The 142,311-nt window shown below is 35.9% G+C and overlaps 1 protein-coding gene across 2 annotated transcripts; it reads right to left on the bottom strand.

Annotated features, from left to right (window-relative positions):
- Positions 1-42,005: 42,005 nt before the first annotated feature.
- LOC149543804 (Stress responsive alpha-beta barrel domain protein) lies at positions 42,006-135,174 on the bottom strand. Of its 2 annotated transcripts, XM_089798489.1 has the most exons (10): positions 134,791-135,174; positions 134,570-134,708; positions 111,868-111,954; positions 75,341-75,468; positions 43,723-43,862; positions 43,336-43,404; positions 43,035-43,173; positions 42,714-42,776; positions 42,544-42,587; positions 42,006-42,386 (listed from the first exon to the last, which is right to left on the bottom strand). In XM_089798489.1, the coding sequence occupies exons 1-10, from the start codon at positions 135,068-135,070 to the stop codon at positions 42,300-42,302; spliced, it is 1,176 nt and encodes a 391-aa protein (XP_089654615.1). In that variant the 5' UTR covers positions 135,071-135,174; the 3' UTR covers positions 42,006-42,299. The 2 variants fall into 2 exon arrangements, with proteins under 2 accessions (XP_089654615.1, XP_089654616.1); XM_089798490.1 differs by lacking the exon at positions 111,868-111,954.
- Positions 135,175-142,311: the final 7,137 nt, after the last annotated feature.

Below are 142,311 nucleotides of genomic sequence, written 5' to 3'. Positions count from 1 at the left end.
ATCAAGGATTTTATGAAGATTCTAGTTGGTTCCCACACCTTCTCTTAGAAGGTAATTTATTTGAACCTACCAAACACCTTTTTATAGGTGTCAATCAGTGAAAAACAAGATCAAGGATTTCCCTTTGGTAGTGCTTAGTGTTAAACCCCTGCCCAAGGAGGCTCATGTTAAGCTAGTGGAAGGAAAACAAAAAGAGGACTGGATAACTATTAGACACAAGGGAAAGGCTTCCTCGGCCCCAAAATAGTTGAATGTTGCTTCAACTTCCACTCCTCCTATGTAGAATGGAGCGCAAACCTCATCCATTGTAGGGTCAGCAGAGGTTACACCAAATTCAATTCTTATTGTTTCACATGTTTCAAAACCTATTGTTTTGTAGGAAAACAAGGGGAATGCGAGAGCTACCACTCTTGTAGTGGTTCACACTTTGTTTGATGCATCCTCCATTGAGACATGGAATTTGTAGCATTCTTGTAGTCCTCCTAGGTGTGTTGAGAAACTAGAAGAGAAGTGGTGGATCATCACTCCCAGAGGGTTTCCCTTTGGTTTCAACCATGTTTCTACCTTTTTGCAAAATAGCTAATCCTCCCTCAAGGGTGAAGCAAATGAAAAAGATTTTTCATGAATTTTTTTATCATGGAATGTGCAAGCTCCTACATACCTCTCCAAAATGTACTATGTTCAAGATGGCTGAACAACTTGCCTCCAAAAAGTACTATGGCTAACAACTTGCCTCTAGCTACTTGGGTTATGTGTGATAATTTAAATATGGTATAGCTAGCTTTTGACAAGGAAGATATTTTACCTTTTGACTAGATAGTTGGGGAAAGAGGAGTGTGGTACTACATGTGCAATAAATTGGGCCTTTTTTATCCCAATGCTAACTACCACCAATAGAATGGGGTCTGGCACACTTGGTCTAATTTTTGAGTTGGTTCTAGCCATATTTTAAAACATCTCGATTGTGCCATGGTTACTACATGATTTTTTTTTCTTCTTTTCTAAAGATCAAGAGTTACCTATCATTCCTCTTCTGGATGTGACATTATCAAACCACTATCTCATTTATTTTACCAGTTCTTGGTAAATCATTGCCTAGTGATATGTCAGGATGTAATTTTTCCTCAAGATGTCAATGTTGACACATTCTTCCACTGTTGCTCACATCCTACATGTCTAGAATTTAGAGCCATGCACCCATTCTTAAATAGGTTGGATTCAATGGTGGAATGATGTTGTTACCAAAACTACTAGGTTTCTTCTAATCTATGGGAGGCAATTGGCCACTTTCAGAAAAAGGTCTTACTTAGCCAATACCAAGGCTCTTAGAAAGGCTTTTGAAGCTCGTACCCTTAACTCATTTGATTCTAATTTGCAAGTCTAGCTTTCCAAGCTTCATCATGATAAATAAATTGTTGACAACTATGCTACTTAGGGTGCCCAAATCAAATCTCACCTCCATTGGTTAGAGATTGGTGATAAAGCTTCTAAAGAATTCTTCCAGGCTCTTAGAGCCCATCATACCAACTTTGGGATTAAAGATATTAAACGTGGCAATACTATTCTTTCTAATCTCCTTGACATCCTGCAAGAGTTGTGCATCATTATGAAAATGTGTTTGCTTCATAGGGAAAAAAATTTTCCCAGGAGGAAGCTCTCAAAAAGTGTATTATTGTTACTCCAAACTACCTAGTGGTCAAGCAATGGTCTTTCTATGAACAACTTCTCACCATCGAGGACCTCAAGGAGGTTGTCTTTTCTATGGAAAATGACAAGTCCCCTAGGTGTAATGAGTTCCCCTATGAATTTTACAAGCACCTCTGGGAGTCTATTGGTCAAGACTTGCACAAAGCATATCTTTAAGCATATCACACTAAGATTCTAGGAGCCATCATTAAAAAAGGAAACATTAAATTCATACCTAAAGCTGGTGACCCTAAGGATATTTGTAACTATCAACCCATCACCTTTCTTAATATGTCATACAAGATCATTACTAAGTTCTTATCTCTCAAGATTTGACATCTTCTTCCCTTAATTGTGTGCCCAGAGAAAAATAGTTTTATCAAGTCCATGTATATTCTTGACAACATCATTGTTGTTTGGGAGGCATGGAGTGGGCTCACAAGTCCAATCAGTAGACTCTAGTTTTGAAAATTGATTTTTCCAAATTTTATGATTGAATTGAATGGCCCTTCATTTTGGTTATGCTCTAGGCTTTGGGTTTCAGCCCTAACTTTCTCCAGTCTATCAAAATTCTTTTTGGAGATGCTAATGCTTGTATTACCATTAACAGTTCTCAATTTGAAGCCTTTGGGCTCTTTCGATCTATCTAGTAGGGTTTCCCTCTAGTCTCTAGCTTTGTATTTTCTTGCTACTGAAGGGTTTGGTTACTTACTTGCCTATTTCATTTCTTCTAGATTAGTTTGTGGCATTTCCTTGCCTAAGTCTTCTTCTTAGCTTGTCAATGGTCACTTTACAGATGACTCTTTTCTCACTCTCTTGGAGGATGAGGAAAATATCACTAATGCTTGGAAACCTTTTGTCAAGCTACTACTACTATATTTGGACTTGAATTGCAATGGCAAGCTGTCACAATTGAGATGGTCACCCATCACCCAAGTGACAGTATCAATAATTGGCTCTCATCGGAGGGGTGTTGGACTATTGGAGTTGACATTGCGATAGAAAACTTGTCCTTCCTAATTGTGATTCCAAAAGTCATCACAATTCGGAAGAATCCAAGGGAAACAGTTCATCGTCACGATGTTATAATTACAATAGGAAACTATCGCAACTATGACATCTTACAATTTCATAGGGTTGTATCATGTGTGATGGCATGTGATAGAGTGTCATTGGTGTGACGTAAATCCATTGGATTTATCCATCGCAATGGAGATAGGTATGTGATAGTAGTGTTGTTGGTGCAATGGCATTCCATTGGATTAAGTCATCACAATTGTGAAGGCCTTCAAAAATATTTTTAAAAATATGAGATTGGGAAAGTAGATGGGCATAGAGTGAGACTCATGTATTGTACTATAGGAGGAATAAATTCTTGCACCCATGGACTCAAATTAGCATTCATGGCTTTCATGTCAAGTCCTTAATAAACTAATGTTGCACACAAAATGTATGTTGAATTCGTGGCTTCCTGCATGGAGAAATAATCACAACGTTGGGCTTCTTATATACACAAATTATTGTGCCAAGGATGATTTTTTCTTACATTTCTTATCACTCTCCAAGTTCTATCTCTATTTCATTGGGGTCTCTATAGGGTCTTAATTTTTATTGTTCTTGTGACTTTGGAGATGTTATTATTGCTTTGAGGAATGTTGATTTGTGTCATGACAATGAATTCAATTACTATGTTGATAAGTCCTCTCTACAAAACCATGTTGGTGAGGATCAATGCAGCTTAGAGAGGTCATTAGAAATTGGAGTTAATTGTTGATTCATGGGGTTAGACATGGCAAAGGAGCTCAGGGCTAAGATCTTTGACAAATTTCAAAAAGGCCAACTAAAGCAAGAGTGTAGTTTTTGTGTTTCTACTAATCAGCCAGATCTTGCATGGGTCAAGGAGTTGATTGAGGAAGTATAAATTAACCTTTGCATTGAGGAACAAATGTTTCATGCTTACAGTTAAACAAAGAATGGAGAAGTAGAGTAGTGCAAAGTCAGTTATTTCAGTTAATTGAACCAAGAAAATAATGTGAATGTTATAACCAAACAAATGTATGGTGTGATCATATTCAATGGGAACACAGAAATCATTAAATTACAAAGAAGCTCTTTTATGATACACTAAAATATGATCTTGCATAAAAACTTTACAATAGATTTTGAAATCCTTCCATGTCTATATAACTCCAATGTGTTCTGAAGCAACTCTAGTCTATGAATGAGATAGTCACACCATTTTTCCAATATAAGACTAAATATATTCGAGGTACTGAAAAAATAATGTACTAAGTTTCTAATTCATTGCACTAATAGAAATCCCTAAAATAATGTAATAAAAATTATTTTTCTATCATTATATTTTCCTTTTTATGAAAGGTGTACTACATTATTCATCATACATGTTTCAACTAAGAAGAGATTGAATCCATTTTTAAGTCATGAACTTTTTAAAAACTCTTTTATAATAGCTGATTTCAATAGAAAATATTTAATACATAGCATTATATAAGTATCCCCTAAAATCAATGAGCAATGAATGTGATTTTGTGGAGTTTTTTCCAAGAAAAACTTGCCTCTAAATAATGTATACTAACATATTTTGATTATGATCTTAAAATCATGCTTAATAACTTACAATATTATATAGAAGATTGTGTGATTCAAGAACCCATTGTGATGGTTCTAGTTGCTTCTATTGCAGTTCGAGTTCCTCTTGTTGTTGTTGATGGTGTCACCAGAGCTCCTTTCCTTGGTCCTTATGATGTTGTGTCCACTCTTCATATTGGTATTTCAATGGGGGATGTGTTTCTTCCTTGCTTGTCACTTTCTTGGAGGTTCCTCTTTCTCATATTAATCTATAGAAATTTCAATGATATTAATATTCATTTGAGGTTTTTGCACCACATTCTTGTGATCAAGATGTTAAATGAGCATTGACAATAGCAAATGAGTAGAATGGCCTATAAATTGACTAGTAGAAAAGCATGAAATATCATAAAATATTAAAATACAAAGGTGAACTTGGCATTTGGAAATAGTAATTGAAATATAAATGTTACCTTCTTTCTCCATTAAGTGTTGCATGTCATATAGAACACATAGTGTGAGTCCATTCTTAAGGGACTAGTGTTTCCCACTATCAAAAAATGAAACATAGGTTCAAGTACATAGCATATTGTGGTGGCCTCCTTTTCTAATTTGACCATATTTTGAAGACAAATCTTTGACCAGACTTTAGGATCCTCTACTTCCTCCCTGTTATATTATTCAACATATCAACACACTCAAAAGAAATAATGAGGATAGTTCATGAATCAATGTATACTTTAGAATGATCTAATATCATTTGTTTCCATTATTCAAATTCTTCTTCATGTCTCCCAATTTCCAACAAAAAGTTATCAAGTGCAATCAAACATGATTGTAGATAAATAGAAACAATAGAATATCTTAGAGAGAAATAATTTGAGGCAGTCCCTTAGAAAACCATTCTTTCGAATACTTCATACACTGCAACTAAATTTCATAAATAAGTGAGTTTGAATATGGCATCCTTTTGCATTGCTTGAAACCAAGAGATTCACACAATTAGTTGTCATGCATTCATAGGTTAATGTTGAGATTCACTTGGTTTCAAGAATAGTTTAATATTCTCTACTAATCAAGGCCAACCACGTAAATGTGGAAGCTCATTTGGTCACCCCACCCCCACCCCCCAACATCTCAATTCCTTGTTAACATCTAAAATTCATTCATTCTATTAATAGAATATAACATTCATGAATTATCACATGATAACATTCATTATCATATTAGTTTCATTAGAACATTCACATTAACATTGAAACATAAGGTTCATTAGAACATTCACAAGAACATTCAATAGACCATAAATAAAATATCTATACATAAACATCAGTCATTATCAAATAAGTTATCACATGAATCATTTCTTTTCTTTTTTTTGTCCTTCCCTATAGTATTGCAGATACATATCCATGTCGTCTTCGATATTTCTTCTCACCCATGGATGTGCACTCATTGTCCTTTGCAAAGGAAATTCCTCTACAATAAAAAATAAAAGGGTTATATTTTTTAAAAAAATTAAGACTGTAAAATTTTAAATAATATTGTATCACTCTTTACCTTGTCCAACCACATCATCTTGTTCGTCGACTTAAACCTCAACACGTTCATCAGGAACCTAGCTTTGCATCCATTGCAACTGTAATACAAGATTTTTTCTTAATCCCAACACATAATATAATTAAATCTGTATTACTACACCAAGTTTAATTTAAAATTTTTACTTGTATTAAAAATTTAGAAATCAAAAACCAAATAGAAAATATATACCTTGAGTACTAGGATCCACATTTGAATCGTCACCTCCATAGTGTTTGGTTGATGTATCAAGATTGGCAGGTTGCAATCTAATGTAAATAATTAGTTCATTTATAAACAATATATACATATAAATACAACATAAATATTGATTAAAATTAATAATTCATTTTAATACATATAAATATATTCACTTTAAAGTTTTAAACAAATATATAATCATTGTTTCCTTACTTAAAATAAATATAACAACTTATATTTTTGGAACTTAATATCAAATACAGTAATTGCTAAAGTATTCAATTTCAAATAAAAATCAATTGGCTTATTTACCTCATTGACAGATCTAGTAGAATAACCTTACACACTCATTGCTCAGAGTTATTCAGCCACAGCTGTATAGCCTTTTGTGTATCTAATTCCTTGTCCTCTTCAGAGATTGTTTTTTTAAACTCCATGGCCTACATGTTTACTTAGTATCATGATTTTTTTGTAATCAAATTCATGAAGACCAAATTGTTTACAATTTATAAATACTTTCATATAATTTTTCATTTCCTTATACTTACAACTCATGCAGTAAGTTTTGAATATCCACTTGATCCAAGCTTGTGTTGCTCATGCTTCTGTTTTCTTTCTTTGGTTGCCTTGGATGTGTCAAGTAACCTATGTGAAATTTAAAATATATAAGATCACATAAGTATTAAGAGTAATTATTACATAATTTCATTCTTAATATTATGACATACCTTCTTTCCTCGGGTGGTACCATTTCTCCATCATCTAATGGTCTTTTCACAATGGCATCCTTTTTAAGATTGTCCCACTCAATAGTGGGAATATAGTGGGGTCGCTCATAACAATGGTTTTTTTTTTTCAATTAGGTCTTGTAGTTGTACCTAATATACTTCAAAGCTTGGTCCTCTTTCTCAAGGACCATAAGTCTTTGAAAGACGTTGGGTCCAAAAAGTGTTGTCATTGCATCAATGAGTTGGTCCTTAAACTCTTTTGTTTGCAAATTCCACCTTTTAAGAAAAGAAAAAAAAATTTAGATTCATAAATTAATTAAAGCTACCTTTTAATTTACTTGAAAATTTTGATCAAATTAAGGAAACATGATCTAGAAATTAAATAAAAATATGATACTCTATGTGTATGATCAGCCCAAATATATGCAAACATTCGTCATTAAATTTTTCATAAAATATAGTATTCCATGCAAAATAATAATGTGATTAGTAGTTATTGCAAGGGACTGCACAGTGGTTAGTACATTTAATTATGAGTATAAGATTCTATAGTAAAAGAAAGGAACAATCTTTAAAGTGCCTGGAAGTTGGGGTACTTTCAGGGGATGACCATCTTCATTGCTAACAAGCAATTGATCACAATTATTTATTGTTCCCATACATCTAACATGGGAACACCTAGGAAGGTCATCATTGCCTCCTACATAAAATGAATCCAATATTACAAAATACCCCCAAGAAATAATAGTTCAAGTGAAATAAACACATGAAAAATGAGAGAGTCAAAGAGGAATCTACTTACCAATAGGAGATGCCACTACATCTTTCATTGAGCTACGTGTTGCTGAATTTGTAGTCGGTAGTGCCTCTTTAGTTTTTTTCCTTGTAGCAAGTGGCACAATGAACAAAGGATCAATGGTAGGAGCTAAAAAATTATATTTTTAGAGCACAATAAGACAAGATTGTTAGATCTATTAAAAAAATATTATTTGAGTAAAACACAAGTATAGGATAGAACAACATGTGATGTACTTGAAACATCTAAGGTATCATCCTCTAGGGGATCTTACTTCAACATCCTCAACATCCTCTAAAAAAATAACACATACATTTAATTTAATGGCATAAATAAAAGAGTATACTATAAAAACCATTATTGAACTTTTTTTATAATTAAAAACTACATTAATACTTATTGTATATGTGTGAACTAGGTTCAACAACCTATCAGTCTAATTTTATAATGCAGGAGTCTAAGCTTGAGTTAATGCCAATTCTGATAACTTTTTTCCTATATCATTAATAAAAAATTTAATGCAAATACAAGATCATCGGCTGAATTTATTGAAAATCAATAATAAATTTAGCAAGGTCATTGTGTGACTCCTCATCCTCATGGACTACTTTTTCCTTTCCCTTTTCCTGATCAGCACTCATTTGCAAGAGAAATATTATTAGCTCTATATTTAAAATGAATCCAAAATAGTAGTGAAGAATAAAACATAATAAAAAATATATATTAACATATTTCTTGTATCTAATTTGTACGACAATAATGAGTTTTACCTATCGGGAAGAAAAACCATCATCATTGTGCATATTGTGTAGTTGTTGATCCATATTGTAGCCCTACATTTCAAAAAAAACATTGAGACATGTTAAAATACATGTGTTATTATTCTAATTTAGTATTAAAAAAAAATACAAATTTAATGGTGTGTTGGATTCATTGATTGGAGTTTATTTTAAATGTGCATAGTACATACCACCTCACCCATGATAGTCGCTTTGTTTGTATCTATGTAATTCAAATTGTAATCAATAAGAAGCTCTCAACCTCCACATATTGATTTTATCACACATAAAAATATGTGATTTCCCTTGCACACCTCAAATATGCAATTGGGTCGCTTCTTAGTTGATGTAGGTCATGTACTATTTATAAACCTGAAATAGTCCCTGATGCTTTTGGCCTTCCATCAATGTATATAGCTATTGTTTTACTTTTTTCACTAACTTTTTGTTGTATATAATTTTTCACGAGTGCATACCTACACATACATTTTTTATATCTAAGAATTTGCATCCAACTACTATAATCATAACAAGGTCTGACATACTCCATCAATTCAACAACCTTGTTGTAAGAGACCTTTATGCCATCCATAGAAAATAGGTCCAAACCATGTAATGAGGATGGTGTTATGTAATTTATCCTCTCTCCAACACAAAAATCAATGCTTATTGGAGGAAGATCATTGGTGACCCATTATTTCTGTAGATGTTTGTACCTAAAAGGCACATCAAAGTCACCTTCACTCTCATCATCATAATAACATGATCCCCTTTAGCAAGGAAAAATTTCATGCACTTATTGAATTTATTTCTAATATTTTGACCTCGAGTTAATCTCCTTAATTTAGACATACTAAGTGTCTCACTTTCTTCTTCTATTCCTACATCTCCCTTGCTTGAGGAAGACAAATCTGACAAATACGTATTTGTTGGTACTTGTACTCCATGAAATAAGAGAGATAGGTGGCAATGAGAGAGATATTTTACAAATGGTAAGAGATATTAATCTATATGGATTGTACTAACTTATACATGATGATCCATGAGACTGTGTGGGATGCTTGTGAAAGGGCTTCAGGGTTCTAAAATAGTAAATCAATTATATTTTGTTAGCTAAAAGATTCATGATACATATACTCAAAATTAGATTGAATATTACCATCACATGTGAATTATAACTAGTAAAATGTACATGACAAGTTAATCAAATTAATCATTGATCTATCAAGAAATGAATATTGAATAGCATAGGCATTGATCATATAACTGTACATTTCATTCTTCTCATTGATAATCAAACACCCTCCAATGTTAGCTCATCAAGAAAAACCTCATCATTGATATTATTCTTCATCCATCTCATCATCAAGATCATCTTTGTCATCGACATCATCACCACCACTATCCTGGTGGTGGTGGTCATCATCGTCATCATCATTATCATTATCATCATCATCATTATCATCATCCTTGTCATCATCATCGTGACCAATAGAAGCATCATCATCATGATCAGTAGCAACATCATTTACATCAATAGCATCATCGACTAACTCTTGATCTTGATCCACTTCTTCCTCTTCCCTGGTATCTTCTTCTTCCATCACATTATACTTTATTGGACTTCCCCTTGGATTATGTCTAACAAAAAATGACTAACCCAATTTACGTGGAACCTCAGAGTAAAATACCTGCTCACATTGGCTTGGAAGAACATAGGGCTCATCCCCAACGGGATCAAACAACCTTTTATTAATCATTGGAAATCCATTCTCATGGTTAATAATAGTTCTATCATGATAATTTTGATTGAGTTGTAGTATGTACTATTTGACGACAAAGAGAAATAATTTGAAGGAATTAAAGTCATAATCAAGTATATCAACCAAAATTCCATAGTATCAATTTTGAGATTCTCAAGGATGTAAATCATTTTTAGATGAAATATTAGTCACTTGGAAGACTACACTTATTCTAGAATCACAAGTTCTCTTCATTTCATCTAAATCTTTGATGTGAAATTTATAACCATTGCAAAACATAGCCTTGTGGTATTTCACCTACAATAATTTCAAACATGTATAAATTATTCCATCACAAGTTCAAAAACATACAGTTGATCAACAAACTTATAAGTACCTAGAAATCTCTTAAACCATATGCTAAATCTATTTCCTTTTGTGTAACATTGGGATCTCCATTACAATGAGCTTGTTTAACCAATGAAAACATGGATTCTCATTTTAATCCATGACGAGAATGTTGACATCATTCAATCCATACTGTGTTGCAATAAACAAATGTGTTGCATCCCACTCTTTAGCAGTTGTACAAAAGTAAATAGATGACTTACAATGGATTTATTTTGAAGATTAAGATTTGACTAACTACAATAACATCTCATAATTTATTACCTTTCACTTTCTTAAATATATTGTTTCCCACCAAGTCCTCCCTTTTGAATTTTTTAATGGATTCGAGATCCCAAATGCAATCTATATGGGTCTTTGCTACAAGATTAGGAAGATATTGAGTAGTGTACACCATCATCTAGTATACCATATATCCCTCAATCATAAAACCCTTGAGACGTGCTCTTTGTCAAACCAAACCCTTCAAAAAATTTAAGTGTCTCTCAACCATCCACATTGATCTAGGTTGTATAGGTCCACATAATTTAATCTCCTCAACTTGGTGTATAATGTGGTGTTCTTGTGCATTGAAAAAAGTTGAAGGTAAACACTTTTGCATTTTACACATTAGTAGAGGAATTCTTTTTTTCTAAAATTTGTATATCTTCTTTATGGATTTCTTAAGATGACAATAACCTACAAGGGATTCAAGACACAAAAACATATAAATACAAGACTTTTCAATATATTACTTGTTTGATATATTGAACAAATATCACTACTTACCTCATGTATTTTCCAAGATCATATATTACTTGTTTGATATTATTATCAAAGTTGTTTGGGAGCGATAAGGGTAGAACATAATGCAACAATTGTCAACTGATCATTTCATTCTTTTCTAATGCAATACAATGAAAATTGAATGCAATTTCACAAATATATTGTAAATACAAAAGACTGTGACTTACCTTGATGAAGGTATGTCAATCATGCATTTTTAGCCCCGGGCCAAATTCACTTTTCTTTAATGTTAGATTGCTTATATTTGCAGCAAATCCTATACAAAATCAAATTTTTCATATGACTTCTTTAATGGCATTACTTTGTTGCTCTGTTAATAAGCAACGAAGGCCACTTGCATTAATCTAGTCTCCATTGCTATTTGATTCAATGGTATTTTTCAGTGCATGATTGGAATCATGAATGTCACTAAAAATTTGGCAAGTTTTTCTTTGTCACACCGTCAATCCAATATTTTCCATAGTGTCTCTGTTACATTCTTTCCAATATGCATAGTATCAAACAAACACACAATTGTAGTTGTTTGTAGTAGGGTAGCCTACTAAATTCTCTAGGATAACATTTTAGTCCCCTTGGAAGGTGATCAATATTGATGCCTTGATGACCTTGAATTATACTATATTCCAACTACCATAGGTAAGGTGTCATTCTTCATGGCTTTGATGTAGTCCCTTCTTTCCCATTGGAAAGATTTTTTTTAGCACTTCGATACTTATGTTTTTTGTGGAGGAAGTTCCTATTCTCATCAAACACCTTCTTCCTTCTTTCTTAAACTTTTAGAATGATGAGATTTCATCTTTGGACCACACATTGGACATGCAAATTTTCCCTTTATTTGAAAACCTACAAGATAACGATACAATTGGATTAAATATGTTCATTTTTAGAATTAGTATTATCGCATACAACTAGATTTTAGCATAACATACCACAAAAATGTATCAACCATGGGGCATCATGAATTGTCCACACAAGAATTGCATGGAATTGATTTTTTTTTGTCTAATTGGTCTAGAGATTTCATACGTAATGAAACCATTCCATATCACCAGCAACTTGTCAATAAGAGGTGCAATATATACATTCATTTATTTCACTTGGTACTTACGTAGTTGAATGAAAAATATCAGATAATTATTGTGGCTATTTCAGTCCAAGACTTATAATTACATGTAGGTAACAATTAAATAATAAAATGCTTGGAACAATCATTTCCAACATAATGTGCTCCCTCTTTATTGACATCCATGGAGGAAAGTTATTGTTGATAATAAAAATAGGCCACATTGAGTAAACAAATCTCATCTCTCCATATGGATTGACACCATTAGCTGCTAGAGAAAGCCTGAGATTTTAAGGTTCTTCTTTAAAGTGTGGCCACTTTTCATCTATGTCCATAAATGTTTAACCATCCACAAGCATTCAAACAATGTCAGCTCAACTTCTATTGTATGCATGGTAATCCATAAATTGTGTCAAGTTATTGCACCTAAATAATTTTTTAAGATGTGGAATAATGAGGATATAATGAAGAACCTTTCAAGGCACCTTTTTTGTCACTTGATCATCTTGTTATCTTCTTGTATGGCATCCAAGGCATTCTATTGCATTTTCGTGTTCTTTATGATAAATTGCATGATCTTCAAGACAAGCATATATTGATTGATACTCCATTCGAATATGTTTCATAGTGGCACATAATTCTTGATATGAGTGAGGGAGAAAATTTGATGGTGGTAACAAATAGTCACCTTTTAATCTATAGCAAAAAATATTAGTCATTAGTATAAACAATCTTAATGGTACATATTTCACCTTTTATAGACTATAATGATGTATATCACAAACCTTAGCATATGTGACATTGTTATGTTGGATAAACCATTCATAACCTTCGAATTCACCAGGAAAAATATAGCAAAGAGAAGAGGTGGTTAGGATCCTTCATAAAGGGTCATGTTTGTTGGTATATCATGGATGGCCTCAATGTCATCCTCATCATAATCATTGTCATTATCAGCAGCAGCACCAGCGCCAGTAACAATTGTGTCATGGATCAATACATTTTTAATGGGATCATGATCTCCTCCTTCCATAATCACACCTCCATGTTCCTCCAAGATGTGTTGGTCCATATCATATAATACCCTGGGGAGATCAACCTATATAAAAATGATAATAATCAAACTCTCATTCTATGGTTCATATGTATATTAATTGTGAAAACAATATAATAAACAACTTACCAATGGATGATAATCAAACCCCCTCTCAATGTGATCAATCTCCCTACAATGTCTCTTAGTTTTTTTCATTTTGATTATTCTTGTCTTTAAGTTGTTACAACACTTGAAAGAACAATAGCATTTGTCATTGCTTGCTCTTTGAAAGTTAGACAACAATCTAGCATTTGTCTCCTTATTTTGATCAAACTCCCTTGTATTATCTGACATGACCCTTCTTTATGGAAATAACTTATTCATTTACCCTTATTGAGTTCATTGTACTTAATGTTTATATCTACACATATGGTTTTAAAAGAAAATTTTAGTGTAATTAATGTGTATATCTACAAAAATATTAGACATGCACTTAATGTTTATATATGCACATATGGTTTTGAAAGAAACATTTGGTGTAATTAATGTGAATATCTACAAAAATATTGGACATGTTGTACTTAATGTTTATATCTCCACATATAGTTTTGAAAGAAACATTTGGTGTAATTAGTGTGTATATCTAAAAAAGTATTAGACATATTGTACTTAATGTTTATATCTGCACATATGGTTTTGAAAGAGAGATTTGGTGTAATTAATGTGTACATCTACAAAAATATTGGACATGTACTTAATGTTTATATATGTACATATAGTTTTGAAAGAAAAATTTGGTGTAATTTATGTGTATATCTGCAAAAATATTGGACATGTTGTAGTTCATATTTATATCTACACATATGATTTTGAAAGAAACATTTGGTGTTGAAACAATACAGAAAGTTTGACAAAATTAATGTTTTACAAGAAAATGAACCTAAAGAACTATTAGCTCAGAAGTAAAAACATGGTGTTGAAATAGTATAGAAAGTGCTTGATATGAGAGGTCTACAAGTGAGGGTGATGACCAATCTTAAAAAATTGAATGTTGAAATGAAATCTATCGAGGATCAAGCACCTATGCCAAAGTTACAACACAATGTGAAGTTGAAAGCTATCGAGGATCAAACACCTATGCCCCCTGTCCTCTATCCTCTTCCTCTTCATTCCTCTTGTTTGTTACCCCTTGTCACTTCCTCCATTCTTCTTCCTATTTTGGCCTTCTTGTTTTCTTGAACATTCAGGGAGTTGTTCACATTATTCCTCATTAGTTCATATTTCAATCAAATTCTTTTTTCCTTCGACTTAGCCATCTATTGGTTTATCCATATGTGAGTGAATGGTGATAAACATGAGTCATTATTGTGTCAAACCTTCATATTTGTTTGATCAAACTATAGTAGGAATTACATTCTTTCTTGTTCAGTCATGATCACCTTGGAGATAGCATCCACATTTGCTTAAACTAGTATATCCTAATATCTTAAATGTTGGTTTCTCATATTTGTTCATTTGAAACATTTTGTTGGATTTTTTGTATGTTCTTTATTTGGTTTCTCCTTTAAAATTTTGTGTGCACGGGATCTTTAAAGAAAAAATACTTCTCACAAGATTCTTACCCTCTAATTTATTTCATTTAAGATATTAAGATATTAGGATTTGTCATGATCACCTTGGAAATAGCATCTGATCAACTTGGAATTTGTCATGTATTGCATCTACATTTGTTTTTCCATTGCTTAGAAGAGTGTTTCAAGGTTGGAAACCACTTCAACATCCTTTGCATGGTTTAGAGGTAATGTCATTGTAGAAAAGGCTTCTACAAGGGAATGAGCCTTGTGATTATGGCATTTACATAGAAGTAGAACTTTCTTCTTCAACTAATTTCACTCAACTCTTCACTAAAGTTATTCTTCCAATAGTGAGAATAGATGCTACAAATTCCTAGGAGCCAAGAGACCCTGAACTTATGCTACATTATCTAGAGACATGGGAGAAGTTACTACCAAATTCAGTACTTCATAGTATTTTGGATCATGTAGTGATGCCCAAATTAATAGCAGCAATAGATACTTGGGATCCTCATAGGGAGACTATGCCAATACATGCATGGTTACATCCTTGGCTTCCATTGTTGTACCAGCATATGGAGCCTTTATATCCAACCATTTGTTATAATTTGGGGAATGCACTTCATGCCTAGCATGCAAGTGATGCATCTGCATATGCGATTTTTTTCACCTTGAAAAATGGTATCCGATCCTACTAGCTGGGAACAACTGATTGTTTAAATTATTTTCAATTGAAAATTTATTTGTCCATCTTCAAGTAACCCAAATCCTAGCTTCTCCCAGTTATATTATTTCTCTATTTTTATATATTCTAGAATAGATTTTCAATTTCTTTCTCCATGTTTTTATGATGCATAGAAAAGTCCATAGCATCTTAGGATAGCACTAAGGAAAGTGGTTGCTGATATATGAATAAAGAACTCAAAAAGGAGTTCAATTAAATAAATAATTTTTGTATATGATGCTATTTAATGAAATACTAAACTTTCTAATCATCATATACTTATAACAATCAAAGTATGCACAAAGTAAGATCTTGGTACATAAAAATTCAGCAAAAAATAGAGGGAACAAAATTCAAATAGGGAGTAATATAGTATCTAACTATAATTATGAATTAAACATAATATCAAATACAACCTTGTCTACAATGTAATATCATTTTGTGTATTTTGTTAGTCCACACCAAAATCAATAACAAGATAATGAGAAATAGAATATCGTACTATTAATTTTAAAGATTGCATTAGTTTTATACATATCTCATTCACTTGGAAGACCTATGTCTTGCATAATTTTTTGTAAAAGGAAGGGTCCCAATAGGCCATATCTAAATGCATAATGATAGCCAACAACTCTTAAGATATAGTCATGTATAAAAACTATAAAAAAAAAGAGTTCAACAAAGAGAGTACACATGCTTACAAACCACTAACTTCAAATGACATTTCAAAATGAAACCACCCATAATTAAAATTGGAACTAGATACTTGGGATCCTCACAGGGAGACTCCAATACATGCATGGTTACATCATCAGCTTACATTTTTGGGCCAGCATATGGAGCCTTCATATCCAACCATTCGTTATAAGTTGGGAAATGCACTTCATGCCTGGCATGCAAGTGATGCATTTGCATATGCAATTTTATCACCTTCAGAAATTGCATTTAATCCTGCTAGCTGGAAACAGCTGATTATTCCTTTTATTTGACCTAATCTGATGACAATTCTACAAGAATTTGTAATCAACTCAACTAATTAGAAACTAGACCAACTTAACTGGTTTATGGCTTGTTTCTTTCTAAAAATATCTACTATGATATATTTTTGTAAAATTTCTTGCGAACTTTGCCCATTTTTCATGGTCTACATTATTTTTGTGTAGGATCTTGAGGCAGGTCACTTACCATGAGTTGTGTGAGTTCTATTGTTTTATTATTTGGATTCTACAATATGTATGCAACTGGATCATTTTTTCTATTGTGAGATAATATGTAATAAGAACCTAAAAAAAGATCTCTTTGGATATATAAAGAGATACATGTTTAGAAGGAAATATAAAGACATACATGTTTAGAAGGAAAAGAAAAGAACATTTACATATGTACCTCTTCTTGCCCTAGAACAAAATTGCAGAGTAAGGGCACGTAGATCATAAGGGTATGACATGTCAATGAAATTGTAGAGCAAGGGAACAAAAATGAAATGCAGAGATCATGACATCACAATAACCAAATACACTGATCAGAAGGGCACAACAACATTCACAACTCTCCACCCTCATTCAAAGCTCTCCACCTTGTTCACATGCAACTCTCCACAATCAAAACAAATGAAAATGATTTATGTAATGTTTTATTTGTTTGTTTATACTTGCCAGGTGTTGCAACTTTGATGTTAATGTCTTTATTATGATGGCGTCAAGGACAATTGCAAAAGAAAACATGAAAATCACCACAAATTACACCGTTGTCACAAATTGTCATTGCAGTTTGACCCCAAATGTTGTAGTGAGCTTTTGGTTTGACTATTCAATGGTATAAGATGCTTTATTATAGTAATATTTTCTTCCAATATCACCCTAGCTTGCTCAATTTGAGTGGAAATGGGTTACTCAGAGGGAGATATTTCACTTTCTAGGCATCCCCTTTACCTTTCAAGCTTCTCCGATGGAATTGTGGAATGTTATGCTCATGAAAATTGAGAAAAAGCTTGATTATTGGATGTACTAAGATTCCAAATTTTCTCAAAGGTGTTGGTGGCTACTCGTGTGTATTACTCTTCTTGTTGGGATCCTTCCAAACCCTCCTACCTCAAGCTAGAATGTTTGCTCTATGACTTTCTTTGGGCTTCTAGATCTGATCATCGTGGTTTTCATAGGGTTGCCTAGAACTTTTTTTGTCTCCCCAAAGAGTCTGGAGGTCTTGGCCTTCTTTCCACATAGAATCAAGGGCTCACTCATTGTGCTAAGTGAATTATCCATGCTCTCACTAGTGATGAAGCCTGGAAAGTGTTGGTTTGGAATTGTATCTCTTATAGGTTTTCTGTCAGGATGCCTACATGGAAGGGGATTGGTCTTTGAGATCCTTCTTATCATGAGGAAGCATGTTCATATCTAGGGATCTTTTTTTATCAAGATCATTTGGAAAGCTTGGAAAGTTGTGAAGCCTTGGCTTCATTGAGATGGTGATGGGTTTTGTGATGGGTTTTCTTTGAATCAATAGAACCTTTGGTGGTCTCCATTGTTGGCCATTTAGGGTGTTCCTCTAGCCAAGACTCAAGGCACCAATGCTTTGTATTTTTTCAAACATGTCATTAAGACTCCTAAGGGATTTTTTTCTAGGATCTCTATGAGTCTCAAATCTTGGGAGAATATGCAGGTCCAGTTTCATTTTTCTCATCCAGATTAATAGGCTTTTGATATTCTACTCTTTTCCATTCTAGATCATTTGATTCACAAGGTGGCAATCTAATTTGTGTGACCTTGGTGGAAGGACTAGAAGTCATATCCTATCATTTCCTTCACCAATTACAAGCCCATCTTAGGATATCATTGGTTTTCTCCCCATCTCCCTATGGTGGATACTCTCAACCAATGTTGGCATATTTATTCTTCTCCTTGTCATTGGAGGATGTGATTTGAAACTATTTAGAGTGCTATCACTAAGTTGAAGATTTCTCATTTTGCATGGTGCCTATTATTTCTTAAGGGCTTCCCCTTGGGCAATGGCTCAAGCATATTTTTGTTCTAGATCCTCAATGTCCTTTTTGTGGTCATCCTGAGTCATTTTTGCATATTTTTTGGTTATGTAGGTGTGCTCAAAATTATTGATAATGGATACATGGTTTTTTGAAGCCCTTCAAGCCAAAACCCTTTTCTTGGCACATGATTGTGCTAGGTGATTCCCCCAGAATTCTTAAGAAATTTACCCAAATCTAGCATACTTTCAAGATGGAGATTTCTTTTACTTTGTGGAAGGATGGGATCTTTTTCTTTTCACTCACATCTTTCTTGATATCAATATTTCTATGTAAATTAAAGCATGCATTTGTAATAATGTCATGTTGCATATTCAGGTCTAAGCCAACAAGGTGGCATTAGAGGTGGCCCACCTTCAGGAATTGCTCAATCATTGGGGTAACATGCCTTGCATGATTTTTAGAGTTCCTCCTAACTCCTCAATTGACCACACTCTACCCTGGGGTTGTCATCAAGGTCACAATTCTTTTGCTCACCACTTGTATACACCATGCTCGCAAGCTCCTCGCCATTGCTCTCCTAGTGGTGGCACCACTTAGCTTCTCTACCCCACCATGGCTCTAGCTAGTCCCTAGTTCCTGTGATTTCCCCCTCCTATTGATCCTCCTAGCTCTACTGGCTCCAAGAGGTTTTTCACCTGCCTAGATTTGGCTATTTCTCTGTCATGGGTAGAGGATAAAGACAAAGCAAAAGTTGTTGATGATGATGTTGTTGATAGTTGGATTGTTCCTAGCCCTCCTACCAATCCCATGGATTCCTAAGGTTATAATAATTGTGATGATCCACCTCCCTCGACTGGCACTGCTATAGCAGCCTGAGGGAGTTGCTTATATTTTTTATAATGAATAGTTGTTGATTTTGGCTTTGGCCATGTGAACTCTTGCAGGGTGATCTTGTATCCCCCAGCCCCTTTTTTGTGAATTTTTAACTAGTATATTTATTTATTAGTAGAAAGGGACTATTCATCAAAAAGAAAATTACTATTTTATATCAATAATTTTTTTATTGTAATTTCATGGTCTTAGTTTTTAGAGATGTATTTTTTACATTAATATTGATCTTGATAGTTATTTTTAGCATTCTATGAATTTTGTAGAGTTTGAAGTAGATACACAAATTAATTATTAAATTCATTTCAATCATAAAAGACTAATTATTACCAAGCTATGTAATTTTTAGAAAGTTTATAATTTATGGTATATATAAATTGGTTTTAGATTAGTTGGTATGACAAGAATTTAGTATGAGCATATTTTTTGGTAGAGATTGGTAATGGAGGATTCATCTCTTACATCATGCGAGATTATGCTATATCTAATGTTTTCCCAAAAAACATAGCATTGGACTTATAGTTCTCCTAATTATACTCCAACTTGAACATGACACCTCCAATGTCCTCCTATTGGGCAATTGTTCCCACTCACCACAAACATCATTTGATGCAATGCTCTCAAACTTGAAAAATGATTTCCTTTGATCCTCCAATTTACTAGATTCAAACTTCAATGCTTTACCTCCTAAGTCTACTATATTCCTCATTTGTTTCTCCTTTGTTCCTTTAGCATGCATAGCTAGAATCACTTGTAATTATTACCTTTCTACAATCAACTTGAATCTTGATCTCCAATGTAGTCCTACCACTTGACCACAACCCCTTAATACTATTAATAACACTTATTTTTAACTTTGTCTACAAGGACTCATATATGATTCATTTTAACTAGCATAAAAACTAGAATTTTGTGGGATATTATGTGTTGTTCTGGCATATTGTGGGATATGATTTCTCCCACTCATGGGATTTTTAAGATGGGCACGTTCTTAAAATGGTTATTGTTCTTGCCTCTACTTTATCTCTCTTCACTAAAATAGGGTCTCCTCTTGTGCATGTCTCTCACATGGGGGCTATTGCACCCTTGTTTGGGTCTTGATTGTTGGCTTCTTCCTCAACTATGATGAATCTTATTGTTTCATTGCCACTCTATGTAGTGGTGCTTCTACATTGATTTCCACTACTACCTGTGAGGGGGATTTACCCTTTGTGTTATTTTGGCAGACCTACTTGTGGTTTTTTGGTTGTTGTGATATTGGTGTCCCCCACCAAGGCCCTTTTCTATTGGTAGTAGGTGGATCTTTTCTCATATTGCTAGATTTTCTATTGCTCATTGTCTTGAGGATAAATCTTGTCCTTATTATGCCAAGACCTCTTCTATTGTGGTTTGTGGCTAATATGTGGTAGAAAATGTGCATTTCTACCAATGTTGTGGTTTGGTGTGTAAATCTTTGGCCTCTTCTCTTGGAACTACATTGTTACATTTATTATAATATTGTAATATTTCTTTCATGGTCATCTTAGTTATTCTTTAGTTGACTAGATAATTTTTATTTCCATCTTTAGTTCATAATTGTTTCTTTTAGAAATAGTCTTTATAAATCTATATAAGAAGCTTTCATCTCTTTTCTTTAAAACCACTACAACAACATCGATTTATCATAACATGGTATAAGAGCATATGGATGGTATTTCATAAAATTTGGAAAATTTATTTAAGAAAAATTAAAGCCTCTTTAGATTTGTAATTATTTCTAGAAATTTATTTTTCAAATTTTTTAAATTAAACCTTAAGAGGTATTTTATAAAACTCATGGTTTTCCTTACAAGATTTTTATAGGAAATCACAAGTCTGGTTAAGGTTTTTCATCGCGTGATTTCTTAGTTTGAGAAAAAAGTCTTTGATTTTCAAATGTTGCATGTGAGTTGAATGTTTCTTGCATGTGCTTGTTTTGAGTTGCATGTTCTTGCATATGTTATTTTACCACACAAAGTCTTAGATGAGTTTTCATCATTTTTTTTCCTTAGAAAAGATATGATGGGTTTTCATAATGTTTTCTCTCAAAAAAATCTAATTCTATTATTTCCAAAGTTGTGTGGGATTCCTTTGTGGATTTATAATTTTTTTCCTCAAAAAATATCTAGTGAGTTTATAATCTTTTCCTCAAAGTTTACATGTTGGGTTTTATAGTTTTTCCTCCACAGTAAAGCTTTGTATTTATGATCTATGTCTCGGATTATGTTGTATGGTTTTGACATGATTTTTTACCTCAAAAACCATGTCTAGTTTTTTTTATTTTTCTCCTTAAAAAATGATGGCTTAATGTAGTCTATTTTAGGTCATCATGCTCATCTGCAAAGTCTGGAGGGTTTATCATTTTTTCCTAAAAATCATGCTAGTTGTTCTCAGAATTTTTCTCTATCTCTAAGGAAGTGCAGCTTTGTTATCGAACTTTAGGTTGGATATTTTTTGATGATTTTTGGTCAGATATTTTATTGATTCTAGGAGGGTTAGTAGAAACCCATCTCTGTGGCAGGCTCATGTCTTCTTTTGTAAAGCTTTTTGAAGAAGGGTGTGTTGACCCAAGTAGTTACATTAGCATAATGAAATATTGTTGGCACAAGTGTGTTGTCATTAATTGGCAACCAATTGAAGAGACACTTCACTATATGCATTGATAGAAAACATCACTGTTATGTATAGAAGAATAAGACAAGGGAGAAGCCAACATAGTTAGCATGAGGAGTCATTGATATGATATGGCAAGTCAGGTATGGTAAAATTCAAATTTTCCTTTTACTCTAAAAAGAAAGGTGGAGCACAAGAAAGGACAATTGGATTAAGATGGGACTCAAAGTGATGGATTGCATAAATAGTCTAGACCCTATATTGTGGGTATCACAGGATTCTCATGAACCACTCAGTAGTTTAAATTCAAATTTTGACCAACTTTAAGTAGGAAAATGATCTACAATTTTGACATCCTTGGATAAAAAGGAACCAAAACACAATCCTAGTGTGTGATGAAAGAAAAAAAAAAAAGGTAAGAACGAATAGGAAAATATACAATGCTAAACTAGTAAGAAGGTGAACCAAAATAATAGACAAATTTTATCAGAAAGAAGATAGACATGCAGAGTTATATCTACCCAAAAGTAATAGAGTGCATTGCAAATAGGGATAAGAAAAGAACCAAGAGCCAAAGGTGATACAGCAAGATATCACCTGGTGACTTTGAGAAGCAAAGAGATTGCTACATCTCATATGGTAGACAATGGTGATCTTCTAGGAAAGAGAGTGCTATATATCTTAGATCACACTTTGATTTCTTTCTAAAAAGTGTAATAATTTTGTAAGCTCCTAACTGAGCATGCTTCAATAGTAGGCATTTATTAAATCCTCTAACAAGGTTCCTCCCAAAAGGAGTGCTAAACCATGTAACTAGGTAGTCTTAACAAGCTAATGGTCATCCTAACAAGTGACATTCTTAACAAAATGAGTTTTCAGAAGGAACATGGTGTAGCTCCTAACAGGGAAACCTTTTATCTGCAGTAAAAGGCTAGTGGGTATATTATCCCCACTATGATTTTCATCCTCTGATCAAGGGTTTCCACATATAAATCATTTCTGTTTTCTTGATGAATGTCTTGGTGTGTGAGTTTAGTTGGTTTTACTTTACCACCTTTATATCTCTTTTAGTTAGTAAACATACCTTAGTTATTATATTTAGAGCAGTAGTGAAAGTAACTAATTTTATAGATGGTATCAATTCACACCCACTCTCAGTACTAGTTGTGACCAATAATTGGTATCAAATCTTGGACCATGACTATAGAAATCCTCATAGCTTGAGGGAAGATTGAATAGAAATTGTGAAGTACAAGTAGTTCTATGAAAAAGCTCTTGATACCATAGAAGATATGAAGGATTTGCTAAAGGAGTCACTAGTAAAAAGAAAGAAGCCACTAAAGAAACTAAATGAAAGTCATGAGATCATAGAGAAAATGGAAGAAAAAAGAAGCTCAGATGGATCAAAAGAAATCATCTCTAATCTCACAATAGATAATAAAAGATTGAACAAATCAGTCTCAAAGTTGAAGAGAGGGCTAAAGGAAGCATCAGATAAACTGAGGCAAGCACAGAAGGAAAAAGATAATGTAGCACAAGCATTGGAGAGTACTAAGAAAGAACTAAGTGAATCCATGAAAGAAAAGAGAACAGATGAAAAGCTTTCCAAACTAAAGGACAAGGAGGTTCAGAAGCTAACTAGGGAACTAAAAAGCACAAATGAAAGAAACAAGAAGTTGAGAAGGTTCGGTGACAGCTCTAAGAAGATAGATGAGCACCTCAAATCTTAGAGGACCATGTACACAATTTCCCTTGTCTATAAAGGAGTCAGAAAAACTAAAACCAACGAACCATCTAAGAGAAAAACTCAAACCAAAGAAAAGTAAGGGAAAACATTGTCCAAAGGTAAGAAACGTAAGAAACCAACTTGTCATTGTTGTGGTAAAGTAATTCATACTTCAAATATGTGTTGGCACAAAAAGGATGTACCTAATGTACAATACAACCCTTATGGGTAATGTAACACATGCCATCAATATGGCCACTCCCCCTGAGAACACAGGTCTCATACCCTTGAGAAAAGGTTTTATGGGTAATGTTACTATTGTAACAAGTATGGACACATAGTTGAGGTATGCAAATCAAGATAATGGGCAACTTAGAAACCTCAGAGAACTTCCAATTTGGGTTGCAAGAACATGCTCAACATGCATGCATGCATGCTCACACTATGAGAACAAAGGACATTCTACTAGATTTTATCAAACTGGAATTGGTTGATGGAATTGTTGAGAACCATGGAGAGATATAGGCATGACCTATTACTACTGCAGCAAGATATAAGGACATTTTGTTAAATAATTTTGATTGAGAAAAAAAGTCCAAGAATATGACTTAGACCACAAAGGAAAGAGAAAGGTAATGGAAAAGCAAGAAGTCTGAAAGGACTCCAATAAGATATGGATGAGAAAGGCAGATGAGAACAAACTAGTCAAGTCTGAATATGTAGAAAACTCATTGGTTGCTAGTGAAACCTCTATGACAAACTAAGCTAATTCAAGCTTAGAAGGGGTTATGCTATCAAGCACATGCCACATATCAATCCCCTATTCAAAATTGGTAAAAGTAAGCACAAAACAACCATAAGAAACTTGTGTTGAGGAGAGAGAATGTTGAGAATGTGATCATTAGCATACATATCACCCAAATTTAATGTGAAAATATAAGTACATAATTATTATTTTTACCATTGATCTAATGTAAACCTAACATTACTGTGTCAAAAGGCATAAATAAGATGAAGAAGGATTTGATTAATCATTTGTGAACTTTTAAACTCTTGACATAAACAAACCAAAGAAAATTCCAATAGAGCAATTGTGCACCACTTTTGCCTCAAATGAAATTCTTGAACTTGCAAGTACTCTAGACCCTATCTAGCAGAGAATGATTGTTTTAGATAATCTTAAGAGAATCATGACAAAATCTATGCCCAAATTCAGCCTTATTAGCAACAAAGATTTTTCACAACTAGAATGCATTGTTACCTCACTAAAGGGAGATGCAAGGAATCAGACAGTCACATTATCCTCATTGCTTGTAGTAGAAGACATAAGTGCATATTTGAAGGCAAAAATCTTAGAACTAGGAGCAGACAAGGTGTATGAATCATTTTCCACATTTTTAGTAGGTGATGTTCTGAATGGAAACACTTGTTAAACACAAAATTGCACCATGTAGCAGAAATTCTTGATTTCATACATGAGGACTAGGTAAGGTTGGAACTGAGTAGTGTGCATGGGAAATTCATGTAGCTTGATAAACCCTATGAAATCACCAAGAAATTTATCCTTAGGGTAGCTAGACTCAAGAGAATAAGAGCATGGTTGAACATAGGGAAAATCACACTTGAAGAAGTTGCAAGGTTGTCTGGAGTGAAGAAGGTAGGATGTGCCCTAGACATTGATGAAATTCTTGACCCTAAAATAAAATTTTCCACAATGGAAAATTACATACAGACTCTAATTCTTGAGTAGGGCCAATAGCATATCAAATTATTTATGAAATTGCACTTCTTGACCTATGTGGATGGTTGTATGAGCAATTAATATTGAGCCTAACAAAGATTAAAGAAATCCTTAGGCACACCCGTTCGAGTTTGGAGATCTCTTGGTATGTATATTTTTCTACTTTGTACAAAAATTTCTTGGACTAGGCTTTTAGTTGGCTAAAGGATGAGCCTATCTATGAACAAGTATTTAAATCATATATGAAGTTAGGAGAAAATAGGGTTAATCTATTCAAGAGAAATTTTGATAGTTTCAAGGACATAGTGAAGAAAAGGGAGAGGATATCTTTTATCCTAGTAGAAGAATACAAAAATTGTGTAATCTTTTTCGCATGGACAAACACACGCATGATTCAGACTGTGAAGCCTAGAACCCACTAACTCATTGGCTTTTAGTATGAGATAATAGAAGAAGAGGCAAAGATGAAAATTGAACTGATATTTTCAATGCATGTAAATAACATGCTACCCATTCATGGTATGAGCTCAATGAGAAGGAGCACGAAAGAAAGAATAGAAAGGGATAAGGAGGAAAATGGGAAGGGGGCCAAGAAATAAAATAAGAAGAAGAAAGATGGTACCAAAGCCTTGGGCAACAAGAGGAAGGAAAGTGAAGAAAGGAATGTTGACTTAGGAAAAGAAACTACTTCACGAAAACCAAAGTCAAGTGAGGAAGATGGAAGTAAAATGAAGAAGGTTGAAGCAGTAGCTAAGAAGAAACTCACAGTAGTACAGAAAAGAGCAATCCCATCCATAGGTACATCATCATCAAGAACAACAAAACCTGTAAGAGAAAGTGGTAATCCCATTCCTACACTCTCCATTAAGGATATACTCAACGACATTGTTTGCGATGGGAATTACAACACAAAAAGATACAGATATGCACTAACAAGTGAAATGAACAAAAATAGTGTCATAAATGTAGTATTGGTCACCATGAGAACCTTCTACAAAGTAACCAGTATGGTAAAGAGGGTATTGCCAAAGGAGTTGGTAGAAGTCATCATTAAGAAATGGAAAGTTGGTGCAGCATAACTCAAAATAGTTCTCATTGATACATTATTTAAGGCCAAGCGAAACTACAGACAAGCAAACAAGGAAACATATGTAGAAGCATATGTCTTAGAATTTTTAACTCGAGAAAATTTTGCACTAATAATAACTGGTAGAGAACAAGAATTGTTTAAATGAGCAATAAGATACTAGATAGAAATAGAAAATCAAATGGAGCTCATGTATGCTCTAAATTCCCCAAGGAAAATGAAGCCTTAACTGGAGTTGATTCGAATGGAAAAGGGAAAGTAAAGAGGATTGCAGTCATTGGCACTAGCAGATCAGTAGAATGTGAGGGATATGTTGAGGAACTTGATGAAGAACCAGTCACCTTCAAACCTCCAACCTTAGCAAGGAAAGAAAAATATGCAACAACCAGATGAGAAATGGCTACAACAAGTTTCAAGGCACTGGAAATGATAAAATCCCACAACACTCCAACAACAAAAGGATCAATTGATCATCCTAAAATAGACACAATGCAACTAGTAAATGAAACAAAAACATCATATACAATTATGCATGGAGGCAGAAGGGAAGAAGGTAACAATCAACCAAGAAAGTTGATAGAGACTCCATACTTAGAGATCTCAGTAGAAGAGACTACTAAGGAAGGAGACAAAGAGAAGGGTAGTCCAACAAGGGACACTGTTGAGAATGATATACAACACTGACTCAGAACAAGCCAATGAGAAAAGAACCAAGCAAAGAAAATCACCATCCTCATCTTCATCATCATCAAGCTCAGAAGATGAAGAAGAGTTGTATGAGAGGCATATTCAAGACATAGAAAATCTTGAAAAAATTCAAATGGAGTTAGACAAGTATGTTGGCAGTGTGAAGGAATTGAATAGTAAAGAACTTGATCATCATAACCACCTGCTAAAGAAACTCCTAGCAGTAAAGAAATCCAATCTAAGAAAGGAACTTGCATATGCCTCGATCAAAGCTGAAATGTTGATCACATGAATACTTAGAAATGTAAAACCTAATACTAACACTAATCTTATTGATCAACTATAAAACATCCTAGAGAATGCAAACATCAGTGAAACAACAAGCTCACTTAGAAAAAGAAGGGAAAAGGAAAAGCTAAAGCAATAGATTGAACATCATTTGCAAAAGCTTAAAGAAGCAAGAAAAGCTACAATAGAGTTGTTGAAGGATATTTCTCCAACACTCCATATAAAATCAAATTCACAAAACTTTATGATCGATCTCAAAACCACCCTAAACACAACATGTGAGAGAGTACAAGGAACTCAAACATCTTTCGATGTATCAACCAATTCAATGAGTGCATACACTGACCAAGTCCAAGAAAAGATTGACCTAATCAATTGGGTCATAGAAGAACAACACAAGATGAACTTCACCCTATCTAAGCTACAATGTTTCCCATTTCCCCTCATAAGAATCATTCAAGGCTCATGTTAGGGAAGAAAATGTGCTTCTATCCACAAGCATCAAAGACACCATTGAAGGTATGGCACAATGTCTCCCAGCCATTATCAATCTAACTATAACACTTGGTAAACTATGAGGGACCTGAAAGACATGTTGGAAACTACATAATACAAATTCCCTTTGTCATTGATCACAAAATGGGAGATGAAAGATGAAAAGGGAAACAAAATGATATAAAGGGGGGGATGTAAAAATAAGTGAATGGGAAGATAAAATAAAATGGAGATACACAATAATAAAGAGTGATTAAGCCGAGATGATGAAGACAAGGGGAGAAAAAAATAGGTGAACAAAAGGTGAGGGAGATAGTTGAAAACTGTTAAGAATGTTAGCTTGTGAACTTGTATCTATATTCTTTGTGTTTATAAATATATACTCAAACTAATATTACATAATTGATTCATTAATTATATACATACATACATACATATATGTATGTATGTATATATATATACATACATACATGTATGTATGTGTATATATACATACATACATACATACATACATACATACATACATACATATATATATATATATATATATATATATATATATACATACATACATACATACATACATACATATATATATATATATACATACATACATACATATATATATATATATATATATATATATATATCTTATCATTATCATTCCATATATATATATATATATATATATATATATATATATATATATATAATGTTATATATACAGTACCACACTGTAATTCAAATTTTGCATTATCAAGATATATTGAAATTGAGATTTACACCAATCAAAAGACCTCAACATATTAAAACTTTACATGGTATCAGAACCAAATTGGTAGAAAAATCTCAAATTTTGATTGAAGGAAGAAAGAATGACAAATAATGTCAAAGTGGAAGATAGATTTGAAGGTGCATCAAATTTGTTCTCTTGGAAAACTCGTATCATTACGATTCTGGAAGAACTCGAACTAGAAAACTACATTGAAAAAGATATCCCAATACCTCAAGATGAATCTAAAATACTCACCTGGAAAAGACGTAATAATAAAGCAAGGAAAATCATTGTCGATTCAGTAAAAGATCACATCCTTCCTTCTATATTAGATATCAAAAGTGCATATGAAGTATTCAAGATCATAAAAAATACATTTGAGATAAATAACTCTAGTAGACTAATCACCTTAAAATCTCAATTACTGAATATTAAAATGTAAAAAGGAGATTCTATTCATTCTTATTTTGACAAAAAATTTGAAACAAAGAAACAATTATCTTCCATTGGAAACAAAATAGAAGATCAAGAACATTCATTAATAGCTTTAATAGGGCTACCAATGTCTTGGGATACCTTCATACAAGTGGTAAGAAGACCTTCAATTCCTACTTTTGATAAATTAAAAAATGAGTACATAGTAGAAGAATCAAGGTTAATCTCTAGAGGGATCACTTCAAATTAAGAGGGAGAAAATCAAGCTCTTCACACTATCTCGAATAAATGAAAGAGGAAATTCGATAACAATAAAAAGATTTTAAAAATTAAATATCATTCTCAAGTTAAGTGTTATAAGTGTGAGAAGATAGGACACACCTTCAGAAATTGTCCAAAGAGAGAAAATTCTAGCCTCCCTTTCTGAAACAAAGGAAAATGAAAATCAACTATACTATTCTACACTTTCAAGTGAAGTAAATTCAAATAAAAAAGCCTGGATCATAGACAGTGGTGCATCCTATCACATCTCTAGATTCAGAGATATGTTTGATACATTTGGAACTTATATCACTGAAGGAGTTACAATTGGAGACAACTCTACCTATCTTGTAAAAGGTATTGGAACCTGTTCTATAAAATTAAAAGATGGAACTACACTTAATCTTAAAGATGTTTTTTTTGTACCAGGCATAAAGAGAAACCTAATTTCTATCTCAAGTCTAACCGCTGATGGATATCATGTCACTTTCAACAAAGACAAACTACTATACTAGCCTAATAACTCAAATATGAAAAGTGTTGTTATCATAGGGTCTAGATTTGGAACATTATATAGATAGCAATATTCAAATACAAGCCCTCATTCATGAAACATCAAATGTTAATGAATTATGGCATAAACATCTTGGTCACATTGGGTTTATTTCACTTCCTAATTTAGATAAGAACACTTCTTGTACTCCTAAACTAGACTCATCTCATATAGGAACTTGCAAAGGGTGTACTCTAGGGAAAATCATAAAACAACCTTTTCCCTCCAGTGAACATAAGACAAAATCAATCTTGGAACTAGTCCACTCAGACCTTTTTGGATCCATTCCCACACCATCCCTAGGAGGTTTTCTTTATTTTTTATCCTTCATTGATGATTTTTCTAGAAAGACTTGGATCTATTTCTTGAAAGTCAAAGAATCAAATGAAGTTCTATCAAAATTCAAAACTTTCAAAGCATTAGTAGAAAATCATACAAATAAAAGGATTAAAACATTAAGATCAAACAATGGAGGAGAATATAAATCTGAAATCTTCAAAAGTTGGCAATTCTATTGGGATTAAGAGGGAGTATACAGTACCTTATAATCCTCAACAAAATGGAGTCACAAAGAGAAAAAATATAACCATCATTGAAGCTACAAAAGCTATGTTACATGATCAAAATATGCATATCTCATTTTGGGTAGAAGCCTCTAAGACTACAATATACATTCAAAATAGATGTCCACATTCAATTTTAAAGAATACCACACCTGAAGAAGTCTTCTCAGGGACCAAACCAGATTTAAGTCATCTTAGGATATTTGGATGTCCAGTCTATATACACATACCCAAAGAAAAGAGGACTAAACTCAAACCTTATGGGAAGAGAGGTATATTTATAGGATATAGTGAAAATTCCAAGGGTTATAGAATTTATATATTTGGACAAAGATCAGTTGAAATAAGTAGAGATGTAATTTTTGAAGAGGACTATGCTTTAAAACTTTCAACTGGCATAGAAGATGAACCAAACTCAGATAATGAGGAAATTAGACAAATTGAAAATTAGAGGAAGCACACATCTAAAGAAAGAGAACTAGATATAACTAATAGGAAGAAAAGACCATTATGGGCAAGGAAGATGCTTGAAGAAAACAATGTAGAACCAGATGAGATCTCAATAGAAAACAAGAGAACTCAAAATTAATCATGTTACACTGCTCTTATAACTAAAATAAACAAAACTGAACCATCAAAAATTGAAGAAGCTTTAAATTCACAAGAGTGGAAAGATTCCATGATGGAAGAATACAATTCCATAATTCAAAACAATGTCTAGGATATTGTAACTAGGCCTAAAGACAAATCAATTGTATCTTCAAAATGGTTATACAAAATCAAATACGTCGCTGATGGAAGCATTTAAAAACACAAAGCTAGATTTGTTACTCAAGGATTTTCTCAAAAAGCTAGCATTTACTATGAAGAATCCTTTGCTCCAGTAGCTTGTTACACTTCTATAAGAACAATTATCGCAATTGCAACATCAAAAGGATGGAAAATTCATCAGATGGATGTAAAAAATGCATTCCTGAATGGGGTCATTAATGAAGAAGTCTACATAGAACAACCTAAAGGGTTCACTATAAAAGATTAAAAATTGTTATGTATGTAAACTCAAGAAAGCGCTAAATGGTCTCAAACAAGCCCCTCGAGCCTAGTATGAAAGGATAGACAACTATCTATCCAAACTTGGATACTCAAAAAATGAAGCCGACTCAAACATATACTTCAAAACCTCAAATGATGAGATGTTAATACTTGTTCTATACGTTGATGACTTGCTAATAATAGGTGATGATAAATTAATTGAAAAATGTAAACAAGATCTAATAGTTGAATTTGAAATAAAGGATTTAGGGTTACTACACTACTTTTTGGAATTAGAAGTTAATCAGAAGAAAGACTACATTTTCTTATATCAAGGAAAGTACACTCAAGATATTCTAACTATATTTGGAATGATGGATAGTAAGCCCTTATCTACTCTAATGGAAATAAACTGACACAAGCTAAAAGAAGAAGCATCAAAATCTAAAGAAATAGATCCTACTCTCTTTAGACAGATAATTGGACCTCTTATGTATCTTGTGAATACCAGACCTGACATATGCTATGCTACAAATGTCCTTAGTCATTTCATGTGTAAACCTAAGAAGATTCACCTAATGGTTGCAAAACACATCTTAAGATATTTACGGGGATCAATTGGCTTTGGATTAAAGTATGAGAATGTTGAGATAAATTTGGAAGGATATACTTATTTAGATTAGGTAGGTTTCTCCTCTAATCAAAAAAACACTACAGGTTGTTGCTTCAATCTTGGGTCAACAATGATATCTTGGTTCAGTAGAAAACAACTAGTTGTTGCCTTAAGTTCTACTGAAGTTGAGTATGTAGTTGCCTCCATGGGAGCACATGAAGCAATTTGGTTAAGAAAACTACTATTTGGACTATTTGGAAAACCTCTAAAACCAACAGTGATTCATTGTGATAATCAAAGTTGTATCAAGCTATCAAAAAATCTAGTTTTTCACAATCGATCAAAGCGTATCGAGACTCCCTATGACTACATAAGAGACATGGTTGGAAAAGATATCGTTAAATTAAGTTATATCAGTACAAATGAGCATAATGCTGATATTTTCACCAAACCTCTTGTGAAGTTGAAAATTGTGTACTTCAGAGGAAAACTTGGTATGACATTGTTGTAAATGCATTTATTATCTAATATTCATGAATACAAATTATTTTTTTGCTTGCAAGCTTGTATTGTGAAAAGTGACAAATTTTCTTGCGAAAGGTGATGATCTTTCATGTATTCTAATCCTATTATAAAGTGACGACTTTATTTTAGTTGATCTGTCTTCAAACAGTGGTTGAATTTAGTGTTATCTTTGTTCTTCAGGGTCGAACTTTGCCAGACACATTGATAACTTTCATGGTTCTTTGGGCCAAATTTTTTTGGACACCATGAAGTTTTGAAGTTAGTGTTATCCTTGTTCTTCGAGCCAAATTTTGCTAGACACATTGATAACCTTCATAGGTCTTTGGGCGATCTTGTCAGAAACCATGAAAATCCATTGTTTTTTTTTCTCTCTTAGTTTAAAACATAATGATGATTACACCTTATTGTGTAAGTTAAACTCATTTCAATTTCCCTTGCTAAAGAAGGAGTGTTAAGAATGTGAGCTTGTGAAATTGTATCTATATTCTTTGTGTTTATAAATCTATACTCAAACTAATATTACATAATTGATTCATTAATTATATACATACATACATACATACATATATACATATACATATACATATACATATACATACATATATATATATATATATATATATATATACATATACATATACATATACATATATATACATATACATATACATATACATATATATATATATATACATATACATATACATATACATAAATACATATACATATACATATACATATACATATACATATATACATATATACATATACATATATACATATCCATATCCATATACATACACATACACATACACATACACATACACATACACATACACATACACATACACATACATATACATATATATATATATATATATATATATATATATATATATATAAGATTATATTGAATCTAATAAAGTAATATTACCTTGTGTAGTTTCTTACAGCCAACCATACCTTGTAATCACATAGGGTCTGTTATCGGCAGATGATAATGATTTGTCATTGGCAAATGATAATGTCATTGTTATCGGATAATATTATTGTTATTGGTAGATGATAGGGTTATCGGCAGATAATAATATTATTGGATGATCCATGTTGTTTACAACCAACATGACTATCGGCTATGACTGTTCATCATGTCTGTCCTTTGTGACAGTTCACTTCCTCTTCCGCTCATATGTATGATAGTCTGCGATAGAGAGTAGACCAATCACAACGACAATCATACTCTCTTATCGTAAACTATTAAATATATCATTTTTCAATCATATTTTAGTTTCTTCCTTCAAATACATTATCCCATTTTACAATCAATATCAAGAAATTAGAATATATACAGTACCACATTGTAATTCAAATTTTGCATTATCAAGATATATTGAAATTGAGATTTACACCAATAAGAAGACCTCAGCATATGAAAACTTTACAAAAAAAAATAAAACATCACAAGGGAAGAGAAACAAACAAAGATAAAGAAAAGAATAGGAACATGGTTAAGTCTAGTCACTAGAAAAGATTCTACGGGTGCCTAGCCAAGAAGAGGCACAAGTTTTTCCATCAATGCCAAAGGGGGAGATTCTTGACCCAATAAGTCACATTGATATAATGAAGTGCAGTAGCACAAGTGTGTTGTCATTGATTGGAAACCTATTGAAGAGACGCTTCACCACATGTATATGTAGATATCTTCATCAGTCTGTACAAAAGAATAAGACAAAGGAGAAGCCAAGACAGTCAGCATGAGGAGTCATCGATATGACATGGAATGTCAAGTATGACAAAATCCAAATTTTCCTTTTACTCTAACAAGAACGAAAGAGCACAAGAAAGGACAACTAAGTTAAGATAGGACCTAGAGTAATGGACTATGCCAATAGTCTAGACCCTACATTGCAGGTGTCACGGGTAGCCCGTGCACCACTCAGCATTTTGAATTCAAATTTTGATTTCACTAACTTTAAGTGGGACAATGGTCTAGGATTTTGACACCCTTAGATAAAAAGGAACCAAAACATAATCCTAGTGTGTGGTGGCTGAAAAAGAAAGAGTAAGGAAGAAAAAAATATTAAACGCCAAACTACTAAGAAGTTGAACCAAAATAATAAACAAAGGCCATCGCGAAGAAGATAGACACATAGAGTTATATCTAACTAGAAGCAATAGAGTGCACTACAAATAAGGGTAAGAAAAAAAGCAAGAGCCAAAGGTGATATAGTAGGATATCACCTAGTGACTTTGAGAAGCAAAGAGATCACTACATCTCATATGGTGGACAATGAAGATCTTTTGAGAAAGAGAGTGTTATATATCTTAGATCACACTTTGATTACTTTCTAACAATTGTAATCATTTTGTAAGCTCTTAACTGAGCATGCTTCAATAGTAGGCATTTGTTAAATCCTCTACCGAGGTGCCTCCCAGAAGGAGTGTTAAATCTTGTAAACAGGTATTGTTAATAGGCTAATGGTAATCCTAATAGATTACTGATGTTCTTAATAGAATGAGTTCTCAGAAGGAACATGTTGTAGCTCCTAATAGGGCAACATTTTATCTATAGTAAGAGGCTAATGGGTATATTATTCCCTCCATGGTTTTCATCCTCTCATCAATTTTTTTCACATACAAAACATCTATGTTAGCTTGATGAATGTCTTGGTGTATGATTTTATTTAGTTTTACTTTACTACCTCTATATCTCTTTTAGTTATTATACATCTGTTAGTTAGTATATTTAGAGCAGTAGTGAAAGTAACCAATTTTACAAATGGTATTGATTCAACCCTCACAGTATAGGTTGAGACCAACAAGGGGTACCCTTCTTTGTTCTTTTCTAGATAGATTTTGGCTTCTTGGTCATTAACATTTTGTAGATCTAGGGAGGGTCTTTGCAACAATGGAATATTTTGCAAAATGCATGACCAAAAGACAACAACTAAATAATGACCATTAAGGGAGGGTATTAAAATATCATAATGTTTCTTTAATGGTCATCTTAATTAGTCTTTAGTTTATTAGATAGTTTCTATTTCCATCTTTAGTTCATGGTTATTTTTTAAGAAATGTCATCTTTGTAAGTCTATATAAAGAGTTTTCATCTCGTTTTTTTAATACAACTACAACAACATTGATTTACCATTACAAAGTGAAGGATTCTCGGAAGCCCTTTATTCCTGATATGATTCAGCTCTTCTTTTGTAGTAAGGGTTTTTTTTATTGATTATTTTTCTTTTTCTAATGATTGTGAACTTTTGTTGTGCAAGTTGTGGGTCTGGGTAGTTAACTCTCTTTTGGTCAAACTCTAGACAACTTTTTAACCCTCTTACTATATCAGTCAATTTGTGTCTTGTGTTTTGGTTTGTTTTCTTTATCTTCCTCTTTATTTTCAGGAAGATTCTTGTTTGAGACCATTGACAACTCTGTCATCCACTTCTTGAAGGTTGCTACGAATTCATGGGTCATTCTATTTTTTCTCACATTTTGATGGATATTGGCATCTTCACTGCTCTCCCTATGTGGTTCTTATGATTGGGAATAGGCGATGGATTTAGTTGTTGGACTATGAGGTCCTCCCCTTTTGATGGCATAAACACTTCTCAACTGATCACTTAGTTATGGATTGTTATCCATCACGATGTAAAGGCCCTACGACTTGATGAAAGGATGCTAATGGTGATCAATGGACTATCCAAGCTTGTGATCCTTCTTATGATTACTCATCACAAGATGATGATGATGACTCCCAAGATGATGTTAAGCCTATTGATGTTTATGTGAACTCCTTGGGGCCTGTGGATCCCTCTCCACCTCTTGCTACTATTGTGTCTTCCTTTGGCCCTATAGACTTTATTATGTATTATTCCCATACTACTCCAACCTTTGATGGATGACATTTTGCTTTGTCAATTGTCTATTCTTGGTGTTGATAGACTCTTTAAAAGAATTTTTTCTCATGCTCTCTCATGTAATGATGTACTAAACAATGGTATACCTAGACTATTGTCCATCATAGGTGGAAAGGTAGTTCTTCCTCTATTATGGGTGAAATTTCTAGCCATCCTAAGGTGGGTTCCTAATTTTACACAGTGTGTTGCAAGTGGTTTGTTGTGGCTTACATTTTATTGTCAACAGACTCTTAGTGGTGTGTTTGTCTTGTATTTGTTAGGGTCAGCGCCCTTATTTTGTTACTTTTATATTTGGCCACTATAAAATACTTATTTTTAAACACTAAGGATGCTTGTTTAGTTAACTATTTACTAGATTTTAAAGAGACAATTATAATCTTTCAAAATTAATAAGTATTAATGAATAAAGAATTTCAAGTTCTATATATGTAGTCACCACTTTCTAATGAATACAATTGTTCTTGAGGGTTATTTGATTTGATGTTCATATGTTTCAAGACATGATGAATATTTTTTGTGGTTTGTTGAGAATATCATGGATGAGCTTTGCGGAAATGAACATTTTGTCCTTAACCAATATAATTGATTATTGAAGAGAGTTTGGAAACTACAACTATAAAACCCATTTCATGTAATTGACATCACCAAACTTTTTCCAAATTATCTCTTCAAATGTTTTTGTTAGGGTCAACACCCTTATTTTGTTGCTTTTATATTAAAAAAAAAAGGTTGATGACAATAAAATATTTGTTTTGCACTAACAATACTTGTTTGTCTAACAACTATTTATTACATTTTGAAAAGATGATTATAATCTTTCACAATACCAAGGCACAAATCTTGTCTTGTGTTTTGGTTTGTTTTCTTTATCTTCCTCTTTATTTCAGGAAGATTCCTGTTTGAGACCATTGACAACTCTGTCATCCACTTCTTGAAGGTTGCTACGACTTCATGGGTCATTCTATTTTTTTCTCACATTTTAATGGATATTGGCATCTTCACTTCTCTCTCTATGTGGTTCTTATGGTTGGGAATAGGCGATGGATTTAGTTGTTGGATTATGAGGTCCTCCCCTTTTGATGGCATAAACACTTCTCAATTGATCACTTAGCTATGGGTTGTTTTCCATCACGATGTAAAGGCCCTATGACTTGATGAAAGGATGCTAATGGTGATCAATGGACTATACAGGCTTGTGATCCTTCTTATGATGACTCATCAAAAGCTAATAATGACTCCTTCCAAGATGATGTTGAGCCTCTTGTTGTTTATGTGACCTCCTTGGGGCCTGTGGATCCCTCTCCACCTCTTGCTACTATTGTATCTTCCTTTGGCCCTGTAGACTTTATTATGTATTATTCACATACTACTCCAACCTTTGATGGATGACATTTTGCTTTGTCAATTGTCTATTCTTGGTGTTGATAGACCCTCTAAAAGAATTTTGTCTCATGCTCTCTCATGTAATGATGTACTAAACAATGGTATACCTAGACTATTGTCCATCATAGGTGGAAAGGTAGTTCTTTCTCTATTATGGGTGAAATTTCTAGCCATCCTAAGGTGGGTTCCTAATTTTACACAGTGTGTTGCAAGTGGTTTGTTGTGGCTTACATTTTATTGTCAACGGACTCTTAGTGGTGTGTTTGTCTTGTATTTGTTAGGGTCAGCACCCTTATTTTTTTACTTTTATATTAGAAAACAAAGGTTGGCCACTATAAAATACTTATTTTTAAACACTAAGGATGCTTGTTTACTTAACTATTTACTAGATTTTAAAGAGATAATTATAATCTTTCAAAATTAATAAGTATCAATGAATAAAGAATTTCAAGTTCTATATATGTATTCACCACTTTCTAATGAATACAATTGTTCTTGAGGGTTATTTGATTTGATGTTTATATGTTTCAAGACATGATGAATTTTTTTGTGTTTTGTTGAGAATATCATGAACAAGCTTTGCAGAAATGAATATTTTGTCCTTACCAATATAATTGATTATTGAAGAGAGTTTGGAAACTACAACTATAAAACCCATTTCATGTAATTGACATCACCAAACTTTTTCCAAATTATCTCTTCAAATGTTTTTGTTAGGGTCAGCACCCTTATTTTTTGTTACTTTTATATTAAAAAATAAAGGTTGATGACAATAAAATATTTGTTTTACACTAACAATACTTGTTTGTCTAACAACTATTTATTACATCTTGAAGAGATGATTATAATCTTTCACAATACCAAGGCACAAATCTCTGAAAGATCAAAACAACATATAACATTTTCAAAATAACTCTATTTCACTCCTGTAGTACAAAAGCTCATGCATAGGAGGACTCTTGTATGAAATAAATAATTTCATATACTGCAAAAAAATCAATAGAAGTTGTTTAGGTAAACAAAAAAGAAAACAAAGAGTTGTATCCCAGCTAGAGTACCACCTTATTGCAAAAGTAAGAGTCTTGTCAATCACAAATTTAACAAAGTTTAACATTAGTAGGAGAATTTTTTGTGCTCAAAGAGAAGTAACATTTAAGTTGGTAGAAAAAGAATATAAAAAAAAATTATATAATTTAGATATATTTTGTATTATCTTATGTAATATTAAAATTAATTCAAATTAAATATTTAGTTTATATAAATTTGAAATATACTTTAATTTAGTTATAATTAAATTAAATTTTATTGTGTGTGTGTGTGTGTGTGTGTGTGTGTGTGTGTGAGAGAGAGAGAGAGAGAGAGAGATATTGTTTGTGCGCGCGCGCATGTGCATGCATGCGTCTGTGTATGTGTGTGTGTGCGTGCATGGGTGTTTGTGTGTGTGCATGCATGCGCGTGTACGTGTGTGCGTGTGCTTGCATGTGCATGTGTGTCTGCGTGTGCGTGTGTATCCGTGTGTTCGTGTGTGTGTGTGTTGGTGTGTGCGTGCGTGCGTGTGCGTGCATGTGTATGTGTGTCTACGTGTGGGTGTGTGTGTGTGTGGGTGTGCGCACGCATGTAAAACTAGTTACTTTTACTACTGCTCTAAAAAATATATTATGAAACTTTTATTTTTTAATTTCAAAATAACTTGACTTCACTCCTATGGTACAAAAGCTCATGCACGGGACTCTTCTATGAATTAAATAATTTTGTATAGTGCAAAAAAATCAATAGAAGTTTTTTAGGTAAACAAAACAAAAAGCAAAGAGTTGTATCCTAGCTAGAGTCCCACCTTATTGCAAAAGTAGGAGACTTGTCAATCACAAATTTAACTAAAGTTAGCATTAGAAGAAGAAATTTTTGTGCTCAAAGAGAAGTAAAATTTAAGTCGGTAGAAAAATAATCAAAAAAATGTTTATATAATTTAAATATATTTTGTATTATCTTATGTAATATTAATGTTAATTTAGTTTATATAAATTTGAATTATAGTTTAATTTAGTTATAATTTAATTGAATATTATATTGTGTGTGTGTGTGGAGGGGGGGAGGGTGGAGGCTCAAAGAGAAGTAACATTTAAGTTGGTAGAAAAATAATCAAAAACTATATATATAATTTAGACATATTTTGTATTATCTTATGTAATATTAAATTAATTCAAATTCAATGTTTAGTCTATATAAATTTAAATTTTACTTTAATATAGTTAATATTATATTGTGTGTGTGTCTGTGTGTGTTTGTATTTGTGTCTGTGTCTGTGTCTGTGTGCGTGTGCGTGTGCGTGTGTGTCTGCATCTTTGTGTGTCTGTGTCTATGTCTGTGTCTGTGTCTGTCTGTGTCTATGTGTGTGTCTGTGTGTCTGTGTGTGGGTGTCTGTGTGTGTGGATGTGTCTATGTGTGGGTGTTTGTGTCTATGTCTGTCTCTGTGTCTGGGTGTCTGTGTCTATGTGTCTGTGTGTGTCTGTGCGTGCGCATGTGCGTGTGCGTGTGCGTGTGCGTGTGCGTGTGCGTGTGTGCATGTGTGTGTAAAACTAGTTACTTTTACTACTACTCTAAAATATATATTCTGAAATCTTTATTTTTAAATTTGAAATAACTTGACTTCACTCCTACGATATAAAAGCTCATGCTTAGGATTCTTCTATGAAATAAATAATTTTATATAGTGCAAAAAAATCAATAGAAGTTGTTTAAGTAAACAAAACAAAAAAACAAAGAGTTGTATCCCAACTAGAGTCCCACCCTATTACAAAAGTAGAAGACTTGTCAATCACAAATTTAACTAAGCTTAACATTAGTAGGAGAAATTTTTGTGCTCAAAGAGAAGTAACATTTAAGTTGGTAGAAAAATAATCAAAAAAAAAATTATATAATTTAGATATATTTTGTATTATCTTATGTAATATTAAAATTAATTCAGTTTATATAATTTTGAATTATAGTTTAATTCAGTTGTAATTTAATTAAATATTATATTTTGTCTGTGTGTGTGTGTGTGTGTGTGGGCGCGTGTGCGTGTGCGTGTGCGTGTAAAATTGGTTACTTTCGCTACTATAATTTCACTACTACTCTAAATAATATATTATGAAATCTTTATTTTTTAATTTGAATTATTTTTCTTTCAGTTAACTAAAAATTTGATGATAATATAGATGATCGAAATTATATTTCAATAAATTTAATTGAGTCTTCAATAATAAATAGAATTTTTTAAAACATATAATATTATAATATATTAATTAGTATTGTATGTTTAAAGTATAAATAAGCATAATTATATATTAATTAAGATTTGATATATTTAAATTTAATTAATGCTGATAGGCATTCTACAATAGCAGAATGGGCGGAGTGGGATGGTGTGAATGTGTTAATGTTAACTTTTATTTTTCTATGTTAAATTTGACAACCATCTACGTGTCAAAAGTTTAAATCTTATTATAAATAGAAAGTGCTTTTAATAAAAATTTAATAAATACTAAATAAAATATTTGTTTAAATTATTCCATTCTTTTAGAAATTAAAGTTAAAAGCTTAAGTAAGTAAAAAACTAAATAAATGGAAATAAAGGAAATATAAATAATTTTTAGATGCAGTAAATTATATTATAATTATTTTGTAGTGGATATCTATCGGCATTTCTTTAGATAGATTTATTTAAGATATTTATAGTAGTAATACACGACAATCTGAAGAACAAAAACATATTTGAACTTAATAAAAAGTGAAAAGATATGACACATGTTAATTAAAAATTTAGCATCATGTGGCAACATTTGTTACTGAGGCATATGCAACAATCAATTATTACAACAATGCCAAGAACAGAATGAGAAAAAGGAAAACCACAGATTTAATGCCAAAAAAAGGTGATTCCTAATATTAATCTGTCAGAAGAAAGTTGTATGCTTGGAAACTAACAGAAGCAAGGCACTACTATTCCATGTAAGAAGAGGTCAGCGTGGTGATGCCAGAATGTTCCTTCTACATGAGTGTGGTACCAACAGGATCAATCAAAACATAAACCATCAAAGTCTTTCTTGAGATAGGTAAAATCTTCTGTTTCCATACCTGCAGTCAAAAATTCCTGTATTAGGACAGCAACTAATAGGAATTGAATAAAAATATAAACTTAGAAAACATGGGTTCCTGGAATATCTAATGATTCACATAACGCATGAAATGAAAAATCAAAAACCTCATGTTTCCTAAATTGCAAGAATCTTACATCAGTGTATAATGAGCTGCTGGTAAAAATGTTTAAAGCCTCTTCTGCAAGAGAATTTTTTCATGCATGTCAAGCTTTGCAAAGACACTAGTCCTCTGATACATTCAGATACAATAATATTGAAAGGACAATTGTTTAACTTGTGCATTATGAATTGCAATTCAACCAACCTGATGGAAATCGTGCTATAATTCCATGTGTGTAGTCCTTGTTATTGTTACTAAAATTGCTTCCTGGAAAAAAAAACAGATCTCATTGACATTGGAATTAACGAGAAAAGAAACAATATACAGTAGCAGAGAATAAGAATTTTTTTAGCTTATTACAAAAACATGCAGGCAGAATTAATCCTTTTAGAAAGCTATAAACTGTAGATAACTAATGATCAATACTATGGGAAACAAGCTACATTTTCAGCCTGAAATCATATTTTTCTTGAAACAGAGATGAAAAGATAAAAAGATGCTTATTGGCTTTTAAATTGTTTGTACCTTGAGTGTGTTGAATGATTGTTGATCCAAAGTCCTGAATCAGATTTTCAAATGCATCTAATGATTCTCTGATAGAATACACAGAAGCATGTTCTACGGTTGAAATCAGAAGGAATAACTCCACACCATATTCAAAATCCTGCATCAAACACCTTAAGTATCATTTTAAAAAAAATGAAGGCTACAACCATGACAGTGTAATATAGGTTGCAATAGTGGTATCAATAAGGTGAAAGTGAAAACTCTATTGATAATTCGATTACCGTTCCAATAAAATATATGACAATGCTTTCTAACAAACCTCTCCCCGGCGAAATAAAGGTATGATATCATCCTGTACTTCAGCTTCAAAATCTAAAGAAATTGATCCCTGTTTTAGCACATCGACAAAAATGTACATGTGCAGATGAAAAAATATCCCAGCGAATCGATTCCAACCATGAAATTTTAAAACTTATCCACCTTATCCCTTTAGGTGCTACTGAAATTATTCTATCTTCTTAATGTCTCTCATGTACATTAAACTTGCAACTAAAAAGACTGAACTCAAGCCCCTGAATGATGTATTTTTTTGTGTTGAAGCTACTAGTAATCAACCAGAATCCCAAAATTATATTGCAAAAGCACAAGTAAAACAAACGATAAACTAGAAAATGAGATGGATAAGTGTTTACATGTCAGATCATACATGGCAATATGGAATGATATACTCATTGAGAACTCTTGATTGAAATGGATTTCTATAGTACTGCGCCAGAACCTCTTTTGAAGGAAAACGCATATAAAGAGCATGAGTACATCCTTCAACATTCTTATTGAGAATACGACCTGCAAGGAGGAGGATCTATTAGCATCAGAAACAAATACTATAAAACAGATGACCACTCTAATTGTTTATCATTCATCTAGTATTTAAAAGAAGTAAGATCAGATAGTGTACTTATAATTTGCCATTTGCCTCCCATCACAATGGACAAATTAGATACGGAATATATAATAGATTAATTAATAGATGGAACTTCTTGGAAGTTTTAATCTCCAGCAATTTTTCACCATCCGCATACAAAGAAAGAGACTATATTGTATACACAATAAGTTTAAAGTCTAAAAGCATGCATGTGTGCTGATTTTCAAACTGATTGGTGGACTGTTAACCTATATATGTTTATGCATATGTATCAAGTACAGCAGCAGCATAATTTTCCTTAGCTTTGGTGACCAGCTACCCTCTATGAACAGTAGGTGACCTATAAGACAATATATGCGCAGCAGAGCAATTGAATACTCATAGAATCCAAGGATCGATGAATGCTCAAATACTAAGTCTAATAGATTTGAATCACAATCTATATGTAGAACTCGTGTAAGATATCCCCCTATGGATATTTGCTCCAAACTTTTCTAAATGTTCCACAAAATCTATACAAACATTTACATGCAAACTGCTTTCCTTTTATCCAACTGATTATATGAAAATCATATAATATCAGATTGAAATAAGATCTGAATTAACTATGAATATAAATCATCATAACCTTATTTTTCAAATGGATATGAAATACCTTGTCATAAACTTGCCCAGTTGTGAACTCCGGTACGAATCCACCAAGGAACGAATTGGGTTTCAATCCAATCCACCAAGAAATCCTTAAGGTTTCTGTCCTCAAGCTTCACAACTAAAAGCTAGAATCTCCCAGATTCTCCAAGAGAAAATAATAAAGCCAAGCATAAACCAAGCATACCAAGAATGAGCCTCTTAATGTTCTTTAATAGCACATCCATGTGACTCTTCGTTTTCCCTCTGCCAACCTCTTGGAATTCATTTTCTATGTATCTTTATTAAAATGACTTCATTAATTTTCACTAAGCTCGATTAAAGTCACTTTATTACTTGAATAATTTGATTAAGTCATCATTAAATTTGATGTAATTTGACAACTTAAAATTTAGATATTTTATTGACTTCTAATGTACCAAAAAAGGGGGCATTACAATATTCTCTTCCCAAAGATTGCTTGCCCTCAAGAAACCTGCACCTGCATGCAGAAACCAGACACCAAGATCCCATATCGACCTCAAGAATGTTGCTCTGTTAATTTGTTGCGCTACTCTGATATAAATAGCACCATGCCCGGAATCAAAATCCCATTGAAGTAATGCACCAAAAATACCAAATTATCATGTTCATAGCTATCAAATATGAGAAGACTGTAGTATCTCAAGTGCCATCAACATTGAACAACTCACCAACTACAAATGATCTCCCATGGAAGTGCATAACACCCATCACATGCACACAATAAAATATATCAACCCATTATAAGCTGCTAGTGTAAAATCAAACTGCTCAAAGCCAGCAATGATGGTGCAAAGGAACTAGCACTACAGTAACCAATCTGAAATTCCAAAAATACATAGGAATCAGGGGTAAGTGGCTAAAAATCCATCTCCTATGCTCAAACCATATCTACCATCAACTCTCAACCAAGAACTACTCAACTACTGAACCATTGAATCCATCCAACCCATTTGTAGATCAAAATCCAAACCCTTGTGTAAGCTGATCATAGATTGAGCAGCAATAACTCTGGAAATCAATCCACAACTCCAATCTTGTGACCAAAATTCATCACTAGAAACTGCACCTGGATCTCAAATCCTGCAATCATTTACATTCTCATCAATGGAGTTAGAAAGAACTTCCTCATCCAAATCAAAGAGTGGATTATCAATTGTCCAATCAACATCCACCTCGAACAAAGAATTGTCAACAACCTGCATATTATCCTTTACTCTCAACTCATACTGAAATTCTGGCTGGTCCAAAAAATTATTACTTGATCTTTTGGGAGAGCTATCCAAGTCATAAGTCCGTTGTAAGTTGTCTAGTTTCTTAATCACTTCCTTTAAAAACTCAGCCCTTTTGTTCTCTTACTTCCTGATATGATCACTGACAATAGTCTTTTTTTATGCTTGTTGAAAAGCCATCTCCATACTCCCCAATATCTCGTGTATCGTTAAGATCCCTGATGAGGTTATTAACCTTATCCTCCTTTTCCTTCAATTTATCAACATACACTTCAGCAATCTCTAAAATATGGTCCCTATAGGAAAGTAAACAAAAATAATCAGCTTTCATTGATTCTAGAGCCACTTTGACCACTTGCAAGTCTGCAAAAAAATCACTTCCCATGCCCTTTTGCCTCATCTCAATTTGAACATTTGAGCCAAGGTCTTCAATGATCTTTTGATTGTCATCAAAATGTATTAAGACTGAAACTATCATATCATTGGTTATCTTCAACTGATTTTTCAAAGTACGTGTTACAGCACCATCATCTTGGAATGCATTATTTGATTGGTCCTCCAAAAGCAGTATCATACATAAGGGAACTATTGCTAGAAACAACACCACTTATCACAGCTTTCAAGAGTGTCATCATAGGCCTCAAACTCCTTGTTTGATTGATCTATATACAAAGTCAAGGTTCTTGCTATGTCATCATTTTCAAGAAATTTCTCACCCTATGAAGATTTATACACCTAATTGGAAACATATTGAGACTCCAATATGTTCTCTCCTTGAATAGGAACATCCTCATCAAAATGTGTCTCAATCACAACTTCCAAGTCACCAATATAGAGATTGGTATATCCCTTACCTATAACAACAGTTGAATCCATCTCACAAGCATTTGTATTAATTTGTTAGAACTTAGAACAAAACTGTGGGATTCTTATCTTTTGCATTGTTGGTTCCAACTTTGCCTAATTGATATTCCTTACCTCACAATTATGACCAGGTATCCAAATCTCCTAACATGTGAAACAAATCTACTCCCTTCTCATGTGGTTCAGACCTTTTAACTTCTAAGCCCATAGAAATTAGTTCATTTTCAGTCATTTATTTGTTGAATCTTTCAATGTTGTGTTCAACCAATCCTTTGGAGAACTCATAAGAAATAAATGATATAGCATCTTCATTCCTATAAATGACCAACAAGTTGAATAGGAAGCATTTACAGATATCATCATCTTCAACGAAGATTAAGGACTTAATGGTTTGATGTAATGTTCCCATCATAAAATAAATAAATTCTTAAGACATTGTTTATGGGCCGATTGATTTAGCTTATCTCACACCCATTTTATTTTTAATTGTTTCCGTAAGTGTTTGTCGTGCCTCCTGTCGGCACTTAATTTCTCCCTCAATGGGGTATTTATGTTGATTAGGTTGAGTTATTTTTGTTATGTGATTTGGATTATTTCTTTATATTGCAAATTCCTTTTGGAATTCTCTATTGTTCACCATTTTGAAAGTGGAAGACCTTCCCTACTTGGCTAGTTTGGTTCTAATAGGATTCAACCCTCTTACTTATCTGGCACATCTGGAATGCCATCTTTGTCAACGAACATAGTTTGCAGACTCGGACTCGGAGAGTACTCGGCAAGCCCAAAATTTTCAACTCGGGAAAAACTCGGCATATTCTTAACAAAAACTTGAAGAAAACTCGACAACTTAGAAAGTACTAAAATTCAAAATCTCTTAAATAAACATATATATTTTTTATTATAAAATGTGTTAAATTAGTAATTGATATATCAATAGAGAAAATGTATAGTTTTATAGCACTAAAATGATGTGAAAAATGCATCTACTCCAATGTTTTCCATGCATCAACATGTTTACCTACATTTTTTAACATCTATAAATACGCGAGAGTTAAACCTGAGAGTACTCGCCCAACAAAAAAACTTGAGAGTACTCGGTAACTATGAGAGTACTCGGAGAGTTTGCAAACTATGTCAACGAATATAATTGGCGAATATCCATATTCAACATCTATTTTTTTTACCATATATCTTGTGCAATTGGTGTTCTAATATTATCTTATCTGCAATACAACATTGGAACTCACAGTACTTTCCGAATAGCAGATTCAAACCCTGTAGGCCACCTTCTTTATTCTTGTAAGTGTTTTCTTTCCTTCTGTGCAGCCTTTGGCTCCTTACCATGAGGCCTTTTGCTTCCTTTCCATGCGGCCTCTGGCTTCCTTACCATACAACCTCCGACCTCCATCCGTGTGGCCTCTGGCTTCCTTTCTGTGTGGCCTCTGGTTTCCTTCCATGCGGCCTCTAAACCAAGATCACCTCTGGACAGAAAACACCTTCAGACAGAAACACCTCCGAACAGAGATCGTCTTCAAAACATTATAGTGGTATTAGAGCCAGTGATCCCAACAACCTTTGGATAGTGAATGAAAGTTTATAGCCACAAACAAAGGAGATCCCACTCAATTGATAGAATGGCAGATCAAGAACCCATTCTTGTTGAAGTCATGACACTATTGAGAGATCTTTGGCAGAATCAAGCACAGATCAATGACACTCAATGACTTATGGAACAAACTCTTCGAAAAGTAACGAAAAATAAGATATCCAACAAACAAAATGGTCACAGTGTCAATATGGTCTCAAAAAAGGCAAATCCTTATCCGGCAAGCTCTCGACCATCCATGCCAACTTTTCCTCCACGGACAGAGGTACCAAACGGAGGAAGGCAACCAACCTTTGGGGAAGTTCAAGCACAACCGAAAGAAGAGAGGAAGAATGCAAACTTTGAAGAGGATATATCCTACAAACATTATGTAGAATTGAGAATGTGATACTCTGGAGGCAAAAACTAAGGATATTTTAACAATGATCTCAGACGAAAGTTGAGTAAAGTGAGCATGTCACCATATTTGATGGATATGGATCCATATCTGCCCAGGCATGCCAAAAGAGGAAGCAATTAACTTTGCAACACTCCACTTGGAGGGAGTGGTGCATGAATGGTGGCATCATGGTACCATTACACTAGGACATGACCAAGTAAATATTTATGCAGAATTTATTGAAAGATTGATAGATCAGTTTGATGGTAAAGATTCGGAACTTAATTTTAGAGAATTGGCACAATTAAGGGAAAAAGATCGGTCAAACAGTACATCATGAAATTCCCGAAACTCTTTGTTCTGGTTATCACATTTCTAAAATGAGAAGGATAGTACTATTCATGAATGGATTGACAAAACATTAAGGGGTTGGGTAAAGAGTTTTAATCCTACCACCCTCTTGGAGGCCATCAAAAAGGCGCGAAATATGGCAATGTCATCAACATCATCCTCTCGTGCTTACTCCCACTCCAAACTGTCATTGATTCCAAGAGACAAAGATAACAAACCTCCGTCATAGAAGCCTTTATTGGACGAAGCTACCAGACAGGAACTCTAAAGGAAGAAATTATGTTTCACCTATAAGGAGTTGTGGGAACCTCAGCACAAATGCCTCAAGAAAGGGAAATACACTACATTGAAGTTGTATCTAATGATGAGGACGATCAAGAAACTCTATCCCTAGAGGGAAGTCACCCACAGGGGGACTCCAAGATTGTCAACATAAATTGTACAGAGAAGATAGTCGAATTGGTACAACACAGAAGAACCATTGCCCTAGCCAGAAGCTCGAGATGTACGGTATTCCGAGTATAGAGAACCCTCCAGGGACAGAGGGTCATTGAGATGCTCAATAGCAGAGCCACTCTAAATTTTATAAACTCATCTTTGGTGAAACAAAGAGGTCTACCTATGGAGGCAAGTTAAGGTCACCAGAGGTTACCGTACACGCACCTTGTTCCCCAACTGAGTATCACCATGGCTAATCACACAGTGACAGGGCATTTCTTTATAGCAGACCTGGATGATATGGAAGTCATTCCTGGCATACAATGGAAGGAGTTGTTGGATGAATACACATAGAGTTTCAAAATGATGGACTTCACTCTTGTTGTTGATGGAAAGAAGGTTGTTCTCAGAGGAATGGCCAATGAGGGACGAAAGGAAGTTTTCCCTCAACGGATGGAGGCCATTTTTCGGCATCATGACATTGTGTGGGTTGCACATTGCTTTGTTTCGACAAAACCAATAAAAAGGCAATGGGCATATCAGTATGATGAGCTAATGGCAATCTTGAATACGCATGATAGAGTTTTTGCAAACATTCCTCCTCACATACCCCCCATCGTAGTTTCAAGCACACCATGGAATTAGAAGTTGACACCAAACCAATTATCACTACACCTACTGTCATCCTAGAAAATTTAAAGATGAAATCGAGAAGACAATCTAGGAGCCACTCAAAAAAGGACTTGCTGGTATTCTTTGATGATATCCTTCATTACAATAAAACATGGGAAGAACACTTGAGGCATTTGGATGAAGTGCTCGGGATCATGGATGCTCAATTCTTGTTCACCAAACAATCCAAGTGTGAATTTGGAATGACAGAGATATTATACTCAGGACATGTTAATAAATTTGGAGTACAAGTCCACCAGGAAAAGATTTAGGCTATCCTTGATTGGCCTCCACCAAAATCACTTATTGAGTTGCAAGGCTTCCTTGGGTTGTGCAGTTACTACAAAAGGTTTGTGAAAGGATTCTCTCAAATCAATGCTCTGTTAACAGAACTAACTAAGAAGGGCTCCTTCCAATGGAATAAAGAGGCACAACACACTTTTGACAAGTTAAAAGAGGCCATGAGCACTTGCCTAGTTCTTTCCTTACCTGACTTCACTCAACCATTCATATTGGAGTGTGATGTGTCCGAAGAGGGCATTGGCGTTGTACTAATGAAGAAAAGGCACCCTATAGCGTAGGAGAGTCTAAAACTTACACCAGTTGAGCATCTATATTCCATCTATAACAAAGAGATGTTGACTATCATGCACGCCTTGACCAAGTTTTGATAATATCTGGTGGGTGCCAAGTTAATTGTCCATACCGATCATAATAGCTTGAGATATTTTTTGAAGCAGTGGGATCTAAATGAGAGGCAACAAATATGTTTAAGTAAGAGTCAAGCTTTTGATTTTGACATTGAATATGTGAAAGGAAAGAATAATGTGGTAGCAAATGCTTTGTCAAGAAAACCCACCATTTGTTTATTATCCCAGAATTCAGCCAATCGGAAAGCACACTTATTGGTAGAATACTCTAAAAACACATTTGTATGTAAGTTAATGGATCGCGACACTCAAGATGATCGATATAAGGTAGTTGACGACATCATCTACTACAACGATCGAATATATTTAGTGCCCGAGTCTAAATTGCAGAAAAGGATCCTGAAGGAAATGCATGCCTCACCGTTGGCAAGACACCCTAGGTTTCTCAAGACATAGCCAAGTCAGGGAAAGGTTCTCATGGAAGGGACTTAAAGATGATGTCTTGCAATACGTGCAGGAATGTGTAATATGCCAGAAAAACAAATACAAACACACCTTACCCAATAGATTATTACAACCCTTGCCGATTTTGGAACAGAAGTGGGAGAGCATCTCTACGGATTTTATAACCAGACTTCCAAAGGTAAATGGAAGGGATTGTATCTTCGTAGTAGTTGACCGGTCGACGAAGTATGCACACTTCTTTGCCATCTCCTCAGACTTCCAGGCCGCACAAGTGGCCAACATATTTTTCAAAGAAGTTTTCTGCTTGCACAGGTTACTCCGAAACATTCTTGGTGACAAGGATGGTCGACTTCTCAGTACCTTTTGGACAGAATTATTTTGGTTGGCAGGAATAGAATTATCTCCAAGTACCAACTACCACCCCTAAACCGACGGACAAACAAAGATTGTGAAATGATGGTTGGAAGGTTACTTGTGGGACTATATTTCAGCACAATAATGAGCATGGATTAAATGGACGCATATCAGAGAATACTATTATGATACAATGTATCACATGTTGATCGAGATGGCTCCCTTCAAGGCACTCTAAGAATATGAGCCCCTTTCATTTGTGGACATGATTTTGGTTGACAGCCACGCACTGAGAGCAAAAGACAAGCTATAGGAAGGACCAGACATTCTGAGATTCTTGAAGGAAAATTTTCAAAGGGCACAGAATTAACAAAAGATTTATGCTGATAGACATTGGATTGAGAGCAATTTTGAGGTGGGGGACCTGGTATATCTCAGACCCCAATTGTACACACAATCATCATTGAAGGCAAAGGGAAAAGAGAAATTGAGCATGCATTTTATAGTCCCTACAGTGTAATTCGTGTTTATCGTACAAGGTGAACAGATAGTTATTGCATTAAGAGACTAGAATGTAACACAGAACAAGATAGTACTTTATTCATATAAGTAGAGTATGTGATCACGAGTATAATGATGCTTCATAATTCCATTCGAACGATGTACATATATCTCTCGAAGGGGTGACTCAATCATCATGCAACCTTTTAGACACTAACTAATCCCGTCGGCTATAATATAGGTTTTACCAACAACATCATCCCCCCCAAAGAGAAGTTGTCTTCGGATGACAAAATAGAGACAACTAAACTACTAAGTACATCAAGACAAAAGCTAAGAAGAAGAAGGAACCGTCCCTGGTGGAGTGGGTGTAGTAGCTGTCCCCTGTGCTCGTAACTCGTTCAATTGTGCTCGGAACTCATGTACCTGTTGCATCTGGCTCTTCAAATCCAACTTGGCCTGCATCTAAAGTTCTAAGGCCCTCTTCATCATCTCAGCTATGTTTTGGAGCTCCACCTCTTTTGCATCTAACTCCCTCTTCGCATCCACCAGGATACGAATATTATCTTCTCTGCTTCCCTCTCAGCAATGAGTGTTGCCCACTCTATCTCCCAAGCTGACTAATGCATAGCCAAACTGGCTTCTACTATGGCTAATCTGGTAGCTATTTCCTCCTGAGCCCTCACTGTTGCTACCTGATCCACCTCACTTCTTCGTAGAGCATAGTACACCTCCCAATACACTTGTACTATCTCTCACTTAAGGTTCTCAACTCTGTTTTCTGCTACAGGCTCCTTAGCAATCCACTCCTGCCACATCTCTAGGGTCTCCATGTTTGGCCATCCTCATGCCTTGAAACATACTAAGAAGGTCGCTGGACAACCAACCCGCATGAATGACAAAACCTGCTCCAACTCCCGCGCCACTGCCTCTAAAGCACGTGTCTGTGCTGAAATCACTACTTGGTGACCTCAAGTCACCATGTTCGCTAAGTACATCTCGACATCCTCTCCTATAGCTATCGAGGGGCCTGATGATGTAGGGTGCTTCGTGGCCATCACTGACTCTACTGCTTCTAACATCCTCTCCGCAGTACTTCCCATCGAATGTGCGGGTGATAGCTCAACTGCAATGGTAGGATGACTCTCCTCTGGTGGGGCTTGAAGATCCATTGCCTATGATAATTCTCTCATAGGTGAGAGAGTGCTAGATGTTAGTGTTACTCGTCTAATGCTAAATATCCTACTCAAGTATGTGCTCAAGTCCTACTCACTCAAGTCTTGTGCTGCAACACCCTCACTAGTAGCCAATAATGCATTATCTATAGTGACCATCACATTGGGTCCCACTACCTCCAATCTGACCTGCGGTGTCCCCGAACTCTCAAGTTCCTCCTATGCCAGTAACTCCATCACCTCGTCTGGCAAAGTTGTAGGGGGCGATGGGTGGGACTCTATCTGAACTATAGCCATGGCCTCTAGAATGGTTAGGGTAGTTGCAACCGGCTGAGTCCCTACTGTGATAGGGGTCATCACTACTGGCTGTTTGAACTGTCCAAATCTTGGAATGTGTGCATTGTGTGCACTCATAGGGGCCAAATGTGTTGTCATCCAGAGTGCAAGCCATGTGAATAGCAACAGTGTGGCGGAAATGACTTCAACCCCTTTGTCGTCCTCTTCATCCTCTTCCTCCCTATCAGTCTCACTATGGTCAAATGATGTCTCCTGTCGGCCGCTATCAGTATTCCCATGCTCTGAACCTACGTCCAACTCCTATTTGGGTCGCCTTTGCTAGACAATAGCTTTCTGTCTGCCTAGTGTGTCTAAGTGTCTCCACTATATAATGGGGGCTCACCTGGTGCGAGCGGGCCAAGTTTGACCTCCAGCTTGTCAAGATGAATCATCTGCACTGTCGCATCCAGGAATAATCCAATAGCATAGTGGGCATGTAGAACGTCTTGCGCTAAAGTGTCATGAACTCATACATTCACTCTGCCAGTAATGTTGCCCAGTTGTACAGTCTCCCATTCAGGATCCCATTCATCAACCAACATGTCTTTTTCTATTTCTTGTTTTGCTTGCTACATCCTTTTCTTTTCTTCTTCCAAATCTGGGTATGTTGCCTTCTTCGCTTGTGCGCGAGTGATTGCTAATGTTTCTTCATCACATCTTTCTATGGTCAACAAGTTCACCCCAGGTTTAGGGCATTTTGAGTCATCGTGGTCTCCAGTGTAAGGGGTTGTTGATTCACAAGATGAAACTCAAAGGCTATGCGCCTGTGCAACAAAGTTGGTTGCACACAGGTGTGGTGTAGGTGAGGTATGGGCTGAGCTAAGGAGCAAGATGGGGCTATGTCGTGTGTTGGGCAGACATAGTTGTGGCATAGGATGGACATGATCCACGGTGTATCCAATGGGGCTATGTTGTGAGATGTTCCCTCCAACATAGTTGTGGTGTAGGCCCGGTGTGGAACCAAGCTGAGATACAATCCTGGGGCAGTGCTATGTGATGTTCCCACTAGCATAGTTGTGACGTAGGCGAGGCATGGAGCCGAGCTGAGGTGTAACCACGAAGGGTAAGTGCCAGTGTGCATCAAGGGTGGCTTAGGTAGTCGACCTCCCCCGAGGGACGAAGAAGAGTAGTCCTTCCCTCTAGTCTAGTCATTGGAGCGAAGAAGAGTACCTCCACCTTATCATGACATGGTGAGGTTTGGCGACAATACAAGGGTCCCTAACTTAGTGAAGCGGAGTAGCTGAGCCAATGTTGTGGATGACACCCTATGGGTTATCCAAGATCTAAAAGTTGGGGAAAAGGAGTACCTAGTCCTGTAGTAGGAGGCAAACGGTTTGTCTGAGTGGGAGCATTGGGGGCATATGGTTAGCTGTGTGGGGGATGTATTGTGGAGCCAGATATCTATGTAGAGCGATATCCAAGGGGTATGACACCGGGTGTACATCCAGGGTGCTTGGTTGAGTGGGCTTGCATTGGGATGGGATCTCAAAGGCCGTATCGTCCGGTATGGTGCTCAGGGTATAGTGTTCTGAGATACTGCTCATGGTGAGCCGAGTCATGGGGCAGATCCGTATCAAGTATCTAAAGAGGTAGTTGTTGGACATGACTCGAGGAGGTGTCATGATGGATGGCTAGAAGCAATGGCTTGTGGTGCATGATTGAAATGGGTGAAGCAATGAGTGAAGTGATTCAGAAGTGAAGCTTTAGTGGCATAAGAAGCTTTAGTGGCATAGCCAAGTTGGAAATGGAGTACAGCGTCCAAGGGATTGGGCAAATCATGGAGCTAGGGTGTGGAACTCAAGTAGGTCTTGTGTTGCAAAGGGATCTGTGGATTGGGTAAGATTGCATGGATGCATGAAGGGTTTGGTTTGAGTGCATCGAATGTATGAGAACAAAGTGTTCACCAATGAGGGCATGTAGACATAGACATAGTATCGAGGCAATTGGGGCTCAATGTTTGGATTCAGAGTTTGGCTAAGGCAGTCAATAGTTCCAAGAGGAACGAGGATGGGCTTCAAGGTTTCGGGGGAGCTAGGGGAGACCAACAAGCGAAGGAATGTCGTGGAGATAGAGTCGTGTTAAGGTAACATGCAAGATTGGACTAGAGGACTCTAGAATGTTCCGAGGTGTTGTAGTGTCGAGTATGTTGTGGCAGTATGCGTAGTGAGCTGGTTTTGGGGAACTCAGTGGTCTAAGTCAGCCAGTGTGAATGCGGTTTTCAGCAAAGGAGTCATACTGGTTCTCGATGCAGTGGTGCAATGCTTGGTTGTAGTAGTCAGCAAAGTTGAACAAGGGGAGTTGTAGTAGTTCTGGGCGTTCCAAGAGTGGCGTTATGGAGATCAGTGGTGATCAAGGGTGGTCAAGAGACTCGAGGAGTTGAGATCACATATGGCCGATATTGGAGTAAGGTGGTCTTATGGGGGACACCGAGGTGAAGATATCATAAGGGCTAAGCAAGGGTTGAACAAGGGTAGAGCTATGAGCTCGAGGATGCGTGCATGGAGCAGAAATGGAAGAGAACCAAAGTAAGGAGTGCTTCGGCAGGTGCTTCTATTCTGTAGGAGTGTTTGTTTAGGCAATCAAGTGTGTGGGCATTTGATGAAGTTTGGGGGTAGGCGTAGTCTAGGTGAATGAAAATGGCTGGACCATATGGGGAGTCAAAAGTAGGGATTGCCAATGCCACATGTGGTTGGAGATTCTAAGGGGGAAGACTTAACTTGGGCATAAGCTAAAATCCAACCCTGTGACATCCAGGACCACACCATTTGCACAACAAAGTACAATCTCTGGCGAAGTGGCCCCAGAGATTGCACACACAAAATTGTATCATTGGTTGTCTAGTTGGATCGTATTCTATCTGGCTATGGCTCTTGTTATTGTTGTCGTTGCCTCTTGTTTCGCTACCCTCCTGAGGTTGCTATGTCATTGTTTGTATTTGTTCCTTCTCCCAAGGTGGACACTTCTTGCATTAGAAGCATTTATTGGTGTCCCTTTGTTTTCATATTGAACGAGCATTCCTTGGTAGAATGTCCCGCAATCTGGCAAATATTGCAAAATTGGTTCTTAGGGCAAGAGCCCTTTGTGTGGTCCTCTTCCTTGCAATCTGTACACCATAGTTCCCCTTGTTTTGGCCTGGGTTCTTTTTCATGTTTTTAAATTCTTTCATCATGCGTAGCATATCCTTCTGTAGTACGCGGACATTTTTACTCAATGCCTCACCACTGCTTTCAAAGGATGAGTCTTTCTAGAATCTGACGATCTGTCTTTCTTCTTTTTGTCGGTTTTGTGTTCGCTCTCTAAGTCCATTGCGCAGTTATATGCCTCAATTTATGATGTTGGGGGTACTATTTTTATCTTTTCCATAGTGTTTGTCATAGCCCTTCAACGAACCATTTTTCTTCAACCCGCCTGCTGGTGGGCTTTCCATTTTTCCTACTAGCTCCTTCAATCTCCTCGCGTATACAGGGACAATTTCATTCTTTCCCTGTTTTGTACTGCAAATTTCCACTACAATGTCATTGTCATCCCTAAGTAGACAAAAATATGCTACAAATTCCTTCTTGACGTTCGCCCATGTAATTAACTTCTTCGGGTCGTTATCTGAAAACCAATCGATTGCTACACCCTATAGGATAGCTGGAAACTGTCAGATCCAGTCATCTTGGTCCGTTATGCCATTCACATTACATATCGTTTTGCACATTTTACAATGTCAAACTAGATCAACCATCCCATCGCCATTAAATTTTGGTAGTTTTTCCTTTGGCCCTGCCATTGTTAACTTCTTCTGTAATTATTGTACTTGTTGTGCACCCGCGTTGTTTTAAGCACCCACATTATTCTATGTACCTACGTTGTTCTGCAAAACCATGCTATTCCGAACACCCGTGTTACTCTGTGGTGTGAAGAGGTCTTCTACGAGCGCAGTTGTTCAATTCTCAACTTGTATCCATTCCTCTGGTGTATCAGGAACAAAGAGTTCACCCCACACTCATGCTCCTTCGGCACCTCAAGCCATGTGGATTCCTTCTCTTCTATCTGGATTCTCTACCCTTGGCGTATACAAGTTTAGGAACTCCTCCCTTGTCTCTTCCACCAAATTTAAGCTTTGTCGCGTTTCTTCAAGCAAGTCCTCGACACTCCGTGGTCTACTAGGTGAATGCATTCCATCAGTCCATACTCCTTCACCACTTTGGTGCCCGCCGGTAAGCTGCTGAAACTTCTACCTTCGTCTTGCTTGTTGTGTAAGAATTATTGCTTCTCGTGTTGTGCAGACCTCATCCATTTCTTTTATTTTATTTCGATCTTTACTGAGAAAATTCGGCATTAATCTTAAGAAGACATCTTTTGTACCAAGTTCAACAGGCAATAGCGCCAAATGTTTACCATATAGGGTAAATGGATAGTTATTGCATTAAGAGACTAGAATGTAACATAGAACAAGATAGTACTTTATTCATATAAGAAGAGTATACAATCACAAGTACAATGATGCTTTATAATTCCATTCGGACGATGTACATATATCTCTTGAAGGGGTGACTTAACCATAACGCAACCTTTCGAACACTAACTAATCATGTCGGCTATAATATAGTTTTTACCGACAACAATTCGTCGCATCGATGAAGTTGCCTATGAACTTGAACTACCACAAGGAAGCTGCATCCACAGTGCCTTTCATGTGTCCTGCCTAAAGAAAGTTATGGGACAGAAAATCACAGTAACCACAAATCTTCCACCGCTCAATGAAGGGAAACTATTGTTAGAATCGGACGAAATCATCGATTTTCAAGAAAAGGCATTGTGGAACCGTACCATGAAGGAATACTTGGTACGATGGAAGCACTTGTTGCTCGATGATGCCACTTGGAAAGGTGAACGCATTCTTCAGCATTCAACGTTACATTTGCTTGAAAACAAGCAAACTTTAGGACGAGAGGACTGTAATGTTTTAGGCATAAAATAAATAAATTATTCAACCTTTGTTTATGGGCCGATTGATCCAACTTATCTCAGACCCATTTTACTTTTAATTGTTTCCGTAGATGTTTGTCGTGCCTCCTATTGGTACTTGGTTTCTCCCTCGACGGGGCATTTATGTCTGTGAGGTTGTGTTATTTTATTATGTGATTTGAATTATTTCTTTGCACTGCAAATTCTTGTAGGAATTTTGTATTAATTATCATTTCAGAAGTGGAAGAGCTTCCCTACTTGGCTAGTTCAATTTCAGCGAGATTCAACCCTCACCCTATTTCAATTCTTTGTATTACTTTGCTTCAAATCTAGCACATCTAGAGCACCATCTTTATCTGCAAATATAATTGGAAAATATCTATATTCAACATCTATTTTTGTTTGGCATATATCTTGTGCAATTGGTGTTCTAATATTATCTTATCTAGCATATAATGTTGGAACTCATTGTACTTACTAGATAGCATATTCAAATCCCATACAACACTTTCTTTATTCGTGTAAGTGTTTTCTTTCCTTCTGTGTGGCCTCCGACTTCCTACAATGCAACCTCTGACCTCTTACCATGCGCCCTCTAGCTACCTTCCATGCGATCTCCGACTTCCTTGTCGTGAGGTCTCTGGCTTCCTTTCCATGCGACCTCTGGTTTCCTTTCATCCGGCCTTCGGGACCCTTCCGTGTGGGCCTTTAGGACCCTTTCGTGCGGCCTCTGGCTTCCTTTACATGCGGCCACCAACTTCCTTCTATGCAGCCTTCAGCTTTCTACTGTGTGGCCTCTAGCCTCCTTTTCGTCCGGCCTCTAACTCCCTTCTGTGCAACCTTCGGCTCCCTTCTATGCAGCCTCTGGACCGAGGTCACCTCCAAACCGAAATCACCTCCGAACAGTAATCACCTCCGAACAGAAACACCTCCAGACAAAGATCGCCTTCGGAACATTACATTTGCATACAAACCCTCACCTTGTTTTGATGATGTTCCCTAATTTTGGTCAAAAAATATTGTAACATTTGGAGAATCAATTTATAACATTCAAGATCCAACATAATGATAAATGATTTGGTTCTTGCCAAAATATCTAAAATATTAGCCCTCTTATCAAAAGTAAGGGCTCTAACATCATGTAACCCATTTAAGCTCTCCACAATCAGCTATATAACCCTATTCACTATGTCAACAATATAAGGTGCTACAAGAGTTGTTATTCTTATAATCTAATTGTGATGAAAAGTAACTGCAAGTCTCACCTCTTCATAAGGATGTTCCATGAACCTGTGTTAGACCAAAGCAAGCATTAAAGGTTGTAAAGCTCAATTCAAGAGCTTAAAATCTGACAAGTCTACTTTGGACAAATATGAATCTAATTCATCCAGCTTCAAGAGAACCCCATCAGGAAATTTCATGTGCTCCAATTGTAATCCAAATACATAGAAGCAATTCTCTACTTCCTTTTTCTTTCTACGAATCTCTTAATTGATCACCATTGAATGTATCATTGAACTCTTTAGAGAAAATACCACTTTTCTTATCTTCTATTGCCTTAATTTTCCAAACTGAATTGCACCAGATCTGATGCACATTTCCATAGGTCGTGAAATGCCACCAAAATGTCCTACCACTTTAATATGTTGCCCTGTTTCACTCTTTTCCTTCCAAGAATCTTGTCAACCATTTTGCAGAAATACAGTGCTTATAGTTGTATATATTTTCTTTCAATGTATTCTAATGTATCAATAATAGATAACCATTACAATTTTACAGCAATCAAACTTTCCACGACTGAACTCAGTAATTAAGTTTAAACTAGTGGAAGTCCGAAGAATCTATCATTGCTGAATACTCTCAAGCTAACAGTCCACATCAATTTGTTGCAGAACAAAGATATATTTGCACACTCAAAGACAGTAACAACTTTGATGTTCAATAGAAAATAACCACCTCAATCTTAGTGATATTTGCTTACATTCCAATGCCCAAATTACAAGGGCAACAGTTCTTTCTTCAAGAGTTCATACCAACATCCATAGCAACACCCAAGAGTTCATGCCGTCATTCCTGAGCATACCTTCCTTTGGACTTAGTCACCAAGCATCTGTATATTCAGCTAAGAACTATTGGATGTTGCTAATACAAAGAATTATTCAGGTATGATATAAGTTGCTCCCATAAGACACTATAAGGTTCCCATCATAAAATAAATAATTAATCAAACTTGTGTTTATGGGCCGATTGATTTAATATATCTCGAACCCATTTTTATTTGATTGTTTTTGTAGGTGTGGCCATTCGCTATCTTTCTAAACTTTCAAAAAGTCTCTCCGAAGGATATTTAAGCACAGCCTGTAGGTAATAGTTGGTATGCGATTTGGATTATTCTCTTTGTACTACGAATTCCTGTTGGAGTTCAATATTGTTCACCATTTCGGAAGTGAAAGATCTTCCGTACTTGGCTTTCTCCAATTTTGGTCAACCCTCACCCTATTCCATTTGTGTATTACTTTGATTTGGATCTGACACATCAGGAGCACCATCTTTGTATGCTATTATATTTTGTGATTGGAACAACTATCTGGAATATGTGGGTATTAAATTTCCATTTTATGTTAATTGCATGATTGGCATTACTATTATTGGCAAGTACTTATTGTTAAATCACTCTTCGTGTAGCCTACACACCTCCATTCCTCTTCACCAAGCTCTTCATTGCCAAGGTCACCATACGACCGCTCCTATCACCCTCATTTCCACCGTACACTCCACCTCTGTCATTGTACGACCCTTACTCCTCACCGTTTGCCTCATTTCCAATACAGAATGCCATCTTCTCCACACCATACATTCCCTCGTTTCCAATACTGAATGCCATCTTCTCCACACCGTACAACCCCTAGACACCACCATATGGCCTTCCAATCAACTCGCACAGTCTTCCCAACCCCAACTGTATGGCCCTCAATGTCAACTATATGGTTTCCTAGTCCCAACCGTACTGCCTCCCACTTTCAACCGTACGGCCTTCAGGTTCAACCGTATAGCCTATCTATTGCATCTATATTGTCTCTTAGTCCCAACCGTACAGCCTATTTGCTCAACCATATGACCTTTCAAGCAGTCGTACACTACCATATGGCTTAGTTACTCCTCCCTCTAATCCGTACACTTCCTTTGACTTCAATTGTTGGGATTGGAACATTATAGTGGTATCAGAGCTTTTGATCTTGCCAGCCTGTGGACAGTTAATGAAAGTTTATAGTCAAAAAAGAAAGAGATCCCATTCAGTTGATAGAATGGGCAATCCAAAACCCAATACTGCTGAACTAATGGCGCTACTAAGGGATCTTTCAAGGAATCAAGCTCAAATCAATGATACTCAACGACTTATGGAAGAAACTCTCAAGAAACTGGCAAACAATAAGATATCTGGGGAACAAAATGGTCACAGCTTGGACTCGGTGTCGAGTAACGCAAACCCTCATCCAGCACGATCTCAACCTTCCATGCCAACCTTCCCCCCATGGATGGAAGTGTCACAAAAAGAAACGGAACCAACTTTTGCAGAAATACAAGAACAACTGAGAGAAGAATGGAGAAATGCCAATTTGGAAGGAGACATTTCATATAAAGATTATGTGGAATTGAGAATGGGTTATTCTAGAATAGGAAATAGAGGATATTCTAATGATGATCTCAAAAGGAAGTTGAGAAAAGTTAACCTATCATCATTTGATGGATTAGGATCTATGAGTGCACAAGCCTGGGTAATCAAGGCAGACACTTACTTCTGGGTCAATCTAATGCCAAAAGAAGAAGCAATTAGGTTTGTTGCTCTCCATTTAGAAGGAATAGCACACAAATGATGGCAACATAATAGAATCACACTCAAACATGACCAGATCAACACGTATGCGAAATTTACTAAAAGATTAATAAAGAGGTTCGACAACCAAGATCTGGAACTCAAATTCAAGGAGTTGGCATAGTTGAGGCAAATAGGATCAATGGAACGACATTAGGTGGTACTCTTCGTAGACAGAGTGATGGAACCTTTAAAGGGATGGGCTAAAGGGTTGAATCCAGCCACCCTTTTGGAAGCAATCAAAATGGCTCGAAGCATGGCATTTTCGTTATCTCCTTCCATCCGAAGCAGCTTTCACTCCAAGCCCCCATTAGTACCAAAAGAAAGCCAACCTCCGCCACGAAATCCCCCCATGGATGAAGCCACCAGGCAGGATCTACGAAGGAAGAAATTATGTTTCAGTTGCAAAGAACTGTGGGAGTCCAGACACAGATGCCTTGGAAAAGGAAAGGTATATTACATTGAGATCATGCCGGATGACAAGCAAGAGAATTCTTTTACCAAAGATGAACACCAACAAGAGGTCCCTGAAGACACCGGTCTCAACCATATGGAGAGAGTCACAGCATTAGTGAAACGTGGAGGAACCATTGCCCTTGCCAGCAGCCCAAGATATTTAGTTTTTAAGGTACAAGGAACTCTCCAAGGTCAAAAGGTGATTTCAATACTATACAGTGAAGCTACCTTGAATTTCATAAACTCATCACTCATGAAGCTAAAGGGATTACCCACAGAAGCTCACACAGGGTTCCAAGTCAAGATTGCCAAAGGGTCAATGTTACCATGCACACACCTTGTTTCCCAGTTAAGCATCACCATGGGTAACCACAGAATAACAAAAGACTTCTTTGTATTAGACCTGGCAAATATGGAAGTCATTTTAGTCATACAATGGATGGCATCTCTAGATGAGTACACAAAAAGTTTCAAGCGGATGGATTTCACTTTTGTGGTTGATGGAAAAAAGGTGGTCCTGAGAGGGATGACAAATGAAGGTCCGAAGGAAGTATCTGCACAGAAAATGAAAGCTATTTTCCAACATCATGACATTTTGTGGGCCACACAGTGCTTTGTTTCTACAAAGCCAATCAAGGGTCGACAGACATACTATCTAAATAATAAACTTCAAACCATTTTGGACAAGTATGAGCGGGTTTTTTTCCAACATTCTGTCAGGAATACCTCCCCATCAAGGTTTTGAGCATACCATCAAACTAGAAACAGGAGCAAAGCCAGTTATCACCACTCCATACTGACATCCAAAAAAAATCAAAGATGAGATTGAGAAGACCATTCAAGAACTGCTCGAGAAAGGATGGATCCGTCCCAACTCTAGCCCTTTTGAGTCATCAATAGCATTGGTTAAAACAAACGAAATGATGTGCATGTGTGTGGACTACCATGTGTTGAATAAGAAAACAATAAAAAACATATACTCTATTCCCAGGATCAATGAATTGTTAGATGAATTGCATGGTGCAATTCATTTTTCTAAAATAGATCTCCATTCCAGATACCATCAGATCTGCATGAGGGAAGAAGTCGTGGAAAAGACGGCTTTTCGTTGTCACCACAGACATTTATGGGTTCTTGATCATGTCGTTCAGATTAACAAATGCACCAGCTACTTTCTAGTCTTGCATGAATCACATCTTCAACAAACAATTGTGTAAGTACTTGCTGGTATTTTTTGATGATATCCTCATTTATAGCAAAACTTGGGAAGAACAGCTGAAACATTTGGATGAAGTCCTAAGGATCATGGAGGCTCAATCTTTGTTCGCCAAGTTATCAAAGTGTGAATTCGAGATGACAAAATTATTGTGCCTAGGGCACATTGTCAATAAATATGGAGTGCAGGTCCACCAGGAGAAGATTCAAACAATCCTTGATTGGCCCCCACCAAAATTGCTCTCTAAATTGCGAGGGTTCTTTGGATTGTGCAGTTATTATTGACGATTTGTAAAAGGATTCTCTCAACTCAATGCACCATTAACAAATTTGACTAAGAAAGACTCTTTTCGGCGAAATAAAAAAGCATAACACACTTTTGATAAGTTAAAAGAAGCAATGAGCACTTGCTCAATTCTCACCTTACCTGACTTCACTCAACCATTCATTTTCGAGTGTGATGCATCCGAAGAGGACATTGGCGCGATATTGATGCAAGATAGACACCCTATAGCCTATGAGAGTCGGAAGCTTACACAAATAGAGCGTCTATATTCCATCTATGACAAAGAAATGTTAGTCATCGTGCAAGCACTGACCAAGTTCCGGCAGTATTTGGTAGGTGCCAAGTTTATTGTCCGTACTAATTATAATAGTTTGAGATGTTTTATGGAGCAACAGGATCTGAACAAAAGGCAACAAAAATGGATAAGATTCAGGGTTTTGATTTCGACATTGAACATCTGAAAGGAAAGAAAAATGTGGTTGTAGATGCCTTGTCAAGAAAACCCATCATTTGCTTACTGTCTCAAAATTCAGCTGACTAGAAAGCACACTTATTGGTAGAATATTCCAAAAATACATTGCATGTAAAATAATGGACAGTGACATGCAACATGACCGATACAATGTGGTGGATAACGTCATTTATTATAAGGATCGGATATACTTAGTGCCTGAATCCAAACTGAAGCAGAAAATTTTGAAGGAAATACATGCCTCACCCTTAGCCGGATACCTAGGTTTGCTCAAAACCTATAGATAGCTCAAGGAGAGATTTTAATGGAATGGACTTAAAGGAGATGTATTGTAGTATGTGCGGGAATGTGCAGCTTGTCAGCAAAACAAATCCAAACATACTTTAGCTGTCAGGTTACTGCAACCCTTCCCTATACCAGAACAGAAGTGGGAAGTATTTCCACGGACTTCATCACTGGACTTCCGAAGGTAAAGGGTAAGGATTGTACCTTTGTGGTGGTTGATAGACTAACGAAGTATGCACACTTCTTCACTGTCTCCTCAGATTTCTAGGCCGCATAGGTAGCTGAATTATTCTTCAAAGAAGTTTTCCGTCTGCACGGGTTACCCCAAAACATTGTTAGTGACAGGGATGGTTGGTTTCTTGGTATTTTTTGGACAGAATTGTTTCGGTTGGCAGGAACAAAATTGTCGCCAAGTACTAGCTACCACCCTCAGACAAATGGACAAACGGACAAACGGAGATTGTGAACAAATGGCTAGAAGGCTACCTCCGGAACTATCTTTCGGCACAACAACGAGCATGGGTCAAATGGATGCATCTGGGAGAATACTGTTACAATACCACTTATCACATGTCCATTGGGATGGTGCCCTTTAAAGCACTATAAAGGTATGAACCCCTTTCATTTATCGACATGGTACTGAGTGACAGTCACACGAAAAGGGCGAGGGATTAGCTTCAGGAAGGGCAAGACATCCTGAGTTCCTTGAAGGAGAACTCACAAAGGGCACAAAATCAACAAAAGATCTATGCCAACAAACACCGGAGCGAGAGAAGTTTCAAATTGGGGGACTTAATCTATCTCAGATTCCAGCCATACTGAAAATCCTCACTGAAGACAAAAAGGGAAAAAAAAATTAAAGCCACAATTTTATGGTCCTTATCGTGTAGTTCGCCGTATCAGTGAAGTTGCCTTTGAACTAGAACTTCCAAAAGGAAGCCGCATCCATAACATCTTTCATGTTTCCTACATGAATAAAGTTGTGAGATAGAACATCACAGTAACCATAGATATTTCGCCACTCAATGAAGAGGGGAAGCTCGTGTTAGAACCAGCCAAGATCATTGATGTATGTGAGAAAACTCTGCGAAATTGTACCCTTAGGGAATTCTTGATATGCTAGAAAGACTTGTCATTGGATGACTAGACTTGAGAAGGTGAACACATACTACAGCATACGACATTGCACTTGCTTGAGGACAAGCAAATAATGGGACGAGAGGACTTTAATCTTCCCATCATAAAATAAATAATTTATCAAACCTTTGTTTATGGGCCGATTGATTTAGTATATCTTGGACCCTTTTTTTTTGTTTGCTTCCATAGGTTTGGCCGTTGGCTATCTTTGTAAACTTTTGGAAAGTCTCTCAGAAGGATATTTAAGCATGGCATGTAGGTAGTAGTTGGTATACAATTTGGATTATTCTCTTTGTACTGTGAATTCCTGGTGGAGTTCAGTATTGTTCGCCATTTTGGAAGAGAGATCTTCCCTACTTGGCTTTCTACGGTTTCAGTGAGATTTAACCCTCACCCTATTCCATCTATGTATTACTTTGCTTTGAATCTGGCACATCGGGAGCACCATCTTTGTTTGCAATTATATTTCGTGATTGGAACAACAACTATCTAGTATATGCGAGTATTAATTTTTCATTCTATGTTAATTGCATGATTGGACTTATCATTATTGGTAAGTACTTATTGTTAAATCACTCTTCGTGTAGCCTGCACACCTCCATTCCTCTTCGCCAAGCTCTTCATTGCCAAGGTCACCACACAACCGCTCCTATCTCCCTCATTTCCACCGTACACTCCACCTCTGTCACTGTACGGCCCTTAATCCTCACCGTTTGCCTTGTTTCCAACACCGAATGCAATCTTCTCCACCCTGTACAGCCTCCGAAACACCACCATACGGCCTTCCAATCACCCCGTATGGTCTTCCTAGCCCCAACCGTATGGCCTTCGGTGTCAACTGTAAGACTTCCTAGTCCCAATTGTATTACCTCCCACTTTCAACCGTATGACCTCTCTATTGCATCCATATGGCCTTTCAGTCCCAACCATACGGCCTCTTTGCTCAACCTTACAGCCTTTCAGATAGTCGTACACTACCATACAACTTAGTTGTTCCTCCCTCTAATCCATACACTTCCTTCGGCTTCAATTGCTAGGATTGAAACATTACAGACACAGGAGTTTTTCATTATGTCACAAAGGTTCTTTAATCACATATGGCCCAGTGAATGAACCCACGCACCATGTGTTGTGCTGAAGATCAATGGTTTCCAGCTCTCCGACCTCACCCCAATGAGTCACTCTCTAGGTTAGTAAGCATATCAACCAATTTCTTGACTTTCAATGGTTTCTATTTACGTGTTGCCACTTAATACTCTTCAAATTATATATAAATTTACATATATCTAGCAAAATTCATATAGAATAGGGTTTTCACCAATTGTAACATTTGTAGCATTCATTGGTCTTTTAATCAACTGATGACACCCTTGTCACTCTCATATATAGTTATTAAAGCTTGCACTTGAAACTCGCTTAGGTGATAATTACTATGTCTTGGAACCTCTGTATCTAGGAAGGTTCACTAAGTTTCTAGATAACCTAGTTAGCAATGAAAGAACTTCAATACCAGGAAGCCCAATACATTCATGCCAATTTCTCATGGTAAATTGGCAATTCACATGCTTGACCCCTCATAGAGATGTTTTGCTAATGGGGTTGCAAGTAGAGTGGGTTTAACCATCGAGAAAACTTCATTGTTAAGCGTGCTCAAGCTAGAGTACTACTGGGATGGGTGACCTCCTGAAAGTCTCAGTGCTTCACTACTGTAAGCATCACCTAGATCAAATGAGTGCTAAGTCTTCCATTTATTCTCATGAGAGATAGGTTCATGTGAATCACTACTCATGAAACATGGGTCAATGAGTTTGACTCAAAAACTATACAGTTGAATGCTGATAAAATATCACAATTTGACTTGTTGTGGAAAATATCTCCTACTTATCAACTGATGAGCTTAAGGGGCTTTCTATGAAACAGTTCATAAGGCACAACACTTGGTGAAGGTTTTGCAAATGGGGTTGCAAGCAGAGTGGGTTTAACCATGAAGTAAACTCCGTAGTGAAGCACGATCAAGCTGGAGTAGTACTAGGATGGGTGACCTACCAGGAAATCCTGATGCTTCACCTCTATAAGCATCACTGAATCCAATGAGTGCTAAGTATTCCATTTATTCTCATTAGAGATGGGTTCGTGTGAATCACTACAAATGAAACATGGGTCAATAAGTTTGACTCAAAAACTAAACAGTTAAATACTGATAGCAATATCATAATTTGACTTGCTATGAAAAATATCTCTTGCTTATCAATTGATGAGTTTAAGGGGCTTTCTGTTGAATGGTTCATAAGGCACAACGCTTGGTGAAGGTTTTGTAAATGGGGTTGCAAATGGAGTGGGTTTAACCAAGAGGGAACTCTGTAGTTAAGTGTGCTCAAGATGGAGTAGTATTGGGTTGGGTGACCTCCCAAGAAGTCTCAGTGCTTCACCTCTGTGAGAATCACCTAGATCCAATGAGTACTAAGTGTTCCATTTATTTTCATGAGAGATGGGTTCGTGCAAATCACTACTCACAAAACATGGGTCAATGAGTTTGACTCAAAAACTACATAATTAGATCTTGTTAGCAATATCATGACTTCATTACTTTTCATTACTTTTCATTGAGCTCCATTAAAGTCATTTTATTAATTTATTAAATAATTAAATTAAGTCATCATTAAATTTGATATAATTTGGCAACTTAAAATTTAATTATTTTATTGACTTCTAATGTCCCAAAAGGGGAACATTACATTATGTAATTGAAAGTGAAGTCAATGGAAATTGTAATTATGTGGTTCACAAAAAAATACAGCAATGGAAACCCCAGGCTGTGTGTATGTACATGTAAGCTTTTTAAGTTCAAATTTATTAATATTCCTAGTTCCAAAGGGCTTTTGACATGGGGTATGTACTTTAACTTTTCTCCGTTGAAGTTGTGTAATAAATGGAGTTTCTAGCACTATAGCAGCAGGAAACAACTTGAGTTGGAAAGAAACTACTTTAAAGCAAACTAATTCTAAAATAAGTAATAAAATACTAAAGGCCAAACATAGACTCTTCCATTGTTTAAAAATGAAATGCCCAGAATAGCCACTGTCAGACGTTATTAATACTAAAAATAGAAGATGCCTTTGTAATGTCCCCTCTTTAGTTCGACATGACATTGATCATGGATTTTTCCTATTCCAGACTCTCATAGGCAAATGGTGTAGAGAGAGAGTCAATTCTGCGGATCAGATGGTCATATCTTGCTCTTGAAGAAGTGTTAAGAGGTTATATTTTATTATTATGTGTTATTGGGGCCTACATGTTATAATTTTAAGTTGAGTTGCACTTTTTATTTTATAAAATTACTTTATTATAAAAAGTGCATTATAATGAGATTTTATAAAGGATGTTTCTAGAAGTTCTAGCAACTTCTTAGAAAAGTGAATAAATAGAGGGCTGGGCCTCTATTTTTGGACAGGCTTGGATTTGAGATTTCTTCTACTTCTTCCATTGAGGAGCAAATTTGTAGTCTCTTGGGTCTGCAAATATTATTCGATCTTTGGGAACGAATCACTCCCCTAGATTGGCATAACTGAGGTAGTGAAATATCTATTGAAGGGTTGCATAATTGGAGTTGGTATTCAGCCATCTCATTGGTACTTCATCGAGAATCCGTTGTAGGGTTTGTCCGTGGTTGGAATAAGGGCTTGAATTCATCATAGCATAGGTGGATCATTTTGGCAAGGGTTTGAAGACATAATTGGCACATTTTCAGAATTGCAACTCCAGGGTTTGGAATCAAATATTTGCTCATATCTCCTCAACCTATTGGGGAACTATTCTATGCTTTTGGGAGGGCACAATATGACCCTAGGCAACCCCAATTAGGGCATTTTCGTCAGCAGTAAAAATACAAAAAAATCAGATATTGAAATCGCAGTCTCCCAGCTACCTGGTACGGCCAACACAGGGTTGCAGATTTGTCACAGTTGGAGGGCAGTTTGGGCAGATTTGGGGTGTCGACTTCATCAGCCGTCATCAGCAAATTAAGGCAGCAATCCAGGTTCTTTTACATTGCAATTGAGTTGATAGTTGATGGCAAAAAAAATGTAAAAGTTGCATTGTATTCACTGCTGTAACAGTCATATATATATTCCAGTCATATATATTCCAATCTGAACAGTGATATCATAGCATTGTATTGTCTTGTCAAGGGTTTGGTAGATTACAATCAAAATTGCATAGTTAGACAGTTCATTAATATCTGCTATTTAATTCAGTCAATTTGTGTGTTCAGATCAGTCCTTTGTTGTAATCAGATTAGGACTGCATTTATGAGGGTTACATATGGTCTTCCATCTATAATCATATGCATTTGCACCACATTCCATAAATGTCGCTAATAGCAAGCTGAAATTTGCCATAATCTGAATATTGTTATTGGTACTGTTATTGTTCATTGGCATTGTACTTTGTGGTTTCGTTGCACAACAATTAGCCTTATTCGCAGCTCTATTCAGTTACATGCCAAGTGTTTGACAAATTGTCTCAGTCCAGTTTGAGGGTTTTAGTGGCCTTAATAGTTAAGGGTCATTACAGCCTTAGTGAGTGAGATTACAAAGCAATCTTTCCTGCTGAACTAGTGAATCTATACTAAGACTTGACAACTCTTTGACCACCATGCACAATGATATGACAATTTTTTTAATTTGAAAACCTCAACTTTGAAATAATTTTTATGCCTTGAATCTGAAAGGTATTTGTTCCACTTTGCAAGATAGGACCTCGAAATACTTTAATCAAATTTTCTTGAGATAACAACTCGAAGGCTGAAAGTTTACTTTTTCTTCGCAGATTCTACCAAAGGTTTATTATGTAGATTCTGATAAACCAACCTGTTGGAAATGAAAGACAAATGCTGGGAAGCAAGGACACTTTATTGGGGGTTGTTACTTAATTCTGTACTAGCCATTCTATCCTCTATTACTTTTTCGATGTAAACTCATAAAGTACCATGCAATAGAAAGCAGGTTGAAGGATGATGAATTTAAGTTAACCCTGCCAATATCTCTTGCAACACTATAGCTACTAGAAAAATCTTCACACAGTGCTTGAAACCACCTTCAAACCTGCAAAGACGTGAATATACAGCCTTGTTTTTCTCTTTGAACAGAAGAAAAGAATATCTTGGTGAATATGAATAGAATACAAGCATTAAGGCTCTATCTTTCATGATTTTATTATTTTTTCTTTGCTTTCAGCCAACTGAATCTAAAGAGGTGCCTCCTTATTATGATTTTCTCATACAAATCCATCCTTGGGGAATTTTCTTAATGCTGGGTGACAGAAAACAGGCTGCAACAAATGAGTGGAAGAACCAATGTAAGAGTATGACAAACTTAGTTGCTGATTTGGCTTTAAAAAGGCATTTGCTTTCATCACAATTTAGCCACTGATACTTGAAAGAATATATTGATGGTTGAACCATCATAAAAGCATGCCTTATTAACTTGAAATGTTTCTTGAAAATTGTCATTCTTTCTTGCTGGGAACAGTTAATTTCTTAGTTGCCGAATCGGGCACGCAAATCGGATCTACGGATTTGCAAAAAAATAATTCCTATTATGATTCGTAAGGATTCTAAGAGATGGGGGAAGTATACCAGCATATATATGTATCAATAATTGAGGGGCCCATAAATTTTAGGGTTCTGAAGAACACAGTTATGCATACAGAATGGTGCATGAATGCGTACAGAGGGCCCTATGTATGTATGTATGTATGTATTATATATACAAAAAATAAGAGAAATATACATGAGAGAGCAAATTTTGGGTGAAATATATTTGGATGTTGAATATAAGGGTCGTTTTAGGGTTAGAAAGCAAAATATATATTTTAAAAGTCATATTAAATAAGTTGGACCCACTTAAAACCTTAGCCTACCTGTCGATCCTTGAGGATTCACACAGATTCGCACTGGATCCTTCAAGATTTGTGCTGGATTCGTGTTAATTCAGGCAGGGCCCTTGTTTTACACAATGGATACGAATCCACTATGTAAAACAAGGATCCTGCATGGATCGGCATGAATCCGGGCACGCATTCAAATCCGAAGTGGACGTGGACCCAAATCCAACCTTCCAAGCACAAATCCAGTAACTAGGGGTAATTTGAGTCTCTGCCATTTTTAACTTCCTTTGGTGGACTTTTGGAGTGATTAGGTCACCAAAAATATGCACCCTTACATCAGCTTCAGTTTATCCTTCAAGCAAGGCACGTTTTACTTGAGCCCTTGGCAACCCTTCACCTTCAACTTGGCTGAAAAAGCATGTGAGATTGCAGCTTAAAAGGTGTGTTGCTGTCCAATTTAGTGGTGCTCGATTCTCAAACATTTCAACTAATGAGAAATATGTGTCTAGTTCATAAATCCATGAATGTCTTGTGCATTTTTTAGAGGCATCAAAGGTAGATAAGGACAAACAGCCTAAACTTTGTTATAAATCCTGATTATGAATACCCCTATCCCTCTTAGGCCTGTACCTCAATTTAAGCTGACAAAAATCAATCTAGAACATTACAGCATGGAATTCATCTCTTAATGACTGACATTCATGCAAATAATTCACATAACTCTCTCCATCATTCCATTATCCTCCATTTTCTTCTAATTGCTTCTCTTGTTAAAAATGTGGGCACGTAGTTTATTTGATGATCTAATAATTGTCTGGATGCTGTTGTTAGATACATTATTCATAGTGTTAGTTGCTTCCTCATTAAAATTCTGATCAAGCCTGTGCATATTCACATTTTGCAATGTTTATGTCAATAAATTTGCTAATTGTATTGTCCTTTAGCGAGATCATTAAGTATTTGTTGCATGCTATTCTCTTCATTACTTATTTCCTATCAGCTATAGATTCTTCAACCCATTCCTTAAGATATAAAATTGCAAAAGGAAACTTTCTAGAATTTTTGGAAAATTAATTTGCCCTCTTCACAGATTTATTTGATAATACCTGTTAGCTCTTTCACTAGGCTGCATATGCGTCATCTCGAATCTTCAACATGGTAGCAAGATGGCCAGGTTTGATACCACTGTAAAATGCCAAACTAGTTTTTTCAGTTTTTGACAATTGTTTGACAAAATACCAGCATTGGATTGTTCTAATTAGTTGTACGATTTTTCAAGTGTTTTGACAGAATGATCATACAATAATGAAACTTAAACTAATAACGATAGTTTCCTTTCAGTGTAATGCTACAATAGGTTTTATCACCATATGGCATGGATTGGACAATACATAAATCATTTATATTATTGATCAGATGAAATATCTTGCATATATTAATATGAAGCATATCTATCCTCTAGAATGGTTGCTGCAGTCATCTACAGGTCTACCATAAGTGATGACTCTTTCATGATCCTGCAATTGACATAGAATGGCAGCATGAAGATTAAAAGTGGTGGCACTGCTATGTAAGAGTGCAGGCAGCAACTTCTCCTTGGCTCTCACAACCTCCAAATTCCTTACAGCAATCATAACTTCAGTGGTTGGTATTTTGACCAGTCAAACTGATTCACCGATTTAAATTTTCACACCTATTCTCTGATGCCACAGCTTATTAGGTAGTATCTTCGATAAGCAGGGTCTACATCAAATGATCCTAACCTATCATAAACCTACACCATTCTCATACAAGTGTAGCCTCATTCATAGTACAAATACCTGCAAACTCAATTGGTACAGATTGTACACTCTTGTAAGGTGAGCGGCTAGAATATACAACAAAAATAAAATGCCAACCAATATCCAATTAATTGATTTCAGCTAAATTGATTACTGTTTTCTAGCCAAACGTATGCGATAAACATTTTTCTCAAAGTGATCCTTTTAGGCCATTTATGTATATGTATTATATAGCCCTCCAATGAATATTTGCTATTATTTATCACTGAATTGCCTCCAAAAGTAATATTTCGCCTTGTGCAACCCTTTTATATGATATTTTATCATTCTGTTGACAATATGTTGGTTTCATTTAGTAGGTTTAAAGCATCGTGATAATTAGAACCTCTGTTTGTCCATACAGTGTAGTTGCCTCTGTGGCCTTCTTTGAAATAAATTGATGCACTACTCATGCTTCTGCATCATGCAATTTTCTCTAGAAACCTGAATTATATTGTATACATCCTGTGATATTGTCCAATTGTTTTGTTGCTAATTTTGCCTGATTAAATTTGAATTTTTACATTGCATTTCCAAGATTATATGAAGTACAATCTTTCAATTCAACTCCACTCCAGTAACTTGCATACATCTGGTCTTGCACGAGAATAACTTTGAACGTCAACAATCATCAAAAAACCAAAACTTACAATGAACACTGTGCCTTAATCAGCAGTCAACTTCTATGATGGCCGTGCATAATGCCATAATACTCTGGGCAAGATAAGAAAAGATAGTTGACTTTACTTACTACTAGGAGCTTGAAAATGCTCTAAAGCAATCTGAAACTTTGAGCCGCATTTCTTGTGAAATTTTAAGGAGGCTGAGTACATGGTCAAAAAACATGAGTGGAATGTTTGAAATAAAAGCGTTTGTTACCTGCAGACCCTGAAATGATGTACCAGATTTAAAGAGAGAAATTGCAAAAATAACTATAAGAAAGGATATGTAACCTAAGCAGGATCTCCACTACAATGATAAGTAAATAGCACCAATTGCTTACATTTATAAAGTAACCAAAGGAGCATCTATGTTACGAAATAAAGAAAATAGCACCAAACACTTACATTTGCAGCTTCTTCCTACGATGTTATAAACACAACACACTACTGTTCATCTTTTATGCTCCAACTTTCCTATCACTAATTTAGCCACTCTGCCAAAAAAAGAAATACTTCCTGACTAGCTTAAAATCAGGATTCATTATTTACAAAATAACCAATTAAAATCGTATTAAATTCTATGAACCAATGTGGCACTGAATTATGAAGATAAAATCAAAGTAAAAATCACAAGGAAACTTAATTGTGAACAAATTACCCAATGAAATGGCAATGATTCCTTTCATGTAATATTGGGAAGTATAAAGAAAATCTAGCATATCCTTCTCTTTCTCATCTGAGAAACCTTCCTTTGTTCGGAAAAGGACAACATGCTCAACAACTTTTCTGTCAAGAAATGAAAAAAAACCCTCAATTGATCAGATTCTGAAAGGCTAAAATTTCAACAAATTAGAAAACATATGGCATAAGTCCTTTCTTATGACTATAAAAACATATCGTGTCAATTTGAATAGGCATAATTAAGAAGCAGTCCACCAAAATGAGAGAAAACTTGTTAAGTTACCAAGTATTACTGTCCAATAACGAGGAAACATGTAATTGCTTGAGGACAAGAAATTTTGGGGAGGGTAGACTGTAATAGCTCATCTAAAATAGAAAACAAATAAATGACGAAACAAATAATAGTATCTTATAATGTAATATAATACAATTTATTATTAATATTTATATAATAATACATTATATTATAATTGATAGGCAAATGCCAATTAAAGTCGCTGTGGAAATATTAAGAAATATCAACTACACAATATTGCAGACTAATAATTGAGACAAAACTAAACTCATTTAATAAAGGCAATCACCTTATCAACTGCAGGAGTCTATTATTAGTGTCATTCAACACTAGTTTATATGAATAGCATAAATGTATATCGCTAGTGTTATGGATTAAGGATGAATGAGATTATCGCAGACATGTGTAAGCATCATTCCACAGCAATCTGTACAAAGTACAAGCTGATACAATGACAACAAAATAAGTCCACTTATTGACAGCAATAACAATATAGAATAACATGTTAAACAAATTCTACAGTGAGTTGCCTTGACCGAATCAAGAAACAAAAGCAGTGATTAATATCATAATCAATATACCAGAGGGAGTCATCCAAAAACAAAGCAAATGAATCGTGAAAGGGTTGCGTCCAAAATCTACAATGGTTATTAGGGAGCAGTTAAGAAGTAAAGGAGACGAAAATATGTGCCACACCTTGCCACAGTAGACAAACAAGACATGCACAAACCATACTATGGATTATGAAGAAGCAACGGGTATTCATTGTCAAGTGGCTTGCAGATATACTTACCCGCCAAAGAATTGCACACGACTTCATTAAGGATGAGAAACAACATTTAAGTACAAAACAACAGCAATTATCATGAGGAGCAAATATTAGCAATGTCAATGAAATAACAAATGTTTAATAAAGTGATGTGGGGAATAAGCCAAATTGTTTAAGGAAGAGATGATTAAAAAGGGATGTGTCTCAACATCCAAAAGACACAACCATTTGGTCTGCAAGATATAAATGGCGAATAGAGCACACTCCATCCATCATGGGATCACAGGTTATAAAAGATAAATATAGATAGGTAAAAATAGATAGATACCGATCAGGGGTGTTTATTATTTAATATATTTCAGAACTCTACTTCAGGAAAGGAAAATTATTATTTACGTTCGGTATTCAGAAAAGAATACGAAACGAATACATATCAATAGTGAGCATTGGCCTTTTGGCAAATCAAATGCATGACTGGCAAGCAATCAGCAAGTAATTCTGATTCCTAAATATAATAATGAAATTATATTATGAGTGAGGGGCCCATATATAGTCTTACATATACAAAAATAATAATAAACTCACGATCATATATTCATATGTTTATAATAAATATATTTAAAGTAAATAAATATATATATATATATAGAGAGAGAGAGAGAGAGATGTGTGTGTGTGTGTGTTATAATAAAAATCAAAATGATATAAGTATTATTATTGACAATCAAAATTATTTACTCAGGTCCTAAAGAGAACGCAGAGATGTGTCCAAAGAGGGGCTTCTATAAATCCAAGCAATGGCTATCTATCCCAAGATAGGGTAAGGATCAACAACCCTGAGTGCCTTGCTGGCATTGTCCCAAGATAGGCTAAGGACTTGGATCTGTAAACTTTGAGGAAGTCCACTGTAGTTGGTATCTAGGTGTCATGTCCCCTCTTTAGTCTGACCAGAGTTATGTGAGTTAGCCTATCATGGGGGTCTCATAGGCTAGCAGTTGTGGATAGAGACTCATACAAGATATTCAATGACCAAACTTGACTTTACAGGTAGTTGGGAGCCAGTTGGGTGCAGTTCCTTGATTTTAGGAGGTATCCCTACATTTTAGGAGGATGTGGCAGTTTCCAGATGTGAAGTTCCCCAAGACCATTCCATGGTTTCATTTTCAAGTTGACAAGGTGTGCTCCCTAGTTTCTAGGAGCATCCTTATATTATAGGGAAGAGACTGCCAGTTGACCCATCTCATCTGGTATCAGTCACAAAAAGGTGGCATGGTCAATTTCACGTTTATTTGGTTCGTTTGGGCTTTCAAAGGCAAAATGGGGAATATTTTAATATATTTAAATATTTTCTTAGTATTTAAATAATTTATAATAAGGCTATTTATATAGCCATTTCGGAGTAATAAGGGGATTATGACTTCATTTGGACAGATGTGCCCTTGTGTTATAGCTCGTTGGAAAGGTATTGTATTACTATAAACTATTTTCACTATCCGGAGACTTTTTGGTGCTTTGAGCTATGACATTTTAATAATGTAATGTTTTTCCTATAGCCTAGACGCCTTTATTTGGGAAAATGTTATTTTATTATAAAGTGCAAAGTGTAAATCTCATTTAGGGTTTGATTTGCATTTGGGAGGAGTTATAAGGAGATGAAGACCTAATTGTGGAGTATCTTTTTGACATTTTAAACTTGTGAGATTGGAAATTGCTCTAGTGGAGCGACTTAGAGGTTTGGGACGAAAACCCGATTGGAGTGTTGGGACGCAAACCTCAACAAGGATTTGGTGATTTAGTATTGGATTTGGAAGGTACTATTCTCTGTGACAAGGATCGACATTCTTCATAGCACCATTTATCAAAAAGAAACATCACATTCAGCTAGGTCCACAGCCTATTCCAGCTTGGGCGTTTCTTCCAGAGGCAGCTCGAACTTGTATTATGGGTGCCATTCCTTATTAGCAACCATGTTTTGCAGTTTGGAGATCATACAAGGGTTTGTAACAGCAAGCTCTCCATCTTTTGTGATTGTAAAACCCTTCTATAGTTGGTGTCAAGTTCATTGTAGACAACACCAAATCCATTTGATATATTCATTTTTTTTACTACAAAAATCTGAATATTATGCCTAGTGCAATTTGAATCATCTCCAGATTGTTAAGTGTTTTCAATATTTGAATGCTTCTCATCATTCTTAGTTCAAAATTATTTGTTATTTGTCATTTACTTGCATATATCTTCAAAAACACCTAAAAACTTGAAAACGAGGAAAAACCAAAAAGAAATCAGAATTCTATAAAGTCTATTCAGAGGTACAAAATTATGGTCAAAGTCTCAAATTTTGAAACAAGCATCAATTTCCAAGGTCACCGGGATTGGGGATCTTTCACCAAGCAACTAGGATAACACCTACACCTTCTGTCTTTGAGCTGGAATAGTAATAAGGTTGGATATGAGAGTAAAGAATATACAATTACAGATAACATAATCTGATTAAATAAATGAGTAGTTCTTTTAACTTCAAATGTCATATATCCCCTAGCATGGGACATAAATATCAAATTTGTGTTAATTTGGTAATAACTGAGACTAATCCCAAATAGGGGACATTACAAATTATAAAACTGCTAAAAAAGTCTGAAATTGACATAAAGGCAAATTCTATATTCAATAAAAACCATGATATAGAATGTACACACAAAAAGAAATCCAAGTCTAAGTTGGAACACCATTCCAAGCATGATTGTTTTCATGTAGATCATCTAGTCAGCAAAACAACTCCTATGTGTGCATTTAAAAGAACCTAACTAGCTCATGATCCAAATATTAGTCATCCTACAGTTCCGCTAACAATAGCCTTGCATAATATGCCGATTCTCTTTATTACAAAGAATTTAACATCATTGTGAAGATCAAATCACATTAATTTAAGGTTTTTGTTGACACCAAATTATGGTAAAGCATAATTGTCGGTATAGTCAAGCATTTATTATGTGTTATTCATTATGCATTAATTACACCTTAGGTTAAACTCAGGTTGATTTCTACTTGTCCTTTTGGAGTGCATGCTGTCCCCCTCTTCCATTGGAATTACACTTCCTTTTCTATGAGTTAAGTGTTGAATCATTCCTTGGGAGTTACACTACTTGGAGGATCAGTTTTCATCCTGCCTTATGTTTCTACAAATTCGATTTCATGGTGTTTATGTTTACACTTATATGATCTCAATAGCTGGATTTTGTTAATTACATGTTGTTTCTATTTCATTTATATGAGAAAATATGTTGTACTTTCTTTTAAGGCAGTTGTTCTTGAGTAGTGATTTTGTGCTGAATCTAAAAACTAACATGGTATCTGTTGATTCTCAGATATGTACCATAGACAATGCTAGCTGTTTGAGCACAACAATGGGAAGTTTCCTTTCATGGGACATGAAAATGAAACAACCTTTGGAATTAAAAGGCCAGTTTCCCTGCTCTATCACTAATTTCATGCTGGTGGGGATGAAAAGGGTGGAAAATAAATTAAAACAACAAATAAAATAAAAGACACTCCAAAAGAGTATTGGTCTAATACCCACATGCAGATAAAAGCACAAAGTAAAATACTGCATCTATTATAATATCAATTCATCAAAGTTACATTTCATTCCTCTCTAATCTATAATATATATCACTAGTTTTATTCTTGCCTGATTTATAATATATAGATAGTTAAAGTAAAATGAGAGAAAAGAGAGAGGAAGAGAGAAAAGAGAGGTGGAATGTAATAATAAATATTGAGGCAGAAAGAGAGAAAAGAGAAAGGAGGGAGAAATTGAGGGGTAAAAAATGAGATCAAGTAGGAGAAAGAGAGGTGAAGAGATGTATAGAGAAATAGGGAGAGAATAAAACCAAGATGATGATAGAGAAAAATAATTAAAGAGACATGATTGAATAAAAAATATTATAAAGAAAAAAAAAGAGATATATTGAGCTCTCTCTTTGTAAATAATTACAATGGCAATAGTTGGGCTTGATTGTCAACAAGTAAGAAACGAAATCGATAGATAGCAAAAGAAAATGCTAATTGCAGATTCTGGAGCATTAACATGGTCAAGAACCAAATTTCAACAATACCTGATCAATGGGTGGTGTCAATTACCATATTTGTGGCAAATAGTTGACCAAGAAATAAAATTGTGTAGGCCCAAACATGATGTCAAAATCCTTAATAGTAATGGCTATTCTAAGCACCACATTATTAGTCAGGAGATTATTGGTGTAAAAGCATGCAACGAAGACTTTGGATCAGGAAGACCAAAAGCTACAAGAATTATACTTGGAGGTTTGGAACACAAACAATTACCAATTAGTATTTGCTCTTCTACCTACTCATTTAGTTGCTTGTTTGTTGACAATAAGCCCAATTATAGCTTTAGAAGGTTGAGATGATAATTAAATTGGCAATGGTTGACGAGAAGCAAACAAATATAGTGGGAATGATGGCATCAATAAAAATAGATTTGGACAAATTTTTGAAAGATATCAAAATATTAATTGCTACAACTCCACAAGATGGCCAAGAAACAAAGATCACAAAACGAACGGCCAAGATAAATGGAACAAACAATCAGACTATTGAAGCCTGTTGGCAAGCCATTTGATTGTGTCTGTTGTTTTTGAAGTCATAGCCTTCTTATACATTTTGGCCTTGTTTATCCCATTAGTTATAACAGAGTCTGAGAAAACTCTAAATGGGTCCCCCTGGTCAAGGTTGCAAAAGTGTTGCTCTCCATATTTTTCCATATGTTGAGTCAAAAATACTCAAAACATATTAGTGTGAAGGTTTTATATTCAAATTAATAATGAATAAGCTTATGTCAAAGTTTCAGATTTTCCCTTCCTAGAATGACTTCATCCCAACTCCACTCTTTCTCTGTCTTTGTCAATATTTTGCACTTTTGCATACTAGTGAGCTTTATCTCCGAACTTTAACTCCTTAATTCTTCAACCAAGTTACCTTGCTAGCCTCAAGTTTTGGCCATCTCTTACTTGAGGCACCCTTTCCTCGGTATCCCCAATCCTTGTTCCCTTATAATTTTCACCATGTACCTCATAAGGCTTTCTAACTCAAACTTTACCCTCATATTGCAAACCAACATACGAATATGGAGTGAACCACCAAAATAGGGGTAGCTATGTGTATAGCTCAGATTATGGCCAGATGCATGTTCATCATTTGCAATTGTACCTTTGAAAGCCCCCCTAATCTACCAAAGGCAAAAGTCAATGGTCTTATTGTGAGGTAAGAATAGGGATCCACTAGTCTAAACTAGGAACCAAACCTATTCACATCCACCCACATTGAAAGATGATTAAATAGACTCAACTTCAGACCTACTGGAAAGAGTTGGGCATTATTTGGTGGTAATTATCCTTCTTTTGTGTTGTTTGATTGATTAGAATAGAGCACTAGGGTAAATGATCATTGATTGGAGCATTACTTCTTTCCTTGTGATAAAGAGATACTCTAGGAGATGTCCTAGCATTATTCATTTCAATATTATCCCTAGAAGTATTATCAAAGATCCCACTTGAAACATCCACTAATTTTTTACTGAATTCAAGCAATCAATGAGCATGTTTAAGAATATCAGCATATAGCAACATGAGGTATATATGACAGCTTTGAAAAATGAAGTGAATGTAAGAAATATGTTTGAATTTCTTATTCTGCAATACATTAAAATGCAATGGATCAATGGACACAACATGAAGTGAAATAATCCACCATTTACAACATGATTTTGATAAATATAGCTAATAAACAATGTAATCAAATGTGAAATTGCAAACCAGTCAGATTTTGTGAATTTCATGGTAAAAATTTAAGATCTGAAAACTCTCAATCAAATATGCAAACGTAAGACACCAAATTCACCAAAATGTAACGAATATTGATCCACTAGTCTTGAACTAGGAACCAAGCATATTCACATCAACCAACATTGAATGATGATTCAATATGCCCACCTGTGGACCTCTTGGAAAAAGTTGAGCACTATTTGATGGGAATAATTCTTTTTTATGGTTGATTTGATTGATTGAATTGTTTAGAATAGAGGACTAAAGTAAACGATGTTAAATGGACTATAATCAGTATAAACAGTAAGCTTTAGTCTTAATATGCCAACTTTGAATACAGAGCTAGAAACAGGAATAAGAGAGGAACCTGTCACTAAAATTTGGCCTAAAAGTTTTGGGGAATGTCAATAGGCGACATAGTCCCAGTGATGTATAAAGAGGATAACGTAAGCAGATTTAGACTTGGGATGTTGCTCTAATCCTTCACTACTTCTTCAAGATCCAATTCTCCTTGTCTTAGTACACATTTCCTAGATTTGCAACTCTATGCTCCTAGATCTGAAAACCTGCACACAGTAAAAAGAAAAACAGTATGTGTTGTGTAGGGACTTTCCTTAGTCAAGCCCTAGGAGAATTCAACCTTCCCTACGACAATGTTTATTGGTAATAAAGCTTAATCTAAAGTACAATGCTGAATATCATAAGATTATGCCTCGAGCTTGATAAGTTGATTAATGTTATGATCTTTGAATAGGGGCCTCGAGTGTTGATGCAACGACATAATGCCTCAAACAAGATTAATCATGAAAACTCCTTGACATGAAGATTTACTGTAACTTGTTGTTCCTTATTGCTTAAATCTAAAGTATTTTCCAATAATGCTTGTGGATGAGTAAGGATATGAGAGGATGAAAATAAATGAGGAAAGGATGCTCTTATATAGGGTTCCCAAGGTATTTCACAAATGAGGGTGATCTCCAATTGTGATGTCCAAATATCAGAGATCAACTAACAATTGACAAGAACCAACACACTGCCATATTAAAATTTGGACCCAATTTTGGGGTACTATAGCACCTAGTGTTAATTTCTTAAATCTAATATCTAGGTAGATAGATCAGATCTAAATTTACACTACTAGATTTATTTAACGAAATAAAACAGCGAAAAACTAGAAAAGCAAAATACAATCACACAGTTTATATTCTCTCCAGTCAATTCATCATTAAAATAACTTCAGAACTTACAAGACCTCCCAGTAGATGGGAAAATGACTCTGAAACAAGTTACAAACAAAACAGAAAACCTGGAATATACTTGGTATTGCTACCTTCTCCTTTGCTGTTAACTGCAATAAACTTTCTCTTTCTGCCCTGCTAAAATCAGAAATCTCTTCTCTAATTGTCTCTCTCTGTCCTTCTTGAGAAAGATAAAACTGATATATATTTCAACCCTTAGCTTCATTTTCGAACAGTTGTTGGGAAAAATAGAGTCCTACTTGAACTCTACTTCCATAAAGTAGAGTCCTACTTGAATTCTTCTTCTTAGCTGACTACTTTAATTAGTTAGGTGGATAAAGTAGAGTCCTACTTGAACTCTACATAAATTACCTTTCTAAATTATCAACACTCCCTCTTAGCGAGGAAGGTATTCACCACCACTCCAAGCTTGTCCCGAAAGAAAACAAACTTCCCTTTTACCAAGGGTTTGGTGAGTGTGTCTGCAACTTGTTCATCCGTCAAAATATACTAAAGCTTAATTGCTCCCTTCAAGACCTTGTCTCTGATGAAATGATATCTGATCTACATTGAATTCTATGAGAGTTTCATGCAACTCTGATTGTCACAATTTATTACAGTAGGCTCCAACTCCTTATCAAATAAACGTGTAAGTAGCTTACCAAGCCAAATTGCTTCACAACTTGCCAAACGGGCTGCCATGTACTTAGCTTCAGTTGAACTGAGTGCTACTGAGGTTTGTTTCTTGTTGAACCAGGAAATCATGGCTGACCCTAAACTGAAATAACACCCTAAAGTACTCTTCTGATCTGTATCATTCCCTTCCCAATCCAAATCAGAATAACCTTGCAACTCCATTCCATCTCCACGAAGGTATTACAACCCTACTCCACTATGCCCTGTCAATATCTCAGCACATGCTTTGCTGCGATCCAATGAACCTTCCTTGGCTCTACCATATATTGACTCAATGTGTTTACAGCAAAACAAATGTCAAGTGAAGTGTTGCTGAGATATATCAATGAGCCAATTAATTGCATCTATTTGCTTGGAATCTGCCAAATCTGACTTTGAAGAATCAACCTTCTTCAAGTTAGTTATCGTTAGAGTAGTCATTGATCTATTGTTTTTCATATTGAACCTCTTAAGGATCTGCAGTGTATATTTCCCTTGTCCAAGAAAAGTCTCTCTCGATTTCTACCAAACCTCAAGTCCCAGAAAGTAATGCATCAACCCAATGTCCATCTCAAATTATGTTACCAAATCTGACTTACACTCAATGATCAACTTTTTTGCCCCTATAAGAATTAAGTAATCCACATAGAGCACCAAGATGAGGATCTCAAATCCAACTAGTATGAAGTATAGGATGGAGTCTGCCTCACTCTTGGCGAAGCCCATGCTCTACAAATAGCTATCGATCCTGGAGTACCATGCCCTCAAAGCTTGTTTGAGTCCATACAAGGCTTTCTTAAGTCTGTATACATGTGATTCTCTATCATGTACCTCAAACCCCTGTGGCTTCTCTATATACTTCTTCCTTGAGGAATGTTGTCTTCACATCCATTTGGTGAAACCTCCACCCTAACTCTGAAGTAATGGGTATCACAGCTCGAATAGAAGAATATCTAGCAAAAGGAGCAAAGATCTCCTCATAGTCTACTCTCTCTTTCTGAGAGAAGCCTATGGCAACAAATCTTTCTTTATACTTCTCCACACTAGCATTTGTTGCATGTTTGATTTTGAACAACCATCTAGAAGTCACCACTGACGTTCCCTCTAATCTTCGCATACATTCCTAAACATCATTCTTCGTGATAGAGTTAGGCTCCTCCACTATGGCACCTCTCCACACTAGTTGGCTAGTTTCTTCCTCAAAGCTGGAAGACTCTGAGTCTATGATGTTGGTCATCAAGGCCCTACGTGTCGAAAACTTTTGTAGAGGCCCACTCTCCCTGAACGTGGTTTTGAGAACCTCAACATTTTCCTAGGCATCTCCCAAGGTCTGCTCAAACCATTTGAGCCTCCTTACTAATTCAAAAGGGGCTACTTGTCCCTCTCTTGACGTTTGGCCCTTTGAACTAGAAGTTTGTGAACTCTTCTTACCTTTTGAATCCTCCTGTAAAATATCCTCTGCAACTGTGGACGGATCATGAGATTTCTTGGAGGCCAAGGTTTCTTCAAACTCGACATCCCCCTCATAATTGTCTTCCATTGTAAAGACCCTTTAGGCTTTTGAATCTTCACTGTGTCCCAAAAGAATGCCCTTCTCACGTGAGAGTTCCAACTTTGTCTTCTCTACGAGCACATGTGAAATAAACCCAAAATAAGCATATATATATGTATGTAATTCCCTAAATGAATAAAGAATACTTTTCTTTAAAAAAATTAAATATTATAATATATTATTATTTTATTATAATATAATATAATATAATAATAACAATGTAAGTCCATAATAATAAATGTCAATAAAAATTATATTATTAAGAAAATAAACCATTTTATTTGAATAAGTAAAGATATTATATTGTCACCAAAAGTCTAAGAACAAATAGTGTGAATTAAAGGTCACGACTATACATCGAACATAACGAGGGATTACAGGACCGATACCTAGAATGGGGATCATCGGAGCAAAGATAGACAGTCGTCAAACTTAATCACCACCAATACTTATCGGGTAAAAATGGAAGGAAGCCATCTGCGATCAATAGCTATCATCGATAAAGGGAAGGCATCGAATAGGAGATCAAGTCATATCCACATCAGAGCAGGTACACGAAGCATTAGAAAAATCAATCTTGACACTACCAACGCAGGCGGAAACAGTGGAAAACACCAATTCTGGCAAGATTAGTGTGTGTGCGGCACTTAGATTACAAATGCAAGAAGGAAGATTTGCAGACATCTACATTTATGTCCATTGGAGGTGAAGAATCAAATATCGGGTTTGGGCAGAGTCCATCAATCAACATAAGCAATACAATTTCAGAGTAAATCAACACCTCATAACACAACCAAAATATATCATGTTAGAGGTAAATAGTGAAGGGAATTCAAGGAACCAATCCCAGTGCCATAAATCACATCAGTAGAAGGCATTAAGGAAGTACATCCAACAACAAGAAGGAAATCCTCCTAAATCAATACCATAGTAATGCAAACATTTAGGACTAACATCGTGTAAACAAACTAAACTCTAGACTAAGCAGTTCCAAACAGAGGTATGAAGTAGAAATTATAATCAGAGATCCAAATCTTAAGAGATCAAGTATCCCTTTGGTTAGAAGAGATTGGATACAAGAAATTAAGACTTCTCATTATGAAATCTAGAAATCTAGAGACTAGAGGGCATTAGTAATTGAATGTCGGAATTCTAAAACGAATTGCAAAGGGGGATTTATAGAGGATCCCTTAGAGACAATATATATTGTAGTGGTCAAACATATGCATATGTCAGAGAAAGAGACTTGGTAGAGGTGGAATCTGTACCAAGTAATTATTCTAGAGATCCCAAAGAGGCCTAAGGAAGATGTTCTTTTTATGATAATCGCCTAGTCGAGATATAATCTCATCAGAGGGTTAGGTGGTTTGAGAAAGATATCTTCTAAAGGATTAGGACGAGTAATGGGTAGAAATTCAAATTATTTATGATAAGTTTTTACATGCAAATTCGAATATTGTACTAACAATTTTTGTTGTAGGTTATCACATTCAAACTTAATCAGAAGAAGGATCATTACAGTGGTATCAGAGCATAATCCTGCCACCCTATGAGTAAGGGCTTATGCAAACATACGAGAGGAGAACAAAAACTACAATGAACAACCTAGCAAATGAAGTAAGATCGTATATGGAGCAAACCCACCAAACCAATCAAACTATATTAAATCAAATCAAGCCCTCCTACAAGCCTTACAAAACATGGGAAACTCAATCACTATTCTAAGAAGTCAACCCAACCTAGCAAGAGAAACTAGCTCAATCCATTTTGAGAATAACAATATAACTTCAAGTTCAAGCCTCCCTCAACCTGCATTCCTACCCAGAAGAACAACCTAAGGGAAGAGAAAGGACTAGAGAAACCCCTAACAAGCACTAAAGATATTGCAAGAGCATATGCAGCTCTGGACATGCACATTCGAGAAGCAGTCTCCTTGAGAGAATTTTGTGCAAATAAGAGAAGAGAAATGCCTAGAGGTTATATGAATGAAGAACTCAAAAGCAAAATAAGCAAGGTCACTATTCCAATCTTTAATGGAATAGGAGAGATGTCATCCCACCTATGGTTAGAAAAACTAAACACATTCTTCATCCTAAATCACATGACAGAAGAAGAAGCCCTCCAATACTCCATAATCCTTTTAGGCGAAGCAGCTCATGATTGATGGACCCAAGGGCGTATCTCATTAAGACATAAAGACATTAAAACTTATGAAGAGTTCTCCCAAAAACTCATGAACCAATTTGATGAGAAGGACACTGAGTGGTACTTTCAAGAGTTAACACACTTGAAGCAAACAAGAATCTTACATGAGTATGTTAAACAATTCCAAGAAACTTCTATCATGATTCCTGATCTCTCCCAAAAAAGACATACACACATGTTCATAGAAGGTCTTAAAGAATTTACAAAAACAATGTAAAAACCTCTTGAACTACAAAATCTAGAAGAAGCTATGAGGAAGGCAAAAATGGTTGAGTCTAATCATAAGGAAAGAAATCGGAATTTCACATCCAAAACATTCCACCAAAGTGAAGGAACCAGGAAAGATAACCATGACAAACCATGTTATTTATGTAATAAACCATGGATTATTGGACATAAATGTCAACAAAGGGAAGAGTTAATTCAAAAAAATCTATGCTTTAAATGTAAGGAGCCTTGGGGATGAGGTCACCATTGCAAAATAGGGCACATTAATCAATTTGAAGAAACAAATAAAAAGGTAAGAATGGAAGATTCAAAGGAAAGAACTCTAGCAGTCATATCCCAAGATGAAAATAGGCCTTTTCCAATTAAAGGTGTACTTAAGGGTCAAAAGGTAGTTGCACTAGTAGATACTAGAGCATCACATGACTTTATCAGCAAACAGTTGGTACCAAAAAGGAGGCTAAAGACTCAAGACTTTGAAGGTTTTAGGGTCAAGTTGCAAACGAAGCCATAGATTGCTGCACAAAGATAGCCACAAAAGTAGAAATTACCACTAGCGTACATATTATTAGAAGGAATTTCTATGTAGCAAATCTACAAAATGATATCGTCCCAGGTATGCCTTGGATTAATAGGGCAATTTATTATGGATGGACCAAATCTTGAAATATGTTTCAAACATAAAGGGGAAGATATAACATCGAAGGGAAAGCCCGATGGGTCAACAAAAATAGTATCATGCAATAAAATGGAGGAAATATTAAAACATGACCAAAGAGAAATGATGGCTCAGTGTATGATCCTAGATCATAACCCCACCAAGGAGAGAACATTCCATGTAGAGATTCAACCTATCCTGAAGAAAAATAAGAAAAGTGTTTGAAGACATTCCTCCAGGACTCCCCCCACAAAAGAGGGTTTGAACACTACATAGAGTTGGAAGGAGCCAAACCAGTAATTACTACACCTTATAGACACCCCCACAGATATAAAGAAGAAATAGAGAAAATTATCAAGGAGATCTTAGAAATGGGACACATACAACCTAGTAGCAGCCGTTTTGCATCATCAATAGTACTAGTCAAAAAGAAAGATGGAACTATTAGAATGTGCATTGATTATAAAGCACTAAATTAAAAAACTATACAAAATATATATCCTATCCCTAGAATTTATGAGTTAACGGATGAATTGCATGGAGCATTTTATTTCTCCAAAATTGATCTAGATCTGGGTATCACCAAATTACAATGAAAAAAGATGTACCGAAAATAGCCTTTCGATGCCATTATGGACATTTCAAGTTCCTAGTACTTCCTTTTGGTCTTACAAATACGTCCGTGACTTTCCAATATTGTATCAATCACATCTTTAGACAACAGTTACGAAAATCCATTCTCATATTCTTTGATGACATCCTTCTTTATAGCAAGACATGGAAGGAGCACCTAACACATGTGGAGGAAGTATTAAGTCTTTTGGAAAGAGAATCTCTATATGCTAAAATCTCAAAGTGTGATTTTGGGCTTGAGGAGATACTTTATCTTGGACATAAAATCAACAAAGAAGGGGTGAGTATTGATGAAGAAAAGATAAAGGCTATCAAGGAATGGCCCCAACCTGAGACCCTCACCCAACTCAAAGAATTTGTAGGGTTATGCAGCTACTATTGAAGATTTGTAAAAGGATTCTCAAAAATTGCAGCCCCCTCTGATAGACTTAAATAAGAAAGAAGCTTTCAATTCGGACGATAGAGCACAACAAGCTTTCGAACAACTAAAGCAAGTTATGAGTTCATACCTAGTATTAATCATACCAGATTTCTCTATGCCATTTGAGTTACAATGCAATGCCTCAAGGGAAGGCATAGGAGCCGTACTAATGCAAAGGAAACATCCTATCGCTTTGGAAAGTCATAAACTCAATAATGTTAAAAAACACTATTCCATTTACGACAAAGAGATGTTGACAATAATGCACGCCTTGGCGAAATTTTGTCAATATTTAGTTTGCGGAAAATTCATAGTCAAAACTTATCATAATAGTCTATGATTCTTCCTTAATCAAAAAGATCTAAATGACAGACAGCAAAAGTGGGTTAGCAAAATTCAAGCCTACGACTTTGATATCGAATATGTTAAAGGAGTCAATAATGGCGCTGTAGACGCTTTATCAAGAAGGGCCCATATTAATGTCATTTCTAGCATCTCCAAAAATTGGAAGGATGAGATAATAGAAGATTATGTCAAGGATCAACTTGCAACCGAGACATTAGAGGGGAAGGTACCTAATGAACATTTCAAGGTTTCGAATGACATTGTCTTCTACAAAGGGAGGATATATTTAACACCGCAATCCAAAATGAAAGAAAGAGTTATAAAGGAATATGATAATAACCCCTTAGCCAATCATCCGAGATATTACAAGACATATAAACATATAAGGGAAAGTTACTCCTGGAAAGGCTTAAAGAAGGACATCCAGAAATATGTACAAGAATGTGTGACTTGTCAACAAAATAAGGTCGAACAAACCCATCCGGCAGGATTATTACAACCTTTACCTATTCCAGATCAAAAGTGGGAAAGTATATCAATGAATTTCATAACTAGACTACCAAACATTCAAGGGAAAGATAGCACCTACATAATCATGGATAGACTCACAAAATTCACTCATTTTCTTCCAATTTCTATTGAATATAAGGCACCTCAAATAGTAGAATTATTTTTCAAAGAGGTTTTTTGTCTCCATAGGCTACCCCAAATCAAAGAGCAACCAAGACAACAAATTCATTAGCAAATTTTGGGAAGAGCTTTTCAAACTAGCCAGAACTTCACTAACCCCGAGCACTAGCTATCATCCACAAACCGATGGCCAAACAAAAATTGTAAACAAGTAGATAGAAGGATATCTAAGAAATTATGTCATAGGACATCAAACTGTCTGGATCAAGCGGCTAGACCTAGGAGAACATTGCTACAATACCACGCATCATATGTCTATTGGAATGAGTCCTTTCAAATCTTTACATGCTTATGAAGTTTCCACTTTTGGAGGATTAGCTATGTCAGAAAGCAAGGTACCCAGCGCTCAAGAATTTATCCAAAAGAACATCAACATTATGAGAGAACTAAAAGAAAATTTGCACCACGCACAAAATCAGCAAAAAATCTATGCAGACAAGAAGAGAGTGGAACGATCATTTGTGGAAGGTGATCTAGTGTTCTTACACTTGCAACCATATAAACAAACATCCACTAAGAAGAATGGGGTAGAGAAACTCAAATCCCAATTTTATAGACCATATAAAGTGACCCAAAAAATTGGCAAAGTAGCATATGAATTAGAACTTCCAAATAATTGTCAAATTCATAATATATTTCATGTATCCAGACTCACGAAGGTTTTGGGACAACAGGTAGTACCATGTATGAAATTACCACCCGTCGATGACGAAGGACAACTCACATTAGAGCCTGAAATTATCCTTGAAACTAGAGAAAAGCCATTGAGAAATAGAGTGATAAGAGAAAACTTGATAAAATGGAAAGGCTTACCAAAAGAAGATGCCACTTGGGAAAGAGAAGAGAATGTTAAGTTGCTTGAGGACAAGCAAATTGGGGATGGAGGGACTATAATAAACCCAAAATAGACAAATATATATATATATGTAATTCCCTAAAGGAATAAAGAATACTTTTCTTTAAAAAAATTATATATTATAGTATGTTATTATTATATTATAATATAATATTATAATAATAATAATGTAAGTCCATAATAAATGCCAATGCAAATTATATTATTAAGAAAATAAACCATCTTATTCGAATAAGTAAAGATATTATATTGTCACCAAAAATCTAAGAACAAATAGCGTAAATCAAAGGTCATGACTATACATCAGATATAAGGAGGGATTACAGGACCAATACCTAGAAGGGGGATCATCAGAGTATAGATAGACAATCATCAAACTTCATCGCCACCAAAACTTATCGGGTAAAAAAAGGAAGCCATCTACGATCAACAGTTATCGTCGATAAAGGGGAGGAAGGCATCGAATAGGAGATCAAGTCATCTATGTCAGAGCAAGTACACGAAGTATTAGAAAAATCAATCCTGACATTACCAACGTAGGCAGAAACAGTGGAAAACACCAATTCTGGCAAGATTAGTGTGTGTCGCACTTAGATTACAAACGCGGGAAGGAAGATTCGCAGGCATTTGCATTTATGTCCATTGGAGGTGAAGAATCGGATATCAAGTTTGGGCAGAGTCCATCAATCGACATAAGCAATACAATTTCAGAATAAATCAACATCTCATAACACAACCGAAATATATCATGTCAAAGGTAAATAGTGAAAGGAATTCAAGGAACCAATCCCAATGCCATAAATCACGTCAGTAGAAGGCATTAAGTTAGTACGTCTGATAGCAAGAAGGAAATCCTCCCAAATCAATATCATAGCATTGCAAACATTCAGGACCAACATCGTGTAAATAGACTAAACTCTAGACTAAGCAGTTCTGAACAGAGGTATGAAGTAGAACTTATAATCAGAGCTCCAAATCTTAAGAGATCAAGTAGCCCTTTGGGTAGAAGAGATTGGATACGAGAAATTAAGACTTCTCATAACAAAATCTAGAGACTAGAGGGCATTTGTAATCGAATGTCGGAATTCTAAAACGAATTCCAGAGGTGGATTTATAGAGGATCCCTTAGAGACAATATATATTGTAGTGGTCAAACATATACATATGTCAGAGAAAGAGACAGGGTAGAGGTGGGATCTCTACCAAGTAATTCTTCCAAAGGTCCCAAAGAGGCCTAAGGAAGATGTTCTTTTTATGATAATTGCCTAGTCGAGATATAATCTCATCAAAGGGTTAGGTGGTTTGAGAAAGATCTCTTCTAAAGGATTAGGACGGGTACTTGGGTAGAAATTTAGATTATTTATGATAAGTTTCTACATACAAATTCCAATACTATACTAACAATTTGTTGTAGGTTATCACATTTAAACTTAATCAAAAGAAGGATCATTACAACATGAATATAGACTGCACAACCAAAAACCCTAAGATGTCTTATCTCAAGTTGAATCCTCCTATAAAATATCCTCTGCAACTGTGGGTGGATCATGAGATTTCTTGGAGGCCAAGATTTCTTCAAACTTGGCATCCCTTCTCACAATTGTCTTCTATTGTAAAGACCCTTTAGGCTTTTGACTCTTCACTAAATCCCAAAAGAATGCCCTTCTCACCTAAGGGCTCCAACTTTCTCCTCTTCTCTAGGAGCACATGAATAAAGAATGCAAACCCAAAAACCTTAAGATGTCTTATCTTAGGTTTAATCCCTGCAAAAATCTCCTCTGGGGTCTTGCCCTCTAAAACCTTGTGAGGACTCTTGTTTGTAAATATACAATTATGTTGCATGCTTCTACTCATAGAAACAATGACAAACTATGTTCATGGATCATGGCCTTCACAGTACTGATGATAAAAAATTTCTTCCTCTTTGCAACCCAATTTTGTTGCAGATTATAGGCAACTGCCTTCTCCCTCTTGATTCCTACATCCTTACAGAAACTTGTAAACTCATTTGAGGTGTACTTAACCCCCATTTTCTAATCTCAACACCTTGATCTTCTACCCTGCTAGATTCTCCCCTTGAGCTTTAAACTTTTTGAATAGAATAAAGGCCTCATCTCTAGTCTTCATGAAGTAGAAAAATCATCAATAAAGGTGGTATAATAGGATGCACCATTCATCGATGCCACTGACATAGGCCCACAAACATCAAAATGTATTAGATCCAACATCTCTTTGGATCGACTCTCATTGTTGGGAAATGAAGCTTTGCCATTTTTGCCAAGAACACAACCTCTACATACACCTTGCTCCAGACTAAACTTTGGAAGTCCGGTGACCATCTCTCACAATATAGGTAGTGCTTTGTAATGCAAGTGCCCCATCCTCTTGTGCCACAACTCGCTCAAGCTCTCATTGTTATGCACCAATGCCTACCTTGTAGCCTATATACGTTGTCTTCCTTAACTTCAATCCTCATATTTGTGTTGGGATTGGCTCCCTCAGGGCATACAAACACTTGCCCTTTCTAGAAGGTAACTATGTAACCTTTGTTCCCCACAACTAAGATGGGCAAGAAGTTCTTCTTCAGACTAGGTACATACACACATCTTGAGTATCAATTGATCCTCCTGGCTCAAGCTAGAACTGCACAATTCCTTGTCCCTTAACTATATACAAGGCATCAACACCAAGCTCCACAATGACCCCTGAGTCATAATTAGAAATCCGATTGAACAACTCTCTGGTTTCAACTACGTGACAAGAGTCGCCACAATCCAAGTACCAAGCACTTCTAACTATAGTGTTGGTTGAAAGGCAGGCTACAAGGGAAAATCATTCTCAAACTTTGTTGCAAATTCACTCAATTGAGTCTCTACTATTGATGATGTTGCTATTTGTGTCTTCTTTGGACACTAAGAAGCATAGTAACCTTGCTCACGGAAAATAAAGCACTTGATATTACTTAAGTCTTTCTTCTTTTTAGGCCGATGTCCTCCATAAATGTTAGCTTTCTTGGTGAAAGGTTTCCCTTTTCTTTTCTTAGTATTGGTGATGACGGCCAAGTTTTCATCACCACCTCCTTGCTTGTTGGATCTGAACTCCTCTCGATTCTCCTCTTGAAGAGAATCATCCCATAGCCTCTACCAATCTGGATTATTTCCTCGAGCACAAATTCCCTTAATAAAAGCCATTTAGAGCTACATTCACTAACTCTACATCCAAAGATATTTTCTCCAACTGCTGCAAGTTGATCACGGATTTGTGTGATCCTCATAAGCTAATTGGTAACATTATCAGATTTGGTCATCTGACACTCTCGGAGCTTGTTCTTCAAAACCATCTTTTAGTTCATATTGTCACTCTAAAAGAGACCAACTAAGGCATCAAACATGTCCTTTGATTTCCACTTTTTTGCCATATGCAGAATCAAGTGATCCTTTACAACATCTAGAATCACTCTTTTTCCTTTAGTGTCCTTATCCTATGCTACCTGAAGTGCAAGATCTGTTTCTATTGGAAGAACCTTTTCTACATTTTCCCACAAGTCTTGCCCCTTCAGAAGCAGCGTGACTCTTGTCTTCCATGGCAAGAGGTTTGAAACCCCATCTAGCCTGTCCTTGAACCTGAGACTGTCAGTTGCCATATCTATCTTGTGCTTTTCTTTTAGAGCTTAAAGCTCTAATACCATGTTAATTTCTTAAATCCGATATCTACTTGATTTATTTAACAATATAGATTTATTTAACGATATAAAGTTGTAGAAAACTAGAAAAGTAAAACACAATCATACACAGTTCATATGCCCATAAAATGCCTACAGAAGTCAAATGCAGCCTTTCCTCATCCAAGCGCTGCTCTATAACAGGGAATCACAGCCCTTTACCAAAGCCTCTGATGTCTTTAAGCATTAACAATCACCACAGAATGAACAGAATATAATGGTGTCTAATAGCAACACTTGGCTTCTTGTATTGCATACAAATTCACCTCCCTATATGCCATGCCAATTCACACCATATTGCAGATTACTAACACCTATATGCAGAGATTTTTTAACCTTCCAACAACGGTATGTAACAGATAAGAAGGCAGCATGCAATGGCGTCCAAACTCAGTGAAAAACCCCTTGTTATTATTGCAGCACTTTAATACATAAAATCAGTATATCTCAGCACCAATTTACCTCCAAATAAGCAGAGATAATTTCCAGAAAATCAGACACAATTCACCATGTATTTCAATGGCTCAAAGTGAAAACTAGAGAGAGGAATCAGTCCTCACAGAAAACTCATGATCAAAACCCTCAAGAAACTTCACAAATAATAAAAATCCCATAGCCAAGAATGAATCCCTTTCCTTTATGAAGTCTCTTTTATAATACAAAATGAAACTCGGCTTCTTCTTCACACTTTTTATTAAAGATGGTTCATCAATACACTTTTCAATTAGAAGCGTCATTTAATAATTTTGAATAAATTACTCCCAAGCTAAAGGCTTCATGAAGACACTTTTCACTTTAAAGGCTTCTTCAACACACCATCAAATTATAACAAAATAATGATAAAAATATTCATTAAGATAACCTTAATAAATAACTTATAATATGAAGTTCCAATGATCAATCCAATCAATCACTGAAGATGCCAAGCACCAGGTGCCTCCACTACACTGCTAAAAATAGTAATTGTTTGCAACTGACTTACTATAAATAGAAATCAATCAGTAGAGACACTCAAAACTAATTGCCATCTCACAAGGGCCACAATGTTGAACTAACCATACCAGCTATAGGAACCTACTAAAATGGGGGCATTACAGTCGTCCCTCCCCAAGATTGCTAGTCCTCCAACAATCACAATGCAGTACCACAACAAACCCCAACCTCCACAAGATCCCATAGAAAAATACGCGTGATGTCCTTGTCATCACCAAATAATCCTTGTAAATATAACATCATCGATGTAAACAACATAATCTATAGAACTATACTCAACACCAGCGTTGATGATGTAGAAATTGGAACATCACAAGGAAGCAAATCAATAGGAAGTCTAGATTTGCCCCCTTTCTCTGCACCAAGATATTATACCAAACATCAAACTTAGGAATAAACAAACTCTATACATGGGGAATATCCTGCACATGGGGGTCAAGTGTGAAATTGTATGCACTCATCACCGTATATACCTCAATGAGCTCATGATCATCATCATCTAAACCAACAAACTACTGTGAAGATTCAACCTTAATCTCATCATAGTACACCCACATAGAACAGTTTGCCCGTCCTTTAGGCCTCAATGAACAGGTGTGTCCTCTATCATAAGGTCCTTTGAACCAATAAAAAAGTTGTCTCCTCAAATCCTCACATGATGCCTCATCATTCTTCCTAGCTGATTTTCTTTTTTCATCAGTAATCAGTGGGTGTTCCTCATCTGCATGTGGAGAGGTAGTTTTAGGTTGTGCTTCGTTCTTAGGAGTTGAAAACTCCATGTTCCTAGCCTTCTTGATGGCCCCCTGAAGAAAAGGTGGATCAAATGCCTTAAGCCACCCTCTAAGTGGCTCATGTAACCCCTTTGTAAATAGCATAACCAAGTGTTTCTCTATCACATTGGGAACCATGATAGAGAGTCTTAGAAACTTGCTAATAAAAGACTCTAGGCCACCTGTCTATCTAAGTTGAACAAGATCTTGGAAGTAAATCTCTCGATCCTTTTGATCAAGTCTCTCTACCAGTCTATCAACAAACTCTTGGTAGGATGTAATCTAGTGATGATGTAAAATGGCTAATCCGTGATACCACCAGTCATGAGCTAACCTGTCCAGATGCAACACAACAAAGCAGATGGCATCCTTCTTAGTCATGAGACACAATGTTAGATGAGTATCGAGTTTGTGAACCTAAGTTCGCATTGTAACCTTGCCACTACCACCAAAGTGGGTCAAGGTCATCTTGTTGGCTGCCTCTCTCAAATCAGTCTATCTAGGACTTTGTCTCTCGAGTACAAGCCTACCTCTAGTGTGCTTGTGCTCCTACTTCTATGTAAGAAATCTGTCAAAGTTCAAATTTGGCTTGATAGCCTGCAGAAGAGCACCCCACTTTGTATAGTGAGCAACAACATCATCTACAAATAGCGCAGCCTCAGCCTCAATACTATCCACGTCAAGCTCAGGTCTCAAGAAATTACACCGTTGCAGCTTATCATAAAAGCCAGTATATCCTATCATGTCAGTCCTGTCATCCACTCTAATCTGGTCCTCAACTCTAAACCGGCCCTCAACTCTAATCATGTCCCCAAGTCTAGACCTGTCATCAACCTTCGACCTGTGTGAACTCACAAAATCACTCCTAGTACCTCTCTCACTACTCCAAGCTTTGGGGAGTACAATGCACTGCAAAGTATCAGACAATTATTGCAGCACATTGGCAACATGGTGTAACCATGTGTAAGGTCTCTTAGTGTCTCCCTGGCCTCTCTATCAATATCATATCCAGTGCCAACATGTCTGTAACTTATACCACCTGATCCTCCAGAACCACTAGCACCCCTGTCACCATGCTGCCAAACTGTATCTCAGGCTCTCCATCACCAGTAGAATTACGACCTCTGCAGGTGTAGTACATACCAGGTATGAATCTCTATGCCATGTTGAACCCCAATTCCCTGCAGGTTGGCAGGAAACTACTCTAATATCACTGAAAAGAACTGAACCTATTCTACCTTCAATTCAAGTGGTTTGACATTTTGTCAAACACTTATCATGCAAGCTCTGATACCAGTATAAGAGCCCTACTACAGTATAAGAGCCCTACTACTGGCTTACACTATAGCAATGCTGGAGAATTTTTTTTTTTTTTTGAAAGTTTACAATTTTTTTTGGTTTTTGCAATGGATTTGTTTTTTTGTATTTTCAAATATATAGAAATGCTGAAACGAATAGCATGAAATGAAACAACTGACATTGCTTGCTAATTCAGAATTCTAATTGAAATTCTAATAGAGGCTATTATTACATTTAATGCTCATGACAAGAAATAAATTGAAGGAACCTGTTAGTGCCAAGACTTGGGAATTCACTACAGCAGCCTTTAGAGTTTCCCATGCCACTCTCAAAATATGGAAGATAAGAATGATGAAGTTGCTTGTAAATTTATTCAGCTACCCTTACATGTCATAAAATGCCTACAGAAGTCAAATGCAGCCTTTCCTCATCCAAGCGCTGCTCTATAACAGGGAATTGCAGCCCTTTACCAAAGTCTCCCGGTGACATCTTTAAGCATTAATAGTCACCACAGAATGAGCAGAATATAATGGCTTCTGATAGTGATGCTTGGCTCCTTGAATTGCATACAAATTCACCTCCCTATATGTCATGCCAACTCATGCCAAATTGCAGAGTACTGAGGCCTATATGCAGGGATTTTGTTTAACTTCAAACAACAGTATGTAACAGATAAGAAGGCAGCATGCAATGGCGTCCAAACTCAGTGAAAAAAACCTTGTTATTTGCGACAATTTAATGCATTAAATCAGTATATCTCAGCACTGATTTACCTCCAAATAAGCAGGGATAATTTCCAGAATATCAAACACAATTCACCATGTAATTTAATGGTTCAAAGTACAAATCAGAGAGAAGAATCAGTCCTCCCAGAAAACTCATGATCAAAATCCTCAAGAAACTTCACAAGTAATAAAAGTACAATAGCCAAGAAAGAATTCCTTTCCTTCATGAAGTCTCTTTTATAATACAAAATGCAACTTGGCTTCTTCCTCACACTTTTCATTAAAGATGCTTCAAATATACACTTTTCAATTAGAAGCTTCATTTAATAATTTTGAATAAATAACTCCCACGCTAAAAGCGTCATGAAAACACTTTTCACTTAAAAAGCTTCTTCTATTACAATAATAGATAGCTTCTATTATTGTCTATTATTTTTTAACGGTTATCTATTTGTAATCTATTGTAAATATTAGAATGTTTCTAATATTTAGTTAGTTGTTAGCATACTATTAGCTAGAATAGAAATTTTATAATCTTTAGATCATTCCCTAAGGAAACATCATTTATTCTTTTGTATATATTGATCTATTGATCATTGTTAATAACAAACAAGTATTTTACAATTACTTTGTAATATGATATCAAAGCAGATCAATGGGATTTCATAAAATTTGGCAGATTTTTTAAGGTAATTCCGAGCATCTTTTGATTTGGGTTTTTTTCCAAAAATTTGTTTTTCGATTTTTAGAAATAAAAAATGTTAGAAGTATTTTATGAAACTTTTGTGGTTCGTCTTTGGGGATTTTTGTTGGAAATTGCAAGACTGGTTAAGAGTTTTGATCCAATGACTTATTGGTTGCAGCAAAAGTCTCTGTTTTTTAGAGTTGCATGTACTTGTCTATTTGTTGCATGTAATTGCATATGCTTGCATGTTTCTTGCATGTGCTGGTCTACCATGCGAAGTCTCGTGTTTTGCCGCCCTTAAAAAAATCTATTGGGTTTTCATAATTTTTCCCTTAAAAAATAAAAATTGATTTTGTAATTTGGGATTTCCCTATGTGTTTATCATTTTTTCCTCAAATATTATCTGGTGGATTTATAAATTTTTCTTCAAATATTTTTTGCTAGGTTTTTCCCTCAAAAATTATCTGTTGGGTTTTACTGTTTGTCCTCAAAAACAAAGTTTTATATTCTATTATCCATGTCTTGGATTGTATTTGGTTTTGATTGATTTTTCAACTCAAAAATCATGTTGGGTTTTGATCAATTTTTCACCTCAAAATTTGTGTTCAATTTTCATAGACTTTTCTCTTCAAAAATTATGGTTTTTTGCATGTTATCATGATACTTTTACCACGCCCAAAAATTGCAAATGTGAGGTTAATTCAAGAATGAGAAATTTAAAATGTCAAAACTTTCTCTCCCCGAACTCCAACTTTTTCTCTCTACAAACTCCAACTTATTCTCTCTCTACGAAAAGGTTAGAGAGATCGAGTTGGGGAGTTGGAGTTAATGAGTTAACATTTCTCATTCTCTCTCCCCAAACCAATACTCACTCTCTCTCTCCAAACCTTGACCTCCAAAAACCAAAAAAAGTTAAGATTAAAGCTCAAAATACGTGTTTCGGATTAAGAATTGAGAGATGAATTACCTCAAAGGGATGATCAAAGGCAAGTGTATGATGGGAAATATATTTATTGGAAATAGATTTTGAAACAAATACATCCATTCCCTCTCGCAAAAAGCTGCTACATTCCCACTCAACTTCTCAAAGACTTGCAAGCTTTACATGGGCCTCCTCCTTCTCTTGTCGCCATTGTTATATAAACATGATGGTATCTTATGTTCTCTTCAGTGCGGATAAAGTATGGATGTATCCCTTATAATGTAGGCTAAAGACATCTACCGGATCTTAGGCCACAAATTGCATGTTTGGGAAACTAAACTGAGCATTGCCTACTCTAGGCTTGCTTCTAAATCTTACAAAAGAAACCTGAAGCACATCATTGTGTGACCGTGATAATGATGGTCTACTGTATAGAAAGGATGAACGAATCATTTGTGCCAATGTTTTGCTCCTTGTGAGAAGAACCATTTGGAATGCCCATAGGTACGATTTACTCAAAGGATATATGACAAATGTTCAGTAAAATGCCAAATTGGAGTCAAAGAACTTCAAAACAAATCTGCCAAAGGTGAGAGCATGCGACCCGCTGGATGTAATGACAAATTCAAGGGAATCGTCATCGATATAAGACATAGAAATATCTGCCTATCATGAAGGATATGGTGCCCCTCCATTCATGGTAGAAATATGAATTTTCTTGGGAGTGAAATGTTCAACCAACTTCATCGTTGGAGTTCATAAGATAGCTTGAACTTTGTAATTGTCGAAACGTTGTGGGAGACAAAAATACCCAACATAGAGACATGGATAATGTGCGAGAATGTTTGATCGCAGAGTTCTTACACCCACGGTATCTTAGATAGGAAGGTTTATAAGTATTCCATTATAAAATACTTAATTGACGAGTATCAATCGATATAGAATGGAGAAAAGATATCCTGCTCGTTGCAAGCCTCTCTAGCCTCAGTCTTCTTTGTTATCTTTTCTCATGCTCTTTTTTATTGTTCTTTGAATATCGAGATCATTTGGATGTTAAAGATTCAGCCAATGTGCTAGCAGCATTTTGTTTCATTGATTTGGGGTTGAAGACATTCTCCAACTTATCTAATTGACAAATGTCTCTATGTTACAAGATATTGAAAACTGATATCAAAATGTTGATGACATTCTAATATAAGCGTACAGGGAAATGTGCAAATACAATGTGAAAGCATCAAATAAGAAGGTGAATTGTTTGTCACAATCACTTTGTGAAAATCATCTCATTGGCGGTGATCAAAGAATGTGGTGTAGCAGAAACTTTCAGAGCTTCCATGTTGTTGGATGTGAATCTCATCTCCAAGATATGGGCATATTGTAATGGCTGCTGAATACATGCAGGTGCAGTGTCAAATGATGGAAAAATGAGGATTCAAAGAAGATATTATAAATTAAAAATTCTAGACCAAACTTATGGCAGTTCGATGTTGTATAACCAAGTTATTCACAGAAATTACCCAAGAAAGTCCCATGAAGGCAACGAAGAGATCTCGTCTCATGGAGTCAGATGGAGTGTACATTAGATAACATCGTTTCAAGCAAAGGAAAAAGGTTATTATAATATGTGCAAGCATGGTCCATATGTGCTAAGAATCAATACAGGCAGTAGAATGAATATAAGTGGCAGAACATAAGATGAGTTGCACCACCTTTCTAATTAATCTCTCATCCTTTCGATATGTGAACAATTTGGTATCCCAAACAAAGCGCACATGATTGGTTTGATAAAATGTCCACTTGGAGATGCGGATAGTAAAGCATGTTCGTTGGTTTGGTGCAATGCAAAGCCTGCAACACCCTCCTTGCTCATGCCATATTGGGGGCTTTATAATGGCTTTCAAATGCTCACTGAAACAACAATATCACTTCCACCTTTATTGGCATCTTCTCCTCTTAATCTAAGGACTATACAATCTCTCTGTTGCAGCGACATCCCTGTGAAACTGTTATATTGTAAGACCTTTAAAAATTGTGAGAAAACATAAATGGCAAGTGATGATTGATGAGAAATCAAGTATAGCTTCCGGATCAAAGAGTAGGAGCAGGAGATATCAATGATCACACTTGAAAGTTGGAAGTAGGAGTTTCTAAAGTTGTCTTCAGTGTTTGGCTTGTATATATTGTAAAAAGGTCAACTTAGGATTAATATTGGTTTTAGTCAATGCCTTAACTTTTTCCTAGTTATGGTTAAGCATTGAAAGTTAGAGTTTGTTAAAAGTTAGAATTGTTTACGATCCATCCTTGAAATTGTTCAAACTCTAACCTTTTGAGTGGTTATGAACCCGAAAAGTTGGTTATGCTGGAATAGATTATAAATTCATGAATAGCAAGTGCAAAGGGGGGACTTTTTGGACTTCAGAATTCGGGAACAATTATGTTAGAATTTTGACAATAAGACAATTTTTGGAAAGTGTGTACAAATTTTGTCTTTGTAATTGAAAATTTCTCTTATGCTCTCAGTGCAAGAAAATAATGGAAAGCGCATCTAAGTTCTTTTTCTAAAATCTGAATTGTTGAAGCATAAAACTATTGATTCTCCTTGCAGTGAATGTTTTCATGGTATTGTGCAAATGTTCATGAATAATGAATCAGCATGGTGATAATGATCATCTTCAAGCGTAGTTCTTGATTGTCTTTGTTATCAATTTATGTTAATCTAAGAAAGCTGTGAAGTCGTTTGGTGCATTTGTTGTCAGTAGCTTTCTCTTCAATCTTCAAGTTTGAATACATTTTTATTGAAAAATCAAAACTTATATCTTACGAGGGAGCTACCCCTTTGAAACGAAGAGGAAGATTGTAATCTAATGGTGATCAATTGCAATCTCTCCAACTATTGGCATGGTTGTCACTATTCACAAAGTCAGTTTCAAAGGTAACTTCATAGCGACAAATCTATTTACCAACATTGCAGAATCATGCTTACCTGCAAAGTTTGGAGGGTTTGTCAATCTTTCCTCAAAATCATGCCAATTGCTCTCAGTATTTGTCTTTGTCTACAGGGAAGAGAAGCTTTGTTATCCAACATCAAGTTGGATATTTTGTGATGATTTATAGTCAGATGTTTTGTTGATTCTAGGAGGGTTAGTAGCAGACTTATCTCGGTGGCAGAGTCAATGAAGGCGCTTGTCTCTTGTTGCAAAGCATTCTAAAGAAGGGAACACCCTTCTCTATTCTTTTATGGACAAATTTTGGCTTTTTGGCCATTAAAATTTTGCAGATCCAAGGAGGGTCTCAACAGTAGCAAAACGTTTTGAAGAATTTGTGACCAAAAGACATCAGTTAGACAATGACCATTAAATGAGGGTATTTGAATATTAGAATATTTCTTTAATGGTCATCTTAGTTAGTCTTTAGTTTATTTGGTAGTTTCTTCTCCATCTTTAGTTTAGGATTGTTTCTTTTAGAAACATCATCTTTGTAAATCTATATAACGAGCTTTCATCTCCTTTATTTAATACAACAACATCGATTTACCATAACATCGATTTACAAGTCTGATGGTACTTTGAATAAGTACAAAGCTCATTTAGTTGCAAAGGGGCTTATCTCAGCGTCAAGGCATTGATTATAATGAGACCTTTGCTCCTACAGCAAAAATGAACACTATCAGATTAGTCCTAGCCATGGCAACATAATTTGGCTAGAAGGTCCATCAAATGGACATCAAGAGTGCTTTCTTGAATGTTGACCTACAAGAAGAGGTCTACATGACGTAGTCTCCTTGTTTCAAGGTTGCTGGTAAAGAACATTAGGTTCTTAGATTATTGAAAGCTCGTTATGGTTTGAAGGAGGCCCCTTAAGCATGGTACATGAAAAATTGACAAGTACCTCAGTCATCAAGGCTTTCAGAGGAGTTCTTCAGACTCAAATTTGTACATTAAGACTACTGACAGTGACATCATCCTTCTGGTCATTTACGTGTATGATTTGATCATCACTAGCAATTTGGCATTTTTTATTCAAGGAATCAAACAAAGTTTATGCCAGTCTTTTGATATGACTAATCTCGGGCTCATGCATTATTGCCTAGGTGTTGAGCTTTGGCAATCGTCCTCTGGTATATTCATTTCTCAGTCCAAATATGTCATGGCTTTGTTAGACAAATTTTGTATGCAGGACTACAATCCTGCATATACACCCATGGAGAAAGGTTTGAAGTCATCAACCAAGTCTCATTTTCCTCCAGTTGATGATACTATATACAGGCAACTAGTAGGCAGACTCATCTACCTCTCTACTACTAGACCTAATATCAGCTTCGCACTCAGCTACATCTCACGCTTTATAATAGCTCCTAAGGTTGATCATTGGATGGCAGCCAAGTGTGTGCTTCGTTATGTGAAGGGCACTACAAATTATGGACTTTACTCTCGGAGATCTAATCCTAGACATAGTAGTTCCACAGATTCAGATTGGGCGGGTTTTGTTGACGATAAAAAGTCAACTTTTGGATATGGGTTCAGTTTGGGATCTGGTGTCGTCATATGAACCAGTAATATGTAGCACGCAGTTTCTCTCTCCTCTACAAAAAGCTAAATACAGAGGGACAATTAAGGCAGGTTGTGAAGTTGTTTGGCTTCGTTGAATGCTTGGGGATATGCAGATGTCACCAAAAAGACCGATTACTTTAATTGTTGATAATGAAGCTATTATTGTCGATTACTTTCTTTGTTGATAATGAAGCTATTATTAAGTTATCATAGAATCCAGTCTTTCATGAACGAACAAAGCATGTGGTGTTCACTATCACTATATACAGCACCTGGTTGAAGACGTAACAATATCCTTGCAGTATGTTCTTACAGCGGATCAGATTGCAGACATTCTCACCAAGCCTCTTTGTCCAAATAAGTTTGTCAAATTCAAGGATAGCTTAGTGTTGTGGATAGATTAACCATTAAGGGAGTGTATTAAGATAACAGATAGCTTCTATTATTATCTATTATTATTTAATGTTATCTATTTGTAATTTATAGTAAATATTTGAATGTTTCTAATATTTAGTTAGTTGTTAGTTTACTATTAGCTAGAATAAAATGTTTTTATTCTTTACGATCATTTCCTAAGGAAACATCGTTTTTTCTTTTGTATGTATTGATATATTGATCACTGTTAATAACAAGAAAGGATTTTATCAATTACTTTGTAATATGTTTAACACGCCATCAAATTATAAAAAATAATGATAAAGTTATTCATTAAGACAATCTTAATATATAACTTATACTATGAAGCTCTATTAAACAATCCAATCAATCACTAAAGATGCCAAGCACCAGGTGTTTCCACTGCACTGCTAAAAATAATAATCGTCTGCAATTGACTTCTGTAAATAGCAAGTCAATCAATAAAGACCCTCAAAACTAACCATCGTCTCACGAAGGTTGCAATGGTGAATTGACCATGCCAGCTATAGGAAACTGCTAAAATGGGGACATTACATAATTTTTTAAAATTGTTTTAATGGGCAAATTATAATCCTCTATCAGTTGTCTATGAACATTTTAAGTTATAGTAGGCCAAATGTGTTAATTTTGTAAGATCGTTTTCAACACTCCTGATTATTTTTATGTGCTCCAAATGCAGATTTGAATGATATATAAATATTAGTAGAAGAGACATGCCTCTATGGTAATAAATTAATCATCAATTAGACAATATTAATATATACATATATATACATACATATATGTATGTATATGTATATACATATATGTATGTATATACGTACATATATGTATATACATATATGTATGTATATACGTACATATATGTATGTATATACGTACATATATATGTATATACGTACATATATATATATATATACGTACATATATATATATATATATATATATATATATATGTAAGTAGATATATGAGGGTTTGTCTAATTGATGACGTACATATATGTATGTATATACGTACATATATATATATATGTAAGTAGATATATGAGGGTTTGTCTAATTGATGATTAACCAATAAATATGGAAGGATAATCTCTCAGTCAATTCAATCCGACTAAAGCTGCAACATTAACGCTCCCTCTTAGCTAGGGAGGATTGTTATAGAATACATTATGCTCTCAAGTATATAAAGATATCATCTCAATATGATATTCTCGAAATGGCATATTTAAGGATATCTACATATATCCATCACATTAGATGTTACTTTTGATATCATCCGAAGCATGATTCAACAAAAAATATCAATCATATGATATTTATCATACTTATTTCTTTTGGTATGCGCACTAGCATCATGTTCATGATGTCTACCAAAAGAATATGTAATATCCTAGAAAGGATATGTGTATCTGATCTCTGGCACACTCTAAGACAGCAATTGAATGTAGTCTATCAAATAACAATCATAACCTCAGCAACTTAAAGTAATATCCTAGAAAGGATATGTGTTATCTGATCTTCAACACACTAAGAGACAGCAACTGAATGTAATCTATCAAATAACAATCATAATCTCAACAACTTAAAGTAATATCCCAGAAGGAATATGTGTTATTTGATCTCTAGCACACTCCAGGACAACAGCTGAATGTAGTCTATTAGATAGCAGTCATGATCCCAAGGACAATAACTAATGTAGCCCATCATGACAAGTATCATGATCTCTGACACATTCCAGGACAGAAACTTAATGTAGTCTATCATGATACGCTTGTTATCATGATCTTTGGCACATTTCAAGACAACAACTTAATGTAGTCTCCATCATGATAACTAGTCAAGCCATTGTTAAGATCGTCACCTTACAATAGCAACCTCACAACACAAACATCAATAAAAGATCGTCACCTCGCATGATGTTTTCCAATAGAGTCATGTAGTAACTCACATGATATCCACCATGAACCAAGTCAAAGGGTGGATCCACCATATAGCTTCTCATAGAGAGTGGAACAAGGGTTTTCACTTCAAACTTCTCTCTTTCAGAGAAGAATGTATTACAAGGAATTTCACCTCAAACTTCTCCCTCTCAATTTGCAAAATTTTTTGGTCAAATGTTTCTTCTGAGGTAATGTCGGACTCCCTGAAACTAATATTAATCTTCTAACCTCCTCATACAAGATTGTCTTCGATTAAGTGTCAGACTCCCTCTAAATCTGATATCATCCTTCCAATCTCCTAGCAGCAAGTCGTGTCATGCTTCCCTAGTTCAACAAGTATCCTAATAGCACAAGGCCTTCCAGCCTGCATTATGATCACTGGAAATACCATCTCAACATGGTATACTCAATCGGAATCAACACAATCAAAATCACCAAAAGTTTGACTAAAGCATATCTTCTATCTACTCCATCTCTTTGTCCAAGGTTGCCTCTAATGAACTTTAGACTCCGTCTTGATATAGGAGGATGCTTCACAATCTCAATCATCAAGAATATTCGCTTCAAGAGCCTCACTTTATCCAACATAATCATCAAATGACTAATGAATTCTAGATCAAAACTTCTTTATTATGAGATTGATTTCTTCAGTAATATTTGATAGCATATATAAAGTGCCAAACTTCTTTTCCTAGAAGAACATCTCTAGACATAAACGAAAAGATCAAGGCAAATAGCTCTTTATAGTATGTATAGAATTGCAAATAGGAGATAGACTACAATGAGTAGATAAATGTAAAAGATAAGAATACTTATCTACACATGAGGGTCCATAGACATTTGGGAATGGAATTTCTCCTTTCTAAATATGGTTCAAGTGGGAATGGAACATTTGTTATTATCCCCACCCACAATGTAGATTCCCACGTAATCCATTGTACAAAGTTTTCAATCAAGCCCAAATGAGAGACAATCATGCATGAATGATATCAGCATCTATATTTGAAACGACAATTAGATGCCTGCAAACCTCAAATACCTTTCACAATGGTTGTTTGAGATGATGAACAAGAGCTTCCCCGTTCTCTAAAAATTTGTGGCAAAATCTATGCTTTACATCACTCCATCAACTTAGGGCCATTAGAAAGCATGGGGCAACCACATTATTGTCCTTCATGTTTTGATTGTAGCTTAAATCCTTCAATTCGGCACTTCAGTATGCTAGGACAAAAAAATAGAATACAATATATAGTCCAAGCTCATGTTCATTTTAATTATTTCTACTTCAAATATCCATCTCATAGTTATGATGAATTTGTTCCAATAGGTATTATTAAAAAAATGTCACTTAGCCTCTTTCTTGATCCACATCTTCATAAGGTAGTGTATTCTCCACATAGTATATCAACATAATGATATTTGATAAGTTTACTCAATTTCAAGATGTCATTTCTCGAGAGACTCTCAACGGTGTGTTTCAATTTGATCTCATCATAAATATCTCCTTACGCAATATTAATCAACTTTAAATGATTATCTATATATGTTATCCTATTTTAAATTGATTAGAAGTTTCTATATATATATATATATATATATATATATATATATATATATCAGAGTAACGAGAATTGCCGCGATTCGGGCAATTTTGCGATCCGAGGAAGGTTGGGTGATTTTCTCTGACTTGTCAAATCAAATCGCCTAAATCCCCCAAAAATTGGCAAGTTGGTAAAAAATCACCAAAAATCACCAATTTTTTTTACGTATGAGATGGATTTATTTGTTATGTTCCTTGTTCATGTATGTTAGGCTTTAGCTTCTATTCGATGATGTTATAGTGTGTTTAAGTTATATTTAATAAAGGGTGCATGAAATAAGTTTTAAATTATTAAAATCTTTGAATTTCAAGGGTTTTTTTACCTTGCCGATTCATAGGCGATTCACGATTTGAGTAGGCCTTGCCGATTCCGATCCAATTCTGATTTTTGGTTCTTTGATATATATAGTTCCAACTTTAGATGATCATTGATTTCCAGAGTGAACTAACATTTCCCGCTCGAGAATCTTTTTTATTTCACATGACAATGATTTCTACTAATAGAAAATAACTGAAAGAAAACCCTTTTCAATATTTATTACATGTTCAACTAAATTTTCCGGAAATACAAAATGAGATATTTATGCATTGCTAACATTTAACTACTTTCAAACATTCAACAGGAAATAAAGTAATAGCTACTCTTGAAATGAAATAACTATCTAAAATACAAAATGAGATGCTTCTTCTAGATATTCAACTAACAATAAAGTAACAGTTATTCATAAAATAAATGATTTTTATCTTGAAACAAAGTAACTATCTATTCATTCAGAGGTTTAAAGAGCATACAATATAATTGGAGAAATTTCTTTAACTTGTTGTCCAAGCCTCAACATTGGCGAGAGGAGAAGCATTGACATAGGCTTAACCTCCCAACCGCGGATCATTACTTATCCCCACATATTCTAATTTAATAGAACGGCCCTCCCTACCTCGGGATCGGGCTTGGGATGTTCATAAGTCCAGCCATTAGAGTAATTGGGCAGGTTGAAGTCCCAATAGTTATTTTCCAAAATAACTGAAGCGTCTGGACAATCAACAAAGATCACTTGTTTGGCATATCTGCCTAATTCTACCCTGGCCAAGGATTTCAAAATTGGGTCTACAAACCCGATCACCACCAACTCGACTTGACAACATTCTTCGTGAGTGGAACATGCATGAGCTAATGTATTATTAACATGTTATTTATTAATTTTGATGCCATTCTTGTTTTGTAGATTCTCTACACCTCCTCACTATTTTCAAGCTACCAAGCCGGTGATTCCTAGGTGCTATCAAATTATAATCATGGTGTTACTTTACACCTTCTTCACCATATACTGGCATCATCGCCCGGTGAATTCCTCGGTGTTCTAATTTCAAGATCTCCATTGTAAAATACATATCTGGATGTAATTGGTTCTAAACTGAGATGGTTGATTTTTACATAAACTTTCATGTCATGGATTACATCAAAGATACAAAATAAATCTATTTACTATCCCATGTATTCAGATGAAACTACAGATTTCATATTATGAATTTAGTGTCTCTAACAACACACTATTGACGTTATACTAAGAAAAGTAATAACAAGGAACCAGCGGTGTGTGAGATATAATCTGATTGAGACGTATTTAACTTCGCAGGTAAAGAACATAAGAAATACTTGGGTTACGGCACATGCCTTACGTGACTTCACCAACGAATTCTGGACAGAGCTTGCGCTTGAAACAAAAGGCGTTGATCCTGTTCTGAGACCTGCGGCAAGGTAAGAAATAGAATGGTTCGGACAGTAAGGTATCGGGTTTTGAGCTCTACAATTTTGAAGAATACTAGCAGCAAGGAGTTCGAAAACAAAATGGAAAAGGAATGCTGATATACGATTATGAAGGTCTATGTTATAGAGACGAGCCTGACTCTACGGCTTCCTTCAGTTATAAGATTCTATTCGAAAACCATTCAAATCAATTTTAAAAGAAAAAAAAAAAAAGGAGGGAAAGAAAGAAAGAAAAATAGGAAGTTTACAAGTTATTATTATTTTATTATTATTATATGTTCTTATCTATGTACATGTGTATGTATTAATAAGGTGGCATCATTAGATTATAATTTATAATGTATTGGTGTCATCTTATTTTTATTTACATACGTTCGTATTTAAGAATGTAAAATGATAGTTAGGCAAAAGCCTACAACACAACGGTAACTTGCGAGCCTCTTATGTGGGAGGTCTTGGGTTCGAATCTACCTTCGCTTAACATATAAAAATAATTAATTCCAACAAATAATTCGGAGGTTTACCAATTAAAAAAAAATGTAAAATGATAGTTAAATAATAATAATATTTGATAATTCTTTAAAGGTAAGAATTTATGTTTATTAAACATTATTCATTATAATGTTCCTTTTATAGCTCATGCGGTTCCACCATGTAATTTGTTGTCAAGTCCTAGTAATCTTGCCAAGATAGTTTTAGGTCAAACCTGTCGATTCTAATGACTGGACTATTCGACCATCCCCTTCCGATGACCCTATTTAGCAATGCTTCCCCTCTCTCTTCATTCTTCTTCCTGTAATCATTCAAAACAACATCCTCGCCAAGACATCAATTCAAGATCCAAATTATCTAGTGACCATTAAAAATTTCATCAACGTCAAAATAACTAACTTTTTTCACATGTTCATCTTATATTCAACGGCTATAATTAAATAATTCACTTTCACATGATCAAGAAGAAATAAATTGATACAGCGTCTAGAATTAACTAACTCACTTCCACATGATCAGGAAGAATTAAATTGATACAATGGCTAGAATTAACTAACTTTCACATGATCGAGAAGAAATAAATTGATACAACGGCTATAATTAACTAACTCACTTTCACATGATCGAAAGAAATAAATTGATACAATGGCTATAATTAACTAACTCATTTTCACATGATTAGGAAGAAATAAATTGTTACAATGGCTATAATTAACTAACTCCATTTCACATGATATTGATTCGTTAAATCAACGGCTAAGTTCAATTTAAAATTTAGGGCAAAAATTTGGGATGTAACATATTACCACAACTGAAGACTACCTTCTTTGTGAGTTGTGACAACCTTCAAAACTATTGATGCCTCTACTAGATGTGGTTTTCATTAAGTTTCTAAAATGATTATCTAAAAAAAGGATTCGTTGAATAGGCCCTAGAACATTCAGACAGATTTCAAAAGCCAAAAATGGAAAGCATGATAGCATTGATCAAAGCCCAACTTAATTGTCCACGAGGCCCAATATTGAGATGTCCCTTGCTAATCAAACTGATAATATACTAGGGAATTTTTTATTTTTTTTAATGTTTTTGGTTAAATAAAAATCTAACTCCTTGACACATATAAAGAATAACTTCTGTAAAATTCCCTTTATTCAACAATTTATATATGATACTGAAGTTACAATAGCAGAATATATATAAGGGAACGTTTGGAACCTAGATAAATGTGAATCGCCAATGGTTCTTCAAACCCCTTATTTGCTGCCGATAGAAGACAGTCCAACTGTATTGAACCCTCGAAAAATGCAACCGGTGAATAAATCGTCACCAATTCCTTAGAATATGTCTACCGGAATCCAACGCAGACTTAGTGAATGAAACCTGAGGATGGTTGCCAGTAAATCGTTCAACCCCTGAAGTGATCGAGCTGATGAATCGCCCAAGTTCAGACCCAAATTTCGCTTCCAAATCTCATCACGGAAATTGGCGCCTGCGAGTTTATTGATGCCTGAATTTTCGTCCAAGCGACAATACTTTATGGTGCCGAATTGATCAAAAGGGGAGTCGCCGGAAATCCACTGACCCCGCACTTATTTGCCTTGAAGGAAGACGCTGCCTGTATTTCTTTCGCTATTGACTGAATTTCCTCCCTTTCGTCATGAGATGTAAATCAGACTCTAGTCTGATTCCGACTGATATTCTTGCTCCCACGGTAGATTTCTTCAATCCTGCACTAACTTGAATGCCGGCAATTTATTCCTCTCAGTTAATTGATAATGCAAAAAAAACCTTCACTTGGCCTTAGGCCACTGATTTCAACCCTAACGAGATGACTGTAATGTCACATCCAGTTTTGCAATAATTCGGGTGATATCTCACACCCTCAAAATTGCTTATCGATGGGAGTTTTCGTTCCCAAAGATAACTCGAGAATTTGCAGACCAAATGACTACAAATTGCTCCAACTGAAGAAGAAGTAGAATCCACAAACCGCTTGTCTCCAATGGGTGCCCCCTGCCCTCTATTTATTTACTTTTTGAGAAACCACTGGAAGCTTCCAAAACAACTTATTATAATAACTTATTATAGTGTCTTTAATTATAACTTTATAAAGTTAAAGTACAATCTCAATTCGATATTAAAACAAGTAGGCCCCACTTACTGGATAATAACTTTCTGAGAGCATGAATGTAATCATCTGTCAACAGAATGACTCTCTTTCCAAATCACTTGCTTATGAGAGTCAATGATAGGCAAATCCCCGGTAAAGTTATGTCACTAGAAAGGGGACATGACAGTCCGCCCTTCCTGAAATTGCTTGTCCTCAAGCAATCTCAAAGCTGGATGCTACAAAACTGTTTCATTTTCCCAAGTGGCATCTTCAACTAGAAGATCTTTCCATTTAACCAAGTACTCTCTGATTACCCTTCTGCGGAGCTCTTTTTCCCTACTTTCCAAAATGAATTCCGGCACTAAGATCAATTTCCCTTCATCATCCAAAGGGGGTAATACTGTAGAAGGTACCACATTCTGTCCCAGCGCCTTTTTGAGGCGCGACACATGAAACACATTATACACTTTGCTATCTGCTGGAAGCTCAAGCTCATAAGCTAATTCCCCTATTCGTCTGGTGATCCTGAAAGGCCCATAATATCTAGGCTTAAGCTTTTCTGACCCGCTTCTTTTAAGAGTGGATTGCCGAAAGGGCTGAAGCATGAGGTAAACCATGTCACCAACCTCAAAGCTTCTTTCAGTTCTCTTCTGATCTGCATATTGCTTATATTGATTCTGTGCCCGAGCAATATTATCCCGGAGAGTGCTAATAATGTCTTTACTCTCTTGAATCAAATCCCCGGCACGTGGAACCCGGATATCCCCCATCAGCAAATCAATAAAGCTCGGTGCATCATACCCATATAATGCTTGGAAAGGTGTCATCTGAATTGACATATGAAAAGTGGTATTGTAACAATATTCACACAAATAAATCCATCTTACCCAAGCCTTCTGCTGATCAGCCACGTAGTTCCTCAAGTAGCCTTCCACCCACTTGTTTACTATCTTCGTCTGTCCATCAGTCTACGGGTGATAACTAGTACAGGGTGTGAGTTCAATGCCGCATAATCGAAACACCTCCTTCCAAAAATGACTCAAGAATCTACTGTCCCTGTCACTGACAATACTACAGGGTATCCCATGTAACCTAAGAACCTCTTTGAAGAATACCTCAGCTACCTGTACTGCTGTATAAGTCGTGGTGATGGGAAAGAAGTGAGCATATTTCGTTAGTCTATCCACCACCACATAAATGCAATCGCGTCCCTGAGCCTTGGGCAACCCTGTAATGAAATCCATGGATATGCATTCCCACTTCTGTCTCGGGATGGGTAGTGGTTGTAGGAGTCCTACTGGGAAGGTGTGCTCCTGTTTATTCTGTTGACATACAGAACACTCATGAACATACTGCAATACATCCTTCTTGAGTCCTTTCCATGTAAACCGTTCCCGCACCTGTCTATATGTTTTAAAGTACCCTGGATGACCAGCTATAGGTGAATCATGAAGAGCCCGCATAATAGACCGTTTCACCTTCGATCCTGGGACTAAAGAGATCCTGCTCTTGTAAATGATCAAGTCATCCACAAGTGAATACCTAGGGTCAACAATTGTCCCATCAACTATCCCAGATGCCCAAGAGTCTCTAACATATTCTGCAACAATCAACTGCTTCCAATCCTCAGAGATCTCAATCATCGCATTAAGATGTGGCCTACGTGACAAGGCGTCTGCTACAACATTCTGAGTGCCTTTAACATATGATATATCGAAGTCGTACGCCTGCAGCTTACTCACCCATTTTTGTTCTCTATCATTGAGATCTCTCTGCCCAAGGAAATGTCTCAAACTGTTGTGGTCAATTTTTATACAAAACTTACCACCTACTAAATACTGCCTGAACTTAACTAATGCATGCATGATAGCTAACATCTCCTTGTCGTAAATGCTGAATGATTTCTTTGGCCCACGGGGTTTCCTACTCTCATATGCAATAGGGTGTTTGTCTTACATCAAAACAGCCCCAATACCATCTCCTGAGGCATCACACTGAAGTTCAAATGGCTTTGAGAAATCGGGCAATGCTAGTACTGGGCATGAAGTCATGATCTCCTTAAATCTGTCAAAACAAGCCTGTGCCTTGGCTGTCCAAACAAAAGCTCCTTTCTTAAGCAAATCTGTCATAGGAGCCGCATGTCGCGAATATCCGCAAACAAATCTGCGATAGAAGCCACATAAACCAAGGAATCCTCTCAGCTGGGTTAGGTTCTCAAGAATAGGCCACTCCACAATTGCACGAATCTTATCAGGATCCATCCGTACTCCTTCTCTGCTGATAATATGACCTAAGTATAATAACTCGGTCATTCCCAAGTCACATTTGGATTCTTTGGCATATAAAGACTCTGCCTACAAGGTCTTTAATACTGTCTCTAAATGCTCCATATGCTCATGCCATGTCTGACTATATACCAAGATATCATCAAAGAAAACCAACACAAATTTCCTCAGCTGATGATGGAAGACCTTATTCATGGTGGACTGGAAAGTAGCTGGTGCATTGGTCAACCCGAATGGCATCACTACAAACTCAAAGTGTCCACAATGACATCTGAAGACAGTCTTCTCTATGTCTTGTTCTCTGACTCTAATCTGGTGGTAACCGGATCTCAGGTCTATCTTACTAAAGTAGCATGCCCCATGTAGTTCATCTATCAACTCATCAATTCGTGGAATAGGATATCTATTCTTAATGGTCTTCTTATTCAACATTCTGTAATCAATGCACATCCGTAGAGAACCATCTTTCTTTTTTACCAAAACTACTGAAGAAGCAAAAGGAGACTTACTAGGTCTAATGTATCCCATTGCGAGAAGCTCCTTGATGGTTTTTTCTATTTCATCTTTGAGCCTCTTTAAATGTCTGTATGGAGTGATCATAACTGGTTTAGCACCTTCTTCTAATTCGATGATGTGCTCAATCCCTCTATCAGGTGGTGTTCCAGGTGGAATATCGTTGAATACCTTACTATACTTTTCCCTCAATATCTGGATGTCTGGATGATATTCCGTCTTTTGTTGTTCCTCCTTTGTAGGCATGAGAGTACACACGGTTGCCCATTCAATATCGTTATGCCTCACCAACCTTTCCAATCTTCTGAGAGAAATAGTTCAGATATCACTATTCCTGATCGCTCTCAACACATGTTGCTTCCCATCTACCTCAAACTTGATCTCCATGTCCTTGAGACGGAAAGTGACTTCGTCCAATAAACGTAACCATGCCATACCCAAAACGATATCCAAGTCGCCCATATTGACCACATGGTAATCTGCTTTAAACTCATAATTATTCAGACGTAAAGGCATGTCTCTGACCATTCTATTGCACTTAAGAGTGTATCCATCGGCAACCTGTACTCGAAGACCCTCAAACTCCTCTGTCTTGATTCCACGGTGCTCAACCAATCGTGTATCAATGAAGTTGTGTGTGGCACCTGTATCAAGCAATGTGATCACCTTCTGCCCTGCTAGAACACCATGTAACCTAAAAGATCCCTCCTGCTGAATACTAGACAAATGGCCCCGCTGTAAATGTAACTCAATTTCTTCCTTTTGTTCTGAATTTCCTGTTTCTCCTTCAGGTTCTGAACTACTGTGATCATCCTCATTTGCTGCACTGTCGGAATCTGACCCTTCGTAATATGCCCACATAACTCTGTTGGCCTTTCCTTTAGGTCTCAGAGGACAATCATGGTCCCTTTCATATGGGCCTTTGCAATAGAAGCATAGTTTCTTTCTGCGCAAATCGTTTAATGCTTCTGCATCCAAGGGTGATTTTCCTTTGGTTTCAATACTCTTCCCTTTATTCTTATCAAACTTCTTATTGTCTCTGAAAGAAGTAGTACTCTTGGTAGTGAACCTACTTGAAGATGCTATTAGCTCCATACTCCGTGCTTTCCTCATGGCCTCCTGAAGTGTTGGTGGATCAAATGCCTTAATCCACCCCTTAAGGGGTTCGGACAATCCTTCTATGAATAGGATAACCAACCGTCTCTCAGACACATCCTGTACCATAACTGACAACCTCTGAAATTCACTAATATAAACCTCCAAATTGCCTGACTATCTTAACTGAGCGAGGTCGCGAAAATAAATCTCCGGATCTTTTTTATCAAAACGTTCAACCAATCTGTCCACAAAGTCCTGGTAAGATGTCACCTGGTTGTGTTGCAACGTAACCATCCCGTGTGACCACCAATCATGAGCTGCTCCCTCCAAATGCAAAGTGGCATATCTGATGGCATCTATCTCTGACATAGGCCTCAATGCCAGGAATGTATCCAACTTATGAACCCAAGCCTGTGCTGTCATCTGACCACTACCATCAAAAGATGGTAAAGTGAGTTTGCTAACAGCTCGCTGCAACTCACTATCATGTCCTCCTCTAGACCTCCTATTCTGACGGTTGCTCCTCATATGCTCTCTCCTTTGGTTCAAATAGCGATCAAAGTTCAATAGTTCATGCACATGCGGGGGTAATGCCTGCCATTCTGCAGTAGCAGCTCTGAGATCATCCTGGAAATCATCTGGCAAATCATCTTCTCCTATCTCCTGAGCCTCCTCCCTTAGGAAGGTGGGATGAGTAGGCCTATTTGCTGTCCATGATCTGCCCCTAGGAGCACCCTGTGAGCCTACCACACTTCTATTATCATGATCAGGTGTACCTCTACCTTGTTCCTGAATCTTGGGCTGAACAACTCTCTCCATTATGGTAGTCAAAGCTTGTAGTGACTGAGCTATTTCTTGCTGTCCGGTAGTCATGATTCTGTAAAACTCTCTGGTTTCATCATCATCAACTCTGGGAAATCTCGGTGGACTCTGTGATTGTCTTTCACCCATATTTCTACCCTTAAATATTGTTCTCGTGCGAATATAATATCTGGGATATGATTGCATAAGATGTCCTACCCAACAGGATGGCAGGAACACTGCTCTGATACCACTGAGATGTCCCTTGCTAATCAAACTGATAATATACTAGGGAATTTTTTTTTTTTTTTAATGTTTTTGGTTAAATAAAAATCTAACTCCTTGACACATATAAAGAATAACTTCTGTAAAATTCCCTTTATTCAACAATATATATATGATACTGAAGTTACAATAGCAGAATATATATAAGGGAACGTTTGGAACCTGGATAAATGTGAATCGCCAATGGTTCTTCAGACCCCTTATTTGTTGCCGATAGAAGACAGTCCAACAGTATTGAACCCTCGAAAAATGCAGCCGGTGAATAAATCGTCACCAATTCCTTAGAATATGTCTGCCGGAATCCAACGCAGACTCAGTGAATGAAACCTGAGGATGGTTGCTAGTAAATCGTTCAACCCCTGAAGTGATCGAGCTGATGAATCGCCCAAGTTCAGACCCGAATTTCGCTTCCAAATCTCATCACGGAAATTGGCGCCTGCGAGTTTATTGATGCCTGAATTTTCATCCTAGCGACAATACTTTATGGTGCCGAATTGATCAAAAGGGGAGTCGCCGAAAATCCACTGACCCCGCACTTATTTGCTTTGAAGGAAGACGTTGCCTGTATTTCTTTCGCTATTGACTGAATTTCCTCCCTTTCGTCATGAGATGTAAATCAGACTCTAGTCTGATTCCGACTGATATTCTTGCTCCCACGGTAGATTTCTTCAATCCTGCACTAACTTGAATGCTGGCAATTTATTCCTCTCAGTTAATTGATAATGCAAAAAAAACCTTCACTTGGCCTTAGGCCACTGATTTCAACCCTAACGAGATGACTGTAATGTCACATCCAGTTTTGCAATAATTCGGGTGATATCTCACACCCTCAAAATTGCTTATCGATGGGAGTTTTCGTTCCCAAAGATAACTCGAGAATTTGCAAACCAAATGACTACAAATTGCTCCAACTGAAGAAGAAGTAGAATCCACAAACCGCTTGTCTCCAATGGGTGCCCCCTGCCCTCTATTTATTTACTATTTGAGAAACCGTTGGAAGCTTCCAGAACAACTTATTATAATAACTTATTATAGTGTCTTTAATTATAACTTTATAAAGTTAAAGTACAATCTCAATTCGATATTAAAACAAGTAGGCCCCACTTACTGGATAATAACTTTCTGAGAGCATGAATGTAATCATCTGTCAACAGAATGACTCTCTTTCCAAATCACTTGCCTACGAGAGTCAATGATAGGCAAATCCCCGGTAAAGTTATGTCACTAGAAAGGGGATATGACAAATATCCACTCTCATGTTCCTTATCCTTGACTACGCGCGATATGCATACATGTAGTGGTCTGACTTGGTGGTGGTTCTCATGATCAAAAACAATAATACCTATGTTGAATCACAATCATGATCTTGACGCAATCAATAAAACAAAGTGGCATTTCATCAGCGGATGTGATAAAGGTCTTCACTCACAAAACCAATGACTCCCAGTGTCCTATCCAGTTGTAATCTAAAAGAATAATTCATAGACTTATAAGGCTCGTTACTCTCACCATAAGATCTCCTTTATCCTTAGTTAATTCCAGATCCTTGCCCATGGATTATGCTTGCCTTAGAGTCTTAGACTCATTATGATTTTCGATGATGGCCAGTTTGGTGCTAACTATCTCCATATCACGGGTGTAGTTTGTCATCCTTATATACACAGTCAACTTTTCACTATTACAAGACATCCAAGTTCCATATCTTTGTGGTGGGGTATTGTGGAGATCAATATTGAATGTACAGATCATGTTAAAGTTTTGCTGCCAAAGACGCAAGCAATGTTGTTGCCTTTAAAATTTAATGCTTGCTTCACTACAACCAATGATCCTTATTGTCTTCTTTCACCAATTTATTTCCTGCTACACGCATAACTCTACCAAGCCCAAGCTTCAATGTCATCTTACATATTATCACCAGAGATGAACCCAACTTCAAATATCATGTCATAAAATCAAAAATAACTTCTCAACTCTTCTAAATTATTCAAGGCAAAAGGCAACCCATGTTAGCATTAGCATCCCACTAATACAATCTATCTTATCAATAACCAATTTGGATTCTATAGCACATCCTTGTCACAGCAAGTAGGGTTAACAGAAAACTCATTGGGAAGCATGTACTTAAAAGTTCATATATAAACCATTCTCTGTTGAACTGAATCTACCTTACTCACAAGTCACTGATTATATTAGGTGCTTGATGGATTAGTAGCTTGTACACTGGTTGTCGAATGGTGTATAAAGATTCCATATGGAACCTTCTGCAATGAACCCCATATCTTCCTCTTTATGGCTGTCTGGACTCTTCTCCATATTCAATGTTTTGGTCATAGCTTTGCTCATGTCTGTTGTTATACTTCTTCTCCTCCGTGTTGTGTCCACCCATTTATCTTCTTCCAATCTTCTATATATCTCCCAGTCATGATAATGTAATCTACAGATATTATTAAACGGTCATGTTCCATATCACTGTCCCACTCTCACTGTTACTGGGTCCTGCAACTTTTGTTAATTGGAACGCATGTTGTTGTGTCCTGTTGAAGATGTTGGAACTGCCTTCCTTCTTCCCCATAATTGTTCTTAATCATTTCTGTTTTCTAAATTTGCAGCCTGCCGCTCTAATACCCTGTTAGTTTTGTAGGATCATTTTCTGCACCTGTAATAACACTCCTGATTATTTCTGTGTGTTCCATATGCAAATTTGAATGTTATATAAATATCAGTAGAAGAGACATGTTTCTATGGTAATAAAGTAATCATCAATTAGACAGTATTAATCTATTACATATAGATATACATATATATATATAAGGGTTTGTCTAATTGATAATTAACCAATAACCATAGAAGGATATCCTCTAGGTCAATTCAATCCGACTAAAGCCACAACATTAACAAAATGTGTCAGTAGAACTATTTTTGTTACTATACTACCTATTGTTTCACTCGGTTTACAATATTGTGTTTCAGTAACTCTCGTTTCAACCTCACAAGCCACTTACCCACTAAAAATTATAGGCATTTTTTATTGACAAAATGTCTTTAAATATTCACTATGGTTACATTATAGAATGTCTACAGTTGTGGTGTGATCAAAGTTACCAAATATATGGACATCCATATTTTCCTTTTTAACTCTATACTAAAAAAGTGTTTAACACAATAAAAATATACATAAACATAGGAATTTCTTTTTTTCTAAAGGTAAAATGTAATTTTAATAAATCATGGTAGTTTTATTATAATGTTATCTATCCACTTATGTTTCCATTATTATAAATTATTATTTTTAAACTATAAAATTTACCATATTCTTTGTACTTATGGTATTTCCTCTCTAGACCATTTTTCTTTTTTCTTTTGTATATTTAAGGCTGACATACAAAATCGTACAAAGTAGCTACCTTCTATGGGAACAATATAAATTCATAAACAGAATCATACCATTTCCAAGCTACCAAGAGAAAGTTGGAATGCAAAGTCATCATAGATAACCACTAGTTGTGGTTAAGTCATCAAATAGTGTTGGGTCATCATAGATGCTCATGTAAATAGTAAGTCATTTAGGTGACTTACCAAAAATAGTAATTTTGGCAAGTGTATTACATGTAAGTCACACTTACTAAATTTAGTAAGTGGTCTGTAAATTGGACTCTACAACTTGGTTGTTATATGCAACTCAAAGTCATGATTATTCGTATATTTTGGACATTGTTGTAACTATGAAAAATCCTAAGAAATAAAGTTGAGAGACATTTGCCCGTGGTTTATTACTAGTATATTTTTACTAGATTTTTCCACATAAATTTTGTGATGTGTGTGTTTTCTCTTCTCTGCATTCTACACTACTTAATTTCATTATAGAAGATACAGTCCTACCCGTGGCCTATACCATTGAGTGAGCATCATAAACATTAAAAGGAATAGTTATATATAGAATGGAGTGACATCATCAGCAGGCACAGAATGGTAACTTGGGGGATGGTCATGATGGCTCTGTTATAAGTTGAGAATTATAGAAAAGTTGAGGATTTCCTTGGAGATCACCACAGAGGGCTTGGATGGATTCCAAAAAAAGAAGCAAGATGGAGTATGGAGGTTTGGATGTCTACTGCAAGGAAGAGATCTTCAATGCAGAGATGGGGTGGGGCTTAAGTTTTCTCAGGCGAGGCCTCAAGCTTTGCGAAGACCGAGAAGAGAATGTGCAGGCCTAACGAAACACAAGCGACAAAAACCCTAACTAAAGAGAAAGAGACTAGGAAAGAAGGCTTTCTTTATAAAAAGTGGTCCCAGGCCTGCCTTGACAAGGTTTTAACAATAGTGTTCAAAGACTTAGGGCAACATAGCCTTGATTAAAACCCTACCTGATGGGTTCTTTCTGGTGATATGCGACCACTTAGCAGACAAAGAATGGGTTTTGAACAAAGGGCCAATTATGATTGTTGGGTAGGGTTATATATAAGGGAACTAGTCTCTGAACTTTGACCTGCTAAAGACAAAAATAGGGGTCTCCACATGGATTCACCTATAAAACCTGCCTCAGGAATACTGGGAATGTTCCACTCTTGAGAAAATAGGGAACAAGCTAGGACAGTTTACTAGGAGCAGATGAAACAATTAAACAAAAGGATCAGAGTTTACGGTAGGCTGTGTATTCTCTCAAATCATTTCCCATTGGTACCAAAATAGATAGAGAGATGGTCAAATCGAGGGGTGCGTAAACAGAGGATAGAGGTCAAAAAATTTAAAAAATCGTTGCTACTTGCAAAATTTGTAGAAAAAGTGGTCATTCAACAAAGGAAAGCATTAGTAATAACAAAGGAAAGGAAAAGATAATGGCCTTTCAAATAGAAATCTGAGTTCAAGTTGTCAAAGAAAGTCATAGAGTGAGAAGGAAGATGCATTAGATAAAGGGGACGAGGGTATTCTTTTCCATAACCAAGGGTCAGTTATGTCTAACAGTATGGAGATGGAAAAGTTTCCTTCGGCTTTTGGAAAAGCCCTTTGACCAGTTATTAGTAAGCCTGAGGATGGAAGGATGTTGGTACCAAATAGAGAAGGGGGAGGCAATCGTCATCTCTAGAGAAATGGAGACGATAGGGTATGCATTGTTGTCCGACAAGAGAAAAAAATTTCTACTATGGATAAGGAGGGCTTGGTATTAGCTGAAGAGCTAAATGAAAACCATTTGCTAATGTCACATATGGACCAGATACAAGGTTTGGAGTGGGCTCAAGAGATATGGTTTCCACTTTCTCAATTTATGATCGATTGGAATACGGGCTCTCAAGAATGCAAAAGGGTACTTAGTCTTTCAACCAAGGTGTATGTTAGGATGAGTCCGATTCAAATTCATTTGTCCCCTGAGATTGGTATAAGCAAGTACAGCCCTTGGAATTTGTCCTTGCCCAATTTGATTTCTCCTTCTCCAAGCAAACAATAGAATACTAGGAGACAAAAAGTTAAGATTCATTTTTCTGAGAAAGAAATGGAGAAGTTACATTTAGAATCAGATGTGGATGACTTCTGGACCTTGTTGAAAAATAAGGTATCTTAGAGAAGAGGACAATATGCCAAACCCTCTCCAATGTTGCAAAAGTGAAAGTGGGAGAGAAGCGGAAGAGAGAGGGGAAATCCATCAAAACTCTACTAGAATTGGCAATAAGTGCTAATGGCTTGAGGAAATATAGATATTGTAAATGGGTTACCCTTCCTAGCTCATCATGAAGGCCATATATTGGAATGTCAGGGGTTGTAATGCCCCTTACAAGAGGCATGTGATCAAACATTGCTTTGATCATGCTTCACCAAACATTTTTTTGCTGCAGAAAACAAAAACTGGAAAAGAGGACATTGGTCACTTTCTCAACTAGATGTCAATATGGGGTGGAGCCTTTGTGGAAGCAGAAAGAACGGCAGGGGGCTTAGGATTCTGGTGGAGGTGTAGGAGCATTGAGATTGAACTATTGGAATAGAAGAAACATTGGCAACTGGTGAAAGTAAGGTCTCTCTTAATATGAACCAACTGTTATTTTTTAATGTGTATGGGTCCTCCAATAAAGGCTCAGGGAAAGAACTTTGGGATGGACTAACAACCATCATTCAAGGATCTAAAAACAAATTGATTATTGTAGGAGGAGATTTCAACGTCACTAAGAGTCTTCATGAGAAGTTAGGGAGTGTGGGAGGCAATAGCATTATCCAAAACAAATTTCAGCTGTTTATCAATTCTAATAACCTAATTGAATTGCTTACTAAAAATGGTATCCTGATGGAGACACAACCCAAGTACAGAATGGACACAATAGAAAAGGGAAAACTTTATTAACTATGAAAATATGCCAATACACTTAGTGCAGAGAAAATAGATTCCAAAACATGCCCTATGGGCTTACAATAATATTAATCTGGAGATAATTTCTTCTCCCAGTACCTCCTCTCAAACTCCACTCTGAACTGCCTTTTACAATGCCAGAAATGTTCTTAAATAGACCCCAAAGGGTTAAGGATTAGGAATACATTCTAGAAAGTGCTAGTTGGCATCCACCGCCAAAATGGAAGGCCCCAGAAGTCGCTTTAGAAGTCGGTGCAAAATTAGAAGAATCTAGAAACGGTAGCCGAACTTCCGGGAGGCATAACTTTTGAACCGTAGCTCCGATTGACGAACCGTTTACATTTTCGAAAAGTTCTCGGAGTGCTCTATAGCCCTATGAATGAACTTCGCTCGTCCCCCATTTTTCAGGCCCGTACGAGGTCATTTAGTACCTCGAACCTGACTTTGGAGCATTCTTAAGAGGTCTCCAAAAATCGAAAAATCGAGATAACTTTCAAACCGTGAAGCCTTTTGACCTGATTCTTTTTCTGGAATGTTCTAAATTACAATTTTAATCATCCCTCCAATTTACACCTTCTAACTCACCATAATTATGGCTCAATTACATATTCCTATTTTTATGGCATTTACACGTATCCCAAGGTGCTTAAAAACTCTACGAACACTGATAGTGGCACTGTGAGAATTGGAAACTTTATTTGACCCAAATGGGTATCCAAAGATGAAAACACATGAAACAAAAACTATGTCTAGGTACTTTTTTTTTTGGGTGACACAAGAATGCCCTTATACCTCTAGATGCTCCTGCATCATATCCACTCTTGAACGAATAGGAATGGGCAAGTTGGGAAGTCAGAAAAAATGGATAGATTGCTACTAGGTGGGAATGGGTCAGGGTTGCTTTGGTGTTTGAAGCTCCTACAATTCCTTTCCCAGGGTTAGATCATCTTCTACTCACTCATCTTTCAGATGGGGTCAGTCCCTATTCAATGCCCATTCAAATTTGAAAAGATTTGGCTACCTAATCTGAGCATTTATGAACTTGTCAAGGTATGGTGGACAAAGGCCCCGACTCCATGGCTTTAATGAAGAAGTTGCAAATGTTAAAAAGTAAGCTCAAGGAATGGAACATAGTACATTTCAAAAATATATTCAAAGAGAAACGCGGGATTAAGGGTGAGCATTGTCAAATAATGAATTATTTATGAAGAAGAGCATGTCTAAGACAGAGGATAAGAAAGAGAAAGCCTTACAGCAGCAATTGGGAGAAAAAAGGAAGAAATCTATTTGCGTCAAAAGTCGTGGAAATGTTGGTTAAAGGATGGTGATTGTAACACAAAAAGAATCATAGTTCAGCTAAAGCAAGGAGATCTCGTAATTTCATCTTTGAGATTAAGTATCATGATGGAAAGACTCTCAATGGGAGTGAAGAAATCAATAAGGAAGTGTTGCCCCACTTTTCATTCTCTAACCAATTTGCAAAGTGGAGTTTTTGTGTTCTAGTAAAGTCCTAAGCGTGTCCAAGTCTAACTTCAAGTCCCCTAAGATGAAAGGAGTCTTCATCGGATTTTTCATCTCCCCCTTCCCCACATTTCATAGCCAGGTGGTTTTCCTTTTGTGTTGTGAGTTTTTGCGGGTAGTTTAGTACCTAATTTGATGGAGATTCCCGTAACATGCAAAGAGCATTTACAAGAGTTATATCCGCTTGGGATTCATTGTTTTCTTCATGAGAACAAAAGTTTGCAAAAATACGGACTTCACCTTCTCCTTGGCGGGTTTTCAACCCATGAAAGCGATTTTCTACAAAAAGCAATGAATGATACATAAGAGCCAAAATAAGAAGATACAAAGGTACCCTATAACAAATTGATGTTCCTCTTACAATTATCTACTTCAAGAAACATTCAAAATTCGTCACAATTCTCAAAATCACTCTCGGCGGAAAACGAGAAACTGACTTCTCCTCGGCGGGTTTTCAACCCATGAAGTCAGTTTCCCAAAAAAGCTAATTATGAAGAAAAAGAAGCAAAGGTGGATCCCTAATGACTTCTCACACTACTTTTGGACATCTTCAAACCCAAAGGAAACCGTGATCAAAAGGTAAAGTTAAAAGGCAAGCCTAGGCGAAGAAATGAAAATTGTCTTCTCCTCAACGAGTTTTCAACCCATGAGGACAAATTTCCAAATTTTAAAGAAAATCAAGTTGGTGAGCGAATTAAACCCATATTTCATGTGCTAAACCTCTCAAGATGATAATGGAAATAATCTAACCATTGAAGGAAAGATCTACTAAGCAGAATTCGCTTCAGCGGATATTTTGTTACGGAGTACTCTATTTATAACTTTCCGAAACTTAGTGGAAAACGGGAAAGTAAATATGCGATATAGAAAATTACCGTTGGGCCAATGGAAAAGTGAAAAGATATCAAGATATCTGTTGAAACCACGCAGTTACTGTTACAATGGAACTCTCCCTTAATTCATTCGTGTGGCGTGAGTCCTAAAGATTAACAAATGGATTGAAACTCCTATATAAGAGATACATGAACAGTCGCAAAATTTACCGCTCTTACTCAAACTGTTATTCTGTTAATTTGCACAACCTCTGTTTGAAAAGCTAGCATATGTACATTTACTATTCTCTGCTTTTCTAGATTTTGAAATTCACCCACGAACGGAATAGTAACTAGATTCGCAGGTTTCGATGGATTAAATGGAATCAAGTCTTCTCTACAGAATTTCCAAGATACCTTTCTCTGTTTCTTTGACATGCAAGATTTGCAGAAGAGAGTTAAATCAGAGCCAATCCATCCCATCACTGAGAAGCTCTAAGGATGCAGGCTAGTTGAAGCAGTTGGTTTCCCAGTTGCAATCCAGGCTCTTGAATTGGTTTACGAATGCATAAATCATTATAATCCAGACACCAGGCAGATTGTATTGCAAGATAACACAGTATTGATCTCTATTGATCGGCAAACTGTGGTAAATTGTCTTCGAGTCCCAGAGTGGGAAGAGTTTTCAGATTTGACAATTGGTGGAGCCATCTCTAAGTTTTCCGCAAAGAAAATGGTCTGGAGAAAGGAGATTACGCAATCATGGTTCCAAAAGCCACAAGGCGCCAAGAGTAAGGTCCCTAAGACCCTGCTTGGTACTAATCTCAAACTTGAGATTGTCGACATCATGGTCCTCTTGCACAGATTGAAAGGTGAGGTAGAAGCTTTGAATTTTGTTGAACAATACTTCTTCTTGGTGCAAGTTATTTGTTCTGATGCCCAATATATTGATTGGGCCTACGAGGTAAGCGAGAATCTGTCCAATGCTCTTAGTGTTGCAAAGTTCTACAACACATTCTATATGTCCTCTTTCCTCATTTATAAGTTAGCTTCTCTGCAATTATGGTTAGGCCTCCCAAGGGTGGAGAATTTTCCCAATGATGTGAAATCTTATGAGTTTTACCCTTGTTTTCAATTGGAGAATAGTTATGCAGAGTATATAAAAGTTAATGATGCATTTACAATGAGAATTTGCAGGGAACTTCAAGGGTGTCCAAAAAGGAGATTTAGCTCAGAAGCTATGACAGCTATCAGTCAATTCGGGAGCTTTTTCATCCAGGTCTCATCCTTTTCTTATTTGCGTCTTGTAGCTTTTGACGGGTTCCCTTCGAACTTACCAAGGTACCCGAGTGACCTGATCGTGTTGATCAAGATTGTGAGGCAGGCAATTCAGGTGAATGTGCTGAGCAGGAGCTTAAAGAAAGGCTACGAGTTCCCTATGAAGGTAGGAGCTTTCAGTTGTGAATCCTGTTCTAATGCAAAGAACATGCTTAAGGTGTTTGAGATGAAGTACAAGTTGGAAATGTATGAGGTCTTGAGACCTATGTTTGACCCAAATGGATATGCAAAGAATGTTCTTCAGATTGGGAGTGTGATTATCACCACCATAGAAGACTATTGGGTCGATTGCAAAGATGAATTCGAGAGCCATGATCATGCTTTCACCAAGCTCACAGTAGATCAAGTAAAAATGTATGGAATCAATCTTGATGTTGAAGGAGTTGAGGATGATGGACAAAACATGTATAGTAATACCTATCTGATAAAGTTGAGGGGCACTCTGTTAGTTCTGAGCCTTATGAAGATGCATGTGAGGATCTAGAGGTGATGATGGCCCCAATTATCAAGAGAACCAGGAAGTGGGTCCAGTGGACCACAACAAGGAAGAGTTGAAGCAAAAGTGTGACAACTTAAGCCTCTCCAGCAACTGCAACGGCCCCTTCCTCTCAAGGTAGTACATCAGGTGTGACACTGACTATCACCCAAGGACCAGCTCAACCATCCAGCAAAGGTGATCAACCTCCTGATAAGAATATCCACATTGCGCAAACTAACCATGATGGCTCCCTCTCGCTGATTGGATCCTTGTCAGATGTTGAGAAGAAGAAGGCAGAAGAAGCCAAAGACATTGCGGTCACTCCTCCCCCTTCGCCTCATAGCAGCCCAGTTTCGTCAATAAGCCCTGCACTCCTTTTACCAAGTGGCCCTCATGTACAAGTGGTAGATTTGGGAGACGGTGGAAGCAGTGACAGTGAATCCACCAAATCTGATGAGGCGGCAAAGAAATCCAAGGAAATGGAGAAAGCTCAAGGCTTGTCGCAGTTGGTTTCACAAACTCCGAAGAATTATTTTTCTTCGACTACCAAAGCCACCAGTCCAGCCAAAAGGAAGATGTTCAACATAGATTCTCTAGGAACGACCTCCAAAGTAATAAGTACAGATTCATGGTTGGAGGATACCTTAGAGAGAAAAAGGAAGAGGAAGGATAAAGGCGCCCCCAACAAGGATACTCTGTCCCTTGCCATCCGCTCTGGATCAACATTGAGCAAAGTCAAGAAGCAAAAGACCTTGTCCATCCTTGGACAAGATCCTGAAACAGGGCATCTGACCATGGAAGTTGCCAAGCCCATCAAGGAAGGAAGATTGGAGGACATGTCTCCTGATGATTTTGCCTTACACTCCGTGGATCTTGGAGAGGCCAGACATGACACCAAGGTTGGCTTATGGAAATCGACAAATGAAGTAATTGAAGGGCAATTAGAAAGCCTCAAGTTGTTGAAGGTCAGAGTGAAGGCAAAAATACAAGAATTGAATAGTTTCATCAGGGAGTTGGTCACCCCACTGGCAAGCATTTCCAAAATGCCTATGACTAGTGATCCCACTGTTGCAGATGTTCAAGCCCTCATCTCCCAGCTCCAGGAAGATAAGCATTTTGGGCAAATTGGTAGAGAGTGGAGCGAAAAAAGTCAAATTGAAGGACTCTCCATCATAGAGTAGATCGGCAATGCTATACTAAGACTGGCAACGGAGAAGGGCAACATATCATCAAACAGAGCCACCTTGACTGCGGAGAAAATCAAGAGCGATGATTGTGTTTCCTTATTGAAAATGATCATTCACATGAAGACAAAGGAGGCTGTAGAAGCAAAGATCTTACCTAAAAGGGATGAGCCCTTAGTTGAATGGTTTTAGAGCATGCAGTTCAAGTCTGAAATGATCATAGCCGCAGAGGAGGGACTGAAGGAAACTGAAGCTAAAGTAAAGGAATAGGACAGAGACTATGAATTACTAAGAGCCTTGCACACAGATTCACAGTCTAGTGGGAAAGGAAAGGCAATCATTGGAATACCTATTATGCAAACAAACTTCTCTAATTTTATAGATGGTCTGACAGAAATAGCTTCTAATCCTCAGAAACGGATATCTGAATTGCAGAAGCTTGGTGGAAGTGTGCACGTGGCCATGGAAGAACTACAAGATCGTTTGGGCGTCGTCAAAGACCTGGCCCGAGAGCACTCTAAATGGCTCTTGAGATACACCAATGTACACGTCCATAGGCATGAGAAGTTAATTCCAATTATTGTAGCCGCTAAGGCCTATAGGGCAAAGGCAGAAAAGGGAAAGAAGGCGAAGTGATTCATATTCCACCCTTTCCATTTTTGTTATGTAATCATTGTAATAGACAAACTGGTTGCTTGCCACTTGTGATTTTTGAGGAGATGATCCGATTGAACTTCCATTGTAATGGTCATCTCGGAATCCTATATGTATGTTATTGAAAGATTAATAAAAGGTCAGCAAATTTTTGGTGTGAAGTACTTAATATTGCAGAGTCAATTGAATGGTATTTCTGTATCAATTATTTTCTGTTCCAATTTGTTGGATGTTAATAGTTTTATCTTCTCTTTGTCAAAATTAAGAAGGAAAGAACAGAGCTTCGTTCCCCTATTTTCAGGTAGCAAACTAATCACGATAAGTATTGTCGTTATGATTTTAAAAGGGATCTCTTAGGCCTTTTTCTGTGATTTAGTTTTCCTTTCTTTGCAATTAGTTTCTACTAAATTTAGCTTAGTAGTAGCTAGCATGCATTTTAGAACAATTCAGTGATATGAGTTCATAGGATATATGAAACCCATAAACTTAGTTAATCCTCACTAAATCATTCCTTGCCCGGGTTAAAATCTTGTATAGTTTTAACTCGGTTAACCTCTCCTGTCCTCAAGTTAAGAACATACCCCGTTAAACTTAGGATAAACAAAATTCATTGTAAATCCGCAATAAGGAGATGTACCTAACAATTCAGAGGGAAGTTAGCCTTCCTAGAAGCAACTTTCCAAACTGTTGTAGTCAGAGTTTGTTCACAAATTAGGGCACTTGTGAGTCAGAACTGGAAAGAACAAATCTGTTTACCAATAGGAAGCAATCTAGTTCTTCAAGAATCTTTTGGCCCCAAATATTTTTGGAGGAGGTGGAGCAATGACAAAGATAGATGAGGTCATCACTTCTACTATCACAGAAGCTCAGAAGGTCAAAGTATGTGGTCAAGATTGGCCACAAGTTATTAGAAGATGAATCGAAAGACCAAGGATGGCCTTTCAAGCTTTGCTAGAGCAGGCAGGTTCTTCCTAAAGCTGGTCTATTTACCTAGTTGACCATTCGAGGTCATATCGTATCTAGACATAGATTGAACAAGATTGACCTCACTAGCTCTTTTAAATGTTCATTGTGTAAGATGCATAAGGTATCTATTGATCATTTGTTATTACATTGCAACTTTGCTTGGAGTTGTTCATCCTTTTTAAGTAGGAAAATTAATTGGCAAATTGCATTCCCAGCAACAATCAAAGAGTTGTTTCAAAGTTGGAAAAAGGTAAAAAGTAAATCCTTATTCTCCAATACTTTCCAGGTGAGTCCATCGGTCCTCATTCAATTAATCTAGAAAGAATAGAGTAGATGCATATTTTAGGAGAAATCAAAGAGACTCAGCCAAGTATGTAGCAGAATTGAGAGGGTAATTTGAGATCTAGTAACTGCAGCAACATCCACAGTGAACTTAAGCAAACATCCTTGTAGCAATGAGGATAGCTTCATTCAGCTGAGTTGGGCACTTATACAATTTAGGCCCATCAATGGGTCTAGATGATTTTAATCCATCCCCAATTGAAGAGTTGCAAACAAAGTGGAGTGAGCCAAAAGAAGGGTCGGTGAAAGTGAACTTTGATGGCACCTCTAAAGGAAATCATGTCCTTTCAGGAGGGATGTGTTGCCAAAGATTGGAGGGGCAGTGTTTTAGCTTGGGGTACACAAAAATTGGCTATAGGAGCCAATAACAATGCAAAAGCTAAAGCAACATTATTGTGGACAATATTGGCAAAAAGATTGGAAGTTCTCCAAGTGCATCTGGAAGGAAACTCTCACATTATCACGGATGCAATTGTCAAAGGCAAATCGAAGGATTGGTGGATCAACAAGCTTGTCAAGTCAATTTCAAATTTGCTAGCAAGATTCAAAAACCTCAAAATATCCCATGTTAGGTAGGAAGCTAACAAAGAGGCAGGTGCATTGTCTAATGTGTCAATGACATCACAGAACGAGGTGGACACTATTGTCTTTATGGATCATAGGAAATGAGAAGTTGGCACAACGAATCCGATGCAATCAATTAGATATCCAAGTACATGCATAAATGCTCCTCCATTTACCAAAGGTAATTGATGGTTAAAGCATGAGAGAGGATGTTACCGGAGAACCACTTTATTAGCCTTCATTTCCAAGATAACACAAATGGGTTGAGTTAAGAGAGGTGGTTTGGAAACAAACAGTGTGGAAAGGTGTAGCACAACTTTTCACTGAAAATGTTGAAGGTGGTGATTGCCTTCTGAGGCAAGGTCATGCAAGAACGTTTAAAGAGCATCTTTGCATTTGAGGACATAAAACAAATCTCCACGGTGCTTGGAGATGACTAGCTGTTGCGAAAGGAAGATATGGAACAAACATAGAAATTGCATCCATGTTCCTCGGTTAGTGTTTGGAGATGGATACTGTCATGGATGCGTGTTGGTTGGTGACAAAGTTTGTTGCAAAGGAGTGGAGGGGTGGATCAGATTATATCTTTTTCAAGGAATATTAGAGCTAGATTGGTGATAAGGGAAAAGGATTGGATGCAAATTGGGAATGTGGGTGCACCTGTCCATCCTTTTTTTATTTGGAATGCATATGGAGACAGGGAGGTTCAGCAAGCAGTTGTGGATCTAGGATTGAGTGATTTAAAGAGTTATTTGCAGTTAGAGATACTCAAGCTCAACAATGGGAGCTGGACCCATTCAAGGAGAAACCCAAATGGTGAGGGGAACGTCCAGGAGGAAGCTGCGAAATTCAAAGGGTGGGAGACTGGTTCTTCTTCACAAGCACCATGATCGAACAAGTTGAATGGTGGTCTAGGATTTGAATTTTGTATACTCTTTTTGGATAGGATCATTGATCTTTGCATATCTTGTCCTTTCATTTCATATTGTAACATCTGCACATTTTGGTGCCTTGTTTGTCCCTATTGTGTAGGGAGTGGTTGGTTGGGGGAGGAGTTTGTTTCGAGGGTGGCATCTTTTGGTTTAAGTTGATGGACTGTTTGGGGCTCATAGATGCCCTATTTGGAACTTTACAATGTATAACTTCTGCTTTAACTATTAATGAAAAAAAATATTTACCGACGAAAAAAAGGAATCGTTATATAATTCAATTCCGTATATTGTATATTGTAACATTCCTTAACATTTATGAATTACTCTTTTTTCAAAATGTGCTGAAAAGATTGTAATGGAGGTTCTCCAAAGGAAGCTGTGACATTGTGTAATTGATTTTGCTAAAGCAACTCATGGGTATTTAATACAGTATGACAAAAACAAGGATACAAAAACATAGACATAGTTTCTTTTTGTCTTGATCACAACAAATAGTTGTTTAATCCAATCAAAATAATGCAAACATTATTAGCAATCCTTATAGTAAATGAGAATTTTTCCAGTAACAAAAATATTTCGTGGAACAGACCTCAGTCTACTACTACAGACTAAACCAGGCACAGAAAAAAGAATCCAGGAACTTTCAAACTTCAATTGGACTCTCCATGCATTGTAGCTGGCCAAGACGAATATATATACCTTTTACCCAAAGGTTTGGGAATGTTATCAACAGTGTCTGGTCCTTGTCCATTTGCAGCCCAGCTAATCGTTCCTGGCATTTTCCTTGAACGGAAACCTTGTCGACGATAATGACTGTTATAAGGCTTAGCCCAACAACCTATAAATCAAGAGAAAGAACGCTGGCTGATAAGTAACATAAAGAAAATGCTTAGGAAACATTCATCTGTCTTCGTGCTCACCCGAATGAGAAATTGAGCATCTGGGTGCAGAGCCCCTATTCATCCACCTGAAAATTCCAGAACAGTAACCAAAAGCAGACTGCATGTTGGGAGATGCTAACATTGACACCATTGCAACATGAGAAACTGCAGTAGTTGAGAATGAAAGACATAGTAGTAGGTTGTAAGCAGGCAGCGAGCAGGGAATAAAAACATTCAATCGATCCAAAGCAACGGCTAGACACCCAAAAATGGGTGGGACCAAAGCTTTGGAGTGGATATTGTGGAATGAGATGTGCATGGCCCTGCATCAAATAATCCATAGATTATTTACTGTGTTACATTCTCGACCTAATCCAATCAATCCATGATTTGGGTGGCTAGAACAAGCCTGTTTGGTTGGATAAAAAGACTGGTGCTGCTCGATTTATTTATTTTGAAATTATTGAAGAAGCATGGGCCTAATTTCTCGGGAAATAGATTTTTTTTTAAAATCTTATAGATATTAACCTTATGTTTCTATGCGGCTGCTTAAGTGGGTTTTGTGCTTAAATTTAATCAGTTAAGTGTTCTTATGGACATTTTAAATTGTCTAAAAAGGATAATGTATAATCTTTTGTAGGAATTTGGTATGACTCTGATATCATGTAAGAATTTGCCTAAGGCAACAATTCAACACGAAGATCAACAAGCTCAATAGATAGCACAAGAGAGACTAATGATGATCAAGATAATAATGGATATCTGATAATTGGATATGAGATGAATACACACTAGAAGTGCTTTGTATATAAAGGCAACTAGAATGACTAGGAGTCAACAAAAAGATAAACATCACAATTGAGCACATGTCCACCAAAAGTGGATTATCATCCATCAAGCACAGGAGTTTGTGCGATGATGAGAGGATAAGCTTACATAGATGTATCTCGTAAAGAGATGTTGTAGACATCATGTGCTCAATTGGAGTACAAGCAACTGTGTTGTCTGCATGACAACTCAAATGAATATGCAAACTCTTGTGTTCTCAACAAGAAAACTCATATGTATATGCATATTCTTAAGTAAACTTAAGTAAAGTGTAATAATAATTAATTATTTACACTAACACCCCCCCTTAAGTGCAACTTAGAGGAATGCACTTAATCTCACAAAGCTAAATGCAAGATGCAATGTGGGTCCCAACTACTAGGCCATGTTAGGTATCCATGTACAAATGCAATGAAATACATACAATGTGATGCAATGCAATCTCTCTAAAAATGAAGAAAGAGGGAAAACCTCATGGGAAAAACCTCTTCCAAAAAAGAAATGAAGAAAGTATAGGTGCAAGTATACTTCCCATTGTGGATAGGAAGATGCATGAGGAATCCATATGTAATATGCTATGGATGCTCACTCAGAAGTCTACTCATATGTTGACAAGTTCTTGATGAATGTAGATGCCACAAGCCAATCTGATGGATGCCCAAAAGAAGGTGGCAAACAAGGTAACATGTCCATGTATGAAAGTGAATCAAACTCCAAAGACAAGGAATCATCCTTATAGGAAGAGATGGGAAGAGAAGCAATGTAGCCTCCCTCAACGATGAATGCACACCCATGAAAGAAGCTCCTTGATAATTGAAGAAGTTGCACCATGAAAATTGAATGATGTTCCTCCTTGTAGGAAGAAGTGGTGCCATAGGTGTAGTAGAGAATGCTCCTCGACCAGTAGGAAAAATCCTCAAAAGATATGATGTCTGAGGAAACTAGAATACAATCTCCAAAGACTGATATGTCTCATTTGAAGTAAAAGAGTCCTCTAATTGTTGAAAAGAAGTGTCCACAATCATGTCAGTCTCAAAAGAAAGATCAAGTGGTTGAGGGTCAGAGTGTTCCCTTGCAACAAGTGAAGAAGAATTCTTCTCAACAAAGAGAAGATGGATGTCATCAATAATGTCTCCCACATATTCAATGTAAGACTCCACAAACAACACTGCAATGTATGGAAGGAAGTCATCCCATGAAGCTAAAATAGGAAGACATGATGCTTCCTGCTGCACTGAATCAAGAGCATCTGTGGCTGGAACTAGATCAATAGAAGCAACAGGGGCATCAGGAGGTATGATTTTAACAGGAGTTGTAGGTACCACAACTGGAGTGACTGGAGGTAGAATATCCTCTGGTAATGGAGAGACACGTGGATCTCCTATGCTTCCCAAAGACACATCCAAACATCATGAGGATTACTTGCCTTACTAAGAGGAGCAAGAGATTCCTTGCTCATACTGTCATACATAAAGCAAAGAAGAAGAGAAAGATGTCCCCAATTAGTATTAGGTGGAAATATCTTCAAATATAGATAAGGAAACACTTCCTTATGTTCTCTCAGATGATCAATCATCAAAGCACTCCATTTCTAATAGTTCTTTTTGGTCAACTTGAATCTTAAACCAAAGTGACACTTTTGACATGACTCCATCAGATCAAATAATATATGCAACCCCAAAATGCAAAAAAGAAATCAAAGAAACCCCTTCTAATGCATCATTTGGCACTTTATATTTAGTGTGATTACAATGGCCACTTGCCAATTTAGGACTTAAGTGGACTTCTAAGTTTGATGGTTACAACAACAAATATGAAGCTATATCGGACTCAACAAGATAAGACACAAGACCTCTCAAGGATATAATTAATTATAAGTGCCAACAGGCCAAAATGAGACCAAAATTTGAAAGTACTATATCTACTCAAAATTACTTCAAACTAATACCGGATCTGGAAAGTAGACAAAAAATATGCATTCTCAAAAAAATAGCACTTGAATATGTGTCCATATTAGTCTGAACTAAGCCTTTGAAGTTGCAAAAATTAGGATCTGTGATTTGTAGAAAAATTCAAGAATAGAGATCTCAAACATCCTACACCAATGTGTAGATCACAAAATTCTACCCAAAAACAAAAAAAATTGCTCGAAAAAAAGAGTTCGCATGAGGGAGATATCAATATTTGAAAATTACCTTTGTAATTATTTTTCCTGAATTGCCACCATCGCACCTTCAAAAATCAAATGACTCTAGATTTCACCTCTGATGTCCTATTTTGATGAAACAAAAGTCGATTTGGGGGTTGTTTGACCTTCTAAATATGATGCCAATATTTGATTTACACCAGCAAGCTCCATTATTGACCTGTAAAAAATCTCTCCAATGGCTATACAATGAAGCTCCTATGGCTCTGATACCATGTAAGAATTTAATATAGCTCTGATACCATGTGAGAATTTGCTTAAGGCAACAATTCAACACCAAGATCAAGAAGCTCAATAGATAGCACAAGAGAGACTAATGATGATCAAGATAATAATGAATATATGATAATTGGATATGAGATATGAGATGAATACACACTAGAAGTGTCTTGTATATAAAGGCAACTAGAATGACTAGGAGTGAACAAAGAGATAAACATCACAACTAAGCATATGTCCACCAAGAGTGGATTATCTTCTATTGAGCACAGGAGTTTGTGTGATGATGAGAGGATAAGCTTACATAAATGTATCTCATAAAGAGATGTTGTAAACACCATGTGCTTAATTGGAGTACAGACAACTATGTTGTCTACATGACAACTCATATGAATATGCAAACTCTTGTGTTGTCCACAAGATAACTCATATGTCTATGCATATTCCTAAGTAAACTTAAGTAAAGTGTAATAATAATTAATTATTTACACTAACATCTTTAACTATTTTGGTGGAGTAGTTATTTTTAGGTATTCTTTAACGATTGAAATTGAGCTAGAGGAAAAGAGGACAGATAGAAAATAAGCAATGGTTGTTTATTGTCAAAAATGCCATGTGGCTCCACAAACTCATTTCCCTCTTATTTTTAAGATTTTATTTATAGTTTTTGTATGTGAAATTATTATTCAATTAATTAATTTACATTTCAAATTTCCTACTTATTTTTAAGCAGCAAAATATATATGTATGGGACCACTAGCTCCACAATTATTTCATGAAAAAGTTGAGCAGCCACTGCTAACCAAAATAAGCTAAGCAGTGGCATGGGAACATGCTCTAAATAACGATAGGTGTGTTTAGTTTGTCTATAATATTGTCTAATATTCACTTTCGTTTGTTTTTTTATATCTTTTAAATCTTAGCATAAGACTCATCAATTCTTTTAGCTTTTTCTTGTTCCAATTGAATGTTATTTTTCAAATTGAATGTTATTTATGGTTATGTTTTCAAAATTCCTCCATTTTACATATATAAGTTGTTATATTAATATTGTTTTCACTTGTTTGAATTAATGTCTTAAAAAAAAAATTTGTTTTTTTTGTTGACCAGAAGGAAACAACATCTTAACCTGCAAGTTGAGTTTAGTTCTTTGATGGTGTGAGGTCATTTATAACTGCTCAAGATTGAGGATTAAGCATGCATAGCTACCCACTTAATAAATCAAAGAATATGATTATTACTTGTTGATTAAAAAATTAGACTATTTTGAATTCAATCCTCAAATTTGTGTATTTCAAGATAGATCTACTTACTTAGCTATCATGTTCAATTAGTGAACAAACTTGATTCATAATATTATAAAAATATTGTAAGACTTGCATTTAAATAATGTCATTGGACATTACAAATATAGTCATCATTTAGGTTCCTTCATGTTATTCACAAAAAATCAAAAAAGGGATTACACTTTTTGTCAACTTTGACATGAAATGAACATTTAGAAAAAAGAAAACAAAAAACAAACAAACCAAAAAATTCACATCTGGATGCCTACTCCCACTAAACCTATTTTTAGAAATGTAAATAAAATTTCCTCTTGGTCATGGGTTTTGGATATGCTTATTATTAAGAGAGTTTTGATAGCATTTTTTTCTATTATTCACTTGTTATTTTGCTTATCTATCTCCCATTCTTCAGAGGTTTTCATTCATGTAGAGAAGGAGCCTTAAGAACATGATGTTTGGGGGTTTCTAGATGGAATAAGAATGGGAATCAAACATCACTATGATTTAGTCTCACACGAAGATTATCATCATGTTGAAGGTTCACATTTTAGAGTTTGCTTCAAGCATTTTGTAAGGGTTTGGTTAGTATTTTGTTGGGTTTGTGTACAAATTGCATTTCTAGTGTTTTGGTAGTATTTGATATCAACATAGGGTAACCCAACAATATTGTTTACACTTTTTTATACATCTTGATTTTTGTTGAAGTCGCACATTTTTAGGAAAATGTGATGGTTTAATCTTTAAGAGGTCTTATTTCAATGAATTGATTAAAAATGGTTAGACTACACCATCTTAGATCAAACTCTCATTAATATAACCTCTCTACTTCTCTTTCATGCCTACAATACAACGGGTATATCAAGGACAAATTGATTTAAGAGGCTTTAATCTAACTATTTTCAATTAATTCAAAGATTACCATGATCTAGTATAACTATTTTCAATTAATTTAAGAGGCTTTAATCTAACTATGATTTAGTCTCACACGAAGATTACCATCATGTTGAAGGTTCACATTTCAGAGTTTAATTTGAGCATTTTGTAAGGGTTTGGTTAGGTTTTTGTTGGGTTTGTGTACATGTTACATTTCTAGTATTTTGGTAGTATTTGATATCAACATAGGGTAACCTGACAATATTGGGTAACACTTTTTTATACATCTTGGTTTTTGTTGAAGTCACACATTTTTAAGAAAATCTGATGATTTAATCTTTGAGAGGTTCTGTTTGAATGAATTGATTAAAAATGGTTAGACCAAAACATCTTAGATCAAACTCTCATTGATATAACCTCTCTACTTCTCGTTCATGCCTGCAATACAAAGGGTATATCAAGGACAATTTGATTTAAGAGGCTTTAATCTAACTATTTTCAATTAGTTCTTTGAAATGGGACCTCTCAAAGCTTAAATCATCATATTTTCTTTAAAATGTTTAGTTTTAGCAAAAATCAAGACGTTTGAAAAAGTGTAACCCAATATTGTGGGGTTCACCCTATGTTGATATCAAACAATATCAAAAAATTAGAAATATAATCTCTACACAAAACCAACAAACTACAAACCAAACCCTCATAAAATGCATGACATGAACTATGAAATATGAACCTTCAACAAGATGTAATATTTGTGTGAGACTAAACCATAGCAAATCTACGACTCTTATTGTTAGTCCACCTAGAAACCATTGAGGATCCAAGTGGTTTAAAACCCAATCATCAAATTGGTTTTCCCAATCTTGCAATGTGGTCCTAATGCATTCAAATAAGCTCAAATGAATTAATCTTGAACTCGATTTCACCAACTTGTTCTAACACCTTAGGATGTCATGTCTTCCTCAAAAGTAACATTTATTTGATAGGTTTCCAAATCCCACAAACTAATTTTGTACATAGGCTCAATGTTTTGCCCTTAACTAGGCCTATTCACCAATGTTTTTCCCTTAACTAGGCCTATTCACCAATTCGGTCTCCTAATATTGATCTTTCCACTTTTCACCCAAACTTTCCAAAATAATAGATAAGTAAATGACTGATTGAAATACCCATTTGGAACCACTTCAACATATCCAAAACTCAAACTACCCTTACTTTGGACAATCTATATAGAAATGGGCAAACTAGCACTATCTTAAGCTAAGTTAAGCCTCTTTTAAAAAGCAATTGTGCTTTAAACCTTGAACCAACACTCCAAATCTTCTACAGTATCAAGTATTGATGTTAAACCAAGGATTTTGGTACTTTTGGACCTAGCCACAAACTTTAAGGTCCCTAAACAACAAACCCTCTCTAATTAAGCCCAAAATCTAGAGCTTTCTTAAATACTCCTTTCCCAACACTTCTAGGAAACAACCCAAGTTAATCTACTATGTACTCAATTAGTACAATCATATTCTTTGTGAAAATATTACCCTCATTAAGATAAATCTTTAGATCAAATAGTTGTGCCATATTCCTTAACCCTTCAACACACACCAAATTTGATCAATGGTGATAACCCACATTCCTAGCTTGCACTCTTTCAATATTCATGTTAGAATAAAATAATATAAATTTTTAGAGGTTCATTCTATAAGTAACAACATTCACATAAAGTAGAATGGGTCCATTGACTATTTAGACCACTACAAAAGGATTGTAAGGGCATTCAAAATAGTTTGTATTGAATTCAGAACTTCCCATCAAAGTATCACAATTCCATGTTTAAAGTATGTCAATAATATCCAATGGATTTTAAGTAACCAAAAACTAAAAAGAAAATTGTTAAAAATAGGATATATTAGTATTGTTTTGTTAAGTCAATCTGATGTATACATTTGCACTTCCCTTACATTCTCCTCCTACACTATCTAATAGGTGTGTGCAACTTTCCCAACTAGAAAACTCAACTATAACCAACCCCAACCATTAAAACTATTAAAACTATTGCTTTAGGCTTAACTAGTCATTAGTTTTTAAATTCAAATTTACTAACTTTTGCCTCTTAACATCTAGTTCCTTATAACTTATTGAAAGTCATATGTT

The sequence above is a fragment of the Cupressus sempervirens genome, chromosome 8, assembly GCF_028749045.1.
Source record: "Cupressus sempervirens isolate cs-2001-9-10 chromosome 8, ASM2874904v1, whole genome shotgun sequence".
NCBI classification, from domain to species: domain Eukaryota; kingdom Viridiplantae; phylum Streptophyta; class Pinopsida; order Cupressales; family Cupressaceae; genus Cupressus; species Cupressus sempervirens.
Note: the sequence above shows the minus strand (reverse complement) of the source record. Positions and strands in the feature narration are given on the sequence as shown.

Bases quoted from the DNA above. Each gene is read 5' to 3' on its own strand.
- LOC149543804 (XM_089798489.1), bottom strand. From the start codon at position 135,070: ATGCACATCTCATTCCACAATATCCACTCCAAAGCTTTGGTCCCACCC. The intron at 43,863-75,340 runs GTAATTTGTTCA...TCCTCCTTGCAG, and splicing joins AATCATTGCCATTTCATTGG to GTCGTATTCTCAATAAGAAT. The intron at 43,174-43,335 runs GTTTGTTAGAAA...TGTTTGATGCAG, and splicing joins CTTTATTTCGCCGGGGAGAG to GATTTTGAATATGGTGTGGA.